Source organism: Macaca nemestrina, chromosome 11 (genome assembly GCF_043159975.1).
Source record: "Macaca nemestrina isolate mMacNem1 chromosome 11, mMacNem.hap1, whole genome shotgun sequence".
In the NCBI taxonomy this organism is placed as follows: domain Eukaryota; kingdom Metazoa; phylum Chordata; class Mammalia; order Primates; family Cercopithecidae; genus Macaca; species Macaca nemestrina.
In genome coordinates this window covers 125574458-125718636 of record NC_092135.1, presented here as the reverse complement: position 1 = coordinate 125718636, position 144179 = coordinate 125574458, and the positions used below count along the sequence as shown (strand labels likewise).

The 144179-nt window shown below is 39.0% G+C and overlaps 2 protein-coding genes and 1 long non-coding RNA gene across 13 annotated transcripts in view; all 3 read right to left on the bottom strand.

The window, feature by feature from the left end:
* Positions 1-16803, bottom strand: part of LOC105473972 (uncharacterized) — a 34563-nt gene extending 17760 nt beyond the window's left edge. For both annotated transcript variants that reach the window (XR_982604.3, XR_011610105.1), the window contains exon 1: positions 13264-16803. This is a non-coding gene — a long non-coding RNA (uncharacterized lncRNA). The remainder of the gene's footprint in view (positions 1-13263) is intronic.
* LOC139357013 (small cysteine and glycine repeat-containing protein 8) lies at positions 1055-3342 on the bottom strand. Its single transcript, XM_071072481.1, has one exon. The coding sequence runs from the start codon at positions 1901-1903 to the stop codon at positions 1586-1588; it is 318 nt and encodes a 105-aa protein (XP_070928582.1). The 5' UTR covers positions 1904-3342; the 3' UTR covers positions 1055-1585.
* A 17596-nt stretch (positions 16804-34399) lies between the features above and the next one.
* On the bottom strand, positions 34400-124876 carry LOC105473976 (ArfGAP with FG repeats 1). 10 transcript variants are annotated; one of them, XM_011728263.3, is made up of 15 exons: positions 124425-124816; positions 107643-107736; positions 79423-79538; positions 75617-75779; positions 74627-74780; positions 68346-68465; positions 67025-67096; positions 65507-65716; positions 64255-64435; positions 62818-62897; positions 62526-62618; positions 49552-49599; positions 47543-47701; positions 45896-45981; positions 34400-44982 (listed from the first exon to the last, which is right to left on the bottom strand). In XM_011728263.3, the coding sequence occupies exons 1-15, from the start codon at positions 124589-124591 to the stop codon at positions 44923-44925; spliced, it is 1803 nt and encodes a 600-aa protein (XP_011726565.1). In that variant the 5' UTR covers positions 124592-124816; the 3' UTR covers positions 34400-44922. The 10 variants fall into 10 exon arrangements, with proteins under 10 accessions (XP_011726565.1, XP_011726564.1, XP_011726568.1 ...); XM_011728262.3 differs by having other exon boundaries at positions 45896-45987; positions 124425-124814; XM_011728266.3 differs by lacking the exon at positions 124425-124816 and adding an exon at positions 122872-123269 and having other exon boundaries at positions 45896-45987.
* Between the last annotated feature and the right edge of the window lie 19303 nt (positions 124877-144179).

Sequence of the window (144179 nt, the reverse complement as noted above, 5' to 3'; positions counted from 1 at the left end):
ATTTATTTATTTATTTATTTATTTATTTAGAGACAGGGTCTCACTCTGTTGCTCAAGCTGACTGCTGTGGAGTGATCACAGCTCACTATAGCCTCGATTTCCTGGGCTCAAGCAATTCTCCTGCCTCAGCCTCCCAGGATGCTGGGAGTACAGGCATGCACCACTATGCCCAGCTAATTTTTGATTATTTTTAAAGACAGGGTCTCACTCTATTGCCCAGGCTGGTCTCAAACTCCTGGACTCAAGTGATTCTCCCAGCTCAGCCTCCCAAAGTGCTGGGATTACAGGCTTGAGCCACCACACCCAGCCCCAACTTTCTTATTTATTCATAAGTCTTTATGACTACTGATGCCTAGTAGTGGTCTCGGAGGCCATGCCAAGGACACCAGCAAGGACGTGAGCTACATGGAACCACCCCACCCCCCACAGTGCTCAACCTCCTTGTTCTAGCAACACTTTCCAGTCATTTCAGAAACCACTGAGCACAGCAAGGTAGAGGCTACATCCGTTCCCCCTTCCTTTGGGGCTCATTTTTCATTTCCTAGATAATTTTTTTTTTTTTTAGACAGTGTCTCACTCTGTCACCCAGGCTGGAGCGCAGTGATGTTGTCACAGCTCATTGCAGCCTCAGCCTCCTGAGATCAAGTGATCCTCCTGCCTCAGCCTCCCGAGTAGCTGAGACCATAGGAGCACTTCACCATACCCAGCTAACACTTTGGTTTTTTGCAGTGATGAGGTCTCCTATATTGCCCAGGCTGGTCCTAAACAACTGCTCCCAAAGGATCCACCCGTCTTGGGCTCCCAAAGTGCTGGGACTACAGACATGAGCCACCACACCTGGCCTCCTAGACATATTTCAAGGAGAAACAGAAACCTATCACCACCATCAACTCGCACCACCCTCAATCCCACCCTAGAAAATCCTTAGGAGAATCCGAGTACACAGACCCCACAGGTAAGACATCATGTCAGGGCAGCAGCACAGGGGGCTGTGTGCCTCTCTGATTAACAGCTACAGGTTCAGGGGCTGGGCCCATGGCCAGCTTCAGGAGGGTGCAGGAGTGTGAGGGCCAGAATGGGACTCACAGCATAGGGACAGATGAGCTGACGAAGGAACTGATTTTTAAAAAAATGACTAATGAAGAGATTTTTGTGACACACCAAGTCATTTTATTGGGAAATTTTAAAGAGCCAGTATAGACAAAAGCAATGGAAAAGATTGCACACACGCAGTGAACAGAAAAATGGTGAAATCCAGGACTGACCATTTAGGAAAGATTGTACATTATAAAATAAGAAAACACTAGTTTCCTGGTTGGCTCTGACTTTATCCAGTTATCACTGGTGGCTTGGTTGCCCGTTTGTTTCACATTGTGTGGTCTGGGCAAGTCTGTGCAGAGTGTGGGCAAAGGAAAATCCCGGAAGGGCAAAGCACAAGGCACATGAAGCAGAAGCCAAGGGGATCTGCTGGTGACAGATAGGTTAGAAAAAGGATTAGACAGAATGGGGTTAAGCAGAGCCTTGCCAGCGGGAGACAGCGAGGGTTACCACAGCTCCTGGGCAGGGGTGGAGCCAGGCCGGCCGCCTAGCAGCAGCATTGCTTCTGGCAGCAGCATTTCTGCTGGCAACAGCCCTTCTGCTGGCAACAGCCTTTCCCACAGCCGCAGCCACACGAGCTGCAGGTGCGGCGGCAGCAGCAGATCACCGGCGTGCTACAGCAGCCCCCACAGCAGCCGCGGCAGCAGGGGCAGCAGCTGGAGCAGCAGCCCACCCGGTAGCACCTGCAGGTGGTGCAGCTGCCACAGCCACCACCACAGCCAACACAGCCACCACTGCAGCCACCACCGCAGCCACCACCACAGCCACCACAGCCACCACAATTTCCACAACCACAGCAACCCATGGTGTCAGTAGAGAGGACTCAGGAGAAGTGAGGATGGAGGACTCAGGAGAGGTGAGGAGGTCTGATGCCTCCTTCTGCTCGGGGGAGGCCCTTATGTACCAACTCTGGGGAGAGGAGAGGGAAGACACATGACCATTTCCTTGTTATTGTTTATTCCAGTTTCCGCAGGGAAACCTCCTGTTGATGTCCCTATTAGGTACCTTTCATCTCATTAAGGCACTTATCTTCAATTCAGCTAAATTAACCTCTGTTTCATCCAGTGGGAATATTCAGCCAAGGACCTATCCCTATTTTCAAATACAGCCAGTCTTGAATAGATGAGCCAGAGAGATATATCTGTTATTGATGGTTTCCTTGCTCACTAATCTTTTCCCAGGAGAATCACATATTTCCCTGGACATCGTCCCAGAAAAAATTCCTAGGGTTTACTTGATTAGGAGAAGGAGAGCACAGAAGCTAACATAAAGGAAGTTCCCCATCTTTGCTATTTTCTCTCTGGTCTGGAAGTCACAATTCAAAGAGGCCACCTGCATCTGGGTTAGTGGCTATGTCTGATTCTTCTACCTGGGAGAGCCCTCAGCACACACAGTGAGCTCATTCAGGGAATTATCAAGATCAGCCTCACTAGGGAAGCCCACAGCCCTCAGACCCAGCTTCAGTACCTTCTGGTCCTCGGGTTTCTGCCTCCTAATGAATTCTTCTCACACGAGTCACATGTTGCAGGTCCTACTTTAATGACACAGCTGGCAGCAAGGCAACTCCGAGGTAAGGGTCCAGAGGCCCCAGGAAGCTTCGCTGCCCCAAAGACAGCCTCATCTGGCCTTGCAATGTTGCTCAGAACTCAGGAAGAAGGGGACTAATCAGTGGCGGGCTTCCCAAAACATGTTTGCTAGAAGATTCCTTTCACAGGACATTAAAAGGCAACACACAAAAAAGGTTTGACTGTTTTTGAGAAATAATGAATTTAAATAAAACCCAACAGACTTTTTGACTCTGTTCTTCGCAGTGGCTTGCCTTTGTCACGTGCTCTGTGACTCTCTAAGTGGGAGGGGGAGTACGCGGCATCCCGCACCCTGGACCGAACTTCCTTTCAGTCTGGAAAGCAAGGCTTTCATTTACTTCTCAGGCGTGGAGTCCCGGGACGTCCCACGTTCAGATTTTGATGGTGGATTTAGAAAAGCACATTCACACATTGACCAAAGAGAAGAGAAATGGTAGAGCAGCAGTTCTCAAACGTATTACTCTCTGGATCCCTATGCTCCTAAAAAGTATTGAGAACTCCAAATTGTCCTTGTTATATGGCTTTTATCTATAGATATTTAATGCATTCTAAGTTAACACTGAGACTTTTAAAAAGTTTATTAATTCATTTTAAAATAACAATGTAAGCCCATTATGTGATCACCTATATAATACATTTTGGGGAAAAAAACACTGCATTTTCCAAAATAAAAAAAAATAATAAGTACAGTGGCCATTATTTTATATTTTTGCCAATTTCTTTTTTTTTTTTTTTTTTTTTTGAGACGGAGTCTCGCTCTGTCGCCCAGGCTGGAGTGCAGTGGCCGGATCTCAGCTCACTGCAAGCTCCGCCTCCCGGGTTCACGCCATTCTCCTGCCTCAGCCTTCCCAGTAGCTGGGACTACAGGCGCCCGCCACCTCGCCCGGCTAGTTTTTTGTATTTTTTTTAGTAGAGACGGGGTTTCACCGTGTTAGCCAGGATGGTCTCGATCTCCTGACCTTGTGATCCACCCGTCTCGACCTCCCAAAATGCTGGGATTACAGGCGTGAGCCACCGCGCCCGGCCAATAACTTCTGTATTTTAAAAGCTATCTTGTTCTACTCTTTATTCTAATGTTCAACATCTCTTTCCTACTCAACAATTCAGATTCACTAGTATGGCATTAAAATGCCCTCAAAAATCCAACTTCAGGCCAGGCGCAGTGGCTCACACCTGTGATTCTGGCACTTTGGGAGGCTGAGGCAGGCGGATCATTTAAGGTCAGGAGTTCGAGACCAGCCTGGCCAACATGGTGAAACCCTGTCTCTACCAAAAATACAAAAATTAACCCTGTGTGGTGGTGCAGGCCTGTAGTCCCAGCTACTTGGGAGGCTAAGGCAGGAGAATCGCTTGAACCCAGGAGGCGGAGGTTGCCAGTGAGCCAAGATCACGCCATTGTGCTCTAGCCTGGGTGACAGAGTGAGACTCCATCTCAAATAATAATAATAATAATAATAATAAATCTAGCTTCAATTTATCTTTGCAGCTTAATCTCCTGTCTGGGGCTCCTCGGGCTCTAGAGTAGCCCAAAGCTACATGAGAAGGGCGAGTTTGTAATTAACATCATGACTACTAGTAAAAGTTAGTATTTATGGTGCAGGTACCACGTGTTCGACACTGTACTACACTCTTAGAAATGAGACAGAGACAAGAACAATGAAGGGGGCAAGATTCACCGAAGGACAGGCCATTGGCCAGAAAGGAAACCAACAAAGCAAAGGACACTTGGGAGGAAGGGGGCAAATGCAGGGCAAGCACCAGGTTGCTCCTCTGACACAGACCTTTTGATTTCATACAGGAAACACGCCAGCCACGTCATCGTAACTTGAACCTGCCTCCTCCCCCACCTCCGTTGTGGCAGTGCCTTCATTTAAAGGGCCTTCTTCCAGCAGGGACGTCCCCCGCATCCTCAAAGACACAGTTCAAATGTCACCTATCCCCAATCACCCCAACTGAAACTTATCTGTCTCTTTTTTTTCCCCTTCTGTTTTGGTCCTATCTCCATTAAATTATAACAAAGGAAGGGAGAGCAAGGGTGGGAAAATGAGGAGGCAATGGTGTGAGAGTAGTAGAATAAGGAGGAGGCTGTGATCTGTCATCACCACCACAGATGGCAGCAGCAGAGGGAGCTGGCCCTCCACCTGCCCTCCTCCAGGCTCTCCCCTTCTCCCATCAGTTGGCCTGCCCTCTTCCTACAATGACTACTTCCTGTCTTCTCCCCTTTCTTCAGATGTTGGATGCCTTCTCCAACCCCGTCACTCCAAGAAGGCACTTCCTACCATAATGTGCAAAAAACTGCTGGAATCCAGTCGGCCCTCCTCTTCTTGGGTAACCATGGAGGAGAAGGTGGGTGTGGGTCCCACTCCCACCATCCAAGACTGGCCCCTGCCCCTGTGCACTTGAAACCACCTCCATCTGGCTTTCTAAATCTCCTTTCTCAGGCGTCTCTTCCTCTCATTCCCTCACTCCACGGGTATTTGCTGAGCACCTAGGAAGTGCCGCCCATCCTAGACACTGCAAACACAGCAATGAACACTCCCCCAACCTTCCAGACTCTTCCATCCACATCAAAACCTTGAAAGTGGCACTTCTCCTAGCTTCAAGCAAAAAAAGCACACTGTTGAGCCCAGTCCCCCTCCAGCTACTGCTTTTGTGTCTCCTCCCCTTGACAGCCACACTTCAGAAAGCATTGTCCAAAAAAACCCAAGAAAACAACAACAAAAAAACCTCCCTCTAGATGACAGGCATGAGAACAGTGACACTAAAAAATAGGTGTTGGGTGAGGAAGCAGGAATGTGGGATGAGGAGTCAGCAAAGTATGCATAGGATTATATACAACGGCCAGGTGCAGTGGCTCACACCTGTAATCCCAACACTTTGGGAGGCCAAGGCAGGCAGATCACTTGAGGCCAGGAGTTCGAGACCAGCCTGGCCAACATGGTAAAACACCGTCTCTACCAAAAATACAAAAATTAGCCAGGCATGGTGGCACACACCCCCAGCTACTTGGGAGGCTGAGGCAGGAGAATGGCTTGAACCTGGAAGGTGGAGGTTGCAGTAAGCCGAGATTGCACCACTGCACTCCAGCCTGGGCAACAGAGCACAGCTCCATCTCAAAATGAAAAGATTATACACAAAAAGCCATGCACAGTGGAGCATGTCTACAGTGCCAGCTATTCAAAAGGCTGAGTTTGGAGAATCCCTTTAGCCCAGGAATTTTAGGCCAGTCTGGGCAACATAGAAAGACTCCTTCTCTTAGAAAGAATAAATTAAAAAATTTTTTTTAAAGATTATACATAATAAAATGTGTTGGCATGTCTTTTAAAATATAAAAAAAGAAGAAGCACAATATTACCTATAATTCTATTTAAGTATAATTAGTGATAATATTTTTCCACTATGAAAGTTATACATGCTCATTGTAGAAAATTGGAAAAATACACAGAAATACGAAGAAAAAAATTTTCCACAATCACACCTTATGGAAATAACCAGTCTTCACTTTTTAATTTTCTTCCAGAATTTTATGTCCACCCATCTGCTCTACTTAAAAACAAAATTGGGGATTATGGTACATATATTGAGAGTTATTGTTTGTTCACTTACTATAAAAAAATAAGAATCTTCACCAAAAATCCTCCAGAACTTCCCCCACTTCTCTCTAGACAACTCCTGCGTGTGAAACGCTCTAACTCAAATCCCCGGTGGCCTCCACTGTGACGGAGTCCACAGTATGCTCTTCGCTCTTCGACAATGTCACAAGATGACTTCTCAGACTATGCAACTGACAAATCTTTCTTAACACATTCTCACCTCTTGAGTTTTATGAGACAAAATTCCTTGTTTTTCTCCTACTACTTCTGTTAATCTTCTTCAGTCTACTTTGCAAAAAATGACTCTGGGAGGTTTGAGACTTGGTAAGGAAGTCTTCCTTGTTGTGTCTTTGGGAGAATTTCACTTTCTTTAGATTTCATTGACTTCTTTGTCGAATACTTTAGATTTTATTACATGGATCTACCTTTTTAAAATTCTGATTTTTCAGAAGGCCTTCAGTCTCAAATATTTTCAATTATATCTTCTTAAATGTAGGACCATTTTTTCTTTTTGTAAGAACAGGAGGCAGGGCATCACCGGGTCTTCCTATAATGATCTGAATAATAAGGGAGCTATAATTCTCCATCCTCTTGGATCTGGACCAGAGCTGCCCAGTTGGACTTTTTGGGAAGATGGAAATGTTCTGTTCTGAGCTGACCAATATGGTAGCCACTTACCACATGTGTCTATCAAGTACTTAAAATGTAGCTAACGAAGCTAAAGAACAAAATTTTTTACTTTATTTAAATTTGATTAATTTGAACTTAATTAGCCTACATTGTGAGTGGCTGCCATATTGGACAGAACAACTCCAGACTGTAGTTCTTTGAAAAGAGGAACTATACATTATCCTTACTGGTATCAATTTATGCAAAGTTTAATAATTGTCTACTGTTACACATTTCAGACTCTGTGTAGCACTTGGTAGAGTAAGATGAACAAGAGATAAAACTGGCCCTAAAGAAGTGTGTAAGGTCCATCAAATAAGACAGACACAAAAGCAAACCATAAGAATCGAATATGAAAAGCCCTGAAACAGAAGGCCAAATGGAAAACATACAGGGGATCAATTACTCAAATTCCCAATGCCTAGCACAGTTCCTAATTTATAGTAGTCAGTTCTGGTGTAACACTTGTTTTTGAAAATGTAAATGTGTTCCAAGGAGGCTGATGTATTGGGAAACAACTGGAACATAATGTAAATTTTGCATTTGCTTATATGTGATTTTGTCCAAGAGAAATACTGAGCAGATACAGAAAACTGCACCCAGCTAAAATGCACACATGCATACTTCAAACAACTACCTACTAGCTACCTGTTCACGGATGCGCTGTGAGTGAAATCCATCCACACATACAGTTACAACTTTCTGTTTCATTTCAGATACCACTCCCTTCCTATCACTTGACAATACCACAAGCTGCAACCCTTCTTATGCTCACTTCCATAAGCAAACTTCAGGTAAAGTACCACATTTATTACAAGATATATGTATATCCTGTAATACACACACATACACATATATACACATGTGTAATGTATAGAACTGTGCACCCTTTTTATTAAGTTCTCCATCTTTTCTTTAATGAGTCACTGTTGAAGTTTTTTGAGTGCTGTTCCCAAAGCTGAGCATTAGCCATGAGTCCTGTGATTTTTTTGCACAATTTTGTACAGTCTCATGATTGTTAGGAGCACATATGTTGTGTTACAGAAGAACTGACTGTAGGTGCAGAAAAAAAATCTTAGCAATGAGTGCAGTTAGTATCCAGATCTTGGATTCTAAGTATCATTATCCAATAAAAGGAAACAGAATCCTTGGAGAACAGGCTGATTCCAGATCTGGGACAGGAAAAGGATGAAATGGGACCTTGAACATGTTGTGTCAGAATATAAGTTAGTACTTCAAAAATTATGGAGATATTTTTTAAAACCACAGACCAGCTTGAAGGTGCTACCAATGGCAAAATTTGGGGCAATTTAAGTATCAAAATAATGGCAGTAACATATTTATAACTCAATTAATAGAATAGGGTTCGATCAACCAATATTGATGTAAATGATTAAACGGGAGAACGCATATCTTTGACCTAGCCAGACATTGCTTAATTGCTCTCAGAATTGGTTATAGAATTTACACTCCCACCCAACAAAGTATGAGAATTCTAATGGTTTGACATTCTCACCAATATTTGGTATTGTCAGATTTGAACATTTTGATAATCAGGTGGGTATAACCTGATAATCACGTGGGTATAAACCACACTGTGGTTTTAACTGGCACTTTTCTGATTACCAGTGAGGTTGAGCATCTTTTCATGTTGAGTTTTGTCTTCCGTACTCCTCAATTCATATTCTTCATTCATTTTTCTATTGTTTGCTTTTAAAAATTAATTTGTTCTTTAGGCTAGAGTTTATTTTAATCTGTATTTTCTACATTTTTTTTGTTGTTGTTTTTTGTGTTTGATTTTTTTTGAGAAAGAGTTTTGCTCTCGTTTGCCAGGTTGGAGTGCAATGGTACGATCTTGGCTAACTGCAACCTCCGCCTCCTGGGTTCAAGTGATTCTCCTGCCTCAGATGCCCGAGTAGCTGGGATTACAGGTATGCGCCACCACACCCTGCTAATTTTTTGTATTTTTAGTAGAAATGGGGTTTCAACATGTTGGTCAGGCTGGTCTCGAACTCCTGACCTCAGGTGATCTGCCCACCTCAGCCTCCCAAAGTGCTGGGATTACAGGTGTGAGCCACTGTGTCCAGCCAATTTTCAGCATGTTTTTATGTGAAAATGTTTTCTTCTCTTTCATTTGAAGTATTTTCTATGTAATTCATATTTTTCTTTATTGTTTGGATTTCTCTATTCTAAGAAATAATATATCCTTGATGAACACACATGCAGAAATGCTCAACAAAATCCTGCAAACCGAATCCCACAGCACATCAAAAAGCTTATCCACCATGATCAAGTAGGCTTCCTCCCTGGGATAAAAGGCTAGTTCCACACATGCAAATCAATAAATGGGATTCATCACATAAACAAAACTAAAGACAAAAACCCCATGATTATCCCAATAGATGCAGAAATAAAATTAATAAAATTCAACATCCTTTCACGTTAAAAACTCTCAATAAACTAGGTATTGAAGAAACATATCTCAAAATAATAAGAGCCATCTAAGACAAACACAGCCAGTATTATACTGAATGGGCAAAAGCTGGAAGTATTCCCCTTCAAAACTGGCAAAAGACAAGGATGCCCTCTCTCACCATTCCTATTCAACATAGTATTGCAAGTTCTGGACAGAACAATCAGGCAAGAGAAATAAATAAAGGCAACCCAGCACTTTGGGAGGCCTAGGTGGGCGGATCACCTGAGGTCAGGAATTCGAGAACAGCCTGACTAACACAGAGAAACCCCATCTCTACTAAAAATACAAAATTAGCCAGGCCTGGTAGTGCATGCCTGTAATCCCAGCTACTCGGGAGGCTGAGGCAGGAGAATCACTTGAACCCGGGAGGTGGAGTTTGCAGTGAGCCGAGATCGCGCCATTGCACTCCAGCCTGGGCAACAAGAGTGAAACTATGTCTCAAAAAAATAATAATAATAATAAAATAAATAAAGGGCATCAAAATAGAAAGAGAGGAAGTCAAACTATCCCTGCTTGCAGTTGACATAATCTTACATCTAGAAAACCCCACAGTCTCTGCCCCAAAGCTCCTTAAGCTGATAAACAATTTCAGCAAAGCTTTAGGATACAAAAATCAATGAACAAAAATCAGCAGCATTCCTATACACCAACAACAGTCAAGCTGAGAGCCAAGTCAGGAATGCAATCCCATTCACAATTGCAACAAAAAGAATAAAATACTTAGGAATACAGTTAACCAGGGAGGTGAAAGAGCTCTACAATGAGAATTACAAAGCACTCCTCAAAGAAATCAGAGTTGACACAAACAAATGGAAAAACATCCTATGCTCATGGATAGGAAGAATCAATATCATTAAAATGGCCATACTGTCCAAAGCAATTTACAGATTCAGAGCTATTCCTATCAAACTACCAATGACATTCTTTACAGAACTAGAAAAAAACTATTTTAAAATTCATGTAGAACCAAAAAAGAGTCTGAACAGCCAAAGTAATCCTAAGTAAAAAGAAAGAATCTGGAGGCCATATGTTACCCAACTTCAAACTATACTGCAAGGCTACAGTAACCAAAACAGAATGGCACTGGCACAAAAACAGACACATAGACCAATGAAACAGAGCCCAGAAATAATGCTGCTCAGCTACAACCATCTGATCTTTGACAAAGCTGACAAAAACAAGCAACAGAGAAAGGACTCCTTATTCAATAAATGGTGCCGGGATAACTGGCTAGCCATATGCAGAAGATTGAAACTGGACCCCTTCCTTACACCACATAAAAAAATCAACTCAAGATGGATTAAAGACTTAAATGTAAAACCCAAAACTATAAAAACCCTAGAAGAAAATCTAGGCAATACCATTCTGGACATTGGCATGGGCAAAGACTCCGTGCCGAAGATGCCAAAAGCAATTGCAACAAAAGCAAAAATTGACAAATGGAATCTAAACTAAAGAGCTTCCATGCAACAAAACAAACTGTCAACAGAGTAAAGAGAAATCCTACAGAATGAGAGAAATTATTTGCAAACTATTCATCTAACAAAGGTCTAATATCCAGCATCTATAAGGAACTTGAACAAATGTACAAGCAAAAATCAACATCATTAAAAAGTGGGCAAAGGAAATGAATGGACACTTTCAAAAGAAGTCATATATGTAGCCAACAAGCATATGAAGCTCAGTATCACTAATCATTAGAAAAATGCAAATCAAAATTACAATGAGATACTGTCTCATAAGTCAGAATGGCTATTATCAAAAAGTCGAAACATAACAGATGCTGGTGAGGTTGCAGAGGACAGGAAATGCTTATAAACTGTTGGTTGGAGTGTAAATTAGTTCAACCATTGTGGAAAGTAGTCTGGTGATTCCTCAACGAGCTAAAAACAAAACTACCATTTGACCCAGCAATTCCATTACTGGGTATATACCCAGAGGAATACAAATCATTCTATCATAAAAATACATACACACATGTTCATTGCAGCACTATTCACTATAGCAAAGACATGGAATCAACCTAAATGTCCATCAGTGGTAGACTGGATAATGAAATTTATCCATTTATAAATTTCTTTATCCAGTCTACTATTATGGAATATTTTGCAGCCATAAAAAAGAATAAGATCATGCAAGGACATGGATGGAGCTGGAGGTGATTATCCTTAGCACACCAATGCAGGAACAGAACACCAAATATCACGTTTTCTCACTTTTAAGAGAGAGCTAAATTATGAGAACACAAGGTTGCGAATAAGAGAACAGCAGACACTGGCATCTACTTGAGGGTAGAAGCTGGGAGGAGAGAGGGGATCCGAAAAAATAACTATTGGGTACTAAGTTTAGTACCTAGGTAATGAAATAATCTGTAAACCAAACCCTCATGACATGAGTTTACCTGTAACAAACCTGCACTTGTACCCCTGAACCTAAAAGTTAAAGAAAAGAAAAATAATTTATTGTGTCTTCTTAAAATATTAAGCTTTGCTTTTCATTTTTAGATCTCAAAATCATCTGGAACTTTCTTTTTTGTACGGTGTGAAGAAGGATGCTAGTGTTATTTTTATCCATGTGGATAACCTGCTATTTCAGTACTAATATTGAATAGTCAATATTTTCTTCTGATTTTAACAGTTCTGCCATATACCAAATTCCAAAATCTATGTGATTCCATTTCTGGGCTCTCTATTCCCCTCCATTAGTCTGTCTATCTCTCTCAGCAACAAAATTTCTCACTGTTTTAATGGCCATGGCCTTAGAATGAGTCCCAACATCTGATAGGACAAACTTTGCTTCTCATTTCTCTTAAACCATGTATTTGATATTATTGACTTTTGTTTTGTCAAGTGTATTTTAGGGGCAGCTGTCAAGTTAAATCAAAACAAAAAAAGTTTTTATATCTCTTTGTGTTTTTAATAGAATTGCAATCAATGTATTAATTTATTTGGGAAGGATCGACGTCTTTTAGATGTCAGTTGAGACTTTCCATGCACAAACGTCTATTTCTTTCTTCTTGTATGTCCCTCAGTAGAATTTAATCATTTTTTCCATCAAGATCCTGCATGTCATTGGATTCATATATTATTATATTTTAATTTTAATTTTGTTGCTATTTTAAATGGATTCTCTAAATCTTTGTTTTGAGTAAACCCATTCAAAAAGTAATTTCTTAAATTACATTTTCTATTTGATATGAAATCTCTTTACGTTGAATACTGGTTTTTAAGACCTCCTTTTCCTCCAGGACTTCCTATTACATTTAATATGTCAACATGAATTTCCCAAATGGAGACAATATGCAACATTTCCTGGGCTTCTTTGATGATAACACTCATTTTAATAAAGACTCTATATACCTAATGTTTTGGGGTTTTTTTAAAGGGTGATTAAAGATAATACATATAAAATGTATATACTTAGAGTAAAAGACAGATACATTTCAAATGAGGACTCTTTCCTCTGGGCAGCTATTACTGATTTGCAAAAGAGGAGGAATGGCTAAATCTCTTTGGCTTAGACCATCGACTACCATCAAAATAATTTCACCCTCAGGTAGACAGATTGAAACAATGCAGTGTTTTCGGAAAAAATGTCAGTCAGTTCTGATTCCATTTTTGAAATAGAAGTGAATTTATCTAAATTTGAAATTAAAAAATCAAGTTGTGTACACCCCTGAGGAAGTAACAAACAGGAAACAAAAGTTTGCCACAGAAAGTGGCCAAAACAACGAGGAAGTGACTACAGTCATGTGCCAAGCCCCAGCAGGAGTATTTAAGGCTCCCCTGCAGAGGCAAACATCAGACCTCGTCACCTCTCACATTCTCCCTCCTCACTTTACCTGAGTCCTCTCTACTGACACCATGGGTTGCTGTGGTTGTGGAAGTTGTGGTGGCTGCGGTGGCTGCAGTGGTGGCTGCAGTGGTGGCAGGTGGTCTCTCTGCAACATGCAAACAAAAACCGAAATTACACTTAGCCAATCCAAACTAAGAATATAACATAAGTACCTGATTGTTCATGTCCCAGGAAGTTGCTCCTTATGTGTAACTAACAGAATATAAGTTAAACAGAGGCTGGGCACAGTGGCTCACTCCTGTAATCCCAGCAATTTGGGAGGCCGAGGCGGGTGGATCGCTTGAGCTCAAAAGTTCAAGACCAGCCTGGGCAACATGGTGAAACCCCATCTCTACTAAAAGTACAAAAATTAGCCAGGTGTGGTGGTGCACACCTGTAATCCTAGCTACTTGGGTGATGAGAGTCGCATGAACCTGGGGAGGTAAGGTTGCAGTGAGCTGAGAACGTGCCTCTGCACTCCAGCCTAGGTGACAGAGTGAGACTCTGTCTCAAAAAAAAAAAAGAAAAATAAATAGTAAGTTAGAAAAGTTAAACAGAAAGAAAACATCTACATAATTGAATAATTCAATGGCAACACCTAGCAGACTTAGAAATTGGAAAGAATTAATCTACACTGATTTTGTGATATATCCTACATTTTCATAACTTAACCATTTACCTTTAGACAGGAGAATTTCTAAAAAATTCAGGATAAAGAGTGACTTGTTCTCTTTAGAAAGAGTCCAGGTATAGAAAATCCATGCCCTCTATTTCTAGCCCATTTCAATGTACTATTATCCTCCACTTAAAAGTCTTCCATACACATTATTGAAATCTTCCCTGCTTTTGTGTTTCCTCTTGTCCTCTGTAGACCAAAGAGCAACATCTAAAGATCTGCTCAACAAAACCCTTTATGGACCTGGGACAGTCTCGTTTTTTTGACAACTAGATCTCGTGTGAACTTATGACTGTAGGGAAGGCACCAAGCCATTCATGAGGGATCCGCCTCCATGATCCAGACATGTCCCGCTAGGCCCCCCTCCAACATTGGAGGTCACACTTCAACATGAGATTTGGAGGGAACAAATATGCAAACCATATCATTCTGCCCTTGGCCTCCTAAATCTCATGTCCTTCTCACAATGCAAAATACAATCATCCCTTCCCAAGAGTCCCCAAAAGTGTTAACTCATTCTAGCATCCGTTCAAAATTCCAAAGTCTCATCTGAGACTTGAAGCAAGTTCCTTCCTCCTATGAGCCTGTAAGACCAAAAGCAAATTATTTACTTCCAAGACACAATGGTGGTACAGGCATTGGGTAAACATCCACATTCCAAAAGGGAGAAAATGGCAAAAAGAAAGGGGTAACAGGCCAGACACAAATTCAAAACACAGCAGGGCAGGCATTAAACCTTAAAGCTCCAAAATAATGTTTGACTCCAGGTCTCCTCATATCCTGGGCACACTGGTGCAAGGGGTGGGCTCCCAAGACTTGGGCAGCTCCACCACTGTGGCTTTGCAGAGTGCAGCCCCCATGGCTGTTCTCACGGGTCGTAATTGACTCTGTGGCTTTTCTAGGCTCAGGGTGTAAGCTGCTGGTGGCACTACCATTTTGGGGTCTGGAGGGTGGTGGCCCCCTTCCCACAGCTCCACTAGGCAGTGCTCTGCCAGGGACTCTGTGTGGGGGCTTGATGTGTTTTAGATATTTGTTCCACCCAAATCTCATGTTGAAATGTAATCCGCAATGTTGGAGGTGGGGCGTTGTGGGAGGTGATTGGATCATGAGAGCAGATCCTTCATGGCTTGGTGCTGTCCTTGTGACAGTGAGTGAGTTCTTGTGAGATCCAGTTGTTTAAATGTGTGTGGCACCTCCCCCTCCAACTCTGCCTCTTGCTCCTGCTTTTTGCAATGTGACATGCCTGCTCCCACTTTGCCTACTGCCATGGGAAGCTTTCTGAGGACTTCCCAGAAGCCACACAGATGCCAGTGCCATGCTTGTACAGCCTACAGAACTATGAGCCAATTAAACTACTTTCCTTTATAAATTACCCAGTCTCAGGTTTTCTTGAGAGCAATGCAAGAATAGCCTAAACAGGGCTCCAGCCCTGTATTTCCCATCAGCACTGCCCCAGTAGAGCCTCTCTGTGAGGGCTCTGCCCCTGCAGCAGGCTTCTGCCTGGGGGCTTAGGCTTTTTCATACATCCTCTGAAATCAAGGTGGAAGCTGCCAAACCTCTGCATTCTGCGTGCCTGTGGGCTTAACACCTTGTGAAAAACACTAAGGCTTATAGCTTGTGCCATCTGGAGTGGTGGCCAGAGCTGTACCAGTTACCCTTTGAGCTGAGGCTGGAGCCAGAGCCGCCAGGATTCTGTAAGCAGTGTCCCAAGGCTAAACAGGGCAGTGGAGCCCCAGGACTGACCCCTGAAACCATTCTTTCCTCCTAGCCTCTGGGCCTATGATGGGAGGAGCTGCCTCAAAGACTTCTGAAATGTCTTCAAGGCCTTTTTCTCCTTGTCTTGGCTATTAGCACCTGGCTACCATGAAACTCTAGCAAGTGGTTGCTCCATAGTCTGCCTGCATTCCTCTCCTGAAAATCTGAAAATAATTTTTCCTTTTTTACCATACAGCTAGGCTGCAAATTTTCCAAAATTTTACACTCTGCTTCTCTTTTAATTATAAGTTCCAACTTTAAGTCATTCATTTGTTTCCACATCTGATCATAGGTTGTTAGAAGCAGCCAGGCCACCTCTTGAGTGCTCTGCTGCTTAAAAATTAATTCCATCAGATACCCTACGCTATCACACCTAAGTTCAACCTCCCACGAATCATTAAGGCACGGATACAATGCAGCCAAGTGCTTTGCTAAGACATAACAAGGGTGATCTTTACTCCAGTCCCTAATGAATTCCTCATTTCCACCTGAGAACTCATCAGCGTGGTCTTCACTATCCATATTTCCATCAGCATTTTGGTCACAACCACTTAACCAGTCTCTAAGAAGTTTCAAACTTTTCCTCATTTTCCTGCCTTTTCCTGAGCCCGCTAAATTCTTCCAAACTCTGCCCATTACCAGTTCCAAAGCTTCTTGCACACCTTTAGCTATCTTTATTGCAACACCCCACTCTTGGTATCAATTTTCTGTGTTAGTCCATTTTGCATTCCTATAATGGAATACCTGAGACTGGGTAATTTATAAACAAAGTATTTGGCTCACAGTTCTGTAGGCTGTATGAGCATGGCACCATCATCTGCTTCTCTTTTGGTGAGGTCTCAGCAAGTTTTACCCATGGTGGAAGGCACAGGGGGAGCAGTCATGTCATATGGTGAGAGAGACAGCAAGAGAGAGAGGGAGGGCCCAGTCTCTCCTCTCTCTCTCTCTTTAACAATTAGATCCCATCTGAACTCATTACCATGGGGAGGGCACCAAGCCGTTTATGAGGGATCAGCCCCCACATTCCAAACACCTCCCACTAGGCCCCATCTCCAACATTGGAGGTCACACTTCAACATGAGATTTGGAGAGGACAAATACCGAAACCATATCAGTTTGACAACCCCAATTTTTTTTAGCTTTTTTTTTTTTTTTTTTTTTTGAGACGGAGTCTTGCTCTGTCGCCCAGGCTGGAGTGCAGCGGCCGGATCTCAGCTCACTGCAAGCTCCGCCTCCCGGGTTCACGCCATTCTCCGGCCTCAGCCTCCCGAGTAGCTGGGACTACAGGCGCCCGCCGCCTCGCCCGGCTAATTTTTTGTATTTCTTAGTAGAGACGGGGTTTCACCGTGTTAGCCAGGATGGTCTCGATCTCCTGACCTCGTGATCCACCCGTCTCGGCCTCCCAAAGTGCTGGGATTACACGCTTGAGCCACCGTGCCCGGCCTTTTTTTAGCTTTCAGTGGAGTTAGGAAAGGACTATAGGCTCTGAACATATAACATATATGCAATTTTAATATGAACAAATAATAACTCAGATCTCATTTTCTCAACTATAATGCCCAATTTGGGGTTTGGAACTATGATTACTCTAACAATGCCAGGCATTGAACATTCTTCTAATGATGTCAGTCAATTATACAATAAGAAATGCAAGAACAATTCTTGGCTTCACAGCTGCTGGTGAATTGTGCACTGGTCCTATCCTCAATGATCAGTTTGATAACCCCAAAATTACTTACCTTGTCATCAGTTCTTAAATTAATAAGTAAAAAAAAGTAAAGCATGTTCTTACAGTAAGTACATTCAGTACATTTTTTATAGAGAATGTAAAAAAGCTTAGAAAGATATATAGCTTGCATGAAAGTTCTTTTAGGCCAGCTGTCTCACTCTAGACACATCAGAAGAGCCAAAAATACCTAACTCAGAGAGTAGCATGGCTGCCTGAAAAACAATAAAATCTCTTTCTCTAGAAACCATGGTCCCTCTTCCCCAACACACGCAAACTCACAATGAACCACAACCAAATATCACAGGCTCCCATGGATGCAGAGGCATTCTAATCCTTACCCAGATGAAGATTCCACAAATTTAGGATTTGAATCATGTTTGAAAAATCACAATTTTGGGACTAGCAATTCTCTTAGTATTTTACATCCATAAAATTGTACAATCTTCCACCTAAGGAAAGGTTGAAAAAAAAAAAAGGAGAACTAAAAATGAACTACATACTAACAACAAACACACAGAAACAAATTTAAACTGATAATATTTACAATTGCTCCAAAATAATGAAACACTCAAGTGTAAATCTGAGAAAACAAGAACATAATCTGTATCCTAAAAATCATAAAACACAGAGGAAATACATCAAAGAAGACCTCAATAAATGCAGAGTTGTATCACATTAACAGGTTGGGGAAGACTCAACATAGTGAAGACATCAGTCCTTCCCAGATGGATCTACAGGTTTAATGCAACTCCCAGTTTCTAGCAAGAGTTTTTGTAGACATAGACAAGTTTATTCTAAAACTTGTATGGGAAGGCACAGGATCTATAATAGCTAAAACAATTTTTGAAAAATAAATAATAAAGTGAGAAGAATCACTCCACCTTAGTTCAGGATTATTATTCACATATAGTGATCAAGACAGCATGGATAAGAAGAGGGACAGGCACAGAGATCAATGGAACAGAATAAAGGCTCTAGAAACAGACCAACATAAATGTGCCCAGATAATTTTTTTTAACAAAGGAACAAAAACAATTCAATAGAGGAAGGATTGTCTTTTCAACAGACAATATTGGAGCAATTGGACATCCATAGGCAAAAAAATGCAACTCAACCTAAGCCTCACACTTATACAAAAATTAACTCAAAATTGATCATGGATTTAAATATCAAACTATAAAATATCTAGGAAAAAAAAACAAAGAATAAAATATTTGGGATCTAGGGAGTGGTTCTTAGACTTAACACCAAAAGCAAAAACCACAATAGAAAAAATTGACAGAATGGATCTTACCCAAATTAAAAATGTTTATTTTGTGAAAGACCCTGTTGAGGGGATGAGAAGACAAACTACAGACTGTGACAAAATGATTACAAAGAGGACATATGGCTGGCAAATAAGCACATGAAAAGTTGTTGACATCCTTAGATGTTAGGGAAATGCAAATTAAAACCACAATGAGATACCACCACACAGCTATCAGAAAGGCTAAAATTTAAAACATAGTGACCACACCAAATTCTGGTGAGGATACAGACAAACTGGGTCGATCACTCATACATTGTTAGTAGGAATATAAAATGGTATAGCTAATTTTCCTGCCACACTGACACTGTAACATACATGCCTATTTGTAAGACCTTGAAGTTCTTGAGGGCAGAAACCACGTGTTTTTTTTGGTTTTGAATTCCCAGGTCCTTTCACGGTATATGGCATCAATAAATATTTGATGAGTGAATGACTTCACCCTCTTTCCAGAGGATGACACCAGATGGTCACATCACCAAGAATCCATTTAAAGCCATTTACAAGGCCAGCGATGATGGGTATTGAACAGTGTATTATGTAAGGTATATGGGCCAGAGACAGAAGACCTAACACTTCCCTTCTGATTAAAGCACAAAATTCAGCTGTGTCACTAAGTTTATGGCCTAAGACATTCTACAAAGAAAACTCACAAAACAAAGCAGCAAAGCTGCAAAGCTACAAACCAAAAGCACAATTGAATCTTACAGGAACACTTTGAGTTAAAACTTTTTTTTAAAAAGGCACAACGTCTAAAACATCAGAGAAAAGCAGGCCTCGTAATAAGAATATTACTCAAAAGAAAATCAATGGTTTCACTCAAAAGAAAATCAATGGTTTTCAAAAAGGATGTCTAAATGACCTCTGGGAGTCTACCAAGTTTCCAGTAGGTCAACAGGACAGGTGATGGAAACTCAAATCATAAAGTCATCTTGAAAGCAGATACTCCTTCTTGTAATTCCTGTGACTTCCCAATTCATTTAGAGTATTTGTTGTTACTGTGATTTTTATTGCTTGTTACCCAAAAAAACTTTAATTAGATACAAGCAAAACTGAGTTACAAACCCAAACAAAAACCAGGTCAAATATGTAGACAATGAAAAGAAAACCTTTGCAATGAAGTGCCTAAAATATCTAATCTACTTCATAACTCCCTCCATTTAACTGCCTCAATAGTTTTTAATAGTCTGAAAACTCAGCCTCCAGAGGGACTTACCCACCAGTTGCCTCCCACCAAGCCAGCAGTGGCAAATGATGCCCATCCTGGGGCCAGCCTGGAGCTCCTCTGTTCAGTTCAACCACCAGCCTCTTGATCCTGGGGTAAAATGTTTCACCAGCAAGACCAAAGCAAGAACAAAGAGACACAGCTCTTTCCTGGGACCCAAGGTCTTCAAAATGGCTTTTGACTATTTTTCAAGGAGGACGTTAACGGATATTCTTTTCTCTTTGAGTTATTCTGACACAAAATGGAATAAAGAATTAGAAACTAAGAGCCATTTAAGGGAACATAAAATATAGGTGTCTGGGCAACATTGCCAATCCACTAGGAGCCAGCAGGTGGTACCAAAATCTTCATCAAACATTTCTCAGTGAGAGCCATGGGATATGGGGCTGAGCACTTTTGCCCAGAAATAACCAGCTCTGTAATTGTTCATAAGACTGTGGGAACACTGTGTGGGAGGCTATAATTACCACCGGAAGCTCTAAGAAGCCTTTTGAACTTGAGGTCAGAAAAGAGCCTGGGTGTTGTAAGGCCAATGAACCAGGATGGATCAGAAAGATATGAGATAGGTGATGTGTACTCGAGTGTGCAGAGAGGGCATTGAAGGGTCACATAATATAGAGCCTTAAGGGCAAGTGACCTGTTTCTTAATACAGGAGTTAGTGCCTTGGAATGAACATGGAATGGGAGTGGGAGGCAGTATGCTCTGGTTTTGTCCATATCACTGTGCAGCTATCTTCTTGTCAATAAGTCACTAAATCTCCATTTCTAATAAGTCTGAGCCTCCATTTCTTCCCTTGTAAACACTGGAGGTCAGACTCTCCCAAGGGTCCTTTCTAGTTCTTAAATTCTTAAGTGAGTTCAATAATAATACAGAATGATCCATTTTAACTAAAAAGTATTCCCTGGATATATGCTTATTAAGATTTGTCTAAAGAGGGTAGAAGGGGTTATTTTTATTTGATCTGGATTGAAATTTTCATTTTTGTGCCCTTGATACATACAACTGATGTACAAAGTGGTTTTAGTCAAATTTCTTTTCATGGTGAGAGCTTAAACAGAAAATGCTAGATTTATAATGTAAATTAATATAAGCATATAGGTCCTAATCTTACTCTTAAAAGTTAGTCTAGACCTAAAAGAAATTTAGACTCTGAACTTGAAAATAAAGCCTATGTTGACAGGTATGAATAGTTAAATGGTTAATAATTGAATAATAGTTAACATTTGTGGAGGGTATACATATATCAATCTAATTTAACTCTGATGACAATCATGAAATATCATTATCATGATCCAAATTTTACAAATAGAAAAACCAAAATTCAGGGAAACTAAACAAACTGCCAAAAGTGCAAGTCTTCAGAGGTATGGAGCTGGAATTTGAGTCAAGATTTGAGAGATTTTACAGCTCACAGTCTTTGTTCCTGTACTGTAAACACCCGCAGAGTCACAGAAACAGTGGGTTCCTGGATAAACAAGGGCAAATGACAGGGTGGGGACGACTAGGCACCTGTGTATATTTTAGCAGTAACTACTAGCATTGTTCATTCTTTTTGGATAAGGAGAATCAACTTGTCAGGAAATATCTGAAAGAAAACTAAACTCTTCATTTGAGCTGTGTCAGCTTACTATTACATAAAAAGTAGCGGAGAAACAGACACCAGGTTCTAAACTAGGGGAGGATGATTTTCCATTTGTACCTTGGCTAGTCCTCGCCCCCTTTCTTTTCTCACTGCCATTTGTATCTTCTCTTCCTCCCCCGACCTGTGATATAAGAAGTTGGATTCTTTCATGACAAAAACATTTCATCTGGTTTCTTGATCCACGTTATCCTGCTGTTCTATATGAAATCCTAGAATAATCATCAACAAAGTGCTGGAACATTATCCATGATGACGAGGCTGCTCACATCACTTGAACAAGTGGATCATACTGGGTAAGTGGCTGATGGCAAAGCCATTTCAGGAAGGGAAGCAGTAGAACCACCAGCAGGGAGAACAGACATCAGCGCTGGGAAATGAGTCACAGGGACCCAATTTTATGATCCCTGGGAAGAGAGTCAAAGGAATTTTATTTAGGATATCTGCATTTAGTTCACTCATTCATTCACTTGTTAAATTGCTAAAAATAAGAAAGAAAAGGAAAAGAAAAAAAAAAGGAGCGAGAGAGTGCCTACGGCCTGCTGGCTTTGTGCCAGAAGTTTAGATTAACCCTCATTGTTCGGTAAAGGAGAATAAGTATTTGAATATTTTTATCCACACATACGGTTCTTTAGTGTACAATTCAATGGTTTTTCATACATTTGCAAAATTCACTATTTAATTTCAGAATATTTCTACCATCCCATAAACCTTGTACCCATTAGTAGTCATCTCCTATTCCTCTGTCCCCGCAGGCCCTGGAAACCACTGCTCTACGTTTTGTCTGTTTGGATTTGCCTATTCTGAACACTTCGTATAAATGGAAACATACATAAGTGGCCATTTGCATTTGGCTTCATTCATTCACTTGTTTTCAAGGTTCACCCATGGTGCAGCATCAGTTATAGGCTGAATGATATTCCATTGTGTGCCTACACCATGTATCCCTCGATGGACATTTGGGTTGTTCCCACTTTTTGGCTCCTGTAAATGCAGCTAGGAACACTTGTACATACAAGTTTCTGTATCAACATATGTTTTTATTCCTTTTGGGTATATACCTAACAGTGCAATTGCTGGGTCATATGGCAACTCTGTATTTAACTTTTTGAGGAGCTGCCAGGCCATTCTCTAAAGCTGCTGCCTCATCTTGCATCCTCATCAGCAACGTATGAGGACTCCAGTTTCTCCACATCCTTGTTAATGCTTGTTGCCGTCATCTTTTTGATGAGAGCCATCCCAGTTGGTGTGAAGTGGTATCTCGTTTTTGACTTGTACTTCACTAATGACTCATGATGCTGAACATTTCATCATGGGCTTATTGGCCATTTGTCTATGTTTTTCAGGAAAATGTCTATTCATATCCTTTCCTCTTTTTTTTTTTTTTTTTTAAGTTTGGTTGTCTTTTTATTGTTAAGTGGTAGAAGTGGCTCCGTACAAAGGTATAAGGAGGAATATATTACACATTATATTAACCCAAGTTTCAAATACAGACTTAAAACTAATATATAAGCGTAACATCCTTGTCTTACAATTTGGATAATTTATAAATTGGTATTTAGGAAATCGGGCTCCATTCACAGTTATTATAAAAATGAGCGACATAAGAAGTGCTAAAATCTCAGGCCAGGCGCAGTGGCTCATGCCTGTAATCCCAGCACTTTGGGAGGTCGAGGTGGGCGGATCACTTGAAGTCAGGAGTTCGAGACCAGTCTGACCAACATGGTGAAACCCTGTCTCTACTAATAATACAAAAATTAGCCAGGTGTGGTGGCACACACCTGTAATCCCAGCTACTCGGGTGGCTGGGCCGGAGAATTGCTTGAACCCAGGAGGTGGATGTTGCTGTGAGCTGAGATTGCGCCACTGCACTCCAGCCTAGGTGATAGAGCAAGACTCTGTCTCAAAAAAAAAGAAGTGCTAAGATCTCAACAAATAAAAAACGAGATAGTAAAAAAAAAAAAAAAAAGTGACAAATATATGTAGATTTCAATACAGGAGAATAAGCAATTTCTCAACAGCCATGACATTGAGTTATCTATTAAGCTCTTTGTAGACTGTCCACATAACTTTTCCAGTGATAAGCAATTAGATGTTTAGCAGTCATCAATACTTGATTAATGAGTCTTCATATAATTTGATCACAAATCTTTGTCTAGTCAATTTCAATAACCCTATTTTCTCAAGATGCCAAGACAAATGCTATGTGTATTTATTACAATAGCTCATCAGGAATGTAAACTATTTCATTTTTAAGATGGAACATCTTCCAGTATAGTCTTCAATCTTTGACATATTGAGCTATCTTGGAGTATTAGCAGAAATTATTTCAAAGTTTCAAAATGGTACTTTTTTCTCAATCATCTCAAACGGATTTTTATATTTAACCCTATGATAATTCTTAATTACTCCAAATGATTGGGTGTTTCTGCATCATATATACTCTCCAGGTCTTGGCTCCTAAGTGAGGCCAGAACAGGTAAGACAGGGACTGCTCACTAGGATGAACAGGGACATTCATTGCAGGGCCTTGTCAGAGTGAGACGAGAGTCACCCCAAGAGTTCTTGAGAATGCACTAAACCAATGACAACACGGCTAGATGGGGGCCAAGATCAAAGCCAAGAGAAACTAACTCGTGTGCTAAACTAAAGGGCATGGTGAAGATAATAGCGGATGGAAAACCCCTCCCTCACTAGAACTAAGTTCCATAAAGGTATGGGTCTCGCTTTTTGTCTTCACTGTTGTTTATCCTAGCCTGTGGCACAATATACCATGAAGAAATACATCGTATATCTTCAGCAAATATTCATTGAGTGAATAAATAAATGTAAAGTTGGAAGCCTGAAATGGGGTGGGGGCCAAGCTGAGAGAACAGAGCATTCTTACCTATGTGTACAGAGGGTCCTGGGGAGAAGCGGCCAAGAGCCCAGTCCATGTGTGCTGGAACTCATGCAAGTAGAGCCCTTGGTAACATGTGGGAGCAGAATTCACCACTGAGCACACAAATCTACATTTGAAAGAGCAACTACCTATTAGCCTACCACTGACATATAAACATGACTTCTCACTGTATGGTAGTGCAGCCATAATTGACACAGCCTAACAGTTGTTTGTATAAACACATTCTTATGTTAGTTTATGTGTTCTTTTTTATTTCTTGTGAAAAACAAGAGGAAGAAGTAGGGTTGTTAGATTTAACAAATAAAAATACAGGATGCCCAGTTAAATTTGAATTTCAAATAAACAATAAAGAAATTTTTGGTATACACATGTCCAGAATACTGTATGGAACATACTTCTGTTTATTGTTTTTCTGAAATTCGAAGTAAACTGGGTATTCCATATTTTACCATAAATTTGCCCAAAAGGAAAAGAAGGCTCTGGCCATGTATTGGCCCCTACCTCCTGGCAAGCAGCAGCTACTAGGCTGTGCTGAGGATCTAGATGAGCTACAAACACCTGGAAGCGGGCTTGGGGCTGTTAGGGCAGAGATCCCTGGGTTCCTGGTTGCCTGGGGTGTGGTCTACAAGAAACACAAGCCAGGGAGGGGGTGATTCCATGGATTCCTTCCCCAATGTGGGCACATGAATTGAAGAGGAGGGTCAGAATTAAGCCCCTTAAAGCTCAGGACCCATGGCAAGAGTCCCTCTCGCCAAAATCTATGGGTTCTCTGCATGCAAACTAGACCTCCTTTGGAAATGCAATCAATTTGGTCTTAGAGGAAAGGTCCTATCCTCTCCTGCCCACCTGCCCCTCCCTGCTGGGACTCATTCTTTGGGAAATGTGGCCAGTTTCAACTATACCTCACAACACTGGATGAAAACTTCTCAAGTCATTCCACCTGTAATATTCTTATCTCCTTACTATTCCAAGTGCTCCCTCCCAGACCTAACCTTGCACCACTTCTCTTTTGTTAAACCTTTATTGCTGACCTGTAGAACCTGCTTTCCAGGCTCAAGTTCATTACATGCTCAGGGACTTCAGGGATGCTCCCAGCCTATATATCAATACTCCATCTTCACATTGCCCTCCACCCACAACCCTCTGCAGGGTTCAAGTGAAATCTGACCCTACTGTCTTCTCCAGTGGAAACTGATCATGTCCTTACACTGCATATACTCCAGGATGGGTGCTCCTTTCCCCATTGCCCCTGCCAGATTTTATTCCTCATATAAAATTTCTACCTTCTCTCTCTCGTCATCTATTAACCTCTGGTAATCCTCCAATTCAATGGTGATTATCACCTCCCACCACCACCACCATCACTGAGGCTGATGAGCAGTAGATCCCCTATATCTTTGCATAAAATCCATCGGCACCCTAACCTTAATTCCTTAATATCCTTAACAGACCACACCCCCACTGAATTTTAGCTACCTAATTATCAAGGTCAGATCTTAAATTTGTCATCATTTAGAATTACATTACAATTTCAAGTCCAAACATACTCCTCCAGACAACTTTTATCCTTTTAAATACTTCCATTCAGATATTCATCTGTTCTTTAATACTATTAGAAGAGCTCCTATCCATTTGAACCTTCTATTTTTGGCTCAATGCATCCCTTTAGTTCTTTATTCTTTCCTCATTCATCTTTCATTCCTAGGACAATCATTTCCTTTCCAATATCCTCAGCTATCCATTTCTTGCACATACCCAGCAAAACTCCAAACCTAGATTAATCCAAGCTCTTGTCTTTTCTGCATGCACTATCGGAGAAAAATTACACTCTCAAGGACTTAGTAGTGCTATAATTTATGGCCTTAAGTCTTAATTGCATAGGAATCTGTCCATCATTTTTTTTCTTTTTGCATGATACTCTGTTTATAATACTTTCCCACTGTACAATTGCTTGTTGTATCAAAAGACTAGAAAATAACCTGTGCCCTCGATTCATCCTTTTCCCCCAGGTAACTTCTGGCAACCACTGATCCTTTTCTTCTTTTTGGGATTCCGAGCTTTTTGGACTCTATAGCTTTCAGGAGAGCAAATTTTTAGTCATTATTTCATCAGATAGTTTTTCTTCTCTCATCCCACCCTTTTTTCTTCCTAGAACTTAATCACATATAAATGAGATCTTTCGCTATTATTTCATGGGTAACTCAGGCTTTTTGTTTTAAATCTTTTTCCTTTCATGGATCATTTCTATTGATCTATCTTCAAGGTCTTTGTCATCTCAAATCTACTGTTAAATCCATCAAGTAGTATTGTGTGTGTGTGTGTGTGAGTGGTTTTTTTTTTTTTTTTATTTCAGAGACTATTTTTCAGCTTAATAATTCCCATTTACCCCTCTGGTAGTTTCTCTAAAATTTCTTTTCTTTTTTTTTTTTTCTTGAGACTGAGTCTCGCTCTGTCGTCTAGGCTAGAGTGCAGTGGCGCGATCTCGGCTCACTGCAAGCTCCGCCTCCTGGTTTCACTCCATTCTCCTGCCTCGGCCTCCTGAGTAGCTGGGACTACAGGTGCCCACCACCACCCCTGGCTAATTTTTTGTATTTTTAGTAGAGACAGGGTTTCACCATGTTAGCCACGATGGTCTCGATCTCCTGATGTTGTGATCCGCCTGTCTTGGCCTCCCCCTATCCTTTTATTCAGTTTATATTTCCTTTACATGCTTAAGCATAGTTATGTTTACTGCTTTAAAATCCTTGTCTGGGTTATTTCTGTGTTGGTCTCTATTCATTACCTTTTCTCTTGAGTATGGCTCAAATTTGCCTATTTCTTCCTATACTTGAGGAGTTGGCAAACTGACCTGCTGGCCAAATCCAGTATGTGGCTCATTTTAATAGTTTTATTGGGATATAGTCATGCCCATTTGTTTACATATTATACATGGCTGCATTTATTCTACAATGGCAGAGGTGAGCAATTGCACCAGAGGCCTAAAATACTTGTAACATCTAAAATACTTATCTGAACTTTTTTTGAGTGCGATTGGCCTCTGATACACCTAGTAGTTTTTTACTGAATCTTGAACATTGTGTTAATTTGTTGCCAGACTCTGGATTCTATTATATTCCTCTGAAAACTATTGTTTTGTTTTACCAAGCAGTTAACTTCGCTGGACTCAAAGTCCAAACTCTGTCATTCCTGAGATTAACATCAGGAGCAATCTGTGTTTCTTTCTTTCAGCCCTGGCTGGGCTGCTTGGAGTATGCCTTGTGTATACCAAATTCAGTCAAATATACAAGTAGAGTTCAACCACAGTTCTTTTTTGTCAAGCTTTAGTTGTTTCACGTGAAGTTAACTGGGGCCTGTGCTCAGGCAACAAGCTATAAAAACAGAACACTCAGTGCTATTCCCTTTTTCCAGTGTCAACTCTCCCTCCAGTTTCTGCCTGTTATTGGTTGCTCTCCAGTGCTTTTGTTTTCAGTATTTTTCCAGAATTGAGAATGAGTTATGGGAGGCCTGGTCAGAAAGGAATTACTCCTCCATTACCTGAAGCGGGAAGTTCTTCTATGAACTGTCTCCTTGCCTCCAGTCTTATTCCTGCAGCAAATCCCTTCTCCATTCTGCAGCCAGTCCAAAGTCACATTTCTAAATTGCAAATCTGATCATATTCAACTGCTTCAACACTTCAGTGCTTAATCACTCTTTTCCTTCACTCTGCTCTAACACAAGTCAAAACTCCTAAAAAGAAACAGCAGCCTTTCAAGACCTAGCTTCTATCTGTGCAGCCTGGTCTCTCATCATTTTGCCCCCAGCTTCCTTCCGTTCTTCCCTCCTTTGAAATTCTTCTAAAGCCTCATTTCCTGCAAGCCCTAGATTTTTGCGCTAGGTGATTTCAGTAATTCTTCCTCATTTTTCTAGCCGTAACTCTATTTCCTTTTATAGCAAACCTCTCTCAATGCTGTAGTTTGGGTTAAATGCCTCTATGTGTATTCACAACGCCTGAGCTTCTATCAGTTATTTTATTGAGCACTTGTTTTATCTCTCACTATACCATAATTTATAATTTCACGTTTTCCACTAGAACTTGGGACAGGCACTGTGTATTATTTACTGTTAAATCCCAGGACCTAACCTGGTTCTTGGTTCATAGTATATACTTGATGTGCTGAAAATAACATTTTCAAAAGGTATGAAGTGATAACTCTTTACAGGACTGTTATATTACCAGTGCCAATTCTTATCTTGCCATGGGTTGATCCAAAAGCCATTCATTCATTCAACCTACATCTATTGAGTGTTTAGCACACGCCTAGCCCAGTGGTGGTCACAGTAATCCAGAGGTAATCCAGAGCTACTGCCATGGAAGAGTTCACAGCCTGGTTTGGAAGCAAATGAATAAATGAATCATAAATATCATACTAAAGCAGAGGCATGAATAAGTAATTAGAAATAACAGCTGACAGTAATAAAATTACATTTGGAATTAACATTGGGGAATGAATAGTTTCCAAGCAGAAAAAATGTTGCATTTACACAAGCAATTAAATGTGCTCAGGACATAAATAGGCAAATCCAAAAAGTGGAACTAGAACAAGCAAATTAACATTTGGAAAAATAGCTTCTCTAGCAATTTAATGACGATGAGATACTGTTTTTGCTTAAAGTAATGCCTAAGGCTACTTAAAAAATTCACAACTGTAAAAATTTGAGGAAAATGAACATTCATATTCTAATGGTGGGAGTATAAACTTAGTAAAATGTCTTTGGAGGGCAATTTGGCATAAGGTAAAAAATCTTGAAAATATTAATTCTAGTAAGTCCACACCTGAAAACCTTTCACAAAAAGCAACACTATATATACACATATGTATACACACACATTTATGTAGAATGGTATTAAAATATCATGTGTACTAGTGCAGACTGGAAATGGTAATGTTTAAATTACTGCATATCCGTTATACTACTCAGGCATTAAAAATCTTGTTTTCCCAATATTTAATGACAGTGTGGTTAAAAATGCATATATAACCATATAAACCATTTTACATTTTGGTGCGTAAGATGTACATACATAAACTAACCAAAAGTGAAATTATGGACAACTTAAAATTTTCATACTTTCTGCATTTGCCTAATTATCTAAAGCAGAGGTCAGCAAAGTTTCTCTGTAAAGGCATACTTTAGATTTCGTGAGCCATAGGTCTCCATCACAACTACACCTCTTGTTGTAAGGCAAGAGCAACATAGACAATATGAAAAATGAGCGTGCCTATGTTCCAATAAAACTTTGTTAGGTGGCTAGCCAGATTTAGCCAGCAGACAGTACACTAGGTTACTGACCTCTGATCCAGCTCGAAAGTGTATTAGTTTTACAATAAAACATGTCATTATTCCTTTTAATGATTCCAGAATACTAGGAAAATGGAAAAAAAAATGGAACTTACTTTTAATTATCCCTCCATGTGTTTTTTATTTTTTTAAAGACAGAGTCTCGCTCTGTCACCAGGCTGGAGTGCAGTGGCACGATCTCGGCTTACTGCAACCTCCAACTTCCTGGTTCAAGTGATTCTCCTGCCTCAGCCTCCCGAGTAGCTTGGATTACAGGCATGCACCACCATGCCCAGCTAATTTTTGTAGTTTTAGTAGACGGGATTTTACCATGTTGGCCAGGATGGTCTTGAACTCCTGACCTCAAGTGATCTGCCCGCCTCGGCCTTGCAAAGTGCTGGGATTACAGGCGTGAGCCACTGCACCTGGCATGTGTTATTCTTTTAAAACAAGTCATAATCTCCTTTTGGACAGGCCCTTTATGCTTCTCTTTATCCCTTACTTACTTTATGAGTTGTCTATTCTCAGGAAGTATTTGCTGCCTTTAAAAAATAAATGGTAACTTTCTTAAGAACCTATGGTGAATCCAGGATCAAACCCTTGTAGCTAAGACACGACACCATGCATGGGATTGTAACACAATTTTGAGGATTTTCTAAAGCAATCAAATGGGCAACTCTTTCTGGCTCTTCCTTATAAAAACTTCCCACTAAACCATCAAGCTCATCCAGTGAATTAGCATTTTAATCCCTGCAGTTACCTCACATAGATGACTAAATTTCAGATTAGCAATAGCAAAGCGCTTCTCCAGGAGAGGCTGCTTGGACAGTATAAGCATTCTAGAACACTGGCATTTTTGGTGTCTTGTCTGCCCACAAATAGGCTACTCTTGGACTATCCCTTCCCCCTTCCCCCACACCCAGTCTCCCATCTTCCACCCATCCTACCTCTATCACCACCTCATTAAAAGAGCTCTCCCCCTGTCCCTTTTAAAATACATATATCCATCTAACTTCCTTCTAGTTGTCCTTTATGTCTTTTGTGAACTTTTGAAACTCTGAAGCTGAAATCATTCTATGCTGCAAGAGATCATACCACTGTTGTTTAGCACCCCCACCTTTTTTTTGAAGACAGGGTCTCACTCTGTCACCTAGGCTGCAGTGCAGTGACGTGATCTCAGCTCATGGCAACCTCAGCCTCCTGGGCTCAAGAGACCCTCCCACCTCAGCCTCTCAAGTAGCTGGGACTACAGGTGTGTGCCACCATGCCCAGCCTGTTTAGGCTTTTGATATAAGCTTCATATCCTTGACTTCTAAGTTTCCATGAGAAATGTGTATTATCCAATAAACACTGGACTTTCTCTCTACTATTACTCCTAATAACTTTCCCCCAAAGTTAAAAAATTGTATCAACCTCCAATATTTACACAAAAACTAAACCTGAGAAATACTATGACAACACACAGGTTTCTATTTTTGTAACAATGGTTTAGTAAAGGGTTTCTTAAGCATGAATTCCAAGTTGCAAATTACAGAAAAGATTGCCTTTGGTACCAAAAAAATGAAAAAAAAAAAAAATTTTACAGAAAAGATGGACAGAAGTGCACAAATATAAAACTTACATAAAAATAAAACAGAAAATTGAAACATGCAAAATATACAACGTGGTTTTCCTACAAAAAGGTCTAAAAACAATTTTTAAAACATGAGTATACGAGGGAAGAGTAAATCTCATGAAAAGGTAATTCACAAAGCATGAAAAGATGACCAACCTCACTAGAAACGCAAGAAACATGAAATACTCGATAACACCTTCGACCTATCAAGTTGACAATTAAAAATAACTAGTGTTATCAATATTCCAGAAGAATAAACATCCTCAAAAACTTACAGGAACCCAAAGTTGGAAAAACTTTCTGGAGGACTATATGAATTAAAAAGAAACACCCACTGTAGGGATTCATTTATGTGGAAACTAGTGTTGGGCAAAGATGCTAAAAGAATGGCTCATGACCAGAAACAACCTAAAGGTTCCATTAGACAGAGGAGGACAAACTATGACCTGCAGGCCTGGTTTTGTAAGAAAAATTTCACTGGGACAAGGCTGAGCTCACTTACATTTTGCTTATGGCTGCGGCTGCTTTTGTTCTAAAAAAACAGAGTCCAGTGGTTAGGACAGAGACCATATCACCTGCAAAGTCTAAAAATGTATACTAGCTAGCCACTTAAAAAGTTCGCAGACCCCTGGACAGGACTAGTGAAGAGATGTATGCTCTGACCAGAGACAGTCGTACACTGCAGTTACTACACATGCTCTTGCACACTATTTAATGATAGAAAAAGGTACTATTAAACCTTTAAAGCAGATAATAGTTACACAAATTGTACACAAGAAAGCAATTATATAAAATGTATATACACACACAAAATAGGGGAAAAAATATACACCAAATATTTTGATACCAGTGATCTCAGGGTGATGAGGTCAAGCATATTTTGGTGGCAGAGGGCTCTCTTTAAAAAAAGTTTTGTAAAAATGCAAAACAGATGGGCAAAGTGAATGCTTTAAAATTTCAAAGGTAAATAGGGTATAAGAAAAACAGCTTTAAACACCATCTCTTTAATATCAGGAACCACTGCCGCTCTTCAGCCAGTTTCCAACATCTGGGCCATACCTTGGCCAGCAGGGTGTTATGATACATGTATCCTCCTCCTCAATGCTGCCACTCCTCCAAGCTACTGCTCAAATGTAGCCAGCACCAAGAAGTATTTCAGGTGTCCTCAGGTGCTTTTGTCATCTGCAGAGTCTCCTTCCTCTTCCAGTGACCGACTTCATGGTGATAGTGAAAGCTGTGCTCTTCCCATGTTCCTCTTCCAGTTTCTTCCAGAGGAAGTCTACTGCCTTTGCATTTATCTTCATTGCACAGCACTGCCTAATGATTTTACGTGTGTGAGGTTTATACCAGCATATTTCTCTACCACTTTTTTAAATAAAACACTCTGCATAAACTCCTGACTCCTAGCAACACATGTGTAAAACTGAACACACACAAGGAACTTAATTCAAATGTACTTTCACAGAATTTTTTTCTCAATCTCCTTTTTAAGATTCTCCAGACTGGTTTTAGTACAACAAGTAACCATATACAAAAATGATTGCCTAACATAGAACCTAAATCAGCGCCTCTTGTTCTTGAATTTGCATACAAATCACCTAGGGATTTTGTTAAAATGCAAATTCTGGTTTATTACCCTGGGATGGGGCCCGAGATTCTGCATGGTTAACAAGCTTCGAGGTGACTACATCCAGGCTGTGGGTCCTCAGACCACATTTGGAGTAGCAAATGACTGCATCTTTAATGCCTTAGGTGAAATAATATACGCTATACAGAATTCCAATCTAATACTACTTAACACTAATTTTAAACACAACTATTATTAACTCTTATACCTTGTTCCATGTTCTTCAAGCCAGAGATCTGGAAAGGAAGTATTTTGTATTAAGTACTTACACCAACAGTCAGACACACACACACCCCCACACCCACCATCCTTTAATCAAATGCCCTGAGGAGAAAACCTGTCCAATGTATTTTCAGATACCTACTTGTCCATCGATATAGCATAACCCCAATATACAGGCCTCTTTTCTTCTTGCTTCCTTCTCACTCTTCTCCCTTAGTCTTATGTCTACTGTTCCTTCAAAAATCTGTATTAGGTCGGATTGAGATGTCTTTACTCTCCCACAGCCCCACTTCCTTGCCCTTGGTGTGGACTTACATATACATCACACCCCCCTTCTAGAAGACCAGTTCCTTCAAGGCACTGTGGTGGAGTGGTTCTGCATACCTACTCTCCAGCTGGATTCAAAGCTCAGTTCTGCCACTTACTTTACTTCAGCAAGTAAACCATCATTTCTAAGCCTGTTTTGTCTGGTAAAAAAGAAATCATACCTACATATAACATTGTGAAAATTATAGGATATACTATTTAAAAATCACTTAGCAAAGTAGCACCAAATATAACACCTACTAAATGGAAGCTACGACAATGACATACAGCATTTAGTGATTTCTTTTACATGAGCAGTTCTCAAACATCACTGAAGTCAAAATTGTTCTGCATTTTCAAGTATTATTTCTTAATAAGAAAAAAAAATTCAGGGCCGGGCGCGGTGGCTCAAGCCTGTAATCCCAGCACTTTGGGAGGCCGAGACGGGCGGATCACGAGGTCAGGAGATCGAGACCATCCTGGCGAACACGGTGAAACCCCGTCTCTACTAAAAAATACAAAAAACTAGACGGGCGCGGTGGCGGGCGCCTGTAGTCCCAGCTACTCGGGAGGCTGAGGCAGGAGAATGGCATGAACCCGGGAGGCGGAGCTTGCAGTGAGCTGAGATCCGGCCACTGCACTCCAGCCTGGGCGACAGAGCGAGACTCCGTCTCAAAAAAAAAAAAAAAAAAAAAAAAAAGAAAAAAAAATTCAGTATCTCTGACCTGCTAGAATTTGCAAGGTTCTCTAACATTTCTTAGTTTAGAATACTAGAAATCTTATCTGAAAGGCCTGGTAATTCCTCTCTTCTCTCCTGACAGGGGAGACCTACCTGTCAGGCCTCTGAGCCCAAGCCAAGCCATCGCATCCCCTGTGACTTGCATGTATACACCCAGATGGCCTGAAGTAACTGAAGAATCACAAAAGAAGTGCAAATGCCCTGTCTCGCCTTAACGGATTACATTCCATCACAAAAGAAGTGAAAATGGCCGGTCCTTGCCTTAAGTGATGATATTATCTTGTGAAATTCCTTTTCCTGGCTCATCCTGGCTCAAAAAGCTCCCTCACTGAGCACCTTGTGACCCCCACTCCTGCCTGCCAGAGAACCCCCCTTTGACTGTAATTTTCCTTTACCTACCCAAATCCTATAAAACGGCCCCCACCCTTATCTCCCTTCGCTGACTCTCTTTTTGGACTCAGCCCGCCTGCACCCAGGTGAAATAAACAGCCATGTTGCTCACACAAAGCCTGTTTGGTGGTCTCTTCACACGGACACGCATGACACTACCCATATACAGTAAGCAACTAAAATAGAAAGGCTGAAACAGTACTGTTCTAAAATTATATGTGTTCTAAATTTATATTCTTCTGTGATAACTTTATAGAAATTTAGTCTGAATTCATACTGATAACCGTAAACATTTTAAATGTTTAAAATCCTTCAAGGATTCCAAATAATTTTACTTGGTTCCTTCTTTAAAACATTTATAAACCTTAAAAGTTAATGCAGAAAATAGGGCAAATAATACTTGAATACAGGATGGTTGAGAAACTTGCAGAGCTGGTAGCAACACACACACACACACCCCACCCCCACACACACCCAATACAGATTCAAGCATATCAAATCCCATGCAAAACACAAAAACAAAACATCCACATTCAGACACATCACAGTGAAACACACCAAAAAAAACAAAAAACAAACAAAAAAATACAACAGTCATTTCTGTGTTTTACAGTGTAGAGTGAAGAAATAAGCTTTTAAGTCTGAATAACAACCAGTTCAACCAGAGAATCTGAGTAAGTTATCCTTTACTGATTTTTTAAAAAATTATGCAACTAGAAGGAAGTTTAGGAGTTATCTAGATTTTTCGATCTCTAGATTACAAATTAAGTTATTCAGCCTAAAAGTTAAATGACATCATTAGCAATAGAAATTCCAGTTTGTGCCTCTGTAATCCCAAAACAATGAGATATAATGAATAAAAATGTAAATTTAGTTAATCCAATGCCTTAAAATAAACTTTTAAGACAATTTACAAATGAGAAAATGCAAGTAGAAAATCACGAAAAAAACCAAACTCACCAGTAATAAAAAAAAAAAAGAAAAAAATAAAGAATCCCCTGAAATTAGCAATCATTAAATAAGAACTGGAATAAAAATGGCCCAAGTGCCCTTTTTGGTATTCCATAAATTAAAACAATCTCTTTAAATAGTAAGCTGAGAGAACGTTAATCCTTACAATCCTTACAATAGTGTAATTTACAAATATTTAATTCCAAGACATAATCCAAATGAAAAGTTAAATTCAATTAATATTCAATTAACATTATGAAAAATGACAAATGACCATAAAATCTACATTACAGTACAGAAGAGGAGACGTATCAATGTCCTTAAGATGTACACTGTTCACTCCGCAATTCAATTTCTAAGAAAACATGACTCCAAATCATGTGTACGGGTAAAATAAAAACACAGGTAAAATTCCTAATGAAAACTGGAAATATCAACATCTGTCATGGAGATTAATTATGAGAACTCCATACAATGAAACTTCATTGGAAAAGAATCTGCATCTATATTTGACACTGAAAGAAAACCATGATATATTGAGGAAAAGGTTACAAAATAGTAAGCATAATATGATGCCATTCTGTAAGAAGTCTTTGTACTTATCCATAAAACACAATCCAGACATACTTATACCCGCATAAGATTATAAACTTTTCTCTATTTTCAAATTCCTTACAATAAGTATGTATTTTCACCATCAGAAAAAATAATAAATGTAAATGTATTTTGTTTGGAAGAAAACTGGTATGCAGGAAAAATTCAGTATTAATTCATTTATGCCGGAAGCTGCAAAATTTTTTGTGAAAAATTAGACGTTGGCAATGACCTTGAGCAGGATATAAATAACTCCCACAAGCTTAGCGTTCCAATAATGGAACACTAGGCATAAATGGGTTAAAAATTAACTGGTTATGATTACAACAAAATGTTTCACATTGACAAGCAGCAAATGTGGAAGGAAAAAACCCCAAAGTTGGAACATTTGGTGTAGGAAGGCTATGAGTAGTCCTTACAGTTTCCAATAGTGCTTGTGAAACAGGTGTTTTTTAAAAAAAATATCCATACTCATTAAAACTGCTAGAATGAGGAGCTTCAAAGTAGGAATACAATATTGACAGGAAGATTAATTTTAAAGTCAGAATTCTACTCCTGCCACTTAGTAATTAGCTGTGCAATCCAGGCCAAGTGAACACTTGTGTTTTCTTCTGACAAAAACTGCCTTAAAGGGTTTTTGTATCCATTAAATGGGATCAATTATATGAGATAAATGGCACAAGTTGGTGATTTAAAAATCGTCAAAGTTGCTGACACTTGGCAATTTTTATCTACAAAAACGTTTCATATGTTCAATCTAACAGCTCTTATTTTTTAATTATTATTATTTTTTGAGACAGAATCTCACTCTTGTTGCCCAGGCTCTAAGTGCAGTGGCGCAATCTCAGCTTACTGCAACCTCCACCTCCCTGGTTCAAGTGATTCTCCTGCCTCAGCCTCCCAAGTAGCTGGGACAACGGGCACCCGCCAACCATGCCTAATTTTTGTATTTTTAATAGAGATGGGGTTTTAACATGTTGGCCGGGCTGGTCTCAAACTTCTGACCTCAGGTGATCCGCCCGCCTCGGCCTCCCAAACTATTGGGATTACAGGCGTGAGCCACTGAGCCCGGCCTAACAGCTATTATTCTGAAATGTTTAATTCCAATTTCCAAAGCATTACTAATTTAAACACATATTCCAAATGGCTGTGGAGAATCTTGTTTTGAAAGAGATCTCATTTTAAAGTTGGAAAAGTGGAATTATCTGAATTTCCCAACCCAAAGCCAGTTAACGGCAGAAAAGAACACGGGCAATTTGACTCTGGTATAGTACTTTTCACAGAGCCCCAAATCTTGAGGTCAGCAAAAATCATGAGCATACCACTTGAGAAAAAAATATGAAGAAAAATAATTTGAATAGTTTCTCATTAAAGAGGCTAAAACAAACATTAGTTCTCTCCTTGTCCCCCACCCTCGGGTGGTGGAAATACTCATTGATTCTAAGGAAACAAAATTTTCTGTTCTGGTGATGGTTAGTGAAAATAATTTAAACAAGATGTACAGAATAACCAAGATGGACTCATAACAAATAATAGTCAGTGACCACTACAGGGAAATAAGATTAGGGATGTGACACACACAGTTCAGGATTTACCTTCTAAATTTCAACAGTGGTAAGGTAAGTAAAATCCCATTACAATGTTTTCTTAAAACCAACTTATATCAAATGTGTACTCAAGAAAAAAAAAATCCACCTTTGAAGAAAAAATATTGCAAATTAAGTAACAAATAGATCCTGCTTTTTAAAAAGGAAGACTTTTTAATTAAAAAAACAAAAAAATGGCAAAAGTTATTAATTAATGGAAAACAGGTTAAGCTGGAAGTAAATGCATGAGCTGCTTTACAGGAATGCATAATGTGAGTGACGGAAGGAAAAAATATTATTTCAGTTTTCCAGATTTGATACTCATTTAAATGAAAGAGGCTATTTCCAAATGGTACACAAATTCAGAAGTCTTTATTTTGAAAAAAATTCTTCCAACAGTATTTCACAATGAACAAGAACTTAACCAAATTTATCATACTAAAGTATTTCAGAAATGAATATTGATATCAGCCTGTAAGTTTTCATCCAATATTTAAAACCACCTCCTGAACTAAAATTGGTCTTCAAAAATCATGGTGTATTAACATTTTCCAAACATGCCCTGCTGACTAGAAGGTCCTGTTACTCTTTCTTTTGAACTTCTCAGTAAGTTCCTTGTTCGCTATTCCTAGGATTTAAAGTGCAAAGGTACTTTCTATCAGCTATTAGGACAAGTATTCTTCACTGAAAATAAACTTTTGCAGGAAACAAATCCTGTGCTTGACTAACAGCAAAGACATGTTAAGATATTTCTGGGCTCTAAACCATGAGGAATCAGAATCAGAACTTTCAGAGTAATAACTCACATTTTTTCTAAAGCATAGGAAGCTAATTTTGAATAATGAACAAACATGGTTGTGCCAAAACAGATTTTGCCATAGTTAATTTCCACTTTCTCTTCTTAAAAATAAGGTATAGTCTAAGCTAATATAGATAAGGAAAGGCACATACCAACAAACTACAAAACAAAATATAGCCCCAAGCCATGCACTTTATTTAGAGTCATGAGTAGGGACAATGAAAAAATTAAGATGCAAAATAGATGTGAACTTGCACAATCTTTCAATGAACTGACTGCCTTAATTGTTTAATTTAAAAGCATAGGATTTTTCATGTATCTTCAGATAGTCAATTAGAGAGATTTTTTTTCTTCTTTAAATGGAAGAATTTCTTAAATGGAAGCACAAGATCATACCTACACAGCTGGTGAGCCTCAAAATAGAATGATGTCTACTTTATTAATAAAGTTTCCAGTCAGGCAGAATCAAGAGTAATCTTCATATATGCATAAGGATATTATCATTGTAACAATATATTTAGTAGAAAAGTCTATAAACAAATGTTCTCCCAAAGGGACATCCATATAATGGAATCCTGGAGACATTAAAATAATGAGAGCTGGATGTAGCAATATGGAAAGACAACCAAGTTAAATAAGAACTAAGTCACAAAATTGAACATTTAAAATAAGGAAGAACAGGAAGAGGCATATATATAGGGAACCATATATAAAATGAATAACATTTCTGAAAGACTATACAAGAATACAAGAAATTATATACCGCTGAGGTGTGAGAATAAGTCACAGAGGGAGACATACTTTTTGACTTTATGCCCTTTGTGTATACTGCATAATTTTTAGAAATCATAAGCATATAACATACAAAAAACCTTTAAAGTCTTTAAAAAACCTGATTGTAACCAAAGCATTCTATGAAACATTGACTATATAAGATTAGTTTACAACCCCTTGCTGCCTTTAGTTAATGATCATATAGTCAAAATTAGAAGGCTCCTTGGCATTTGCTTCCTCTGTCTCTCCACTCAAGATTATGGGAAGATGCTGAGAATTTAGAATTCAAATTTTACTCTCATTGCTTAAATTGTAACTTGGATAACATTTCGAGATTTCAGAGAACCAATAAAAAATTAATCTATGGGCATTTTAATCACCATCTAAAATATTTTATCCAGGATCATTCTATCTTTTTTTTTTATAAAAGCTCAAATCACATCATTCTCTTTTCATCAGCCCCTACAGCCCTGTGTTGGACAAGCACAGATTTCAAAAATACACTTAAATATACACTGAATTTTTTTCCACTAGAATAAAATAAGCAGAATGATATGCATTCTTGGCAATAGTCTTCACTGGAAAATACCACTGTCAGCCCAACCTTATACAACTGACTTCAAAATCAGACTAACATGTGGCATAAGAAGAGCCATTTCCTACCTTCACTATATATTCAGGATTTGCCAACTCAAAGGCCTTGAAAAGCATGTGAATGTTTGAGACTAAGAAAAACTGGGAGTGGTAAGCTAGTGGTCACCTTAAGAGCACATGCCCCATTTTAAAAAGTTGGATTTGGAGTGCAACATTTTAAAACACTGTGCTGGTCACACAAAACAGAACTGCAGACAGAATTCAGTGTAAGCCTTGAATGTGCAACCCCTATAAGAGCACAATAATTGGACTTTTTAAAACCAAGCTTCACAAAACTTGGGTCTTTGCAGATTAAATACCTCAGGTGCCCAGTATATCTCTAAAAATAAACAAGTGTCCAAATGCTTGCCAAATGAATTAACAATATAAAAGCTCTTCAAATACTGGATATAATAATCAAATGACCAATACATTTAATTAATGAGTTGTGGAAATTTATGTCCTTTGCTGTGCTGGTTTGCAAAGGCTTGGGAGAGCCACTGGTTTGCTATCTCTTTCATCAAACTGCATTTAATGACATCAGATTGGCAGGTAAAATCACCATGAAGACAGTATTTATACCACAAACATTAGTAAACACTACAAAACAGGGCCTTTTTTCTTTCATGAAAGATGGTTGTTAAACATTCAGCAGCAGCACAACACTGGATTACATCGTGGTTATATATTCATTTGTTCACAACCAACCACATGAAAAGTTTAATGTCACTAAGTTTTAAAATATAAAAAGAAAAATTTAACTACTAATGAGGATGAATACAACAGGCTAATTTAATACAAAATTTAATACCATCTTTTAAAAACTAAATTTTAAAAGTGTATAGGCCACAAACTGTATCAATAAAGGTGGAATGCTTTACAAAATCGGAGTCTGTGATACTTCAGATGAGTCTTCAATTTAAAGCACGCTCCACTAGTTACCATATTAATTTACTTCTAAAGTTTAAAAAAAAAAAAAGAATAAACTGTACTGATTTCATCAAATTATGAAAGGAATTCAAGTGATTAAAGTTTGTTTTAGATATACAAGATATAGAACTTGTTCAGAATTTCAAAATATTAAGAATGCATTTGTACATAAATGTGACAGCATTTGAATCCAAATCTGTTCCCCAGAGCAAAAGCTGCCACTAGCTTCACCTCCCTATGCTTTGCTTCTTTCATCCTAAAAGTACGGGTCCACTGCAGGGATTGTAAGAGATAAAATATGAAAATCGTTTGCAAATAACTATCTCATACACACCCTATAATACCACTGCTATTATTACCTTCAAGTAGTGTTAAAAAGTCTGCAATTTCAGTTTTTCTCACTAGCAAACAAACAAACAAAAAACCCAGGGAGTAGTATGTTTGCCCTACAAGTAAATACTGTTCTAGAAATACACAAATTTAAAGTATAGTGGTTCTCAAAGAGTCTGGAGACCCTTAAGGGCCCCTATAACACTTTCTTTGAAAGGGTGTGAAAGGTCAAACTATTTTCATTGTACTACTGAGACATTATATAGTTTTCATTCTCATGATCTCACAAGTGCACAGTGGAGGAGTGTGTGTATGCTGTGTAATTTTTAATTTAGAATGCAAAAGCAATATGAAAATTTCACTGCTTTTACTAAGCCAGATTTTTTAAAATGCACAAAATGTAAAACAATGTTCCTGTTCTCATTAGTTTTTGTTCTGGAAAAGTCATTTTTATCAAAAATGTTATTTATGTTAGCAAGTTATTAGTTTATTACTGTTATATTAAAATAAATGTTTTTAAAATATCTCAGTATTAATTTTAATACAGAGATATAAGCTAATTTTAATTATCAGAGATATAAGCTACATCACCAAAGCTGTTTGGGGATCTTCATAAGCATTATGGTCCTGAAACTAAGATGCTCCAGAGATGCTGGTACCATGGTAAAGCAGCAGCCAGGTCACCCTCTCCACGCTGCCAATTGACGGGAACTTTACTTAAGTGGGTGTGTGTGTAGGGGGCAGGGAATCTCACAGGTAAAGCATGAAATGTGCTTTTACAAATTAACAGAAGGAATTATTTTAAGGAAGAAAGTGATAACCAAAACTCTATTTTCACAAAAATAGTAAAATATTCTCTATTTCAAAAAATGAGGAAAAAATGTTTTTAAATTATGTCAGAAGATTGCCATCCTGAAAAAAGATCTTTGCTGAACAGGGATACCTGCAGATACCTGAACAGGAAAAATGATCTGACTAAACCAGTAAGCCAGGAAATCTGAAGGTCTTCAGCCTTGTTACCTTCCAGGATTTTTTCTCCTTCTCAGTACTCAACATAATTTTGATGGTCTGTATAAAACTAGAATAAATCTGAATGTAAAAGTCTAACGAAAGCTGATTTTCTTTAATAATAAACAGTGAGTATCACGAGAAAAACCACTTTAAAGCTACCTCTCCTCTTTTTATTTTTTAGAGATAGGATCTCACTTTATCACCCAGGCTGGTGTGCAGTGGTGTGATCGTAGCTCACTGCAGCCTCCAACTCCTGGGCTCAAGTGATGTTCCCACCTCACCTCCAGGGTAGCTAGGACTCACAGGCTCTCACACCAACATACCCAAGTTGGGTCTCTTCTTAAACTAAACATTTCTATTTTATAAGCGATAAAGTCAGTAAGAGCTCCCATTTAATTACAAACTTCATTAGTTACCCAGAAAAAGAAATAGTCTTTAAAATTATTTTGATAACAATCGTTTAATTTACTACTCAGGTGGAAAGCCTGGTAGGTTATTTGGGTAATGGCCTGTAATTAGGTAGCATAACTTTGTACACATGAATCAACTGGGACCCGATACACTCTAAAACAGAAATTCAAATATATTTTCCCTCAATGAAAAGGGCTGAGGAAGTCCTCCAAAATGTAGAGACATTTCAAGTCTACATCAACACACACCTGGACCTCATTTAATTTAATTCATTTAATTCTAAAAGAAGAGGCATACTGCTCAGAAAAGGGGCAGAGATTTCCCAGTCATCCTGCTTATTAAAACGGTTCAGATAAACCACACTTTCAGCTAGATGTACACTAGACAGCAATGTTTTAACAAGTCTAAAACACTATACAGGTTTTAAAATACTGTAACAACTCATTCATCATTGCAAAAAGGCATTCAACATGAATAAAATGTTTGAGGAAACTGATGTTTACCTCTTTTAATACCAAAGCTTTTAAAAAAGTTTTAATCAATTTAAGATAAAACTTTTAAAATATGTACTACATATCTGTGTATGCAATTTCACCTTTACTTAATTACCTAGAGGCATAATAAAGAACGATCATCAGACGATGTAGTATAGTGATGTCCTCTAGGCCTGCTAGTGGTCCTTACACTAATGGCCTTGGACAGTGTATGCTCCTCAGAGTTTTTTTCAGTCTCCTTCCTTTCAAGCCATCCCTTCTAAACTGCCAACAGTCTGGACAAGCAAATAATCAAATTTATTAAAATCTCTCATATAAACAAATGCATAAGCTCTAACACACAGACTTTGTGACTTATATGGGTTGCTCAAAGGCATTTTTTAAAAAAATGATTCCAAGTTTCTGAGTTGTGCTCGGTTTTCACGAGACTGCCAGATTACCTCTAGATGAAAGAGGCATTACTGTACGTAGATACTTAAAGAAGTTCATTTGAATATTAACAAAAAAATATAACTAAACTTATTATCTCTTCCTTTAAAACAAAGTATTCCATCACTTTAAGGTAACACTGAGTTCCAGTTTCTTTCCCCCAAAAAACAAACATAAATATCCTACAGATAATATCAGTTTGCCCAAAAAAGAAAGAAAAAAAACCGAGGTGCAATAATGTCACAGTTAATGCATGTCAACTTCCAATACATTCAAAGACAAGATTTTTTTTTTTTTAAAAATCAATAGTTAAAATAGGCCTTCTGCAGTCTGAGAATTCAAGATACTTAGAAAAATTTGTAAATACACATACATGCAAATTCTTCATATATACAAATTTCACAAAATTAATAAGCTGCAAAGAAATTAGAAGGATTATAGTAATCTGACAAGCTACATTTAAATGCTTTACCATTGGCATATTCCTGAATGTAGCAGTCATAGTAGTTTTAATAAATTTTCTACATGGCCTTTTTATAAAAAGTCACTAAGAAGTCTTTTAAGAATTCAAGATGTTCTCAATTCACTACTCATATTTAAGGCCACTTTGGTAAAGGCATTGCAGCAAGAACACAAAAACAATAGCATATTTTATAATATTTATTTTTTTCACCTGCAAACTGTAGCAAAACATGATCAGCTTTATTATGCAGACAGGTATCCCTCTACATTTTAAAAGAATTTAGGCATGTATAAATAGAAGAGCTCTTTAGAAAGGAAAAATTCAAGAATGAATAAAACCTTCCAATTTTGACTCTGTAACTTTCCAGTAGCAATGGTTAAAACGATTTTAGGTCATTCATTCCAAGATATATGACAGCACCTTAAAAGTGGCTGATCTATTTCCCCAGTAACATTTCTCACATAACAATGTGTTAAAGTTACAAATACTGATATGCACAAATAGCTAATTTCTAAGAAAAATATATACAGTACTGCAGCATAATGAATGTGGTATCTGCAATAACTTAATATTAGCCAATTTTAATATACATGATACCGCTACCCTTTTCTGCCAATTCACAGGTTAAAAGGTGTTACTGGAGCCCTCGGTTTTGCACATATTACCTGGTGTTTAATACACAATGCAGGCTTTTTAAAGACTTCTCTTGTGTTTAAAGCTAAGATCAGTGAAACAAGACAACAGTGCAAGAGGTGGAGAGATGTAATGTGACCACATAAAAGTTCGTTCCAGTAAATTGTCTATATAAGGCTATAAGAAAGGATTGGTTGATGAGCTTCCTGTTGGAAATTGTCCTGTTGGTGCACCAGTCTAAAGGAAAACATAAGACAAATAAATAAAGAGACAAAACTGGTGCATGTACAAAATACAAAAACATTAAACTGAACTTAATTTTATTTAATTAGACTTTTTGGTTAAGAATTATTTTTTAAATTATTGGCAACAATATTTGTTATTGGCAATATGCTATATCAAACTACTATGTGTCTTTCATATCCATTATTTCATACAGTTCTTGTAATAGATTCTAAAAAGAATGTTAGAATGGTCTTAGAAAAGCACTTGTGATTCAAACAAAACTTCTGACTCTTAAGGCCTCTTTTTTATGTTCACTAATTCCTAGGGCCTCTCATAAAGTGTTATTTTGACAAGAAAGCAAGTAAGTTTCATATTATAAAACAGTTGATCTACTGTCAACGCTTTGATTTGCAACTAATTTTTTTAAAAGGTCAGAAAAGGATCACACATAATGGCTCTGTGTCAATTTGTACAATCTTATGATGTCACTCATATCAATAGAACACCAAATACCATCTAAAAGTATTAACATCCTGCTATTCCTTTATTTTTATTTTTTTGAGACAGAGTCTCGCTCTGTTGCCCAGGCTGGAGTGCAGTGGTGCAATCTCAGCTCACTGCAAGCTCCACCTCCTGGGTTCACACCATTCTCCTGCCTCAGCCTCCCAAGTAGCTAGGACTACAGGCACCCGCCACTGTGCTTGGCTAATTTTTTGTATTTTTTTGTATTTTTAGTAGAGACAGGGTTTCATCATGTTAGCCAGGATGGTCTCAATCTCCTGACCTTGCGATCTGCCCGCCTCGGCCTCCCAAAGTGCTACAATTACAGGCGTAAGCCACCATGCCCGGCCTTACAGCCTGCTATTCCTAATTTGAAAATAAGATTTAACAACTTATAAAGTACTTAATTTTAAGTTTTGCTTACCATAAAAGGATTACTAGATACTCCAGCAGCTGCAACTTGACCAAAAGGGGTTACCACTGGCTTTGTTTGTCCAAATGCTGCAAAACCTGCACCTTGTTAAAACAGAACCACCAATTATAACCTACATCTTCAAGAGACAATCTGATGCTTATAAAGTCTCGTAATAACTTTCAGAGAAATTCCTACCAGAGCAGCAAAAATAAAATGTCAAAGTTAAGTTGTTAGGCCTCAAGCTCTTTCAGATACCAAAGACAAACTTACTGTAGCATGTCTTAAAATAACTTTTTTTTTTTTGAGACAGGATCTCACTCTACTGCCCAGGCCAGAGTCCAGTGGCACGATCATGGCTCACTGCAGCCTCAACCTCCAGGGCTCGGGTGATCCTTCCACCTCAGTCTCTTGAGTAGATGGAACTACAGGCACATGCCACCATGCCCAGCTAATTTTTGTATTTTTTGTAGAGACAGGGTTTCACTATGTTGTCCAGGCTGGTCTCAATCTCCCGAACTCAAGTGATCCACCTGTCTTGGCCTCTTAAAGTGGTGGGATTACAGACGTGAGCCACCACACTCGCCAACAGAACTTTCATTCAGCTCTTTCATTCTAACTTGTCTTAATAACTAAAATTTATAGGATTTTGTTACTAGATGAGCTTGTGACTATTTGGGACAGGCCATGCAGACAACCCAATGATTTCTATGTAAACATCACAGTATTTGTAGGAAATATTTTTATTACTTATGGCTCTTCCACAGTCCATATTTCAGAACTTTTTTTTTTTTTGAGACGGAGTTTTGCTCTTTTTGCTCAGGATGGAGTGCAATGGCGGTCTCAGCTCACCGCAACCTCCGCCTCCCGGGTTCAAGTGATTCTCCTGCCTCTTGAATAGCTGGGATTACAGGCATCCACCATCACGCCCGGCTAATTTTGTATTTTTAGTAGAGATGGGGTTTCTCTATGTTGGTCAGGCTAGTCTCGAATTCCCGAGCTCAGATCTACCTGCCTCGGCCTCCCAAAGTGCTGGGATTACAAGCGTAAGCCACCACGTTTGGCTCATATTTCAGATTTTTAAATAACCACTTACTTAAAAAAAAAAAAAGAAAACATGTAGTTGTGATTCAAGAATCTTCAAATCTATGCACTTCAAACTTGAGCAAATGACAGAAATAGGTAAAAATGGTTGAGTTAATCTTGTCTCTTCCTAAAATCAAATAACAAACTCTAACTACAGTATAGTTAAATTAGAAAAATTAGAAAAGCAGTCTATTTCACACACAAAAAGGTACACATTTCTGTGAAGAAAGGAAAAAAAAAACCCAACATTCTAGGTCTATAAATTCTCCTTTTAAAATCAAGAGGCTTGTAAGACAAATTAATCAGAAAAAGGCAACAGAAATTCTGAGAATGACAGGATACTCTTTACAGAGTCACTGATTTCCCATAAATTGTAACCTGCTCACAAAAACTTACAAAATCACTTAGCTTTCTGAGGTTCAAATCACCAAAAGCTTTTATTTTTGTGTAGTAAAATTCAGTAGATAATAGTATAGTATTCTTTAGAAAAGTCTTTCTGCCCAAGCACACAACATTATGATATAAAAAGGATACATAAAATGAACTTACAGCTCGCCAAATGTTAGATCTTACCATTGGGCTGTTGAGAAAAAGCTGTCTGTTGAGGGAAAGCTGCTTGGGCTGGAAAGGCAGGCTGCTGGAAGCTGCCACTAAAGCTGGTGGGAAGACTGTAGGGAGCAGGAGTGCCGAATCCCGTGGGCATGCTCATGGATGCAGTGCCAAAGGTTGCCGCTGACAGAAGAGAAGGGCTGATCAGTTACATACAACAGGACATATTCAGTTTCTCACAACATTGTAAAAAAGACATCATTCACCTTGAAAAATACTAAGATGTACATTAAAGGCAGGGTTAATTCCAAAATTCCAACAAAGTTAACAACGAGTTTTAGCACTACAGTTTAACATAACCCTGTAGAAATTTTATTCTTCTAAAACACAATGACCAGAATGAAACTACCAAAGCTGTTGTTTGAAATCCCAAGAAAATTTCTCATATTATAAATTCAAGTCTAAACAGTTGTCTGCTTTTTAAAGATTATGCAATTAATATGTAAACTAGTATACATTTTTGTTCTTAGTTTTGTTTTGTTATATGCAGTAAAATAACAGCCAAAATTTTATCTACTGAAGTATCTGCCATAAAGTAATATGTGTTCCTGGAAAAAAATTTAAAACCACTGAAAAATAGTTCACTAAAAAGGACAGGACTTATAGGACAAACAGAGTTAGTTAGAGGCAGACCACTCAGAACCTATGCAGCTTTGTGACTACAGCCAGAGAAGGAGAGATATTCTCTTAACAACACTAACGCAATTAAAAGGACATGTTCCTATTAAATCAATTCCATATATATATACACAAACACACGGATTTCCACCCACTTCTGGAAGGTAAATGAAGACAGCTTTCGAAGACTGAAGGAAGGTTAGGGCAACTGAGCTATCAAAATTAGTGTGAAATCCACAAAGATTAGAAATGAAATAAGCATTCTTAGAAAGAATGCAGAATAAATGGCCATAGTGTTCAATGCTACTGTATTCTTCCTTGGCTTGCCATGCCTAGCTGGTATTACTTGGTGGACAGAGTATTATCACGTTGGGGGAAATGTGTGTGAACACCTGCTATGTGGAACGCTGCCATCATTTCCCTACTTACTATTCACTTACAGTATGTTATTTATTACCAGTGAATATTAAAAACAGAACCTCCAACTATGTGTTCTAGGAAGGGTCTCAGTAAAATAAGAGCCAATAATGTTGCTTTAAATATAGACTACCAGTAATTACATAATGAAATATTCTAAGGATGATACAATGAAAATACCATGAAAATTCACTAAATTTCCTGATTTTAAAAATTTACCAATTTGTTCATTGGTTTAAGGCACAGAAATTAAACACTAAAAAATGTTACACAGAATGTCTTTCATTTTTAAAAAGCTGAAAATCAAGTTACAGATGTTGCCCAAAGTAATCCCTGTAGTTGTAATGTTTGTAACAATGCAATTCTACTCAATGAACCTAATTAGAATATTAAAAAACTACTTTATTATTATTGATGTGAAAAAAAGGAAAAACAGGCCATTGGGAAGCAGGTGAATTAAATAATAATAAGCAGACTGCAAGGGTAATGGGAGGGCTTCATAACAGACAACAATGCACTGACATAACTTTGACAAATCACTTTAAGAGAGCACTAAAAAGCAAAACTTGGATACAGTTAAGCAAAACCAAACTCCATGGAATAATGCAGTAAAATGGTTTGGTATATCAAAAAGGCATCACTCAAAATACCATGAATTCAAACTCAAGAAAAAGAATCAAAACGGCTATTAACATTCTAATATGACCATGTAGGTAAGCAGTAATGCTTTTCAGCATTTACACATAAATCACTAAAAAAATTTCCATGTAATTTTAAATACAATGTAATCCCAATGCCACACATCCATGCCCATTCTATTTTAAAACATGGAAAAAAAACTTAATTCCACATGCAGGGATCCAGAACACTAGCAGAAGCTTCCACAAGCAGGTAGACAAATTGCCACACAAATCTAGATATTAATTGTGGCCACCTACCAAAATGAGCGTGAGGAAACACTTGAGAATGCATTGCTCCAGAAAGGCCTTATGGAAAGCCATAAAGAGACCAACGTCAATTAATTTATGGATAACTATTGTTAAAATAAAAGTATATTTGTTTCATTAAGAAGTTGTAAAATTCGAGCGTACTGTTGCTAAGGGGGTAGCATAATACATAACAAAAATACATTCACAAAATCAGCCTTTTAATTTCAACTATATTCATGACACTGTAATATTTATACTGTTTGAAATAAAGGGGAGATTAGAATAATAAATAACAAATTAAGAAATAGTGATGAAATTAATTTTTTAAATAAGCATCAACTTTTTCATAATCATTAAAAAACACTTTGTAGGCATCATAAGCTACATCTAAATACGCTATTCATAGCATCATATGACACTATCCAGCATCTACATTTAGGATCAAAACCAAGTCTTGGGGGAGAGCGCATAAACAATGCTAGATTGTTTTATTTACAAATCAGCACATTAACTAGAAATACACAAATAACTCAAATGAACTAATTAAGTATTACAAGGGAAAAATTATTAAATATTCTAGTTCAAAAGAAAGGTAAGCGGTATTTACAGGTTAAAATACAACGGCTAAATAGGAGAGAGAGAAAAAAGAAAAATGCATCTTGTACAGATCTTACTCACCTGGTATGTTGAGAACAGACAGGTTACATATAAATTAATACAAAGTAAACTTACATTGTTAAATAATATAATCTTTTGTTTGTTTGTTTTAATAATCTGAAGTAAGATTGTACCGAAAATGTATTTCCATTGATTTAAAATTAGAATACTTTTTAAATTGGCATAAGAACAATTAAAAAACTGAATGGTTCTGAGTTGTGGTTCTGTCATTTTCTGGTTGCATGATGTTACTTTATTTTATAAGCTTCAGTTTCCTCATTTGCAAATGAGGTGGAGGAATAGAGATCACAAAGCTGCTGTGAATAAATGTAGCGACAAATTAAAGTGCTTTGCAATAAATACTCAATGAATGTAACTTTCTTGCTAACTTAAAGTGTCACTGTATTCCAAATACAAAAAAAGGTTAACTGAGGGAGAAGGGCCTGTGAAAGATAAATGTGGCCTTTATATTTATCTACTTTCTTTTTTTTCTTTTTGAGACGGCGTCTCGCTCTGTCGCCCAGACTGGAGTGCAGTGGCGCAATCTCAGCTCACTGCAAGCTCCACCTCCTAGGTTCACGCCATTCTCCTGCCTCAGCCTCCCGAGTAGCTGGGACTACAGGTGCCCGACACCACGCCCAGCTACTTTTTTTGTATTTTTAGTACAGACAGGGTTTCACCGTGTTAGCCAGGATGGTCTCAATCTCCTGACCTCAGGATCCGCCTGCCTCGGCCTCCCAAAGTGCTGGGATTACAGGCGTGAGCCACTGTGCCAGGTCTTATCTACCTTCTTAAAGCACTTTACAGGCTTGCAGCAGTACTGCATTAATGACATTAAATTGTGTTTATTCCAGCATTTCTCATATGTGTTTAGACACAGAACACTTGTCCATAGAATTTTGCTAACAATGTTACAGGAGACATGTTTCACAAAATGCACTGGCAAAAACTGACTTTTAGCCAACAGTGACTGTTAACCAGTATTAATCACTATACCTCAGCCTGCAACAAAGATGCCCCCCCAAGCTCTGGTCCTGAACTGCTCTATACTTTTTTTAGACTTTTTACAGCTTTTTGAAATATAATTCACATACTACACACAACTCATTCACTTAAAGTATAGAATTCAATGTTTCTTTAAATATATTCACAGACTTGTACAACCACCATCACAATCTAATTTTAGAATATTTTCATGCCCCTCAAAAGAAACATGATACCTATCAGCTGTCACTTCCCATGCTGCCCCACCACTAAAACCCAGCCCTCGTCAATCATTGATCTACTTTTTCTTTCCAATTCTGGACATTTCACACAAATGGCACCACAAATATGTGGCCTTTTGTGACGAGTTTCTTTTGCTCAGCAGAATGTTTTCAAGGTCCATCCATATTGTAGCATCTATCAATGCTTCATCACTTTTTATTATCAAATACTTTGTCACAGTATGACTATTCAACATTTGGCTTCATCAGCTGACGGGCACTTGGGTTGCTTCTACTTCTTAGCGATGATAAATATTGATGCTACGAACATTTGTGTACAAATTTTTGTGCAGATACATGTTTTCATTTCTCTCTGGTATATTCCTAATAGTGGCACTCTGCTAGGTTATATGGTGACTCCATGATGACCATTTTGAAGAACTGCCAAAATGTTTTCTAAGGCGTTGTACCATTTTATATTCCCACAAGCAATATATGAGGTTTCCATTTTCTCTACCTCCTTACATTGTTCATCGTTGTCTTTTCTTTTATTGACCATCTCTATGTCTTCTTAGGGAAATATCTATTCAAATATTTCACTCACTTTTTAAATGGGTTGTCTTTTTATTTTTATTATTTAGCTGTTACGAGTTCTTTATATATTCTGAATACAAGTCCTTTATCAGATGTAGGATTTACAAATATTTCCTCCAGACTGCTATCAAGTTTAATATTTCTATTGTGTTAATTTTTACAACTTTCCTGTCCTTCTTGTTTTAATTACCAAATTGGTAATTTTCATTTCCAGTTCCTTTTTAAAATGCTAATTGTAGATTATTAAATATTAGAGATGTCCAAATATTAAGAGTAAACTGAGAGGGTGAGAGCACAGGGAGAGCAAAGCAGCAGCAATTCTATAAACAAAATATGTCCTTCACAGCCCAAGGTAACTTTCTACTCACGGTTTTTTCTTTGCTTTTGCTCAGCTACCTCCAACCCTTTTTTGTATTAATCCTCACTTCCAGAGTATGCTAGGCAAGTGAAGTGAGCCTTCTAAGTATTCAGATACAAGGAATAGTACATAATATTAATTGGTATGTTTCATCAATGTGAAACTAAAGTATAAATATGGAGGCAACTGTACTGGAACAAAAATAGTGTTGGTTCAGAAGCATTCTGGGTATTAATATCAGATCAGCCATTACGGAATTATGAAACTTTAAGGCAAATTCATTAATCTTAGCAAATCGGTTTCCACCTAGGTAATAAAACAAAGATATGAGGGCCAGACACCATCCAACAAGCTCTGCATTTCAGTAAGTACCTTTCCTTGGGGAAAAAAATCTTTGGAACCATTCATTCATTAAAATAAATGCTAGGAAATAATAACTATTCATTCAGTGACAAAGGAGAGACCTAAGAGTTATAAAAATTTCCCACTATTTAAAAATTATTTTACCTCTATTAATTAGATTTAAGGGCTCTGGGGGGGAAAAAACTAAATATCATAGAATCGGAAAATTAAGCCATAACAGGCTAATCTCCTAATGAGAGTTACTATGTAATATTACAGTTTTGTAAAAAGCTAAAGCCCCAGAAGGGAGTTCCAAGATGGCCAAATAGGAACAGCTTCAGTCAACGGCTCCCAGCTTGAGCGACTCAGAAGAAGGGTGATTTCTGCATTTCCAACTGAGGTACTGGGCTCATCTCATTGGCACTGGTTGGACAGTGAGTGCAGCCCACAGACTGAGCTGAAGCAGGGCAGGGCATCCCCTTACCCGGGAAGCGCAAGGGGTCAGGGAATTCCCTTTCCTAGCCAAGGGAAGTTGTGACAGACGGTACCTGGAAAATCGGGACACTCCTGCCCTAATACTGCACTTTTCCAATGGTCTTTGCAAACGGCACACCAGAAGATTATATCCCATGCCTGGCTCGGCAAGTGCCACGCCCATGGAGCCTTGCTCACTACTAGCACAGCAGTCCTAGATGGAACTGGGAGGCGGCAGCCAGGAAGCTTGAACTGGGTGGAGCCCACCGCAGCTCAACGAGGCCTGCCTGCCTCTATAGACTCCACCTCTAAGGACAGGGCATAGCTGAACAAAACGCAGCAGCAACTTCTGTAGACCTAAACGTCTCTGTCTGACAGCTTTGAAGAGAGCAGTGGTTCTCCCAGCATGGAGTTTGAGATCTGAGAATGGACAAACTGCCTCCTCAAGTGGGTCCCTGATCCCCTAGTAGCCTAACTGGGAGACACTTCCCAGTAGGGGCCAACTGACACCTCATACAGCCTGGTGCCCCTCTGAGACAAAGCTTCCAGAGGAAGGATCAGGCAGCAATATTTGCTATTTTGCAATATTTGCTATTCTGCAGCCTCTGCTAGTGATACCGAGTCAAACAGGGTCTGGAGTAGACCTCCAGCAAACTCCAACAGACCTGCAGCTGTGGGTCCTGACTGTTAGAAGGAAAATGAACAAACAGAAAGGCATAGCATCGACATCAACAAAAAGGACATCCACACCAAAACCCCATCCATAGGTCACCATCATCAAAGACCAAAGGTAGATAAAACCACAAAGATGGGGAGAAACCAGAGCAGAAAAGTTGGAAATTCTAAAAACCAGAGTGCCTCTTCTCCTCCAAAGCATCACATCTCCTCGCCAGCAACGGAACAAAACAGGATGGAAAATGACTTTGACGAGCTGACTGAAGTAGGCTTCAGAAGATCGGTAATAACAAACTTCTCCGAGCTAAAGGAGAATGTTCGAACCCATCACAAGGAAGCTAAAAACCTTGAAAAAAGATTAGACGAATGGCAAACCAGAACAAACAGCACAAGGAAGATCTTAAATGACCTGATGGAGCTGAAAACCATAGCACGAGAACTACATGACGCATGCACAAGCTTCAGTAGCTGATTCAATCAAGTGGAAGAAAGGGTATCAGCGATTGAAGATCAAATGAATGAAATGAAGCGAGAAGAGAAGTTTAGAGAAAAAAGAGTAAAAAGAAACAAAGCCTCCAAGAAATATAGGACTATGTGAAAAGACCAAAACTACGTCTGATTGGTGTACCTGAAAGTGACAGGGAGAATGGAACCAAGCTGGAAAACACTCTTCAGGATAGTATCCAGGAGAACTTCCACAACCTAGCAAGGCAGGCCAACATTCAAATTTGAGAAATACAGAGAATGCCACAAAGATAATCCTCAAGAAGAGCAATGCCAAGATACATAATTGTCAGATTTACCAAGCTTGAAATGAAGGAAAAAATGTTAAGGGCACCCAGAGAGAAAGGTTGGGCTACCCACAAAGGGAAGCCCATTAGACTAAAAGCAGATCTCTCAGTAGAAACTCTACAAGCCAGAAGAGGGTGGGGGGCCAATATTCAACATTCTTAAAGAAAAGAATTTTCAAACCACAATTTCATATCCATCCAAACTAAACTTCATAAGTGAAGGAGAAATAAAATCCTTTACAGACAAGCAAATGCTGAGAGATTTTGTCACCACCAGACCTGCTTTACAAGAGCTCCTGAAGGAAGCACTAAACATGGAAAGGAACAACCAGTACCAGTCACTGCAAAAACATGTCGAATTGTAAAGACCATCAATGCTAGGAAGAAACTGCATCAACTAACGAGCAAAATAACAGGATCAAATTCACACGTAAGAATATTAACCTTAAATGTAAATGGGCTAAATGCCCCAATTAAAAGACACAGACTGACTTTGGGAGGCCTAGGTGGGCAGATCACGAGGTCAGGAGATCGACACCATCCTAGCTAACACGGTGAAACCCCGTCTCTACTAAAAATACAAAAAAATTAGCTGGGCATGGTGGTGGGCGCCTGTAGTCCCAGTTACTCGGGAGGCCAAGGCGGGAGAATGGTGTGAACCCAGGAGGCGGAGCCTGCAGTGAGCCAAGATCACGCCACAGCACTCCAGCCTGGGTGACAAAGTGAGACTCTGTCTCAAAAAAAAAAAAAAAAAAAAAAAAAAAAAAAAAACACAGACTGGCAAATTGGATAGAGTCAAGACCCATCAGTGTGCTGTATTCAGGAGACCCATCTCACATACAGAGACATACACAGGCTCAAAATAAAATAAAGGGATGGAGACAGATCTACTAAGCAAATGGAAAACAAAAAAAAAAGCAGGGGTTCAATCCTAGTCTCTGATAAAACAGACTTTAAACCATCAAAGATCAAAAGAGACAAAGAAGGCCATTACATAATGGTAAAGGGATCAATTCAACAAGAAGAGCTAACAATCCTAAATATATATGCACCCAATACAGGAGCACCCAGATTCAAAAAGCAAGCCCTTAGAGACCCACAAAGAGACTTAGACTCCCACACAGTAATAATGGGTGACTTTAACACCCCACTGTCAACATTAGACAGATCAATGAGACAGGATATTGACAGAAAGGTAACAAGGATATCCAGGACTTGAACTCAGCTCTGCACCAAGAGGACCTAATAGACATCTACAGAACACTCCACCCCAAATCAACAGAATATACATTCCTCTTAGCACCACACTGCACTTATTCCAAAACTGACCATACAATTGGAAGTAAATCACTCCTCAGCAAATGTAAAAGAACAGAAATTGTAACAAACTGTCTCTCAGACCACAGTGCAATCAAATTAAAACTCAGGATTAAGAAACTCACTCAAACCAAACAACTACATGGAAACTGAACAACCTGCTACTGAATGACTACTGGGTACATAACGAAATGAAGGCAGAAATAAAGATGTTCTTTGAAACCAATGAGAACAAAGACACAACATACCAGAATCTCTGGTACACATTTAAAGCAGTGTGTAGAGGGAAATTTATAGCACTAAATGCCCATAAGAGAAAGCAGGAAAGATCTAAAGTTGACACCCTAACATCACAATTAAAAGAACTAGAGAAGCAAGAGCAAACATATTCAAAAGCTAGCAGAAGGCAAGAAATAACTTAGATCACAGCAGAACTGAAGGAGACAGAGACACAAAAAAACCCTTCAAAAAATATCAATGAATCCAGGAGCTGGTTTTTTGAAAAGATCAACAAAACTGATAGACTGCTAGGCAAGACTAATAAAGAAGAAAAGAGAAAAGAATCAAACAGACACAATAAAAAATGATAAAGGGGATATCACCACTGATCCCACAGAAATATAAACTACCATCAGAGAATACTATGAACACCTCTACGCAAATAAACTAGAAAACCTGGAAGAAATGGATAAATTCCTGGACATATACACTCTCCCAAGACTAAACCAGGAAGAAATTGAATCCCTGAATAGACCAATAACAGGCTCTGAAATTGATAATTAATAGCCTACCAACCAAAAAAAAGTCAAGGACCAGACAGATTCACAGCCAAATTCTACCAGAGGTACAAAGAGGAGCTGATACCATTCCTTCTGAAACTATTCCAATCAATAGAAAAAGAGGGAATCCTCCCTAACTCATTTTATGAGGCCAGCATCATCCTGATACCAAAGCCTGGCAGAGACACAACATAAAAAGAGAATTTCAGACCAATATCCTTGATGAACATCGATGCAAACGTCCTCAATAAAACACTGGCAAATCGAATCCAGCAGCACATCAAGAAGCTTATCCACCACGATCAAGTTGGCTTCAACCCTGGAATACAAGGCTGGTTCAACATACACAAATCAATAAATGTAATCCAGCATATAAACAGAAACAAAGGCAAAAACCACATGATTATCTCAATAGATGCAGAAAAGGCCTTTGACAAAATTCAACAGCCCTTCAATGCTAAAAACTCTCAATAAACTAGGTATTCATGGAATGTAGCTCAAAATAATGAGAGCTATTTATGACAAACCCACAGCCAATATCATACTGAATGGACAAAAACTGGAAGCATTCCCTTTGAAAACTGGCATAAGACAGGGATGCCCTCACTCACCACTCCTATTCAACATAGTGTTGAAAGTTCTGGCCAGGGCAACCAGGCAGGAAAAAGAAATAAAGGCTATTCAATTAGGAAAAGAGGAAGTCAAATTGTCCCTGTTTGCAGATGACATGACTGTATATTTAGAAAACGCCATCATCTCAGCCCAAAGCCTCAGGATACAAAATCAATGTGCAAAAGTCACAAACATTCCTATACACCAATAGTGGACAGAGAGCCAAATCATGAGTGAACTCCCATTCACAACTGCTTCAAAGAGAATAAAATACCTAGGAATCCAACTTACAAAGGATGTGAAGGACCTCTTCAAGGAGAACTACAAACCACTGCTCAATGAAATAAAAGAGGACACAAACAAATAGAACATTCCATGCTCATGGATAGGAAGAATCAATATCGTGAAAATGGCCATACTGCCCAAGGTAATTTACAGATTGAATGCCATCCCCATCAAGCTACCAATGACTTTCTTCACAGAACTGGTAAAAACTACTTTAAAGTTCATATGGAAACAAAAAAGAGCCCGCATTGCCAAGACAATCCTAAGCAAAAAGAACAAAGCTGGAGGCATCACACTACCTGACTTTAAACTATACTACAAGGCTACAGTAACCAAAACAGCATAGTACTGGTACCAAAACAGAACAGAGTCCTTAGAAATAATACCACACATCTATACAACCATCTGATCTTTGACAAACCTGACAAAAACAAGAAATGGGAAAAGGATTCCCTATTTAATAAATGGTGCTGGGAAAACTGGCTAGCCATAAGTAGAAAGCTGAAACTGGATCCCTTCCTTACACCTTGTATAAAAATTAATTCAAGATGGATTAAAGACTTAAATGTTAGACCTAAAACCATAAAAACCCTAGAAGAAAACCTAGGCAGTAACATTCAGGACGTAGGAATGGGCAAGGACTTCATGACTAAAACACCAAAAGCAATGGCCACGAAAGCCAAAATAGACAGATGGGATCTAATTAAACTAAAGAGCTTCTGCACAGCAAAAGAAACTACCATCAGAGTGAACAGGCAACCTACAGAATGGGAGAAAATTTCTTCAATCTACTCATCTGACAAAGGGCTAATATCCAGAATCTACAAGGAACTTAAACAAATTCACAAGAAAAAATCAAACAACCCTATCAAAAAGTGGGCAAAGGATATGAACAGACAGACACTTCTCAAAAGACAACATTTATTGCAGCCAACAGACACATGAAAAAATGCTCATTATCACCGGCCATCAGAGAAATGCAAATCAAAACTACAATGAGATACCATCTCACACCACTTAGAATGGCGATCATCAAAAAGTCAGGAAACAGTGCTGGAGAGAATGTGGAGAAATAGGAACACTTTTACACTGTTGGTGGGAATGTAAACTAGTTCAACCATTGTGGAAGACAGTGTGGCGATTTCTCAAGGATCTAGAACTAGAAATACCATTTGACCCAGCAATCCCATTACTGGGTATATACCCACAGGATTATAAATCATGCTACTATAAAGACACATGCACACATATGTTTATTGCAGCACTATTCCCAATAGCAAAGACTTGGAACCAACCCAAATGTCTATCAATGATAGACTGGATTAAGAAAATGCAGTACACATAAACCATGGAATACTATGCAGCCATAAAAAAGGATGAGTTCATGTCCTTTGTAGGCACATGGATGAAGCTGGAAACCATCACTCTGAGCAAACTATTGCAAGGACAGAAAACCAAACACCGCATGTTCTGACTCATAGGTGGGAACTGAAAAATGAGAACACTTGGATACATGGTCGGGAACATCACACACTGGGGCCTGTCTTGGGGTGCAGTGTAGGGGGAGAGGATAGCATTAGGAGACATACCTAATGTAAATGACGAGTTAATAATGGGTGCAGCACATCAACATGGCACATGTATACGTATGTAAAATAACTGCATGTTGTGCACATGTACCCTAGAACTTAAAGTATGAAAAAAAAAAAGCTAAAGCCCCAAAGTTTTATAAATCCAGAAAAAATGATTATTTAAACGTCATTTGAAGAATGATCCAGGTGCGGTGGCTGATGTCTGTAATCCCAGCACTTTGGGAGGCCGAGGCAGGCAGATCATTTGAGGCCAGGAGTTCAAGACCAGTCTGGTCAACATGGCGAAACCCCATCTCTACTAAAAATACAAAAATTAGCCGAGTGTGGTGGCACACGCCTGTATTCCCAGCTACTCAGGAGGCTGAGGCATGAGAATTGCTTGAACCCGGGACGTAGAGGTTGCAGTGAGCAAAGATTAAGCCACTGCACTCCAGTCTGGGTGACAGAGTGAGGATCTGTCTAAAACAAACAAACAAACAAAAAAGAAATACATAAGATAAACCTTTCCAAATTTCACATAGAACTATTATGCAGTAAGGTATGCAATAAGGGTACCTCCTTTCTTTTTTTGTTTTGAGATAGGGCCTGTTAGCCGGGGTGAAGTGTGGTGGTGCAATCACAGCTCAGTGTAGCTTCGAACTCCTAGTCCAGGTAATCCTCCCACCTCAGCCTCCTGAGTAGCTAGGACTCCAGGTGTCTGCCACCATGTATTTTTGGTAGAAACGGGATTCACCATGTTGCCCAGGCTGCTCTCAAACTCCTGGGCTTCGAGCAACCCACCTACCTCGGCATCCCAAAGTGCTAGGATCAAAGGGTACCTCAAAATATAATTTCACAGTGTTAACATATTTGTTTTTTCTTTTTTTAAAACAGAGTCTCGCTCTGTCGCCCAGGCTGGAGTCCAATTGTACCATCTCAGCTCACTGCAACCTCCACTTTCCTGGTTCAAGCGATTCTCCTGCCTCAGCCTCCCGAGTAGCTGGGACTAGAGGCATGTACTACCGCACCTGCCTAATTTTTGCATTTTTAGTAGAGACAGGGTCTTAACATGTTGGCCAGGCTGGTCTCAAACACCTGGCCACCGCTTTGGCCTCCCGAAGTGCTGGGACTACAGACATGAGGCACTGTGCCCGGCCAGTGTTAATATATTTGAAGGCAACAAAAAGTTCTTAAATAATATTAATTTTGATGGTATAAAACACTGGAAATTCTTAAGTATAGTGTATTTGTCAAAGTATTGTTTATATTTCAGTTTCAATAGAAACATATGCAGTTAATGCTTATGATTTGGTCAATTCAATAATAATCTAATAAAGTGACCAATGTGATAAATTCAAAATGACTTATAATGGAAAAAATGTATTACCTTGAAATAAACATTTGTGGACACTGTAGTTTTACCTAATAAATTTTTGTTAGTTAATATTAAAATTATATTATCTGAACATACATTGTACATTTTATATTATTTTATATCCTATGTAGAGCTTCAACTTTTATAAAACTTTCATACTCTAAATAAAACAAGCAAAAAAAGGCCCTTAACTCTAATGACAGAACCAACTCAGAGGTATAGTCATGAAAGGAAAATATTAGGTCTGATTTACTGAGCATATGCTGTAATGTGAAGACCATACAGGGTAAATGTGCATCATCTAATTTTACAACAAACCTGCCAGCAAGAGAATACTGTTCACATTCTATAGAGAGGGACAATATGAAGGCTCAAAGAAGTTAGGTCAACACGATTAGGCTCAGCCAAAGCATAATTTGAGTTTCTATTCATCAGTTCTTAAATGAAGTTATAATATCTATAAATATCTCAATAGCATCTTGTGAACAACTTTATCACAATAAATGTTTGAACATTCCCCTATCATTCTTACCCCATTCAGTAAAAGAACAAAATTCAAAAGGCTTTCTTGTGGTCAACCAGAAGTAACTCTAAATCAGAATTCGAACACGAGTTTGGCTGGCTGTACTCAAAATATGTCCAATTAACTTTTCTGGGCCTGTTCCCTCAGCTGTCACACAATTAAAATATTTATTTGATGACAGCTGAGTGGATTAAAGGAGGCAATGTACAAAAACCCATTGTATCATGAAACATTTTACAAACTCAGTCCACAAAATGAAAACAGTATGCTAAGAAACAGAAACACTGCACATATCACACACCTAATGAAGAAATTGTACAAATGGAAATTTAAAACAATCATTCATTAGGTACGCTTGAATTAAAACAAACTATTTTTTAAAGTTAAATTTTGTGTGAAATTCAAATACTTATCAAATATCTATTATGTTAGTTACCAACAAAGTGAAGACATTTATGTGAAAAGAAAATAGTTACAGCTCAAACTTCTAATACTGTGATTCTTAATCTTGTCAATGACAGAGATTTACTAAAAACTAGTAATTCTTAATGGTTTAATTTGATTTCAATGTTACAAGTACCTAATCTCTCAAGATTTCATATCAACATTTACTATAACTGGAGTTTAGGCTTTAGTTCTAAATTACTGTGACATAGACACAAAAAGCATACAAACTCTAGATTTAATGGATACCCAGCCATACCAAATGTACTTGCTGACATTCCAAGATATTGGCAAATATCTCTGGTGTTTAAGGTAATATGACAAAAATCAGAGGTATAACGTGAGAAAAATGTGACTGGCTTACAGTATGAATCAAAAAGAAAAAAATGGAGAAAACAAAGAGAATTAAGGGAAAAAATTATCAAAAGACAAAATATTCAGTATTATACCCACAACTGAATCAAGTTTCCACAACTTAAAAAATATTCACACTTGAAAGAGATATTCACTAGAAAAAGACCTAATAATTAAGAATTCACATAATAAAGTCATCTGATGCAATCTCATAGGGAAAATAAAAACTTCTCGTAAAAGGGTTCCATTAAGATTGCATGAGTTACAACCAGTAATTCTGAAACTAGACCACCAAATATGTCTAAATTGCTCTGTTTAAGTCTCATCTCTGTCATAAACGTTCTGTGGAGTCTCATCTCCATGTCTGGGCTTCCCTACCTGAAAAATGAAAGCTTTAACTGGAAAGGGCAGACACTAGATAATTTCTAAGGTCCCTCTCAACTGTTAAATTCTAGGATTTTATGAACTTTCAGCTAGAATTTGTCTTTATGGACAAACTCCTCTATCCATTTGCCATTCACTTCACTAAGAAAGAAGCCCCATTTTCTGGTGTTCTTCACATGGTATCTTTGTTGATAAACACCTTCCCCAAAGCTTACTGTTCTACTGACTGTCTCTTTTTCTTACCTGTTGCTCCTCTGGCATTGGTCTGAAATGGATTTGTAGAAGATGCCACAGAAGGACCAGCAGCAGCAACAAATGGATTTGTGGAAGGCGTAGCTTTAAAAAATTATAAAATACACTATAAAATCCTAATACATTTTGTATTTAAGATTTAAATTATTTGTTCACTATATTTATCAAGACAGAAAACTCAAGGATTCTGATAACAAATCATTGCTTTGACTCCTAAGAAAATGCTACACAATATATACTTGGGTTCTTTATAAAAAACAGTATATATACCAGAAGCACATACCTCCAAATGGAGCAGGCACACTTGATGAAGCAGGCTGTGTCTGTGCAGAAGCACCCACTGGCACTGTTCCAAAAACATTGCTGAGAACAAATATTGAAAGAGTTCATTTTTTTTTTTTCTTTAAAAAAAGAGAAAGTAAGGATAATCGATCTACAGGGTAGCCATAAAATAATGAACATATCATGTATCATAGCATCAGTTATCAACACAAAGAAAAATTAAGACATTTAAGTGTAAAGATGAACAACAAGAACACATGGACACAGGGTGGGAAACATTACACACGGGGGTCTGTCAGGGGTGGGGGGTCTGGGGGAGGGATAGCATTAGGAGAAATACCTAATGTAAACGATGAGTTGATGAGTGCAGCAAGCCAACATGGCACATGTATACCTACATAACAAACCCGCATGTTGTGCACATGTACCCTAGAATTTAAAGTACCAAAAAAAAAAAAAAAGACACCAGCAACAGCAAGTTTTACTTGCCATTGTTTTTGCACCATTAATGCAAATATCAATTAATGAAAAGGTAAACAATCTCTCAGAATTATTATAAAGAAAGTTTTAACCTCACAGACCCCATGAAAGGGTCTCAGGTACCCCAAACATTCCATGGATCACTTTGTGAACCCCTGATGTACTGTAATGTAATATCAATAAATCATGTATTATATATCACGTATGTTTCCAGACTTTATGTTTCTACAAGTGTTACAACCCTAAGGAAAATAAGCTACTAGGATAACAAAAGAAAGTAGTAAATACAATACACAGGAATGGAAAACAGAGATGAATAAAACACTGTTACAGGTAAATCTCTTGTATTTCCCAGACTATTTTCGCAACTCTAAAATAAAGACTAGAAGAGTTTTTTACAAGTGTAATGTCCTTAAAATGTGTCATGCTTCCTACTGCCAAGAATTCTAACAGATCTATATGAACATAATAGCAGATGTGCTTATTTATAAATACAAGGATGACACTAAAGAGATATAGAATTGATTTTGGGCTTTGGTGCAAACACTTCTAAAAATCTGTATTTACGACTAAGCCTATAATATGGTACTTTCACTGTTTAATCTTCATGACTAAAAACTATTTTTAAAGTATATTATTTGACTACTAAATGGATTCTCCGCTGAGTACAATCTGAAAATAACTGTCCATTTTGAGATGTGTACATGCTCTCAAATACGGTTTAGTGTTCAAAGACAGAACATAACAAAAACGTCTGATTCAATGAAAAGATAAAATTATGCCAATTATTCAAGGATTATATTTTAATTAGCAAACTAAATTCAAATTCCTCAAATTTACAAAAGTATTCAAGAACTTTAAAATTATACCTTAAAACAGTCATTTTTTAACTTGATTACTCAAAGTTGGAAAAAAAAGATAAAACACAAAGCAGGAGGGGCTAGCTAAGACAAGGTACCTGCTAGCATTACTTGTGGAAGTATACGCATTACTGGAGGTGGCTGCGGAACTGAAAACGCTGTCTAGTTCTGCCAGAGCTGCATACTTGTCTGAAGACGCACTTGACTGACTGGGAACTGAAACCACAGAACCAACAGGAGCTTTACCTGTGGTCCCAAAGCCACTTCCCTGATCACCACCTGGGAATGAACAAAATCACGTTACACCAAAAATTTAAAGTTACACTTTCAACTTAGCAACTACATTTGCCATGAAACATAGGTAAACTTAAAATGGATTTGGAGTTAAGCAGGATTCCAAATCATTAATCTAATAAATAACCTGGACCATACAGGACAGGATTAGTCGTTATACATACCACTGTGGTAAAGACAGAATATGTCTTTTAACAAAAATTAAGACTCTGTACCAAAAAAATTTGTCTAGATTATGCATAAGCAAGAAACTCTCAAGTGCTACTATGTTAACATCTCCAAGACAAGTGGATCTTGTTCACGTGAACATATAAATTCATACAATGCTGGACCTAATGTGAACAGTCTATCAATAGCATCATTTCCCTCAGCACTCTCCATGAAAAAATTAGAGACAGTAATAACGGGAAACATTTACTGAGCACTTACTATGTGCTAAGCACCGTTCTAAATGCCTTACATGCAATACTACTTAGAACACAACTCCATGAGTTTAATGCTTAGAATTATCCATTTTGGAGAGGAGGAGAACAGGCCCAGAGATCAGAATGGAGAATTCCATTTAGCAACACACACCTGCTATTCACCACTGCCATATGCATTTTTAGAGGCTACTAGCCTTAAGATAAAACTGGATACAAAACTATACTATAAAATTCATGAATTTCTTAAAAAAATATAAAACCCACCAAGTTGTTAACGGAAATTTGTTCAAAGTAAATACATCACAGAAACCACCAAATAACCCTCCATTCAGCTCTGCCAATGGGGTTTCTTGGCTCTTTATTGCCAAAGAAAAGTAAAGCATGCCTTCTAGGACAAAATAAAATTTTTCTCAACTAGTGAGACTGAAAGTTTACAAATCAGTTCCTATGTCCTCAGTTTTGTAGTTGATATTTCAGGTACAAAATGTGCCAAGTGAACATTTTACTCAATATGACAGTGCAGACAAAACTGCTATACAACAACTGAGAAAAGTGTAACATGTCCACATTTTAATAAATACAACCAAATTAAGAGCACAAATTTGTATTTGTTTTGCTTAAAGCTTGATACCTTGCCCGGCACTGAAGATATTGTCTAAATTAGCAAGTGCTGCATATTTGTCTGCTGTCTGTAAACCAGCTTTGTTCGTTGAAACTTTACTAACAGCTGATGCTGTTTGATGACTCTGGGAAGTATTGAAGGTTCCAAAATCAGCACTGGAGGATTTGGGGAAGTTATCAAAATGAGCAAAATTAGCATTTACTGATGCAGCACTTCCACCTGTAACAGAATAAACAGAGCACTTGAAATTTCTAAGCTTTTCCTAATACCCTCTCATAGACTGTATGATCATTTCTTCCTAAATTAAATGTCCTATAAGCAATCTTACAACATTAAAATCAATGACTGGCAATGGCTTTCGACTACAAGTGAAGTTTTCTAATTTGTAAAAGTAGATTTTTCAAAGGCCTTGGCAACATGTAAAATAACATGTTTCTGTTTATTACCTACCCTGGAATGAAGAATGTAATTCATGGAGGGGGTAACTCCACACTACCTGGTTTGAGATTCAGTTACTTTCTCATCCAAATACACTATGGCCTTTTACTAGTTCTCCCTAAACAGACTGCAAACAAGATGCAAAGTATCTTACTTGGAGGATTTCAAACTTTTGTGGCTCCATGGTGAAACAGTTTAAACAAATCCCAGCAGTAGCAATTAACAATATGTAAAATGTGTTAAGGTGATTCAGAATTTCTTAAAAGATGGTTATTGACATTTACACTTACTTCACTTGAAGAGCTACTATTTAATTCCATATAAGAGTTAAATGTGTATACAATATCATGTGTAGTTCAAGGCATTAAAACTACAGTACATAATACATTATAGCAATTTTTGACGTTATAAACCACAATTCACCTAATGGTCACTATTGTATATATCCTGTTAAATCTTTAAAATATGTTCTCTATTATAAAGACCTCCTTAAAGTACTATCAAAAGACTAAAACCAGTATATTTCATTCTATGCTTTTGATCCTACACTTTTGGGATATTAGTTCTTTATTTCTAAACTTTAGTTTCAGAAATCAAAATAGTATACATACACAGTTATATATTACAGTGATAGAAAAGACAACTACAGATAATTTGAAAACAGAATGCATGAACCTCTATTTAAAAAACACGAACACTTTCTATCAAGCAGGTTTTTATACATTCTAAAAGAAATACATACTGATCAAATTTCTTTCAGGAGTTAAACCATGGTGTTTTCAATTAAAGGTAAGTAATACATGTTTGTATGTAAAAGACTGCGACCTGTTACAAGGAGCTGGCAAACAAAGTGCATACTAAACTTTCAAAATTTATATAAGAATATTATTTCAAATTATTATTAAACCAAGTAACTCTTTGTCTACTATTGTGTTCTCTAACTCTGAGTTTAATAAATAGAGTTGGGAGAGATTTTTTATGAAGGATTATCACTAAAGAATTATCAACGATCTATAATTCGAAAAACCCTTGAAATATAGCAAAAATATGCAAATTAGTATAAGATGCCTATTTGACAACAGAACTTACTGTGGGTAGCCTGAAGAGGAAAAGCTGAAGTAAATTCACCAAAACTGCAGCTAGATGAAAGCATTCTAAATGCTGGACAGCCAGAAATTATGTAAATGATGAAAGTTAAAGGGGAAAAAAAAAAAAAAGAAAACTGAAAGAAAAGGCTTTAAGACAATACAGAGTTAAAAGTTGAAAGAAAAGTAATCAGCCAAAAATCTAAATAAGGGTTCAATGAGTTTCCAGAAACAGCACAATTTATGGAAAAGTATTCAATGTTTAAACACCAATTCCTGCACAGAAAACTATTTCCAAGTTTGACTGAAGTGATCATTAATGTACTCTTGTCTAATAAACATATGAAAATTTTTCTCAGGCTTCTTGCTCTGAAAATTACTTACTTTTTTTTTTTTTTTTTTTTTTTGAGACGGAGTCTCACGCTGTTGCCCAGGCTGGAGTGCAGTGGCGCGATCTCGGCTCACTGCAAGCTCCGCCTCCCGGGTTCCCGCCATTCTCCTGCCTCAGCCTCCTGAGTAGCTGGGACTACAGGCGCCCGCCACCGCGCCCGGCTAATTTTTTGTATTTTTAGTAGAGACGGCGTTTCACTGTGGTCTCGATCTCCTGACCTTGTGATCCGCCCGCCTCGGCCTCCCAAAGTGCTGGGATTACAGGCTTGAGCCACCGCGCCCGGCCAATTACTTACATTTTTAGCTCTACAGAAGCAATCAGCTTCCTTTATTAAGAGGTCTAATGTCAGCCTAAATCAATGGATTCTATGAACCTTAAAAAACTTACAGTACTGGCTGGGCACAGTGGCTCACATCTGTAATCCCAGCACTCTGGGAGGCCAAGGCAGGAGAATAACTTGAGGCCAGGAGTTCAAGACCAGCCTGGGCAACACAGTGAGACCCAGTTGCTACCCTCCCCCCACCAAAAAAAAAAAATTTCAGCTGGGAGTGGTGGCATGTGCCTGTATTCTATCCTGAGGCAGGAGCATTGACAAAAAACAAACACACACACAAAAAAAGAGAGACTGAAAGAGAAATACTTATAGTAGTGTCATGCCTCTGTCCTCTGTGCATGGTAGATCTAAGGAAGATTCATGTGCAGGAAAAGGAGGAGAATGGATGTTGTCAAACAGACAATACACCAAATAATGCAGAAAAACAAATGAATATAGAAAAAAATAAGAGTTCAGGTTTCCCCAGAGCTTTTTAAGATAGAACCATTTTAAAGTCAGATAATTACAGAATTTAAGTTTAGACTAATTTTTCAAAACTACACTTAAGAGAATTTTGTTTCGTGAAGTAAACATTTAAGCACAATGCTGGAGAAGCTCTACCTGTAGTTTGGGGCTGAAAAGGAGAGTGACTTGCTGTGGGGAAACCTCCAAAATTACTCGAACCACTAGACTGTCCAAATGCATCAAAGTTTGCAAAATCTGCATTTGCAGAATTCTGAGCTGTAAATGGTAAGGAACAACATATGTTAATGAATATGAAAACTATAAATGAAAATACATGACAAATGAGTTTAAAAATTATATGAAAAGTTTCTATGTATCAAAACTCACTTTATAGAGAATTCACTTAGAAATCAGATTTTAAACCCTACCAGCATTTAACCCAATTACAGGTAATTTACTAAGTAGTAACCAGGAATTTCCAAGAACACTTTGTGCAATGATAAATTTGGACATAATACTCTGTATATGACCTCAAGCATAGTACTATAAAAGTGACTCCATTAACAAAGGAAACTATTTCAGAGTACTGAGTTACAGTACCGAGTTATAGGAAAGCAGACAAAGATGTAGAAAACATTCTGGAAAAATTCACTGAATAAAAATGGTAATCAACTATGTGAATCTCAACAATAATTGAAATACTTAAAAAATAATACAAAGATGGTTTAATTAAGAAATAAAACTTTTTTTAAGTTTACAAATGTCTCACCATGGTCATATATAAAAATCTAAAAAAAGCACAGGATCACCAAATAAATGGAAGATATTCATATTCTATTAGAAGCCTGCAATTTTAAACTCATTAAAATTTAAGGAACAATGAATGCTAGTATAGAAATTATAGCATATAATTCAGAGCCCCAAACATTAATCGAATACCTATTAAATATGGCAAGACAGGACTTTGTAGTACTTGTATCCATTTTTACGTCTAGGTACTGATCTATTCACTATCTTCAACAATCGATTGTAAATGCTGCAGAATAAAACTTTGGAAAACAAAACTTTGCAAATTCAACACTAAAATACAAAAATTACCATCTGGACACTCAAGCAATCTCTGTACAAAGAAATCCAAGCTAAGCAGAATGTAACACAATGGTAAAGCTGTTTCTTAAATAATCGTATTTCAAGGAGTCAACTTAGTGTGGAACTTAAGACCCCAAATTAATGAGCCTGAGTCTTGCTAAGAGTTGTCATTCCTCTTCAAAGAAAAACACATATTCATGAGACAGGAAGACAGAGAGATCATAGGATGCAAACTAGCAGCCCTCAGCAAATTCATCTGACAGATATGCTTTGTTTCATCTGTACAGTACTTAACATTATTTCCCATCAATTCCCAACATTTAAAAAGAGGGCATTTCACAATAAACAAAAAGACTTCTAGCTTCTCTTATTTAAAAAAAAAAAAAAATCAATATATCTAGTATCCTAAATCCCTATTTCCATGTAGTAACAGATTAGAACATCCCCTTTAAAAAGGGCACCATAGTTCCTTAAACACACATGATACTACTCATTTGTGTTACCTGAGTTGCAAGGCAGTTGGGTTTAGATCCTACAGTATAGAGTGTGACAAAAATCAATTACAGTTTATAGTGCACAGGTTTTATGATATGATGTTTATCATCAGGCAAAATAACTACTAAATTCAGTAGGTGAATTTTATTTCTAGCTTCATGCACATTTCCGTAGAAGATGACTTTTACTGAACCCAATAATGACCCCACCCAGCAACACACATCCACAAATACTATACCTCAGCCTGAATGCTCACATGAAGAGTAAAGGCTTCCAGCTTTTAAGTCACTAAACTACCTAGAAAAGAAAGTTTCCCTACAAAACAATGCTAATGAACCAGACTGGCATGTGTGAATAGTTATCATTTGCCATTAAAGGTTCCATCAGTCGTATCAAACTGTTCAGGATAAAATTTTCACCTAGTATTTTTTAAAAATTAACAAGAATATCAAGATGAGAAGAAATTGCAATCAATGACTTTATTTGTAAACTATATATGGAAAAATAAAGATTCTGAATGCCTGGAAAGGCTCTGGAAAAAGACATTTCAGTTAAACCATGACCTAATTTTTACACCTAAAAACTACTCCAAGGCAAAATATCCAAAGATGGTATCAACCATACATATTAGAAGGAAAAATAAATGAGTAATTCAGTAGTTTCTTCTTGTAACAGGCATATATATTTTATTCTCCTGTAATGAAACCAAAAGTCAAATAAAGTAAAGGAAAAAAGGTAATCTGAGCCGTCATTTCTAAGTAAGAACTTCAGACTAAAAAGCAACTCCTCTCAGGCAGCCTGACTTGCAGCCTACAGGAGCTATTTCATTCTTTCTTCGCACAAGAAACAGAACAGTTAAGATTAACTACTTTCTATCAATCTGATCAAAATATAAGATTCTTTTCCTTTACTATCCTGCGATTAAATGATGGCTATTGTTTTCAAAGTGCAATTTAAGGAAGTTGTTGAAAGTATTAGTGCAGCCATGGTACAAATTAGTCTGTAGAGTTGCAGTCTAACCATTTTTGGCTAACCATTTTTGGCTAACAGGGCTACAAAGAAAAGTCCAACATTACCTGTGAAGACTCACAAATTGCATTTCAAGAGAGAAAAACAAAGGGAACAAGAAATAAGTTGCGAATTTACAAAAGAATTTGGTGGTTATCAGTAATTTCACATTATATTTCAATAATCCTAAAATGGAGATAAAACCAGAATATACTCACAAATTACACAAGTTTTACTCTATTTACTGGTTCTCTCACCAACTCTTTTTACCAGCATTCAAATGCAAGAGGTGAAAAAAGAGAGTTGGGGTTCTTTTTGGTCAGAAGGGGAAATGGCTTCTTATCTGGAGGGTTATGGGGAAAGAGGGTTCTCCATGTTTTCTGGGATTTTGCAGCTCAGGTTAACACAGGAGAAGGGAAATCTACCACAACTCCAACTTAAGCAAAAGAAAACCAAAATTTCTTATCCTTCTCAGTATAACCTTTCCTGAAAAAGGAGATCCATGTCATCCTAGGACTCCTTTTTAAAGCAAATACACACGAGACATATAAAAATTACACCACAATTCCCTTCTAAAGCATGTCCTTAGAAAATGTTTTTATTAATATTTAAAATGAAAGGTTCCCTTATTGCTTGCTAGAAAGAATTGTGGCTGGAGAGAAGTTTTTCTACAAATTTTCAAACTATCCCAAACAGCACACTTTGGAGTGTGATTATGTATAAAATGCTTCATATCATCATTATCCAAAAAGAAGCCAGGTCATCAAATTGAAAGAAAATGAAAAACCATCACAATCTCACAAGTAAGTAAAATAAGGCAAAGTAAGTTCTAAAATACGAATAGGAAATCAGTTCTATCAGCACTGGTTTCTGTTATGCTCATAAAATTGTGAAATACATCTTTTAGAAACATACAGTCTTGAGTTTTTCTTCTCCATAATTGAACCTATAGAAATCTATGAAAAAGAAAGAGTAAGCTTTAGCCAATACCTCATACACACATGCCAAAATAATATAAAGCAAAGTTTCGAATTATCAAAATAAAACTATAAAATGACTAAATTCCCAAATTAATGTTCTACATTTGGTTTGATATTTATTTAATCACTCAAAATGCAGACCGGTAAACTTTCCATGATATAAACATCACAGCTTACTGACATCCAAAATAGATTCCATACATATTTCCAACACAAATACTATGTATGCTTTTACACTGTTTAAGCATAAAGAAGCCACTGTAAAGACTCAAGAAATTACCAAGCTGTTAGGAAATGAATCCAAACCATTTGTGGAATCTTAACAAAGATCGAAAGATTAAAACAGCATAAAAACTTGCCATAAAGTATGACCTTTTTTCTTAAATGCATGTAAACATACAAACATACATACATAAGTGTGTATTTGTATACATAGGTACATATATATGAAGTGTGTGTAAAAGAGAAAAGAAAAACAATGTTTATTGTACCTTTTAGATGGTAAACCACTTAAATGCATCATCTCACTTGAACCTTGCCACTTATCAAAATCAATTTACAGAATAGAAAGCTTAGAAATGTTAGGTAATTTGCCCAAAGTTACACACATAATAAGCAAGAAAGCCAGCATCTGAACCCAGGTTGTCCCAACTCCAAAGTCCAGGTTCTTTTCACTACATTATGCCACTTCCCTATCAGACTATTGCTATTACAATTAAGGAGAGATACAAGTGACCAAATCTATACTTCAATAATCAATTTTTAAATATTACCTAAGTACCTCTTCAAGGCTTGCATATTTGTTAATAAAACTCCATAAATCCCAATTTCTGGTGACATGCATTAAACTGTAACAAATATGTTAAATCTGAGAATAAGCAGGGGAGAAAACGCCATTCAAAGACCACAAGAGTTCTATCAAAAAATATCTTTAGGGCCGGGTGCAGTGGCTCACACCTGTAATCCCAGCACTTTGGGAGGCAGGCGGAACACCTGAGGTCAGGAGTTTGAGACCAGCCTGGTCAACATGGTGAAACCCCATCTTTACTAAAAAACACAAAAATCAGTCGGGAGTGGTGGAGGGCACCTGTGAGCCCAGTTACTCAGAAGGCTGAGGCAGGAGAATCAGCTGAACCTGGGAGGCAGTGGTTGCAGTGAGCCGAGATCGTGCCACTGCACTCCAGTGTGAGCAAGAGAGTGAGACTCCATCTCAAAAAACAAAACAAAAAACAAAAAGAGGCCAGGCACGGTGGCTCATGCCTGTAATCCCAACACTTTGGGAGGCCGAGGTGGGTGGATCACTTAAGGTCAGGAGTTCGAGACCAGCCTGGCCAACAAGGTGAAACCCCATCTCTACTAAAAATAAAAAATCAGTATTTTTGTATTACTAAAATACAAACTTTTACATTTGTATATAATTTCAGGTGTTGTGGCGCACGCTTGTAATCTCAGCTACCTGGGAGGCTGAGGTGGGAGAATAGCTTGAACCCGGGAGGTGAAGGTTGCAGTGAGATTGTACCACTGCACTCCAACCTGGGCGAGAGAGCAAGACTCCACCTCAAATAAATGAATGAATGAGTTGTATCTGTAGGAACCAACCTGAAAATGTTCCTACTCCTAAGGTGGGCTAATTTGAGCACTACTAAGGATAATGACAGCAAACTGAGAAGAAGCAAATGTTTAAATCTATGAAGTCATAATGATACTAAAGAAAAAAGTCACCATTATAAAATGCTAGGAAATCAACTCATTATTGTGATATCTGATGGCAAAGAATCATGTATTCTGACTTTCCTAAACAAATCATGCCACCAGACAGATTTTTTAAAAAGTATTTCAGCTAATAAGTGAAGGAATAAATTCAGAACATCATTATTTTTACACAATGAACTCGGTTATTGAGCATCAACAGGTAACATTATAAAAACACAATCCAAAATTAAAAGCCTCTTAAATCCCAAGTAGTAAGCATATCCCCAGCCACCCATCCTCCTAATAGGAAGAACCTGTAACTGATTAAGTCTCTGGATCCAACAACCTGATACAAGAAATAGAACAGAGGAACTTGTTACAGGGCACCATAGTGGTGCAATCAACTAATTCAGACTACTGAAAACTGTACAGGACAAATGAGCAAATTTCTTTCACAAATTATAGAGGAGGAAAAAGAAGGAATAGAGGAAAAATCTTATGAACTAAGAAACCTAAAGACATATCCCACAACTGCAGTCTGTGGACCTTGCTGGAAATCTGATTCAAACAAACTGTATGTATGTATACATGTATGTATACATGTATGTATGCACGTATGTATGTATGTGTATGGAAAAATCTGAACTATAATGAACATTTGAATACTGACTAATGAATTATTATTACTACTATTATTTAGGGAGTGATGCTACTAATGTGGTTATATCTAACAAAAAAAGTATGTTTTATAGATTGAAATATACAACATTTAAGGATAAACTATGTCTAAAATTTGCTTCAAAATAATATGACAGTGAGAGTGGAATGACAAATGAAATAAGATTAGCCATGGGTGATTAGCACATAAAGGTTATAGTATCCAATTACTTTTGAATATTTGCAATTTTCATAAAGAATAAAAAACAGACATTATATCCTTTCCCCATTTTTCCACAGAAAGAGGTCATGCCAACCAACTGACATTAAATATAATCTCTTCTGTGATTAAAAAGCAACACAATTATATGGTTACATATTACAGCTCAACAGTTACGAGTAACAAAACATTCTCAACAAAAAATGTTTACTGATCCTCAAAGTGTGATGAAGAATTGATGTTTCTTGGTGTTTTATATGCACCCCCAGCAAAAGCTGTTGGGAAAAAACACTTACCTGCATGACTGTTGAAATGTGCAAAGTTAGCAAAATTGGCTGTAGCTGTTGACTGAGGAGCTGGAGCAGCAAAGATGTCTGAGCCGAGATCACTTAAAAGGTCAAATTGCTTCTTCTCCTGCTGCTGCCCTTGAGAACGACCTACAACTGGGGACTATAAACCACATATTAACTATAAAGATATTCCAGTTGGATCTGCGAAATCTTTATACAAAACTATCTCCAAACTTAAAACACACTTATACATAAGAAGAGTTACAGTATGCTGAGTTAACCTTTCTCATTTTTCACTCAACCTTTTGTGAAAACAGAGAAATTTATCCAAGTGTCTTAGTATGTGTTACCAAAAAGGGCAGGATTTAAACCATAGTACTATGCCTCTGAACTATTCTTGTATAGGATAGAGGCTGCAGTGCCACACAGTAACAGATCTGTCACAGCCCCATCAACTATAATACAGTGTAGAAGACAAACTTTAGGTAGCAACTGTGAAAAGATTTCATTTTGTTCATTTTTAAGAATAAGATATAATGCAAAGTCCCTTGTGTTTCAATGATCAACATGCTTCACAACCACACATGTGGGAAAACTCTACTACTAAAGAAATCCTTTCCCAGAAAAGTATATCAAAGAGACTATATGTTCTAACTCTGATGGTCACCATAGATTCGTTTTACTAATTGTATAACACATGATATATACATATATACATGTATACACACACACATATAGCTATAGCAACATTCCTGTATAACTCACCTTTACAAAGTTGCAGAGAAGTCAAAGAAACTCATTAGCAATAGCAAAAAGAACAAATATATATATATATATATTTCAACCACTTAACAATTTCTTAATGTATAATAAACCACTGGAACATAATGCTACTGGCATACAAGGTTATGCTGCTGTCTTAAAGAATTCTCAAATTCTTGACAATCAAGCCCTCTTTAAGTTGCAGCTTCCTACAAAGATTCAAAGACTACTCACCTGACTAGGTGTGCCCTTATTTAAGTGCAGTGTTGGTGCAGAATCCCCTAAAAGAGATTTCAGTGGTTTGACCTCAGGTGTGCTGCTTGTGCTACTGGCAGAGGACCCGGAAATAGATGCATGAACTGATGCCACGACTTTGGCTTGTTCTGGCGGGACATACCTAAAACACATAAAAACCAGTTAACTAAAAAAAAAGTAGGTAATTCTACACCAAAAAATAAGCTTAATTCTAACTTCGTACAAGACTGCTTCACCATTAATCTTATCTGAAAACCCTCTCACACAGAATACCTTTGCATATATTTTTAAAAAGGAATGATAGCTTAAGACTACACCCATTAAATACTTGAAATACTCAGAGAAAGAGAAGACTAACCACAAAACTTGTTTCAATTACTTATTTATGGTTTTTCTAAGGTATTCAGTACAACATAAGAAATAACTGCTTTTTTTAAACAGAGGACCTACAATTAATCATCATGATGAATAGTTCATACTACAATTTAAAAAATTATCTTAAGATCTAAATAACATCTGAAGACAAATGAGGCAGGAAAACATTCGTAACATTACAGTTAACGGCCTAAAATATAAAGGCTTATTAAAACTGTAAGAATAAGATCATCCCATTTTAAATGAACAAAAGAAGCAATTCACAGAAGACAGGAGACATAGAAATGAAAACACTTTTAACCTAACAAAAATGCAAATTAAGGTTTTATTCACCTATAAGCTAAGTGTGAACTTTGCAATTTTTTTATTGCTACCTACTAAAATATATAAATAGGTGTGCTTTGTGCACCAGAAGTACCACTTCCAGAAACATCCTTAAGAATTGGTAAGTGTATACAGATGCATGTACACACAGATTAGTTAATCACAGTCCACTCTTTATAATTTCAAAAAAACTGGGAAACAAACCCAACATCTATCAAGAAAAAAATATTTACAATAATACAATACTCATAGCTACTCTGCTTTGACATGGTAAGATAAAACCTCACAGATCCTTCAGATTTGATTCCAGTCATGTAAATACATGATTTATGTGAGGAGGCGAGTCAAGAAAGGAGAGGCAGCAAAGATATAATAATGTCCAAACACTGGCAATCCTAACCTCTAGGTGTGGGATTATGTGAGAGCTTTTGCTCTTTGTAATTCTGGGTTTTGTCCTACCCTCCTTCTTATTCCCCATATGAAGTAGGTGAGGAAAGAAGGAAAACTATGCTTAAGAGCACCTGTTCCATAGACAAGAGTTCAAATCCCATCTCTACCACCAAATGGCTGTGAAACCTTGGGCAAACTATTAATACTTCAACTCTTTGTGCTTCCATTTTTTTCATTTATAAAATGGAGAGACAGAGTTGCCTAGGTTTAAACAAGTTAACATTTGTAAAGCACTGAGAACAATTCCTGGTATAGATATTAACTACATAAGTGTTCACTGTCACCAAACCACATAATAATCACAAACAATACAACCAGCTTTTTTAAAGTAAATGAGAGACACAAAAGATATATGAGAATGAATACAAGAAGTTATACTTTCCCGTAATTTAGCATACTACTAATACAAATTCTTGAGTATAGCCAAGTCTTATCAAAGGATAAAATCAAATGATAGTTACTGGTTCAAAAGACTTGCCTTGACAAAGTAAAGAAACTAATCTTGTATAACACAGAAAGTGATTTTGAGAACTGGTCAAAAGAACAATTTCAAAATCCCTTTGGATAACAACAGCATCACTGTTTTAAGTATAGTTACAGTGAGTATTTTTAGGGAGGCTGCATCTGGATAGTGCTTATTCCATGTTAGAAACCAACTTCACTGCTCTCTAGCTATACGTTACGGGTGTGCGGGAGTCTGGATTAAAAACATACTGTTCCTGGCCCTCTTAAAGATGGTCACCTGTCCCACCACTTGAAGTCTCTATTTTTATAACTCTTATTATCCTGTTTCTCAGGAAAGAAAAAAAAATAACAACACAAATTGTAATTACTTGAGGTTTCTAGGTATTTGCATTACAGTTTGAATGAATAATACATTACTGTTATAAATGTGGAGGTAAGGATCTATGATTTTAATTCTACCATTACTCACACTCACTTTTCTCTTGATAGCTAGAGCTGACCATAAGCTAATCCCTAACCAAACTCTCTTTCTGAATTGGTAAAAGTAACACAGCTGAGGAAAAAAAAGAAAAAACTAGGTTAGGGCTATATAAGGAGAACAGTCTTTCCTATGAGGTAGAATGTCTAGGAAATTCAGAATCAAAAAGATAAAAGGATAATTATACCTTTCGTTTTAAAAGAATCATTTATGTTACCATATTTTTACTCTCAACCCACCTTCTAATATTTTCTTCTTTCCTGAGCTTAAATTTTACTGGTGTATTTTAATCTATTTTCATACCTGATGTCTTCTAGTACAGCTGAATATAGCCCTGATTAATCTTGCCTTGCAAAAAGGAGTCTATTTTAGGCAGGGTGCGGTGGCTCACACCTGTAGTCCCAGCACTATGGGAGGCTGAGGCAGGTGGATCACCTGAGGTCAGGAGTTCGAGACCAGCCTGGCCAACATGGCGAAATCCCATTTCTACTAAAAACACAAAAAATTAGCCAGGCGTGGTGGTGGGTGCCTGTAATCCCAGCTACTTGGGAGGCTGAGGCATGAGAATCGCTTGAACCCAGGAGGCGGAGGTTGCAGTGAGCCGAGATCACGCCATTGCACTCCAGCCTAGACAACAAGAGCAAAACTCAGTCTCCAAAAAAAAAAAAAAAAAGAAAAAAAGTAGTCTATTTGGGAAAGGAGTAAGAATACAAATTTTGATATAGCATGCAAGTCAGAGCTAATGTGCTCCTGAATAAAGGTAAAGACCTCTGCTGTAAGCCACAGCAAATGTTCCCTCAGGACCAAAACAGGCTCTGAACATATTCTCTTGGGTTGAAACACAGCTCCTCAAGCAAACAAGAAGTTCGTTACTTCCCCATTATTTATTGCCTCTATTTTGATTCCCTGCCCCATCTTTCTAACCTCCCAAGATGAAAATATCCACTATTCAATACTATTAAAGAAACAACCAAAAGAGTTCATAGTTAACGAGTCTTAGTGACTATACTTAAATTGTGCTCATATAGCTAAAAATGCAGAGCCCTGAGTAGCTGAACACTAGCTTTATGGATATAGTCCCTATTCCATTGGAAGGGGCTTACTAGCTATATGTACAACCTGTTGGAATTAATTTTTAAAAATTAACATCTGATAGATTTAGTTAGGCAAAAGTAAATGCTCCCTTCTTAACCAGAAAGTAAACTGATTTCTTAGGTGGAAAGAAAAAATATTTTGAGCAAAGGCTACAACAGACAATTAGGTAGATGGACTACCACACCAGAGCTTTATTTAGCATAGTGCCTAGTATATAGAAGATGTTACTCAATAAATTTAAAAAAGATATGACTCAGTAAATACTTGCTAAATTAATGGTTTTTAAGAATAGAGGCTTTGTAGGGCAAAACATATTTAAAGAAGCTAACAGCGATAGGGAATGATTAGAAGGAAGAATACCTAACTTTCCTGGTAATTATTATAACAAAAAGGCTGCTGCCAGGAACAGATGAGTTAAGATAAAGTAGAAGTAAAGGTTTTCGGAAACCAAACCAACAAAAAGCCAAGGGATAATGAATTATATACCTATCTAAGCTCTCACTGTCTGTCTTTTATCCTTCATTGTGTCAGACTAACCTTACCCATAGTTAACATGTGATTTGGGGAGGCTTTAGTCTACATACAACTCTTCACTCACCATCTTTTCTTTTCATATTTTTCTTGTAGAAACTCTTTCACTTTTTGTGGATCCCTGAAGTCTGGAATTGCTGAAGATCTATCATCAAATAATCCTAGCCAAATCTGTTTACAGACCTTTGGAAAGAATCAAAAAAATATATGTTAAATTCAACATCTTCACTTAATGAAATTTTAAGGGGATATTGTGATTCTTTCAGGAAGCTAATCTACATAATAATTGTAATAATATGCTTTCAATGAGGACACTAATAAACAGAAATAAAGGAACTAAATTACTTTTTAATATGTTGCAGTATGCAGTAAAATTTTAGCAACAAAATCATTAAAAAGGGGAAATGAACAGTGAAATGGGATTTGAGAGGACCTGGGGTCTTTTCAGTCTTGGCATAATCATAAACTTCACCATTAGCAAAGTCATGTAACCTGTGTAAATCTCTGTTCCCTTACTCACAAAACAAAGGAACGAACCAATAGCAATTTTACAGGCCCGTTAGCAAGTCTAACAAACCAAAAAGAACAAGCAAAAATACCAGAATCATAAACAATTTACCGTAAAACTGTAACAATAAACACAAACGTAAGGCAAACACACTATTAGCTTTATAGTTGTCTCCTATGCATTTTTTGTCTGATAGCTAAAAAATGAGAATCTGAGAAATTTAACTTCCAGAAAAACCAAAAGAGAAATGAAATGAAACAGCACAAAAAGAACTATAAACAGAAAAACTGACAGACTTCATCAAAATAAAAAACTATTCTTCAAAAAACTTAAAAAACACAAAAATCAAGATAACAACTGATAAAAAGTATTTGCAAAATGTGTAAGAACTTGAAACTGGAATATATAAAGAACTCCCATACCTCAATTATAAAAGACAGATAACCCAACGCTTGTTTCGGTTTTTGTTTGTTTTTGAGAAAAGATCTGTCTCTACAGCACAGAATGGAGTGCAGTGGCGCAATCTCAGCTTATTGCAACCTCCGCCTCCCAGGCTCAAGCTATCCTCCCACCTCAGCCTCCTAAGTAAGCTGGGACTACAGGAGTGCAGCACCACAGGTGGCTAATTTTTTGTATTTTTTGAAGAGACAGTGTTTCACCATGTTGCCCAGGCTGCTCTTGAACTCATGAGCTCAAGCAATCCACCCGCCTCAGCCTCCCAAAGTGCTGGGTTTACAGGAGTGAGCCACCACGCCCAGCCAACACTTGTTTAAAGAGGGGGCAAAAAGTCTGAACAAACACTTCACCAAAGATATTAGCAGCCCACTATCATCAGTCATGTATAAAATGCAAATTAAAATGACACTGAGGCCGGGTGCGGTGGCTCATACCTGTAATCCCAGAACTTTGGGAGGCCGAGGCGAGCGGATCACCTGAGGTCACAAGTTCGGGATTAGCCTGGCCAAAATGGCGAAACCCCATCTCTACTAAAAATACAAAAAAATTAGCCAGGCCACTAAGTAGTGGCACATGCCTGTAATCCCAGCTACTAGGGAGGCTGAGTCAGGAGAATCACTTGAACCCAGGATGGGGAGGTTGCAGTGAGTGGAGATCACTGCACTCTGGCCTGGGCGACAAGAGCAAAACTCCATCTTTTTAAAAAAAAAAAAAAAGACACTGAGACTCCACAAGATAGACATGCATAGATACTACTAGAAAAGCTGAAAACAAAGTGTGACCACACCATGTGTTGGTAACAATGTGGAACAACCGGAACTCTTTAGAATGTAAAATGGTATAAGCACTTTGGAAAACATTTGGCAGTTTCTCAAGAGTTAAACACAGACCTGGCATATGACGTAGCCATTCTACTTTTAGGCATTTATTCAAGAAAAATAAAAGCACTTTTCCACACTCAAACTGTACATAAATATTTATAGCAGCTTTACCCAAACTGGAAATAATCCAATTGTCCATAAACAAGTGAATAAACAAACAAATGGGAGAACAGCCAAAGAAGAATATTATTCAGCAATTAAAAGGAGAAAACCATTAATACGAGAAACACGAAAAAACCTCAAGATTATGCTGAAAGAAACCTGTGCACCATCCCCACCAAAACGTATATACTGCATATTTCCATTCACTTAAATTTTCAATGTAAACCAGTCTACAGCGAAGAAAAGCAGACCAGTGGATTCATTGCAAAGGGTTGCACAATAAAAATATATACTATCTTGTTATTGTGGTAGTGGTTTCACAGTATATACAAATGTCAAAACTCATCAAATTGTACACTTTAAGTATGTACATGTTATCAATTTAAATATCCAAAAGTTATCAATTATTCCTCAGCAAAATTATCAAGAACAAGTCAACGAGTTTCCAAAATTATATTATTTTAAAGAATAAGCAATTATGACACTAAGAAAAGAACATGGTATCTGGTTTCAAAAACGCTGACAAATATTTAAGAAATCAGGGAAGGAAAAGCATACTTCTCAATCTTACCTGCTCACTGAACTGGGTACAGAATCAGTAAGAGAAAGGACAGGAAAAAGGGCTTGCCCTTCTCCTCTCCTATCATGTCCCCAAGTGTGTTTCAAAATATTTCTTGTAGGCCAAGCGTGGTGGCTCACGCCTGTAATCCCAGCACTATGGGAGGCTAAGGCGGGCGGATCATGAGGTCAGGAGATCGAGACCATCCTGGCCAACATGGTGAAACCCCATCTCCACTAAAAATTAAAAAAAAAAAAAAATTAGCTGGGCATGGTGGCACGTGCCTATAATCCCAGAGGCTGAAGCAGGAGAATTGCTTGAACCCGGGAGTCAGAGGTTGCAGTGAGCCGAGATCGCACCACTGCATTCCAGACTGGCAACAGAGCGAGACTCCGTGTCTGTCTGTCTATACAAATATTTCTTGTGGTTCCTTCCTATTCCAGGCTCAGTACAGAGAGTATAAAGTCATTTAGGAAGTGACAGTTGACAAGAGTGAGGACTACAGTAAGGCACAATCCATTATGAAAACATTTCACTGGCAACGCCTCAGAAGTACAGACACCCAGGAATAGTAGTGCAACTTACTGCCAGAAATACTACAAACCTTTAAGAGACCCAGCTTGTCCAATAATATTTAGCCAGTTAAAAGAACTACATGGGACTCTCCTCAGGCAGAAACCTAACTAATGATTCTCCTAAAATGTAATTCTTTAAGATTTTTAAAGATTTATCAGTTACATTCATAAAGGGAGGCCCGTTTCTCATTCTTCTATTTTAAAACTTCCCAAATGAGAAAACAAGAGACAGGGTAGTTATTTACCCAAAGCCATGAAACTATTGACTGTACTTGATGGACACTTTATTCTCTACATTGCAAAGCCTCTGCCATATACAACTTTTTAAAATTAAAATCAATAAATGAATAAATAATAAGCATACAAATAAATAAAATGAAGCAGATGGGCTAAGGGCAGACAGATCATACAGCTGCCATCTTGGCACTCATAATGGTAATGCAAAGCAAAGATGGAGTGGCTTGATGATAAAATATTTGACATAAGTAGCCTGTAGGATTCCCTCAAAATTGTATATACTAACTGCTGTGGTTCTGTTCCTGCTCTCTGAAAGGTCACATTGCTGGAGAAAAAGTCATTAAAAATAGCTGCTTGAGTCCCCTATAAATTCAAACCGTCTCACTGTCAAAGTCCCTCAAAGTTATTAATCAGCTCTAATTTTCCATTATATTGCCCCATAGCAGCTATTTCCTATATGTATAGATCAAAATCCTAACCATTCTTGACGCTCTTGGCAGTTGAATTCTTACTTAAATGAAGTAACTCTCAATATATGATTCCCAATTCCGTAAATCAGCAAGCAGCATCAGTGTCAACTAAGAACTTGTTGGAAATGCACATTTTCAGGAGCCACCCAAGACATGTGAATTCAGTCCCTCTAGGTAGAACCCAGCAATCTGTTTTATCAAGTCCTCCAGGTTATTCTGAAGTGGGTGAAAGTTTGAAAACCAATGCTTTAGTAACATCTAGGCCAGCAGATGGAAACTTACTTTCTACCTGTAATTTTATTCAACTTTCCTTGCTTCTGTATCAGCACATCAGAGACAGAGGGAAACAGAGATTCAAACTATACATAGCTTTCAGCATTTCCCAAATACAGCCAGTAAACCTATTATGGGGCAAGATTCATTTAACACAGACAGTGTTTCAGTGGCACATCCGGGAAAGCATCAATCTCTAACTCCTTATGACCTACTCATAGTTTAGTCCCTGAAAGGTTGCGTTTTGCTCCCAACATTCTACTAACATTGCTATTTCAGGCATCTAGACTTGCCGATAAAGTCTCTTTTCTGCTTGTTTTGGTTTTTTAGTAAAATAAACACCATCAATTGAAAAAAGGGGGTTTCAAGGTTGGGAAAAATGGGAGAGAATGAATTGACTAGGAAGCACTGAAGACTTGTGGCCATCAATATCTAAAGTGAAAGTAGTCAGAAGGCTGTGTTTTTCTCCAGCTTTATCTGGTTATTTAGGTAAAAGTAGGTAGAATATTGGGTTGATCGAGCAGAACAGGACTGAGGGTGGAAAAAGATGATTATATTAACAGACCATGGAATCTAAGCTAAGAAAAATAAAGACATCATGAGGAAGATGGATAACAAAGGGATTTAGTGAAATGAAGGAACAGAGGTGCTGATGACTGTCCCAAAATTGCTGTGGCTCCAGTATTAGAGGGAGTAAGCCGGAAAGAGAGAATCAGTGGTGGTCAGAGAACTGGATGCTTTAAACTGAAATCTGGAAGGTGATACAGTTAACAATCAATAAAAGGTCTAAAGTAGTATGGAGGATCACTGGAGGTCAAGGAATTCAGGAGGCCATGTAGATATCTATGTGGATACTGGAACTGCCAAAATGATTAACACTCGCGGGAATAAAAACAGTATTTAAAATGAATGAGGGGGCTGGGTACGATGGCTCACACCTGTAATCCCAGCACTTTGGGAGGCCAAAACGGATGGACTGCTTGAGCCCAGGAGTTCAAGACCAGCCTGAGCAACATGGCAAAACTCAGTCTCTACAAAAAATACAAAAATTCGCTGAGCATGGTGGTGTACCTGTAGTCCCAGCTACTAGGGAGGCTGAGGTGAGAGAATCACCTGAGCCTGGAAAGTAGAGGTTGCAGTCACCCTTGATCATACCACTCTACTCCATTCTGGGTGTCAGAGTGAGATCCTGTCTCTAAATAAATAAATAAATACTGAATAAGGAAGACTGACTGGTATGATTGCAACAAGAAGATGCAGCAAGTGATAAAATCTATTGACATGAAAAGTGGGGGTGAGGGGCTAAAAACAGCACTGAGGAGCAAGAATGACACCTAAAACAAGGAATTATATGGAACAACGGAATTAGTTTTGATGGTCTCTTTTTGGGGAGGTGAATAATCAATTCTAATTATAGAATAATGTGGTGGTTATGGTAGTTAATGAGCTTGGACAAGGGAATCAGACTGCATGAGTTTGAATTCCAACTCTGTTTGCTACTATTTGACTTGAGCAAAGTAACTGTTCTTTATTTATAAAATGCAAATAATAATAGAACCTATTTCATAGGGAGGCGTAGAGAGTTAAATAAATTAATATATGTTTTGTACCGAGAACAGGTATATAAACTTTAAATAGCATTAGTTTGGCCAGGCACAGTGGCTCACACCCATAATCCCAGCGCTTTGGGGGGTCAGTAGGTAAAGACCAGCCTGGCCAAAATGGTGAAACCCCGTCTCTACTAAGAACATACAAAAAAAATTAGCCGGGTGTGGTGGCATGCACCTGTAATTCCAGCTACTCAGGAGGCTGAGGCAGAAGAACTGCTTGAACCTGGGAGACGGAAGCTGCAGTGAGCTGAGATCGCGCCACTGTACTCCAGCCTGGGTGACAGAGCAAGACTGCCTCAAAAAAAAAAAAAAAAAAATCATATTAGTTATATTACTTTTGGGTCTAGCCTCTTTAAGTGTTTTGCAGTGATGGACTATGGAGTGATGAGATAAGCAACGACTGGGAAGGGTGGTCTTACCAGGAAAATACAGGAAATTGTAGATCTCCCTTCATTCCTGCCGCAGACACAATCAAAGCGGTCTTGACAGAGCAATCTCCCTCCTCTGAACTTCTAGCATTTTGTAGCTCTCACAGGAAACTCATTCCAAACTGCCTAGTAGTAGAATCATGGAGCATGTGTCTCATTTACTTTTGGATTTCCCATAATGCTTCAAACAATAGGCTGGGCCATATTAAGTGTTCAATAAACTGGTAATACTCAAAGCCAGATCTTATGGAAGAACTAAAAATAAAATCACACCAGACAACAGAATAAATTCATAAAATTGTTAATTTTTTCCCTTAATAGTCCTAATCCACTCTATAATTGGAATCATAATAGCCACTGACAGAATCTAAAATATTAAAGCATATTTTATCAGTCAGTTACCATAGAAACAGACGGCACGGTCAATTTGGATAATTTGAAGGAAGTTTAATAAGGAGACTATTACGAAGCATAGGTGGGTTGTAAGGAATCACAAGTGAGAGTGTTATATCCTCCCAGGGTTAGTAACAGCAGGGCCTACCACTACCCGTTGGCATAAAGCAGGGGAGGAAAGAAAAATGTCAGCTGCCTGACAGGAACTATCAGCCCTGATAGGAACTGCAAACTTTAATGGAAGGATGCAGCCAGGCTGCAGAAATCCCACAGGAAGAAGTCAGGAAAATAAAATGTTCCCCACCAGCTGAACCCAACTAGAAACCAGTGACAAGAAGCCGATTTGTATATCCAGACAGACCAGCTGCTTGGAGCCAGAGCAAGGAAAAGACCAGAGTGAGAAGTGCAGATAGCAGGTATCCAGCACAGCAGCCAAATCATGATAATAAATATATACAGGGCTAGCAATTTAACAAACTCAGTTATGAATACCAGAAATAGGAAACCTTCATACTCATTCCCAATTACTCATATATAAAAGGAAAGGTAAGAAACAGTGTTATATCAGTAATCCTTGAGGGGGACAGCAAATTGGAGTGGAAACTTGTTGAAATGGATATTCACCTTTATTTGGAGAAAACCTTATTTTCACAAAAAAGATAAAAAGAATAAACCACATGGCATGACTCTGCTTGTAACCTCCATATAGAAAGATATAAGAATAAGGAAAGGACAGAGGATCTGAAATTTAAAGAATCTTTTTTTCACTCAGCCAATCTACATACATCCAACAAGATTTCATACTTTCTTTTCTGTCCTTTCTCTACTTAGTAGAGATGGAGCAATCCTCTAAGTAATCCTGCCTCCTTCTGGATATAAGATATAATCACAGCACTTAATAATACCACCCATAAAACACAGGAACAAATAACAGAATAGTTTAACAACTGAAAATTTGAGGAACAAGTAATCAATATCCACTTTTTGGAATGGGGCAGAAAAACTGAACAAAAATAAATATTAACAAACAGAAAATACCATTAGAAGCTCTCTAGACAGGTACCATGGACCTATACAAAATTCTATCACCAACATATTATTTTGCCCTAAAAGGAAGAAACGAGGGAGAAAAAGTCCATACTCAGAGAAATCATCTCAAATATATGCCATGACTCAAGTAAAATACTGGAAAAACAAGTACATTATTAATGTTAAGTATATTGTTAACATTTCCTACACTGATCCAGCCTACATTACTTTGACTATATTTCTAGACCACCAGCTGATTTGTATTTCTCAGTGACATATCTCTAAACAATACATAAACTGAATGATGCCTGCACAAACAAAAACACTATCCGCATGTGCTTTATGCAAGAGAAACTGATGGTTTTGCATTTACATATACCTTTTTTAGGAACTTTATGGTATATCCTATCTTAACATTTGGTTTTATAAAATGTGCTGGCAAGAATTAGAACTTATGCAACTCAGTAACTAACTAAAAATAGGCGCACACAAGCTGTATGTGAGATCTCTGAGACAAAGTGCCTTTGTAAAACAGCCACATAAATTGACAGGTAAGGAAGTATTGGACTTACGAGATATCAAATCCAACTTGTTTATTTTGTCCTAGGGTTTCTTTAAAAATAATTTATTTAAGCACAAACTACCTTATAACAGCTTCCTTAACGTAAAATTCAAATTCTTCATCACAGCCTATTAGGCTCAACAGAATGTGACCCCTGATTAGCCCTCCAAACTAATTTTAAACTCTTTCCAGCCCACTGGCTTCCTCAGAAAGTCTTCCCTAACCACCCAATCCAAAGGGACAATAATCCCTGTACCAAATCACAGATACACACTCTCACATTATTTTCACAACCTTTATCTCATAATTTTGAAATGCAAATTTCATAAGGCAGGAACCTCCTCTCTGATTCAACACTATTTGTATGCTCGGTACCTGACACACAGTAAGCACTTAATTCCTGGTGTATGAGTGAAAGCAACTTTCTTAACAGCCCTCAAATGTATGCACAATAGAAATTATCTTTTTTCTTTTGTTCCATCTAAAATATACACACTGACCTAGAACATTTAGTTCCCCAACTTATTTAGGTAGAAATAATAAAATCACTGATCCAAATTCTCACATCATATATAGCCAGGGATCAGCAAACTGGGCTAAATCTGGGGCCTATTTGTATAGACAAAAATCTTCTTAGAACACAGTCACAACCACTTGCTTACCTTTTGTCTATGACTACTTACAGCTACAACATCAGCATTAATTGCAACAAAGATCTTATGGCACCCATAAAGCCTAAAATATTTACTATCTGACTCTTCATAGAAAAAGTTTGGCAACCCCGAACATACCTGTAACCATGGACTATGCTACCATCCCAGCATCCAAGACTAGTAACAATTTAAATAGGATAATAAAAACCTGTTTCAGAGACAGGTATTAGAATGTGCACAGGGAATAACATAGAGAGGTGGGCAAAAATTTTTCCCTGGAGGAAGAATTTCCCAACAGCAATTTATTATACATACTGATTCACTTGATAATACAGGAGAAAAAGTACCAGAGTAAGTTTTGGTGAAAGATTAATAGGAATTTAACACTTGTTTTCTAAATAACTACTAAGTACAAAGAAACAGAAATGATAAAACATTTGGAAAGGGATTAGGAAATCTCACAAAGGAAAGAAAGAAGCAAATATTTAGAATACTAGAGAGAAATAAAATGCAATGGATAGTAAGAAAACTTACTTGCAAGTATCTGCATTGTGAAGGAGAGCAACAACTCTAATTCAGACATCTACTGTAAGGACTTAGTAAAGGGCAGCACACACAACTCACAAACCCATACCTTATCTCACTTCACACACAACTCACATACCCATACCTTATTTCACTTAAGGTCTCTAACATCAGAACTGTGTTCCAGATAGGATGAAAAGAATCAAAACCCAGCTATACTAGCTTAGAGAAAAACAGACTTGCAGACAGCATACACCAAAGCACTCCACCAAAATAAAACAAATACTTCATGGGAACCAGAAATGCAAACAGGAAACCATCTGGGACCTGGGCAGTCTGAGTGCCTATCTCCTAAGCCCCCTCTCAACCGACCCCTCCACCAAGACATAGTTTATCATTTTGCTTCTCATATTATGTCTTCTCCCCACTCTTGCTTCTCTAAGTACAACTTTTTGTTTGTTTACTTGTTAGCCTGTACAGAGCCCACTACATACAATTTTTCAGTTCAGATGACTAATTGTTTGAATACAGCCTCTGTGAACGAAGAAACAGGACCTGATAAGTCACTAGCCTCAGGGTTAGGTGTCCATCCCTGGTACAATCAGGGGTGTGGATGTGTGTGTGTGGATGTGTGGTGCTGTGTTTCGTGGTTTTCTCAGGGCAATAAGCCTTTTCTTCTTTCAGTAAGGAAATGAGTATGGTACGCACCCCTCCCTACCCCCTCAACACACAGGTTATTTATGAATATGCTTTGTAAATTACAAAGAGATTTATAAATTTAAGACTTATAATTAGTCAAGTCATAGCAGTTTCAAGGAAAATTATCATCTGCCCAACTCTCTCAAACTAAGATAACGTAAGTAAATTACCCTGTATGGTATGGTGCCTGGCACAGAACAATGGCTCTGCCTTTTAATTTTATTTACCCTGCCTTCCACGAGTTTCCTTGTTTTATCTAGCTAAATGTATCAGTTTTTACTTTGTGACTTCTTCCATTGCTTTTAGTCTATAAAGTCCTTCTGCATTCAAATGCTAAATATGTAGTTGGCTATTTGGCTGTATTTTCTATAGTAATCACTCTTAGTGTTTTACTATTACCCACGCCCCCGCCGTGTCCTTAAACATTACAATTTGGTGTTTTTTTTTAATTACAAAATAATTTATTTTACAGAAAAGTTGATAATAGAAACACATCCCACATACCCTTTACCAAGTCTCCAATGGTAACATTTGCTTTATCCTTCTGAGAAAAAGAATTTTTGTAACCATTTAAATTGGTGACATAACAAGCCTTTTACCCCTAAATGTGTATTTTCTAAAAATAAGTACATTCTTTTACATAACCATAGCACAACGATCAAAGCCAAGACATTAATATTTTATATTATCTGATCTACAGATTAGTCAGTAATCTTAATAATGGCCTTTATAGTAAAAAGAAAAGGTTTTCCTTGTCCAGAATCCATTAACTGTCTTGTCTCTTTTAACCTGGAACATTCTTTACTCTTTCTGTCTTTCACGACTATGACATCTTTGAAGAGTACAGGCCAGCTGTTTGGTGGTATGTCCCTTACTTTGGGCTTCCTCATGATTAAATTAATGTTATGTATTTTGGGGAAGATACTACATAAGTGACATGTCCTTCCCAGTGCATCATTATCAAGAAAGACACACAACATCAATTTGTCCCAGTACTGGTGTATACTTGGATTATTTGGTTAAAATGTATCTTTATCCATTTTAAAGTCACTGTTTGTCCCCCTTGGGATTAATAAACATTTTGCAGGTAGACCTTTTGAGACTATTTTCTACATGTTTATGGCTTCGTTTATGACTTAAATTTTAATGCTAAAATTTTTCTGAAATTTTGGTGTATCATGTCAGGTAACATTCTAGTTAATTTTCCATTTATTGAATAACCAACTTCCACAACGAATGCTGAAATTCATTTGTTTTACAAGATCATTCACATTTATAATATAAGAAGGTTAAGTATATCTCAGTATCTAATATACAGATCTGTGCCTATCCTAACACTAGTTTCAGGTTGCTGTAATTATTGCAAGTTTATATCACAAATTACTGTGTACATAAAAGACAGAGATAAACTTAGTATTTAATAGGACAAATCCTATTTACTATTTGTTTTACATTTACATTGTCTATTTACTGTTTTACAAACAGTAAATAATTATTCCCAACTAATTTTACTTTTTTGTTCTTTTGGATGAGCTTTAGAATTATTTCCTAAAAAGAAAAAAAATCCCAACAGTGCTTCCATTCCAATTGTTCTAAACTTATTTTGTGACGCCTCTTAAAGCAAAGCATTCTCACTCCCAAAGATACTATGAATCTGATAAGCAAGGTTGCAGAGGAAAAATTAACCAAAGGTGTGTTCTTGCCTTCCTCCCTCACATACAGACGTACACACAGAATAAGCTTTACATATTTTTACATTTTCCAGAATACACCTGGAACAAACAAGGAGTTTAGCAAAGGAGTAGCAGAAGAGGGCCAGCCTGTTTGGTCATATAACCTTCAGAAATGATTAAGAACATAACTTTGTATTTTATTTTGTCCTGATATGAAGAATTGTTTGTGGATTATCTATGGTTTAAGGATATCATCAATACTAGCCACCTCTTAACACAAATATACTCATCTATTATTTAGTTCAATTTAGGACTCAATGATAGTGACCTATTTGTACTGACACTCTATTGTCTTGTTGTCCTGGTGACTGGAGGCATGCATTTGTGAGGCAGCTGACCCAGGTTTGGAATGTAGTCATTGGCCAAGGAACAGAAAGAAGCTAGCCCAAATTCAAAGCAAGCCTCTGAAGTAAACCGCATTTGTACCATATTCTATGTAAATAAAACAAGAGGTGGGGAAGAAACAGTTTTCTTTCAACATTTCTGAATATACCGGTGGCTCACAGGTTTAAAAAAAAAAAAGGAACATTCAGGCAAAGCTCTTCTACGTAAAAACAAGATTTGCAGAAGTTTTAAATTGGTTTCAAAAACAGATTATCTAAAGAGAGGAAAATTTGGGCATCAGTAAGAATAACTGAATTTGAGTGAAACATATCAAATAAATAAATTCATAGTAATTAAAAAACATCTAATTGGTAGATGCTGGAAATGTTATGAAACTATTTTAAAGAGTTCGATATTGAAGACCACAAATGGTGGTGCACCATATCTACTGATATTTATAAATAGTTGTAATGTTCTTAAAGAAGAATAAGACTATTGCATCTTAATGTAAGTAATCTATTTATAAAAACGGCTATTTTTTCCCAAAACAAAAAAATTAGTGAAAAGGTACTGTTTTTATTTTATTTTTTTGAGATGGAGTCTCGCTGGAGTCCTGGGTTCACGCCATTCTCCTGCCTTGGCCTCCGAAGTAGCTGGGACTACAGGGCGTGCCACGCCCGGCTAATTTGTTTGTATTTTTAGTAGAGACGGGGTTTCACCGTGCTAGCCAGGATGGTCTCGATCTCCTGACCTTGTGGATCCACTCACCTCGGCCTCCCAAAGTGCTGGGATTACCGTTGTAATTTTTGTAAACTTCATTAATGCCTTGTTAGGTAGCAGCTGATTTCTCATCTGCTTCTGCATTTTTATGTTATGTAGCTTCTGGAAAAACTCTGTATACCCATGAAAACAGAAGTAAAAAAACAGCAAACTGAGTCTCAGTACTATTAAACTTATTTCTTTTTTTTTTTTTTTTAACTGTAAAGAACCTCTGAAAAGGTCTCAAGGATCCCCTACAAGTCCCAAACTGTACTTGGAAAACTACTGAGTTAGAATATCACCATTTTACAATTCCTAATTAATGGATGTACGCACTGAGCATTAGCTGCTAACATGGCCAAAAATTAAAACTTTTAAAGTGGTTCTTGATAAAAGAACACACCACACAACCTATGAAATAGTGGATCTTTCCCGTTCCTGAAATTAAGCCTGAATCTTAAGAAACCGCTACCAACCAACCACCGGTTTACAGGTAACTGGGAGAACAGAGGAACGCTAACACTATGTGGATGGCATTAGCAAAATCCAGTAGGTGGAATAAGTGACTTGGTTAGCAGGAGGGCAGAGAATAAGAATGAGTTACTGGAGAGGAAACTTAGAGGATGAAAAAAGACTTAAAGGGCAAGCAGTGTAGATTCCTTCCAGTAGTGACAAAAAGGCTCATGTTAAAACCCCAACTCTCCAGCAGGTAACAACTATCAACTCTGGACAAAGTTTATAAAAACACTAAAGGGCAACCACAAATAAGCTGAAGAGGAAAGAAACAGTACTAGGTATGTGCTTATGTGCTTTTTTTTTTTTTTTTTTTTTAAGGATCATCACTTAAAAGCAGTCATGCAGGGCTGCTAAAACTCAAACAGAAATACACAAGTCTTAAAGCTTAAAGTACAAGAAGACAAGAGTTTCACCACAGCCACAGCAACTGGAAAGTGAGGGGTAAATCCCAGAAGAGAGATGGCTAGAAAGAAAATAGGTACCACAAAACTTATGTATCAACTCTTCCCAAGTCTCTGGCTCACTCCTAACCTATGTGTGCATGGGGCTGACTTCTAACAGTTCAAATAAAGAACTGAGCAGAGATTTCAGCTGGCACTCACCATGGGAGAAGCAGAATTTGCTGAAGTAAAAAACAAAACAATTTAACAAAACCAATAGTTTCTGAAGGAACAAAACAGAATCCAGAGGCACTACATATACAAAAAAACAGGAAATTACAACCCATAATCAAAAGAAAAATCAATCAGCAACAGATTCTGCAATGATAAAGATTTTAGAATAAGCAGGCAATGACTTAAAATAGCTAGTACACTTATACTCAAAAACATATTACAGGCTGGAGGCAGTGGCTCACGCCTGTAATCCCAGCACTTTGGAAGGCCAAGGCGGGTGGATCATGAGGTCAGTTCAAGACCAGCCTGGCCAAGATGGTGAAACAGAAACTCTGTCTCCACTAAAAAAACAAAAATTAGCTGGGCATGGTGGTGGGCGCCTGTAATCCCAGCTACTCGGGAGGCTGAGGCAGAGAATCACTTGAACCTGGGAGGCAGAGGTTGCACTGAGCCAAGAATGTGCCACTGAACTCCAGCCTGGATGACAGAATAAGACTCCGTCTCAAAAAAAATAAATAAATAAAAGATCATATTAAAAGAGAAAACATCTTTACAATAATTAAAAATGAACAAAATCTGAGCAGAGAAATGGAAACTCTAGAAATAACAGAAAAAATGTAAATACTAGAGATGGAAAATACAGTATCTAAAGTTAAAAATCAGAGCTTAAAGATAACAGAAGAGTGAGTTGAGGATAAGACAGAAATTGTCCAATCTGTAAAGTAAAAAGATGGAGGGAAAAAAATTAAGAGAGCCTCTGGAAACTGCAGAACAGTATGAAAATGCCTAACATCCATGGAATTGGAATCTCAGAAGGAGAGCTGAGAGAGAATGAGGCAGAAAAAATATTTGGTGGGAAAATGTTGAAATTTTCCCAATTTGGTAAATGAAAAATGTATAGATTCAAGAGCATCATCAACCACAAGTAGGATAAATACATACATACACACAAAGCATATCCAGGTGCATCACAGTCACATTCTGAAAACAAAAATAAAGTGTTTCACAACAACCCATCACTACAAAGAAAAAACAATATAAGTATGAGATAAAGTAAATTTCAAAAAAGAGTATTATCAAACATTAAAAAAGACATTACATAACAATGGCGTAATCAAGACGACATAATAATTATATACCAGCACCAATTATAAAGTTTCAAAATACAGGTAGCAAAAAATTATAGAAAAAAATATGTAAATCCACACCAGCTGTCCAATTGTTCTATCTGCAGTTACTTAACTAGACCAAAATCAGTAAGGTGGATCCACATCATCTAAACACCATCATCAATCACAGAGCTATAATTGTCATTTATAGAACACTACACCCAACAACTTCAGAAAACACACTCCTTTCAAGTACACATTGTACACTCACCAAGACAGAACACGTGCTGGACCATAAAAGAGGTCTCAATAAAAAGGAAAGCAGTGAAAATATATTAAAAATGTTCACTGATGCTATAGAATTAACTCAACAATCAATTACAGTAAAGGACCTAGGAAAATCCCAAATATGCAAAAATTAAACCACTACTAAATAAATCAATGGGTCAAAGAAGGCCCACAAGGGCAATCAGAAAACATTTTGAACCAAATGATAAAATACATCAACATTTATATAACACAGTTAAAGTAGAGCTTAGAGGGAAAATGATCACATTAAAAAGTTAATAGTTGGCAATATGAGTTTGAAGTGTGCATGTCCGCTTAAACACAGGTTTTTTTCAACAAAAGTTACACCGAGTTGGCTGGGCACAGTGGCTCAAGCCTATAACCCCAGCACTTTGGAAGGCCAAGGTGGGCAGATCTTTTGGGCCCAGAAATTAGAGACCAGCCTGGGCAACACAGTGAAGCTCTGTCTCTACTAAAAATACAAAAATGAGCCAGGCATGGTGGCGTATGCCTGTGGTCACAGGTGCTTGGTAGGCTGAGGTGGGAGAATCACCTAAGCCCAGGAAGTCAAGGCTGCAGTAAGCCATGATTTAGCCACTGCATTTCAGCCTGGGAGTGAGGGAACTTGTGATCCTGTCTCAAAAAACAAAAAATAAAAAATTTACACCAAGTGTCCCTGCCTCTTTGGCCTCCCCTCCACCTCTCCTGCCTCTGTTACCTCCAAGACAGCAAGACCAGTCCCTCGTCCTCTTCCTCCTCCTCAGCCTACTGAACACGAAGATGAGAATGAAGACCTTTATGACAATCTACTTCCACTTAATAAGTAGTAAATAAATTTTCCCTTCTTTATTAATGTCTTAATAACATTATCTTTCTTCTAACTTTGTATTCAAAGAGCAAGCTGTAGAATCAATGACCTCAGGTCCCACCTTTAGTAAGCTAAAAATGAGGAAATAACCCAGAGTAAACAGAAGGAAATAATAAAAGAGCAAAATAATTATAGATCCCATATACATTAACAGAGCAAGACTATTATGAATAACTTTATGTCAATAAATATGACAACTTAGATGAAATGGGCAAATTCCCTTGAAAGTACAATTTATCAAAACCAGTATGACAAAAAGATAATCCGCACTGTGGTCATTTTCACTCTCTACCGCAGTGACACCCAGATCCTGATGTGCCTTTCCAACTTCCCAAAGAGCCCAGCATCTCAATTTGGGCAACTGGTCAAAGGTGACTGAGTCATCAACTCCCAGATTCCACCATTTGGTGCCCAAAGCTGCCAACAGTGGAGGGAGAAATGAGGAAGGAAGGGACAGAAAACCCAGCTTGGTCTCCATGTCTCACAATGGTAGCTCAATCAGGTAGACCATATAAAAACAGGCAACAGGCCAAATTTCGCCCACAGGCTTTAGTCAGTCAACCCCTGACCCAGAATATCTAATGCAATCTTTAAAACAGAAAACTGAAGGATTTGTACTACCTGACTTCAAGACTTACTAGAAAGGCAGAGTAACCAAAAGACAGTGTTGTAAGGCATAAGGGTTAACAAATAAATAAATGACACTAAATAGAGAACATATAACCCATAATTACGCGGTTTTTTTTTTTTTTTTTTTTTTTTTGTTGAGAAACAACATCTCATTCTGATGTCCAGGCCGGAGTGCAGTGGTGCAATCACAGCTCACTGCAGCCTAAAACCTCCCCAAGCTCAGGTGATCCTCCCACCTCGGCCTCCCAACTAACTGGGAATACAGATGCACACCACCATGCCAGGCTAATTTTTGTATTTTTTGTAGAGGCAGGGTCTCACCATGTTGCCCAGGTTGGTCTTGAACTCCTGGGCTCAAGCCATCTGCCCAACTCTGCCACCCATAGTGCCAGGATTACAGTCGTGAACCACCATGCCCGGCCTGGTCATTTCATTTTTGACAAAGACTCCAAAGCAACACTGAGAAAAGAAAAGTGTTTTCAACAATAGAGCTAGAAGTGTATATATTCAGGTAAAAATACAAACCTCAATCCCTATCACACCATCCACTAAAATTAATTTGAGATGGATCACAGATGTAAATGTAAAGCTTCTAAAATAAATAGGATTATCCTCATGATTTAAGAGGAAGCAGATTTTTTAACCAGGGAAGAGAAATCATTCTCTATAAAACAAAAAACTGATAAATTGTATTACATCAAAATGACAAAACTCCTACTTGCCGAAGATATCAATAAGAAAATAAATGAGGGCCAGGCATGGTGGTTCATGCCTGTAATCCCAGCACACTGGGAGGCCGAGGCAGGTGGATCACCTGAGGTCAGGAGTTCCAGACCAGCCTGGCCTACATGGCAAAACCTCATCTCTACTAAAATACAAAAAATTGGCTGGGAGTGGTGGTGTGCACTTGTGGTTCCAGCTATTCGGGAGGCTGGGGCACAAGAATCAACTGAACCCGGGAGGCGGAAGTTGCAGTGAGCTGAGATTGCACCACTGTACTCCAGTCTAGGCCTGTAATCCTAGCACTCTGGGAGGCCGAGACAGGTAGATCGCTTTAGTCAGGAGCTTGAGACGAACTTGGGCAACACAGTAAGATCCTGTCTCTACAAAAATAAACAGTATTAGCCAGGTATGGTGGCACGCACCTGTTGTCCCAGCTGCTCGAGGGCTAAAGTGGGAGGACTGCTTAAGCACAGGAGGTCAAGGCTGCAGTGAGCTGTAATTGCACCACTGCACTCCAGCCTGGACAACAGAATAAGACCCTACCTCAAAAAAAAAAAAAAAAAAGGAAGAAGGGTTATTTTTAAAATCACACTTTAACTTTTTTCATATGAATGTGAATTAAAAAAACAAAACAAAACAGTGCCTCAGGAGTAGGCTCCGTCTCCACTAAAAAAAGAAAAAAAAAAAAAAAAAAAAAGAGCCAGGCATGGACGCATATGCCTGTGGTCTCAGCTGCTTGGGAGGCTGAGGTGGGAGAATCACCTGAGCCCAGGAAGTCAAGGCTGCAGTAGGCTGTGATCCAGCCACTGCACTTCAGCCTGGGAGGGACAGAAGTTGAGAACCTGTCTCAAAAAATTCAGGGAAGGACTGAATAGGAAGAAGTGTCCAGTGACTGTCTGTAATGATGCTTATGTGCTATATTTGTACAGGGCTTTGGGTTACCAAATTGGAAGCAATGATCAAAACTCATCCAAAAGTACACTTAAGATTCTTAAGCTCCACTGTATATAAATTATACCTAAAAAATTGAATGAATACTGAATTCTAATTAATGATAGATATACCAAGCTAGGCGCAATGGCTCACACCTATAATCCCAACACTTTAGGAGGCCAAGGTGGATGGGTCACCTGAGGTCAGGTGTTCAAGACCATCCTGGTCAACATGGCAAAACCCCATCTCTACTAAAGATACAAAAACTAGCCCAAGTGGTGGGCACCTGTAGCACCAACTCCTCCGGAGGCTGAAGCAGGAGAATCTCTTGAACCCAGGAGGCGGAAGTTGCAGTGAGCCAAGATCATACCTCTCCAGCCTGAGCGACAAGAGCAGGATGCCACCTCAAAAAAAAAAAATTAGGCCGGGCACGGTGGCTCATGCCTGTAATCCCAGCACTTTGGGAGGCTGAAGCAGGTGGATCACTTGAGGTCAGGAATTCAAGATCAGCCTGGCCAATATGATGAAACCCCGTCTCTACTAAAAATACAAAAAATTAGCTGGGCATGGTGGCAAGCGCCTGTAATCCCAGCTTCTCAGGAGGCTACGGCAACAGAATCACGTGAACCTGGGAGGCGGTGGCTGCAATGAGCCAAGATCATGCCACTGCACTCCAGTCTGGACAACAAGAGCGAAACTCTGTCTCAAAAAAAAAAATTTTTTTTAATTTAATTTAAAAATAAAAAGATAGATGAACTGCAGTTTATAGAAGTGATGTGAACTAATGTTTTGAATTTACTTTGAAATATAAGATGGACTGAATGAGTACAGATATCTGCTGAGGCAAATACAGCACAATGTTTATTTTACCTGCATAATTTCTCAACTTTTATATGTATTTGGAATTTTTCACAATAACATTGGAGAAGCGGAGGAAAACAGGTAGATCTGGCCATTGTGCTATGGCTCTGAGCATTCTCTGCCCAAGTCCAGAGTCTTGCTGTAGCTATCTAGGAGAGCAGGTTCTGAGAGACAATGTAGCAGATAGCCAAATCAGGCTCCCTGCAGGCAGAGCAGCTCACCTGCCGTAAGACCTACCACACTATGCTGCCGTTAGATGGCACAAAGCAGGACAAGTTCTACCAAAAGGTAACTGCTCATAGCCACTCCATCCTTGGAAAAAACCTAGGATCACAGGCCAGTATGAGACTGTCCTTGGGGAAGTGGTGGGAAACATGGTCCAGTAGGAGACTGACCAAAAAATATCACCCAAATCAACAAGAAGTTATTGCAGGCATGGTCTTTGGCTACTACTACCCAAACCTTAAACATCATTACCAATTCCTCAAAAACCTATGAGGCTGGAGGGCCTGTTTATTTTCTTCTTACCAGCTCATAACATACCCCATAATCAGATGGCATACTCTGTTGCCAAAATGAATGTCAGTTGCTGTCCTGACAAACAAACAGGCTTCTTGTCCTGCAGTAAGAATCCAGTATCAATTTTAAGGAGACTGAGTAGTAGCTGATGTCAGAGCAATGGAAAAGGCACAGGAAAAGGACTACAACTCAGATGTGTACCAGGTAGCACTCGTGCTGCGTGAGTGTCCCACAAGGCACTGGAAGTCACCTGAGCTGCTATGTTTCCCAGGGACTTCAAGCTGGCAGGGGCCCCAGGTTACAGATTATCCGGCCCCAGAATAACTACCTGGCCTGAGGCACCCACTGTCTTAACACAAACCTCAGGGTGAATCTATGCCACATACCACTAATACAGACCCGTTCCAGTCCAATCTTTGCAGATGTCACTGTGAACCATCTAGCCTCCAATCCTTTTTTTTTTTTTTTTTTTTTTTGAGACAGAATCTCACTCTGTCACCCAGGCTGGAGTACAGTGGTGCCATCTTGGCTCATGCAACCTCTGCCTGCTGGGTTCAAGCGATTCTTGTGCCTCGGCCTCCAGAGTAGCTGGGATTACAGGCACACGCCACCACACCTAGCAAATTTTTGCATTTTTAGTAGAGATGGGGTTTTGTCATGTTGCCCAAGCTAGTCTCAAACTCCTGGCCTCAAGTAATCCGCCTGCCTCAGCCTCCCAAAGTGCTGGGATTACAAGCATGAGGCATGGTGCCCAGCCAAGCCTCCAATCCTTTATAAGCAGTACAAAGTTTTAAAGCCCATTTTAACCACTCAATGTGTGGATCTTACCTGGATCCTCATTCAAACAGACTATTAAGAAAAAAAAGAAAAGTAGGATACTTACAAGCAACAGAAAACTTAAACACTGACCAGATGACTAGATTATTATTAACTGTCATAGGGACAAAAATAGCACTGTTGCTATATATATTTTAAAGCCCTTGAAGTTTACAGATAACATGAGAGTTGAGTTTACAGATGAAATTTTATGTTTTGCATTTGCTTAAAAATAATAAAAAGCAATGTGTTGATAGAAGTTTGTTATATTATCTACTTGTGTAAGTGCATGAATACCTCCACAAAAAAAAGTCTTTTAAAAAGAAACAAAAACGTTTAATGATTTATATTGTTTTAATTAGAGTTAATAAGATTTTTTAGAAGATAACACACAATGGCAAGAAAAAAACAAGCTAAGAGATTACAGAAAGCTAGAATGGTAAGGCAAACAAAGAAATAAACACTGTAACCCAGAATATGTAATGTAAAAAAAAATTAAACTCTCAGAGTAGATACAAACTAACAACATAACATCTAGCTTCTTCTATAAAGCTCTGGGTTTTCTGTCATCATTCAAAAAGACCCACAGGTTATAATATGTTCAAAACAAAAACATGTCTACATTTTCTTTTTCCTTTTTTTTATCCCCGCCCCTACATTTTCTACATTTTTGTTAATTAGTGTATTTCTCTGAAAGCCAACAGTTAATTATCAAAGAATACACTCTAAATATTTTCAACTTTACTAAGTTACTACTGACTAGATTCAGCTAATATTTAGAAGAGCTATGGTGCCATACCCTTCTTTCAAAATGCTTAAGAGGCCAGACATGTGCATAAATAAGCAGACACTAAATAAATATCCCTTAAATAATACAATAGTGTGCTTTAATATTTTAATTGGATGGTTTTAAAACTCAAATATCCCTCTAGGAAGCTATTCCCTCAATTAATTAATTTTGTAGTTTAAAATGTTTTCCAATGTATTATTAGGGAAAGTTTTCATTTATTGATACCATCATACTGACTGAAATTCTGCAAAAATTTATCTCCACCCTAAATTCAATTCAAAGCATGCCATGTTCCTACGTGATACTTATTTTCTGCGTTCAGGAATCAACTGGAAAAGTATCTTTGCCCATAAAAGTACGATCTTGGGCAAGTTACTAAACCTGGGGAAAACAATTTTATTTTAATTTTAAAAAATAAAATAAAACCATGATCTTACATCTACATAATACATCAATTTTCAAAATGTTTTCCTATATACTACCTTGAAATCAAGCTCATGAAATAGGCAAAACAGATACTTCTCAGATTACAAAGGAAAATGAAGCTCAGGGAAGTGGTTTGCCCAAGGTGACAAGGTTCATAAATTGGTGGTAATCAAACTAAACCATGGATTTTTTTGAGTCCTAGCAAATTAGCCAGGCATGGTGTTACATGCCTGTAATCCCAGCTACTTGGGAGGCTGAGGCAGGAGAATCACTTGAACCTGGGAGGTGGAGGTTGCGGTGAGCCAAGATGGCACCACTACACTCCAGCCTAGGCAACAGAGTAAGACTCCATCCCCCCGGCCCCCCAAAGAAAGAAACTCACTTGGATATATATGCTTGTGCATTTTCACTGCTTTAGGTATAATTAAGAAATATGCAAGATTATGCCACAGAGATATCTATAATGTCTTGAGGGCAGTAAGACCAATACAGAAGAAACTAAGAGCAATAACGACAACAAAAAAAATTTTTTTTGTAAATCTTTTAGTGCATGCTATTTTTTAAACAGTTTAAAATACTTATGGGGGTGTTAGTATCTGAGGGATAAAAACTCCTGAAAGACTGATAGGATTAGAAAAGTCAAGCAAAAATAAAAGCCAGCATTGGTAAAATGGTAAGAAAATTAGAATACAGATAGCACATATGGGAAACGAAACAAAGATCATTGTAGTTAAAACATTTCTGCTAGCAATAAGGTTAAGAAGCCAGGTCATAAAAAGATTTACATTGCAAGCTGAAAAATAAGAGCTCTATACATCTTCAATCAACAGATCTTCAATCTGCAGACCAAACTGGGTCATCACTGGCTTTTTATATTGCCTTAATCTAAAGATGGTTTTTACATTAAAGAATTGTGTGTGTGTTGGCGGGGAGAAGTGGATTTCAAACAAGGTTATGCAACAGAGAATACAGGTGGCCCACAAAGCCAACAATATTTACTATCTGGCCATTAGAAACAGTTTGCCAACCCCAGATGTGAGCAACAGAATAATTGTAAATCCTGAATTATTGAGTACGTAACTTAACTCTGCCACTCTACAATGACAATATATTGTTACTAAAATAACTATCAATTTTCATTATTAAACTCAGCAGAAAATTGAAGTTAAAATGCTCCAAGAGTTTAAACACATAACCCGAATATTAATGTAAATGACATGACAGCATGCTATGAAAACTGAAAAATTCCCCTAAAGAAACCATCCAAATCAAGAATGAAAATGAAAATTGATAATTCTTCTTATAACTTCTACCACTTTAGATTCAGATTCAATAAATAAATACTATCTGAAAAGAAATATGCTGGGAATTTTCACAAGCTGGCCTAATTAAAAAAATCCTAGCATTTTTATACACAGGTATTATAGTTACTACTAACAGAAAGGAAGGCTCAGAAGCTTCTTGCCCAAGGTTCATAACCTGCATAGTCCAAATCTGAGCTTTCAGCACAAGACCACTGTACTTTTATTATGTCTCCTGCCCTAAAAGACTGCAAGGGGAGGGCAGGAATCATCTCAGTTTTTGTATCCGTAGGACCTAGGCAATCTATTTTTTTATTTTTATTTTTATTTTATTTTATTTTTTTAAGACAGAGTCTCACTCTGTCGCCCAGGCTGGAGTGCAGTGGCGCAATCTTGGCGCACTGCAAGCTCCGCCTCCCGGGTTCACGCCATTCTCCCACAGCAGGTAATTTATTAATAAATTTCCGCTTCAAAAATGAATCAATCATGAATGTTAATGGGAAAAGTGTACATTATTGCATGGGTTTTCAAAGCAATCATTTTGTTTTGTTTTTAATCTAGTAAAAGATAATCAAATACTGGCACACAATGCCTGATTTTACTCCTACACATATACCATGCCTGTGGAGCATCAATGCTTTTTTTTTTTTTTTTTTTAGAGACAGTCTCGCTCTGTTGCCCAGGATGGGAGTGCGGTGGCACAATCTCACTGTAACCTCCACCTCCCAGGTTCAAGTGAGTCTCCCACCTCAGCCTCCCAAGTACCTGGGATTACAGGTGCACACCACCAAGCCTGGCTATTTTTTTTTTAAATACATATATATTTTTAGTAGAGACAGAGTCTTGCCATGTTAGCCAGGCTGGTCTTGAACTCCTGGCCTCAACTGATCCGTTCGCCTCAGCCTCTCAAACTGCTGGGATTACAAGCGTGAGCCACCACACTTGGCCAGTAGTAATGTTTTTACTTTTAGTCTTCAAACATAATTAGGAAGGTTAACTTACTACTAGAAAACATAAACTATACATATTTCAAAATAAAATTATTTCTACATTTTCTTTTCTATTGAATTATCTATCTGTAGCAGCGTTCACCAGTCCACCTTCCATTAACTTTATAATCAGAAGTTAATCCACCTTCCTTTAACTGGAAAACCATGATTTGCCCATGACATCACAAATGAGGACATACAGAAAATCACTTACAGAATTTATTTTTTTTTTTGAGACAGTATCTCTCTTGGTCACCCAGGCTGGTGTGCAGTCAGTCATATGATCATGTCTCACTGCAGCTTTGAACTCCAGGGCTCAAGCAATGCTCCCACCACAGTCTCCTGGGTACCTGGGACTACAGATATATATCACCATGCCTGGCTAATTTTTGAATTTTTGTAGAGATGGGATCTCGCTTTGTTGCCCAGGTTGGTCTCAAATTCCTGGTCTCAAGGAATCCTCCCACCTTCACTTCCCAAAGTGCTGGGATTACAGGGGAGCTACAGTGCCAAGATCACTACAGGTTTTTGTTTTGTTTTGTTTTTAAAGTAACTGATACAAAAGAAAGCATTACAAAAGAAATACATGGAAACTTTTTGTGAAATATTTTGGTTCTGAAAAAAATGACAAAAATTACTTCAGCAAATAAAAACAAAGTGCTCCAATGCAAAATATTTTACTAGCATCTGGCATATTATGTTCTGTAACTTAATAATGTACATATCTGCTCCACCAAACACACTGTAGAAGTCTATAAACACTAAAGTAATAGTCAAGAAATTTGTAAACCACATCTGTAGAAACTAATGATATACTCTGTAAAAAGTATGGTCTCTATGCATATCTATAAACAGTAATAACATTATTTGCTTACCACAGCTACTAATACAGACCAATACAGATATACTTTATTGATGACTAAAATATAATTAGTATTGCCATCAGTTGTGCGATTGTATCCATGCCCTTTGCCCTGTAACTTGGTAGCCCACCTCACTCTGATTCTGGGCTTGGAGCACGACTGTCTTTGGTAATAGGATGCTCAACTATAATGCAAGTATTAAAACAGAATTAAATTACATATGCAGAAGACCATACACAGATGTTTCCCACATATAAATGTCTGGAGGAACATTCATAGCATATGGCACGCAGGTTAATTCTGTTCAACACATCACAAGTCATTCACCATTCATGGTGCTTGCCTGCTTAAGCCAGCAACATCCTCCAATAGTGACAACAACCAAACATGCCCCCCAGCACACTAAAACTCCCTGGTAGGGATCAAAGATCCAAGGCTGCTGCCAAAGTCAATATACTTTCTGATCTTTTAATTTTGGAAATACTCATCTTCAGGCATGAACTCATTCACGCACAAGATGTATGATAGAGCCTTTTTAATCCAAAACTTAATGTGACTGAATATGGCCCTTTCCAAACTATTAAAAGGTGACAAGAGAAATATGGCAACTTATTTTGAAATATAAACTCACGTTCTGGTACTATTCCCTATGCAAGTGATACTTATGATTTAAAGGTTTAAAAAAGATAAACTGATAATAAAACACTTGCACTTGAAACCCATAAATATTTGGTTATAAAGCTGTACCAACTGTCCCACACTTCGTATCTTCACCCTCTACACACTTCTCAAAATTTTAAGATACTGTTGATACTGCAAAGAACCAAACATACCTGTCCATTATTTTGGTTCTAAGATGTTCTTTGGTATACTATGAGAAGATATGTTTGTCTTTCTTAACAAGCATTTACAAGGTTAGTATATTTCCTAGCAACCTATTGCAAGCTTCCCTTCTTTTTTTTTCTACTCTTTGCTCCATCTTTAGTGACTTTCACTACCAGTTTAAGTTCCAGTTACCCTCAAAAACCAATAAATGTGTTACCTGTTCTGTGGGGTCTTCCCAATCCTCTCCTTCCCACCAAAATACTGAGTCCCTTTTCCATACTACTGCTGATACTTCTTATTCTTATCATTATTTATCTAACACCATGTTGCAATTATCTGTTATGTATCTGTTGCACCAACTGTGAGCCCTTTGTCCACTAAGCCAGTGTAACACATCTATAACCACATCTATAATACCCAGCATAGTGACAGTGATTGTCATGGTAAGTACTTTGAGTGGTCTACCAACTTGCATATCTCTTTGTAGGACTTAAGATTCATGAATACACTTCACTCACTTCTAACATTTACATTTTGCTTCTACTTTTTGATACAGTGAGTTCCTCAAAATCAACTAATTCTTTTTATATACTCTAAATTTACCTTAATGCTACAGCATTAAAAAATATTCCTTCAGAAATCCTGCCATACATGAAAATAAGGATGAATCTTGAGGATATTACATGAAGTGAAATATGCCAATCACAGAAGGACAAATATTGTATAATTCAATTTATATGAGGTATCTAAAATAGTCAAACCCAGAGAAGCAGAGAGTAGAATCAGGGGCACCAGGGGCAGAAGATAAAATGAGGAGCTGTAATTCAACTGGTATAAAGTTAAATGATTAATTTCTAGAGATCTGCTATACAACACTATGTCTATAATTAACCATACAATATTGCACACCTAAAAATTTGTTAAGAAAGTAGATCAATGTTCCCACCACATATAAAAAAATATATACGCCTTCAATCTTGGTATTTTTTTGGACCAGTCTCCACCTAATTGTATCTCACATGTTGTTAAATGGACTGCTGTTATCACAGTTTTGTTACTCTGGTTTTACCTACTGTCATATTTTTAACCTAAAGATAGAATAGTATTTTTTATTTCTGATTCCATTCTAATTTCCAAAATGTTGCACACGAAGCCAACATCCTAAGTAACTTCAAGTGTGCACTGTTAAGTTAATCCCACTTGTAAACTTTACACAAATAGTTCAAATTGTATTTTAATCAACATATATATTATTCTATGTTTACTGTCATTAAAAGCCTCCTACCCTTTCACCCAACTTTACATGTTCTTATAATGTAGTCACATTAGTCTGGAATCTGAATACTCAAAATAATTTGTCATTGGCAAAATCTGGAGACTTCAAAATGTGCTCTCTTCTTTAAATCATGTATTTAAAAATATTTCATAGCTGTGAATTTGTATTTCCTCACTATTTTAGAACTAAAAGCACATGGACATCACAAGCAGGCAAACAATTTTAAGATATTACTTTCAAAATATTAGGAAGGCAGAGTGTAAAATGCTTGCATATATTTTCTAAGGGTCAAAGAGAAGATTAAAACTAATAAAATCTTAATATTTAACTTATGTTATGTTTATTAAGGATATCAAAGATGCACCCAGAAGAGTACCACTACCACTAAAGTACTACTTATCCTTTCTAGAAAATGAGACTTTTCTGTCAAATAATAATAGCTATTATTAATCAACTTGGGTTAACTGGTTCATCCTTACCCCAGGATTATTAAAAAATGCCCACTCTCTTTAATTTAATTTTAAAAATATTAGAAAAATTTAAAACCTTTTACTAATAGCAAAACATAGAGCTAAAAGCAAACAAGCAAACAGAATGGAATTACTGGAAGCCCATTAAAGGCAAGAAGAAAAAAAGCTTCCATCCAAATACACCATCTTACTCCCAAGGACACTAGGCTGCCACTGAGAACTACCAACCTCCTCCCTACTGAACACCTGCTAAACATTACACATCACATACACATCCAAAGTTAAAAATTTAGGAAAAATAGAGGACTTCAAGTGAAAGCTGATCATACAACCCCTAACAAGTTTAACATAACATCACAAAATGAACTCTCTTCCTGTTTTTTGACTTTTAAAGCAAAGACTAACAGTAACTGTAATAATGAGTGTCCTCCGAAACACCTTTTATATTCAAGACTGATGACTTTTAAATACACACATGTCAACCTCAGATTTACGGTAAAGTGTTTACGTAGTAAACAATTCCAAATACATTATTAATTGAGTACATTTTAAAATATCTAAATATAAAATCCAAAAATAACTTTTTTAGACTGCAAAATTCAATATTTTAAATAACTTATTAAATCTTATTAAAATGACTGCCAACAAAAAAGTTGAAAATTGCAAAAAAAAAAAAAAAAAAAAACCCACTTACTTCATTTCCATGTTTTTGTAAGAATTCAATCTCCTGTTGTGTGAATGTTGTCATGGAGATAGATTTCACCCTGTGTGGTGGATTTAATCCTCGTCTGAAAGATAAAATATTTCACAAATTTACTAGTATATACCACATTTTTAAAATGACACATCTATTGATTCAAAACATTTTTAACCAACACATAAACTTGAAAGTGTTTTCATTCCATAAACTCAAAGTATTTTTAAATTATTTTAAACTATTAAACTTCATAACAGACGTTAAAATTTGGTTAGACTCATTAAATAATAGACCTAACAATAAATTCAAGTAACTACCTAGTTAAAAACACAAAGTAACTGTGACACATGAGTTTCTAGGAAATGCAAATAGTGCTTTAGTGTGTTTCTGATAAAAAGGCTATACATGTGAAGAGCTCTATGGTAAAGAATTTTAATTCTTTAAATACTTCACATTTCCTAAGAAACAAACAATGATATAAGACCGGAGCCATACAAATACCTTATCAAACAGCTGTTACCTTTAAATAAGTTTAAGACTAATTTAGAAAACTATATTAAAAGTAATGTCATGAATTGAGGTAATAAGCCAATTAGTAAAGTCCTATCTTGCCATCAATTCAAGTAAGAATTTATAATAAAGAACATTTTCAGTCACCTCAGAAGGCAGTGAGTGTACAAGAGGAAACCGCAAGGACACACGGAAGAGATTCAAAAAATTGCTGGATGCATGATTAAACAATTTTTTAAGGTCCTTTACAACCCTGAAGCCTTTTCTGTATGGATGGCCTTAAAAGGACTTTATCTTGATGTTTGAATATGCACATGAAAAACTGAGTGGAACACATTTAATAACTATTTACATGTTGTCCAACTATCTTGTGGGCAGGTCCACCCACAAGAATAATGGCCAAATAATCTATGCAAAGCAACAAGTAACCTATGCAAAGTTCCATAAAACTACTTTGGGGTCATGCTCTCTGACAAATGTCTCATTTGAACGCTCGGTTCTACGGCAATTACTGCAGTAATATTTTTAAAGAATTTGTCAATTTGTAATCATTCACACTAATTAAATAGGATATTTAACAATGACGTAAAATAATAAATGTACCAAAAGTCTAAGAAATATTTGAGAACATTTTGAATAATTAAATACAGTGCGTAACATTCTAGAAATTCACTATATTTTGGGGCCGGGTGCTGTGGCTCACGTCTGTAACCCCAGCACTTTGGGAGGCCAAGACGAGGAGCTAACTTGAGGTCAGGAGTTCAAGACCAGCCTGGCCAGCATGGCAAAACCCTGTCTCTACTAAAAATACAAAAATAAGCAGGGAGTGGTGGCATGCACCTGTAATCTCAGCTACTGGGGAGGCTGAGACATGAAAATTGCTTGAACCCAGAAGGCAGAGGTTGCAGTGAGCCAAGATCGCGCCACTGCACTCCAGCCTGCACGACAGAGCAAGATTCTGTCTCAAAAACTAATAATAAAATTTAAAAACTAATAAAAACAGTATTTTTGTCAAAACACAAAGGAAAAGCTCCTCAACTGTTTCTTTTTCTCCCTCTTGTCACAGATAAATGTTCTTTCAGATCATGATCTGAATGAAGACAAGTTACACTTCATTTGTTTCGAATTTCAAGGTAAGGAAAAGTTAACTTGGGTTTGGCTGTTGTTTTGCTTTGGTTTGTTTAAATTTTATACTAATTCTTTCCTTCTGTTGTCATAAAATAGGGAAATAAAGACTGAAGAAGAACTAAGTAACCGAAATTTTATTCTGGTAAAACTCTCAAACTTGGCCAGGCACGGTGGCTCACACCTGTTATCTCAGCACTTTGGGAGGCCAAGGTGGGCGTATCACTTGAGGTCAGAAGTTCGAGACCAGCCTGACCAACATGGAGAAACTCCATCTCTACTAAAAATACAAAAATTAGGCGGTGTGGTGGCGCTTGCCAGCTACGCAGGACCATCTCTACTAAGAATACAAACGTTAGGTGGGCATGGTGGCGCTTGCCAACTACACAGGAGGCTGAGGCAGGAGAATCGCTTGAACCCGGGAGGCGGAGGTTGCAGTGAGCCGAGATCGCACCACTGCATTCCATCCTGGGCAGCAGACTGAGAACCTGTCTCAAAAAAAAAAAAAAAAAAAAACTCTCAAACTTAACTCTGAAGAAACAACCTCAGTAGTAACTTGCAAGTACCTTTACAGCTTGCAATCACAAAATAAGGCTCTAAAGACTAGTTCCAAATTTCTAAAAGTGGCCAGGAGTGGTGGCTTATGCCTATAATCCCAGTACTTTGGGAGGCCAAGGTGGGAGGATCACTCGAGGCCAAGAGTTTGAGACCAGCCTGGCCAACATGATGAAACCCTGTCTCTACTAAAAACTACAAAAATTATCTGGGTGTGGTGTCGCACACCTGTAGTCCCAGCTACTCCCGAGGCTGAGGCAGGAGAATCGCCCGAACCCGGGAGGTAGAGGTTGCAGTGAGCCGAGATTGCGCCACCGCACTCCAGCCTGGGCAACAGAGCGAGACTCCATCTCAAACAAACAAATAAATTAATTAATTAATTTCCAAAAGTGAAAATTTTAAACAGTCATTATTACTTAGGGCACAACACTTTGTTTCCAACTCATCCTCCATGAGAACAACACTTAATTCACCCCTTTCAGGGAGATTTAATCATTTATGATATAATACTTACATTCTACCTTGCCCCAAAACAATTTAAAAAGGAATTAACATATTATTGTTCTCTCAAATGCCTCTTATTCCCTCCTTACTTTGCAACTTTGTCTCTCCTTATTCTGTAATATCTCCTCGCTGTTTCAGACAAGCCTTTACCTTTCTACCTACTGGCAATATCTCCTTTTTAAAAATGGAAAATGCAAAGGAGTAACTTTCTGATGATGAAATATCAAACACTATTAAAAGGATGTATGTTTTGGAAATTTTGGAGCGAACAACTATACCCGTATACTTCTCAAATTGTTCAATGAGGAAACAACAATTCATAAAGCTAACCCTAAATCTTTAAGTTACATCACACATATGTAATCTTACAAATGCAGTACAGTGTGTAAACATATCCCAGGCCCTACCATATCACAGGGTCTATTAATGCACAAAGAAGGTATTCATATTAACTAAATAAGTGAACAAAATTTTAAACTTATGAAACAAGTACAACCAGAATGTACTCACAACCAAATGAGGAAAGGACATTTTTTCCAAGTGAAATCTGTTACAGGATTTGTTACCCGTTACAGGATTTACTCAAATGAACTTTCTCAGTACACTCACAATAGGATTCAATTTACAAAATGGCAGACAATTTTACAAGGCTACACTTATTACACAAATTGAGTAACCACGAGGAAATTTTATGCGTTCATGTTGCTTTCTCTAATTGCTCTTTTATATTCCATTTATTCAGGGATATTAACTATATTCTCAATGCAAGGCTGTACACGGATTTTTCATTTTTTAGCCTTCAAAAGCTTTGTACATGGATTTTATATGCTTATAAGAGTCTGAGACAAAGCTGAAGACTGATTCCATCAATGTCTTAATGTCGGAGTGATGAGCTGCAACAAAAATGAGCAGTCTCGCCCCCACACCACCCACACCCCACCTTACCCACCCCATGCCAAAAAATGAGTAGTCTCAAACACTGATAGTGGGATAAACTCACCAATTTTTATTAAGAACCTCATTATTCCCATTTGACCCAGCTATGCCACTTTTGGGAATCAATTCTAAAAAAAGAATTGGAAATACAGCTGACCACCTATGTACAAGATGTTCACCAAACATTATTCATAATAGGAAAACATCAGAAATATTTCACACCAAAAAGGAAATGGTTAAATAAGTGACAATTTTAAAAAGTATGACATTATGCACTCACAATTGTGCTTTAACTTTTAAGATAAAAAAGCACAGCCCATCAAAATACAGATAAATAAAATTCAATTTGAAAACAATTCGGGCTGGGTGCAGTGGCTCACATCTGTAATCCCAGTACTCTAGGAGGCCAAGGCAGGTGGATCATCTGAGGTCAGGAGTTCCAGACCAGCCTGGCCAACCTAGTAAAACCCCATCTCTACCGAAAAGAAAAAAAAAAAAAAAATTAGCTGGGCATGGTACCTGATTACAGGTACCTGTAATCCTAGCTACTCAGGAGGCTGAGGCAGGAGAATCACTTGAACCTGCCAAGGCGGAGGCTTCAGTGAGCCAAGATCACACCATTGCACTCTAGCCTGGGCGACAGAGCAAGACTCCGTCTCAAAAAAAAAAAAAAAAGGAACAATTCAGTGAAACTTCAAAGACAGAGAAGATCTTAAAAGCAACTGGAAAGAAAATATAGGGAACAAAATTTGGCTAGCAGTAGACTTCTCAATGGAAGGGAGAAGACCATGGAATATTATCTTCAAGCGGTAAGAAAAAATAACTTGTGAATCCAGCAAAGCTGTATTTGAAGTATAAGATCAAAATAACAGTATCTTCAGATAAAAAAACAAAAACAAACAAACAAAAAAAAACCACTAGGCCAGGCACGGTGGCTTATGTGTGTAATCCCAGCACTTCAGGAGGCCAAGGTGGGCAGATCACTTGAGTTCAGGAGTTCGAGACCAGCCTGGCCAACATGGTGAAACCCCATCTCAATTAACAACAATGAAAAAATACAAAAATTAACTGGGCATGGTGGTGCACACTTATAATCCCAGCTACTGGGGAGGCTGAGGCAGGAAGACCACTTGAACTCAGGAGACAGAGGTTACAGTGAGCCAAGATCATGCCACTGCACTCCAGCCTGGCTAACAGAGTGAGACTCCATCTCAAAAACAAAAAAAATCCAGAGATCTTCGTTAAAGAAGCTTATACTGTATATACTTTAAGAAGAAAAATGACCCAAGAAAGTCCAGAGACACAAAAGGGTAAGCAAAGAAAACTGTAACTGGCAAATCTAAACAAATATCTTATTATAGTAACATCCAATTTACAGAAGGAAAAAAGGGACAAATAATATGTTTACCAAAAATAACACTTAAATGAGCCGGGCGCGGTGGCTCACGCCTGTAATCCCAGCAGGCAGGTGGATCACCTGTGGTCAGGAGTTCGTGACCAGCCTGGCCAACATGGTTAAAACCCCATCTCTACTAAAAATACAAAAAATAGCCGATGTGGTGGCAATCCTCAATCCCAGCTACTCAGGAGTCTGAGGCAGCAGAATCACTTGAACCTGGGAGGCGGAGGTTGTAGTAAGCCAAGATCCCGCCACTGTGCCTGGGCCACAGAGTAAAACTCCATCTCAAAAAACAACAACAAAAAAAACCCACTTAAATGAAACTACTTTGTATTTTTAAAGACCTTGTATTAATAGAAGATTAAAATACTGATTGACTCTGGAATGTTAATATCAATAGCACAATTTCAACTGTGACCATAAAAGAAAATGCAATTCCACAAGTAAAAGGGAAAATCAACACAATGCCAAAAAAAACTTGGTCAATTTTTAATAAAATTAAACATGCATGTGCCATACAACCTAGCCCTAGATATTTACCCAAGTGAAATGAAAACTTATGTTCACCCAAAAACCTGTGCATAAACATTTACAGCATTTCCATTCATATATATCAAAAACTAGAAACTCCTCAAATGAAGAATGGAAAAACAAACAAGCAATGGAATACTACTTAGCAACAAGGAGGAACAAACTATTAAGATAAACAACAACAAACCTGGATTAATCTTAAGGATATTATGCTGAGTGAAAAAAGGCAATCTAGAAAAGTTATGAGTCCATTTACACAACATTCTTGGAAAGACAAAACCTGCAGTGTTGGAGAACAGATCAGTAATTGCCAGGAGTACAGTAAAAACAAGGGCTGAAAGTTTTTTGGGGTGATGGAAAACTTGCATGTTCTAATTTTAGTGATGGTATATGAATGTATACATAAGTTAAGATTCACGGAACTGTATATCAAAAAATGATAATATATGTTAAGAAACAAAAAAACTGTAGTCCTGATTTCATGTTACTATCTATAGTAACCACAATTTTTAGACTAATTAAAATAAATATATCATTAGCAGACTATCTCCACCTACCAAATTTGATCACTTAAGTGAATAAAATCCTGTAGTGAATCAAAACAAGTATTTTTAAGATGTATTCCTGGAACCTGGTGTCACCTCCCTTCTTTGCCAAAGTTCTTCTAGCTGCAGGGTGAATTCAGTGTTTATAAAACACCTTTCTGTAATGATATTAGTCATAACTATTGGATGAAAGTGTTGGGTATGTAAACCACATTACTTTTATAGGGCCAATACTGAAGTATCACCCATTCCAGATCCTCAAATACACATTTTAAGTCTTCAGTTCTGTGCAAAAAAAAAAAAAAAAGACTTTCATATCTTGAAAACATGTTTCCAAGTTAATTGGTTTCAAGAAGTTCAAAGTAGCCCACTGGTGCAGCCCAATACATCTTTGTGGTATAATTAAGCCATTTGCAGATCCCCAGGAGATTTAGTTTTAATGACCACCACCCAGGTACGACTGTAACCAGATGGTGTGACTCATTCCATATGTCCATCAGTACGCTGCACTTAACTAGGCCTCAAATCATCTTGCAAATAGCCATTTGTTCAATTCAAACAACAATCTGTGCTGGATGAGTAAGTAGGAAAGCTTATTTAGTTAGTTTTATTCATTGTTTTTATCCTGCTGGGGGAGAAGCTGGTTAAAATATTTTTAATAACCTGTGGAAGTTTATGTAGTTGCTAATAATATTGGCAGAAAGTAATAAAGTTGACATTTAGATCTAGCCCATCCTAGTTATTTACTAAAAATATTAGATATGTTTCATAGTATAAAATTATACATTTAAAATCTAGAACAGGCCAGGCGCGGTGGCTCAAGCCTGTAATCCCAGCACTTTGGGAGGCGGAGACGGGCGGATCACGAGGTCAGGAGATCGAGACCATCCTGGATAACACGGTGAAACCCCGTCTCTACTAAAAAATACAAAAAACTAGCCGGGCGAGGTGGCAGGCGCCTGTAGTCCCAGCTACTCGGGAGGCTGAGGCAGGAGAATGGCGTAAACCCGGGAGGCGGAGCTTGCAGTGAGCTGAGATCCGGCCACTGCACTCCAGCCTGGGCGACAGAGCAAGACTCTGTCTCAAAAAATAAAATAAAATAAAATAAAATCTAGAACAGATGGAAGGTGCCTTTAGTAGGTTATCAAATCTACAAACTATTGATGCCAAGACATCATATAGGTTGGCTAGTCCAAAATATTCATCTATCCAGAGTCCAATATTAAAAAACTGAATATATTTAGCTTTCCATACAATAATAAGTGTGATATAAATTCTAATTGTTATTCTGAGTTTCTGGAAAAGCCACAAATACTACACAATAAGGTCCTTGTAACACTTAGAGCAAGCATCTAAAAAATAATATTCAAGTTATGATTTAAACCCAATTAAGGCATTCTAGTTAAGAGTAGTGGACAAAATCTCAATGTCTTCATATCCCCAAACCCCCAATGAAATGACAGTAAAGGAATAAGAAAGTATTAACCCACAAGAGACAGAGGGTTACCTTGATGTGTTTATCTCACACTGAATGCCTATATCAAAAACATCTTGTGTACCTCACACAAACACCTACTATGTGCCCACAAAAATTAAAATAACTAGACAGAAGGTCAGAGAACAAGAGAGGAGCCCAAAAACACACGACAGTTCTCTAAATAACAAAATTTGGAAGAAAAACAAAATACCAGCAGTAACTGACTTTATGGAGAAAGCCAAAACAAAAGCTTCTGCAAAGGTGGGAGAAGCCAACTGGAAACTTCATAGCCACAGGACCTATGAAGATTTACTGAAGGAACTGGATACAGGTGAGGCTTAAAGTGGGGTCAGAAATCATTAGACTCTCCAGCTCCTCAACAGCCAAAAGCATACTCCCACCAGCCCTAGGCAGAAGTCTGAAGGAAAGTTTTAAATTAAAGACGTTATACCACAGAGACTTCAAACTCAGACACTGCTGAAGATTCTTGTTAGGCACCATGTTAAAAGCTGGAGGATTATCTAAGATCGTACACACAGAATAAGAGTCACCTCCCTCAACTTGGCTCCCAAAACAGTGGCATCATAGGCTTTTATATTCCCCAAAAAAGAAGACTGGAAAAAATATGTCTCAACTATAAAAAGCGTGAGTTTCCAAACAGAGTCAAAAAAAAAAAAAAAAAAGCCTAAAACACTGCACAAAAGACCTACACCAAAATACTTCAATATGAGGTTCTGAACAGCAGGAAGAAAAGAAGATCTCACATACTCCAAAGACGGAAGAAAAAAAGTGGGTCAGAAAGACTCAGTAATAAGAACAGCATCAGACTTCTCAACAGCAACACTGAAGGTTTGAAGACAACTAAGCAATATATTAAAAGTTTCAAGGGTAAATTATTTTCACCATTGTGAAAGTAGACAAACTAATTTTTTAAATGAGGGCAGAATAAAACATTTTCAGCTTTGTGCCTTTCAAAAATGACCTCTCATTCACCTTTCATCAGGAGGTTAATGGAAATGTGGGGGTCCTGGAAAGACAGCATCTAACATAGGTTACAGGTGAAAGGAATTTCCAGAATAAAGGCAGAAGAAAAGTTCCGGTATGAGAGGCGCACAGCAGGCCTAGACAGCAGCATTTCCAGAGCAGAAGATTACAAAACTACCCAGAAACGGTGAAAAAATAAAAATTAAAAAAAAAAAGTAGCTGATGCGTCTGATCATAATGAAGGAAGTTCATTACAGCTCATGCCTGTAATCCCAGCTACCAGGGAGGCTGAGGCAGGAGAATCGCTTGAACCTGAGAGATGAAGGTTGCAGTGAGCTGAGAAGGCGCCACTGCACTCCAGCCTGGGAGATGGAGTGAGTCTCCGTCTCAAAAATAAAGTAAAATAAAATAAAATAAGAAATACGGAAAGACAAGAATTTTTGGAATCTGACAATTACAAGGAAAATTCCTCTTTCCTTTTCTAAACGTATACTGTTTCTCCATAACTTACAAACGCTGGTGGTGCATCTCCCCCTAGAGTCATAAAAACAAATCTATTACCTCTCCCAATGCCTTAAATTATCCAATGACGGTGATCATGTGTACAGCTCCCCCATCGTCTAATATTTTCTTCTTTAAGCTAGTAGCATTTTTGGTTCCTGCAAATGTTCCTCTAATACATAGTTTCAAACTTCCTTACCATCTTGATCAGATTCCTTGGAGCATGCTCCAGTTTGTTAACATTCCTCTTAAAATAAGCAACCAGAATAAAAGCAAGGTATAATTATGACCTCTACAAAACATGTACGGTGTCAATCAAAATGACTGCTATCTTAGTCAGAAGTCTTTGAGCAAAGTATGTTCTAACTCAAACAAAAATTAATTCTCTGTATTTCAGACAATTCAAATAAGTTTCCTGTCTCCACTGTATAGTTCATGAATTTCATTCTAATGTTCAATCAGATGTCTTTAGCAATGGTTCTCATGTGTAAGGTTGTAAAAGATGTCACAAGGAACATGCTATTAATCTAAGTACTCAAAGTTATAAATGATTTAAAAACGTTTTTTACATACATTAAAGGTATCCAAGTTGTATCTCCCTAGACAATCATCACTTTGATTTGAATTATAAAACACATTACAGAGTGGGGGAAAAAATGAGGGGGGTAATAACACCTAGTCCTGAATATTTCCATAGCAGTTTCTCACAAATGTGAACATCATGCATGCTGCATAGAAAAGAAGGAAAATATCAAATAAGGAGATCTGCCTGTTTTCCAAAGAATGCTATTGGAACAGATACAGAGGTTTCCAAAGAGACAATGATTTTCAAATTGAGATCCAGAGATCAGCAAGTTCTTTTAAAACAAAGTCTTAATTCTTTTCATTTATAATGCACTAATATTATAAAATTTAATATAAATTTAATCTAAACTGTATTTTATCCACTTTGAAACTAAAAGCCAGTGTTTAAAAATCACATGCCAAAAACGATAGATGAATGAATAAGGAACAGAAAAAGGCTTAACAAGGCAATGATACCTTTATACGCGGTTATGGTCAAATGATGTCACCACTCCCCGAATGCTGGAGTTTTCCCAGTATAAAAGGTACCCCATAGCACCATACAGAAGAGTCTTTCTTATCCAATTTGCTGGTTAAATCTATGTTCCTCCTTCTCTCTGAAAAACCTAAAGTTAATGCCTACTGCACAATGAACATTCATGGCTAGAAGGCCACTCTCTCCTGCTCCTCTCTCAGGAGTGAGTGAGTTTTATGCTTATCAAAATTTGTCTGGTATAGTATTTGGTAATACAGTTGGTATGGTACTTGGTAAGTATATAGTTTAAGTGAATGTCATGTAAAACAATGGCAGGAGTAAGAAGAATTATTTCCATGTAAACTAAGTATTTTTAGAGACTAAAACAAGTCACTAGGATAAGCTGTTATTTGACCACGGAAAAGGACTATAAAAGACTGAGAGAAAAATCATAAAAATCTAGAAGAATTCAGCATTCAAACTGTTTTATAAGTACATTAAAATTCTAAAAATCATAAATAGCATATTAGTGGACAATTATATATAACTGGACATAAATTATATGTAAGTGGACATAAATTATATTGGTGGACAAAGAATCTAACCAGTGGACCCATATTCAAAGTCTTATGTGCCAGGAAATTAACAGTTGTATGTTAAAATTTAAAAACCTAAGCTTGAGGCAGGGCATGATAACTCAGGCTCGTAATCCCCACAATTTGGAAGACCAAGGTGGGAGGATTGCTTGAGCCAGGAGTTGGAGATCAGCCTGGACAACATGGCGAAACCCCATCTCTACAAAAATTAGCTGGGCATGGTAGCACACACCTGTAGTCCCAGGTACCTGGGAAGCTGAGGTCGGAGGATCACCTAAACCCGGGGAGGTCAAGGCTACAGTGAACCACGATAATGTCACTGTACTCTAGCCTGAGTGACAGAGTGAGACCCTGTCACAAAACAACAACAAAACCCAAACAAACAAAAAAAAACCTATGCTTGCTAAATATATATTATATATGTATATATAATAGATACACATATATGTATGTGTGCATGTATGTATTTTTTTTTCTTTACTGATTGTTTGCTTTAACTGAATTTTTTTATAAACTTATCCACTAGCAATCCTGACTGCACAGAATGAGGGGTTCTAATTAGAATTCAACTATAAAAAAATAGCACGAGAATTACAGCACATGGTAGTATGGACATGCCAAATTCAAAAGAATTGCTGTTGGAATGGCACCATCTTTCCCATTGAATTCAGAATACACAACAGTATTTTCTCAATAAAACTCAAAGATAAGAACACACATTTTGGAGCTAAGAAGTTCCTTAAAAATAATAAAAAGCATGACACAGCCATAAACAAACATTTATGATGCATCATAAAATATCTATTCTGGGCTAAGCATGGTGGCTCATGCTTGTAATCCCAGCACTTTGGGAGATCGAGGTAGGTGGATCACCTGAGGTCCAGAAGTTCAAGACCAGCTGGTGAAACCCCGTCCCTACTAAAAATACAAAAAAATTTAGCCGGGCATGGTGGTGCATGCCTGTAATCCCAGCTGCTTGGGAGGCTGAGGCAGGAGAGTTGCTTGAACCTGGGAGGCAGAGGTTGCAGTGAGCTGAGATCGCGCCACACTGCACTCCAGCCTGGGCAATGAGTGAAACTCCATCTCAAAAAAAAAAAAAAAAAAGGTAAGTCTATCCTGCCATTTAAAATACAATGAAGTAAAATCTACCATTTAAATCCCCAAAATATAGAATTCACAACAATTTACAGTAACCATGGTAACCATACATTCTTTGGTGGTGGAATCAGCATCAGTTCCAGATCCCAACTTCCAGCAGGTTGTAACAGCGAAACACTGAGAGTGTGCACTAATTTTACAACTTAAAGTTGAGCTTGGATAACAGTACCTTCCTCATATCACTGTTACTAGAATGTCTGTCACACAGCTAGCACTCGATAGTTTTTATTTTTTTCAATAAATACTTTCACTGTTATATCTCCAGCACATGGGCTAGTATCTGGCACTTACTAAATATTTGCTTAAAATAAAAATGTCCTTCGCAAATGAAAAAGTATGTAGGCCAGGCGAGGTGGCTCATGCCTGTAATTCCAGCACTTTGAGAGGCCAAGGCAGCGGATCAACTGAGGTCAGGAGTTCAAGACCAGCCAGGTCAACATGGCGAAACCCCATCTCTACTAAAAATACAAAAACTAGCCGGGCATGGTGATGGCTGCCTGTAATCCCAGCGAGTCGGGAGTCTGAGGCAGGAGAATGGCTCAAACCCAGGAGGCAGAGGTTGCGGTGAGCCGAGATCACAGATTCCATCTCAAAAAAAAAAAAAAAAAAAAAAAAAAACCAAAGAAAAAATGTAAAATATTTTGGCCACTTACTCTAAATACTTAATGTGGCCATATCAGAGTATCCAAAAGGAGTAAAAAAGGTATTAAGAATATAAATCCCTGCTCACTGTGACCTCATAAGGTCCTGAATATTATACAGAGCTCCAAAAGAGCATCTGATTTGCAATCCATCCTAATGCTACTAATTGTATAAAAACATTAAATACCTCTTCTCATGTGTCATCTAAAAAAATTAAAATTTTTGTAATATTCATCTCAAAAGTCAAAATGTACACAGACTCAATGGAATATAAGTTACTATCCAGCTACATTTATTACCTGTGAAATTTCAAGCTTAAATGCACTGTCCACATAAAATAGATGGTATTAAGAGCAGCAACCTCTTTCTCAAATGTTATTATTTTATCTAAACCCTCACTGAAAAATGTATGGATCACTTTTTAAGGATAGGACAATCTTTTATACTACATATCAATTATACTAATATTTATAGTATCTATAAAACAAATAATTTAACCTAAAACTAGTCTTTAAATCAACTAGAAGTTCTTTAACATGAAAGCCAATTTTACTGTTGGCTATATTCTAAATGTTTGAAGTGTCCATTGATAATTTTAGGGATTTCCATAAACACAATCAGAAAGATAATAAAAGATAGTGACAAACCAATCAGGATGCCTTCATCATTCTGCCTCAGTAACAAATAGTTTAACTGCATCTAACTCTGAAGTTCATTTTAAAGTTTCACAATCTAAATTCAGTTATATACTCTGAATGAACATCATTCAAGCATATAGGACAGTCATCTGGAAAACAAGAAACAGGAAAGATTAGCTCCAACTCTAGTAACATTAACAAGATGCTAGTTCAATTTATTTTTTTTAAAAGTATTAGTATAAACGATAGAAGGTATGTCACTATCCTAAGATTTAGAATTCATGATAGTGGATACTATTTGCTATGTATCATATTTTCCAGGTAAATCAAGGAATGGCAGCTAGCATGCCTTATTTCAATATTTGTAACTTCAGTGCTTAGCCCTATCCTCAAATACAGTATGTGCTCAATAAGTAAATACAGTAAGTATGTGTGTCATTGAATCCTCTTAACAACCCTGAGCTATACGTTATCTTCTTATCACAAAGAAAGAAACTGAGGCTAAGAGGGTGGATCTGGGCCAACCTGCACGTAGTGGCCTAGTTTAATACCTAGACCTAAGCCACAAAGCACTGTCAAAATCTGACTTCAAATTCATATTCTTTCAATTATACCATGTCATCTAAACAGTAAATACATAATTATTAAACCTGAGTCATATTATTCTTCCTAAATTATTTTCCTGCACTATTGCTTGTCAAAGAAAAAAATCTTCAGAAGCTATTGTCCCTCCAACGTTCTGCAGTAGACATCTGATGGTTGCCACTCCAGTCTTCATTCCCTACATCCCAGGAATTCTAGATTTCAGATTTGGGAACTCTATTTGGGGATCCTTGTGACAATGAAGTCAGGGTAGAACATGTGTCCAGTTGTGGCATGATCTAAGCTAACCCAATTAGAGGGAAATGCAGAACTTTTGAAAGTATTGGACCAACGACATAATTAAGGCAGTACACCCAGGAGCTGGGGACAACCATACTTGAATGAGGAAAATCTAGGCAATACTATTAAGCCACTGGATAGTTTTACTTTAAAATCAATCAATAAACCCTTCATATTTTTAAACCAATTTGATTCCGGTTTTGAGTTACAACCATAAAATCCAAAGTTACAGATTTTTATTAGGATACTTCTTATTTAATATTTTTCACATACAGTATTGTTCCCTTACTCATGGAATGTCCTCTCCCTTGATGCTTCTCGTCTATGGGGCACTTGCTATACATCAGGCAATACGTGAGATGTTTAACATACATTATTTTTAATACTGAAAACAAATCTACACCCAAAACCTACAAGGGAAATCTTATCCTCAATGTTTCATATATGAGAAAACTCAAGCTCAAATAGATTGAGTGGCATTCTCAATACTGCGTAACTAATACTTGGAGTCAGGATTCAAAGCCGTGTGTACCTAGCTCATAAGTACTTGATCTTTCAACTACATGAAGCATAATTTGTCCTTAAAGGTCTTTGCTCAGGCATCAACTCCCAGAGAAGCTATATATCATTTACATATTTCATGGCTATCTCATTCACAGATAAGAAATACTACAATATATTGTAACTCTATGTTTACATACTTACAAGGCACGCTCCACAGAACAGTTAAGATCCAAGTAACTTATGACACAGGACAAGTGGGCAATAAATATTTGTGGAATGACTCAACAGAGAAATGAAGTCCTATCTGCCACAGATTAAATTCCATTAGGATAAATAATTGTCATTATGCTGAGACATCCTTTTATATACAATGTTTCTGAAATGTGGTATCTAGGAAGAAATTTGAAAATATTTCCTTGATATTACGTATTTGCTGCTGTACTTACAAGGACTACACAGAAATGTCAGAAATCCGGAAGTGTAAATATATGGATTTTTTTCAAACCGAATACTTTACATGGACTAAAGGACCTGTGTTTAGTAAAAGCAGGACATACATCTTAACCATGTAATAAAAATCAAATACAATTACAATTGTTCTGTTGGCTTCATTTTGGAACCAATATTGTCCAACGTAAGTAACAACTTTCCAGCTTTACTCCTTTTTCTGTAAATGAAATGCATGAACCAGGCTACCTACCTGATACCACCCAGCTCTGTGATTCTGTAGTAATTCAAGAATATCATTAACTGGCAACTTCTCGGAGTGTTTCCCTGGTTACACAGCCTAAAAGTAACCGTGAGGACTCTCATATCAAACAATTTTAAAGTTCAGCATAGTACTTGCCCATGACATTTTTCTTACTTTGCATCCCCACTGAACTGTAAGAACCAAGAGAACAAGACTTCGCTATATTTATTAGCACACCCCAGGGCCTTTACACAACCTAATAGGCACCAAAAAAATGTCTGCTGAAGAAGTAACTCATGTAATACTAATAATGCCTCTTTGCCCAACTTTAAAAAGCAAATAGTACATTACTAGACATGTTCTGTATTTTCTAAGTTTTAAGAAATCAATTTTCCCACATAAAGTATTATGTGCTTTGTCTCAGTATTAATCTCACAAGCAAAGGTTTTAAGAATACTTAGTAACCGCTACGTTGTTAGTAACTTTAAATACAAGATAATAATATAAAAGCATTTTATCAATTCCAAAACCACCTGTACATTTTCCATATGAAATTGCACGGCAATAAAAATCTTTATCAAAATAAAGCTTAATGAAGCAAAGAAGAACAAACAAATCATCCCAGTAACTCAAGAAGGTAGTGTCTTTCTGAAATCATGCTGACTTGCTAGCTCTCATTTCTGTGTACAGCCAGGGCACTCGGGTATTGATAACGAGATACAGATAAGTTTCACAAACAACTCCATCATATTTAGAACCACATAGCTCCTAGTCGGTACTTCATTGCCATTAAAACTTTCCCCAAACTCCTCAACACTCTCTTTGGACCATAAAACTAAAATCCCACAGCTTCAAATCTGCTCCTCTGCCTCCCTCTCCCGCAATTAATCCTTTCGAACTTCTCCCTGGGGATTCATATCTGCCACCAAGATGCTTTCATCCTGCTACTATTCCTAAGTGCCTGCTTTCTCCCAGTTACCTAGGTACTCTCGACCCAGGAAAAAAGGCACCGGCGAGGCAGGCGTCCCTCCTCCCTCCCACCCCAGCTTCTCCCCGACCCCCCGCACAGGCGCCCAGCAGGTGCCTCGCTCCGCACCGCCGCGCCCGGGCCGCTGAGAGGCGGGGCACACAAAGGACCCGCATGGACCTCCCCGGCCTCCTAGCGTCTTCCCCCCCAACACAGCCCGGCGCCCCGGGGAGCTGGAGAGCAAGGGCGGCGGCCGCAGGCTCGGCGGAGACCAGGGAGGCTCGCCCCGGGCGCCCCCTCCTGGACCCCAACCCCGCCCACGTCCCACCCACGAAGGCAGCACAGAACGTAAACCCTTACCCGGCAAAACCGAAAGCGCATCCCCAGCCCGGCTGCTCCAGCCCGGCTGCTCCGGCCCAGCGCATCCAGCCCGCAGCCTCCCACGCCGCGCCCGCCAGCCGGCGCCCAACGGCCGCCTCTGACAGCCTCCCACGCCGCCCAGCGCTTCCCCGGCCCCGGCAGGGTCCCGGTCTCCCCGCCCGCTCCCCCACCTCCCGGGAAGGGCCCGACACCAGCCTGGCTGCCCCGCACTCACAGGCTGCCGGAGCAGGAGGTACACACGAAGGAGCCGACCGTCATGTTCACGTAGGTGGGGCCACGCTGGTCGCAGTCGAAGCACTTTCGGTTGTGCGGGAGGCCGGTCATGTCCCGCAGCATCTTCAGGTGCTTCTCCTCCTGCTTCCGCTTCGCGCTGGCCGCCATGGCCGCGGCGCCAAGGGAGGAGGCCGGCAGGGCCAGGAGCCGGGCGGCGCTGCGCCGGGGGCCCGCGGTCCCACGGGCCGCCCTGGCCGCGGCCGCCGCCCTCCGTCAGCGCGCGCCGCCCGCGCCGGACCCGGCCGCAGCGGCTCGGCTGTACTGGGCTCGACGCGGCGCGGGCGCTGCGGTACGCGGGCTGACGGGACACACCAACCGGCGCGGCCGGGACAACCGCCGCCGCCGCCGCCACCTTCCCGACTTCTCCTGAGGGGAAAAGACGAGGAAGGGGACGGCAAGAGGAGGCCCGCCCCAGGCGGCCGGTGGCCAAGTGTCTGCTAGCGCCCTCTGCTGGCCAGGAGGAGTCACTGCGGCCGCGCTGAGGCATGGGCCGGGTCTGGAGCAGAGTAGGGAAGACACAATGATGATAACAGTATTAATAATAGACAGTATTTATTAAGCGCTTATATATGCAAAGCGCTTCCCCTTCTGTTTAAAACTGTTCAAGGGTTTTCCACTGCTTTGAGGATAATTCCAAATTCCTCACCATAGCCTGAAAAGTGCTCCATAGTCTAGCCCAGTCTACCTCATTCTTCATCGTCCTCACTCAACCACACTGGATTTTGAGTTTTCTGAACACAGCAAGCTCTTTTCTGACTCCTGCAGTACCCTTGCCCTTGCTCTTCTCTCCTTATCTTTGGACCAGCTAATTTGGGGGCCTTGGGATGTCCTGTCTATAGGATACTGGGCGGCGTTCCTAGCCTATACCCACTAAATGATACCAGAACAAACCCCCAATCTCCAGTGGTGGCAACCAAAAATCCCCAGACATTGCCAAAAGTGGAGGGAGGTTTAGGGCGGTGCAGTCACCTGGCTTGAGAACCGCTGCTGCGTATGGAAACCCGGATCATCCATAGCTGACGTCCTCTAAGTCAGGTGGGGCTCAGATGTCACCTCCGCCACGCTGTCCCAGATCAGCCTAGTTAATGTTGCAGCTCACCTTTCTCGAAGTTGCTCTCCATCAAATTGCTGCGTTGTGTTTTCGTCTCAGTTCTAGCTATTTGAAATACTGCATCTTATTTCGTGTTTACCATGGGTGCTCTGGGGTCTCCCTTTAGGCGCTACACAGACTGGCCCCCTGTATTTTCTTTGCCACTCCATCCCATTCCCCTCCCAGAGCTGGAGACTAGCTGTTCAATGTTGATGGAATGAATGCACGAAATCATTTATGTAATCTTCACAACAACACTTCGAGGTCAGTGTTATTGTTATTTACATTTTACAAAACAGGAAGATGAAACCCTGAGGGATAAAGTAAATTTACCCAAGGGTACCTATGGGGAAACTTGATTCCAACCCAGACAGTCAGACTGCAGGACCCAAATCTCTTAGTCACTGCAGCGGTCAACTTCGTCTCTCGTCTCTCATTTTCCAAAGGAGTACAGGGAGACCCAGAGAGCTGAAGTTCCCAAATCACTGGGCTGGTGAATGGATTAGAATCTACGTTCCCTAACAGCCAAGGCCAACCTCCACATCTCTCATGAAAGGGACTGGGTGAATCCACGAAGTGAGACTTCATATTAATATAATACCACTAATAATAATGTTTTTACTATTAAAAGAAATGGACAGATACATTGGCCAATGAATGTTTTTAAACTTTTCTATTATGGAAAATATCAAACTACCATGAGCCCATGGACCACTTTCAACAATTATTAGCTCATGGCTAATCTTGCTTTATGAATACCTCAACCCATCCCTCCATCCCCTCTTCTATTATTTTAAAGCAAATTCTAGATTTCGTACCATTCATCTAACGGTACATAGTTCCATTTGTATCCCTAAAAATGAAAAATGTTATCTCTTTCAAACTTAGCCATGATACTGTTAGCATATCTAAAAAGTTAACAATAGGCCGGGCACGATGGCTCACACCTGTAATCCCAGCACTGTGGGAGGCCAAGGCAGGTGGATTACCTGAGGTCAGGAGTTCAAAACCAGCCTGGCCTACATGGCGAAACTCGGTCTCTACTAAAAATACAAAAATTAGCCAGGGATGGTGACATGCACTTGTAGTCCCAGCTACTTGGGAAGCTGAGGCAGGAGACTCACTTGAACTTGGGAGGCGGTGGTGGCAGTGAGCCAAGATTGTGCCACTGCACTTCAGCCTGGGCAACAGAGTGAGACTCCACCTTGAAAAAAATAAAAATAAAGTTAATAATTCCTAAAGATCATCAAATATCACACTAGTGTTTAAGTTGGCAATTATCAATATTTTAATAATATTGTTACAGTTTGTTTGAACCCCCTCCTTGCAATTGGGTAATATGTCTCATAAAGTTTCTTTGGGTTTCTCCACCATCTCTTTTTTTAAATTACAATTCATTTGTTTTAGTAATTGGGCACTTTATTCTGTAGAGTTTCTCATAATCTGTATCATTTAACATGTTCCTCGGTTCTATTTGCTAAAAATTGGTATTTACATGTAGTTCACTTGTACCCAGTTCAGTTTTTTTGCAGGGCAGGCATTCATTTCATTGTGTTCTTCCATCAGGAGGCACATAATTGAGGAGAGGGTATCTTTTTCATGATGTTAGTAACCATTGATGATTAATGTCTAGATTCATTAATTCACTAATGATTAGAAGAAAATAGTGATATTATAATTCTGTCATTCTGGCGGGGTGCGGTGGCTCACGCCTGTAATCCCAGCACTTTGGGAGGCTGGGGCAGGAGGATCATCCAAGGTCAGGAGTTCAAGACCAGCCTGGCCAACATGGTGAAATCCCATCTCTACTAAAAATACAAAAATTAGCTGAGCGTGGTGGCGGGCATCTGTAATCCCAGCTACTCAGGAGGCGGAGGCAGGAGAATCGCTTGAACCCAGGAGGTGGCGGTTGCAGTGAGCCGAGATCCCACCACTGCACTCCAGCCTGAGTGTGAGAATGAAGACTCTGTCTCAAAAAAATAAATAAATAAAAATAAATAAATAAAACTAATTCTACCATTCCTTCATTTATCAGCTCAAATTTTCTATAAAGAAAAAATTTCCCCACATCTACAGTTTTATTTGGTATAGTACATGTCAGAAAGGGAGGATAAATATTTGATTCCTTTCCTTTATTCACAAATTTTCATTCTTTTTTTTTTTTTTTTTTTTTTTGAGACGGAGTCTCGCTCTGTCGCCCAGGCTGGAGTGCAGTGGCGGGATCTCGGCTCACTGCAAGCTCCGCGTCCCGGGTTCACGCCATTCACCTGCCTCAGCCTCCCCAATAGCTGGGACTACAGGCGCCCGCCACCAGGCCTGGCTCATTTTTTGTATTTTTAGTAGAGACGGGGTTTCACCGTGTCAGCCAGGATGATCTCGATCTCCTGACCTCGTGATCTGCCCGTCTCAGCCTCCCAAAGTGCTGGGACTACAGGCGTGAGCCACCGCGCCCGGCCCACAAATTTTCAAAATAGTGTATTGGTTTCATTTCACCTTTCAGTGGTGATCAATATATATAGACAGAGATATATAGATATATCTACATTTTGGAGACAGAGTCTCACTCAGTCACCCAGGCTAGAATACAATGGTACAATCAAAGCTCACTACAGCCTCAAACTCCTGGGCTCAAGTGATCCTCCTGCCTCAGCACACCCCCTCAAGAAGCTAGGACCACCGCACCCGGCTAACTTTTGTATTTGTTGTAGAGACAAGTTGTCACTATGTTGCCCAGGCTAGGTGATCAATATTTTTAAAGTACTATTACAAACTCAAGGATTTAAATGTATTTAATGTATTTTATGTCCCCGATGCTTACATTGTCTCATCATTGGCCAGTGGGAACCACTGAAAGCTGGCTCTTGAGTATTTTGACAAGACCCTTGACTTATGGTCAACTGAAGTTTTCGTTGTTGTTGTTGAGATGGAGTCTCATTGTGTTGCCCAAGCTGGAGTGCAGTGGTGCAATCTCAGCCCTGTCTCCTGGGTTCAAGTGATTCTCCTGCCTCAGCCTCCCAAGCAGCTGGGATTACGGGTACCTGACACCACACCCAGCTAATTTTTGTATTTTTAGTAGACATGAGGTTTCAGCATGTTGGCCAGGCTGGTCTCCAACTTTTGGCCTCAAGTGATCCACCAGCCTCGGCCTCCCAAAGTGCTGGGATTACAGGCATGAGCCGCTGCGACTGGCCCTGGAGTTATAGTCTGACAGGGCCCCGGGCCGTTCAAGAGATGAAAGCAATGTTGAATTCTTGACTGATCCATACAGAAGGCTTACTGACCAGCCCCACGCTGGCTAAATATGACACCCAGCAGTGTCTTATTCATAACCAACAAGTGCCCTCATGCCACAGCCAGTGACTTACTTGTTTCTATATTTGCAGTGCTCTTTTGTCATTTGTTTGTTCTCTGGTTGCTCATCTCTCCATGGTCTATCATCTGATAAATTCCAAAATCCGAAGGCGTGGCTGTAGCACCTTATGCAAACAGTTAAATGAGCGCTTGGTTGATTATCGTGTTTTTGTTGTTTTAAAGAGACAGGAGTAAGGCTGGGCACAGTGGCTCATGCCTGTAATCCCAGCACTTTGGGAGGCCAAGGCAGGAGGATCGCTTGAGCACGGGAGTTTAAGATCAGCCTGGGCAACATAGTAAGACCTTGTCTCTACAAAAAAAAAAATTGATTAGCTGAGTATGGTGGCATGTGCCTATAGTTCCAGCTCCTCCGGTGGCTAAAGCCAGAGGATTGCCTGAGCCCAGCAGGTTGAGGCTGCTGTGAGCTGTGATCGTGCTACTGCACTGCAGGCTGAGTGACAGAGCAAGACCCTGTCTCAAAAAAAAAGAGAGAGAGAGAGAGAGAGAGAGATGAGTAGGTGCAGTATTTCCGAACTGTGAACCTGTAGGAAGGTGAAGTTAGGTCCAACATGTTTTCCTCAAGCTGAAAGTTTATACAGCCCTTTTGGATGTTAGCTGTTTTATGCCATACATGGTATCAAAGTCAGTTTCTACTTTAAAATATCCCAAGGAGAGTTTGCTGTATATCAAGCAAGACTATTTATTTGCTTTAATTTCCCTAACTCTCACAGCAACGCAGAAAGTGGTATTATTACAGCTATTTTATATATGAGGAAACTAAGGCTCTGAAAGGCTGGCCTGCCCAAGGCCATGCCGGAAGTGAGGCATGAAGCCAGTATTGAAACCCAGATCTGTCTGCAAGGCACCAGCTTCTGCTTCCAGTGACTGAAGACTGATCCTGCTTGTTGGACTTGCAAAGCAGAAATTACCTTTAGAGATGTTAACACTGCAGCCAGAGTCATCTTTTCAAAATCCCAATGTGATTCAGATGTCCCCAGTCCCCCTCCCCCTACTTAAGCTTTTGCTTTGCTCTTAGGATGAAAGAAAACCACTTAGGCTCAGAAGCCCTGCACAGGCAGCCTCTTTCCTACCCACGCTAGGTCTCTCCCAGCCTGGCCCAGCACACCCCCAGCAGCGCACACACCCCCGCCCCCCGCCGCCCCCTGGCCTCTGCCCCATGCCCCGATGCCTTGGGCACCATCCTAAGTCCCCACCACTCTGCTCCAGCCCTACTCCGTCTCAGTTTTTCACATTCTCCTGGCTCCCACCACAGGGCCTTTGCACACACTATTTTTGTTGGTAAAAAATGGTCTTCCATCTCCTCTTTCCTTTCTCAACCATAACAGATCCAGCTTAATATCTGTTTTTCAGAGATCCGTTCCTGACATGCCTAACCATGTCAGACCTCATTATATGTACTCATAGCCCCACGTGCCTCTCCTTTATAGCATTTGCTGCTGTGGCTACTTACATTGCTCTGTGATTTTCAATTAGGGTCCCTCTTCCTTCCCCCAGCCCCATACACTGCAGGCCTCCTCCGGGAAGGGACCAAGTCTGTGTTTGTCCGCTATTATTTCTCCAGCACTCACTGTGAGACTTGGCACTTAGAAAGGGCTCAGTAAATATTGGTTGAATGAATAAATAGAGGCAGCAATGAGGAGGCAGAGATGAAGCTTCCCTCACTTTCATGCAGCAGGTTCAGCATTCCGTGTATTGTTCTCTCTGCTGTTTTGGCTCCCAGAATGACTACAGTTCTGTCAAAGCTACAACAGTTTTGTTAAGGAACTTGCAAATTCTGGAATCAGACTTCCAGTGGTAAGAATCTAAAACCTCCCTGAATGCTGTCTGACTTGCTTAAAGGTTCTTGGCCTGTCTTATCACTACTGGTGAGTCAGAGAATATATCCCCGACAAACCCTGGTGTTTGAAGAGGCCCCAGGGAGCCAGCAGCAAGCTGCCAGCTCATCTTAGGCTGCTCCACCCTCCATGCCTGCAGGCAAGGCCCCAAGAGGAGGCCCCCTGTTTACTTGAGAACAAAGCAGGACTAGCAGTAAGAAACACCATGGGATGGCCAGTGCTGGCTTTGTCCCTAAAGGGCTTTCCGTTCATAAAGGTCATCTGTTTAGACTTTTTTTTTTTTTTTTTTTTTTGAGACAGAGTCTTGCTCTATTGCCCAGGCTGGAGTGCAGTGGCACGATCTTGGCTTGCTTCAACCTCCGCCTCCTGGGTTCAAGTGATTCTCCTGCCTCAGCCTCCCAAGTAACTGGGATTACAGGTATGAGTCACCATGCCTGGCTAATTTTTTTTTTTTAGTAGAGACGGGGTTTCGCCATGCTGGCCAGGCTGGTCTCGAACTCCTGACCTCCAGTGATCCTGTCACCTCAGCCTCCCAAAATGCTGCGATTACAGGCATGAGCTGCCACGCCTAGGTTTAGACTTTTGACGATATCTCTGAGTTACTGCAGTGTCAGAAAGATCCATTGACAGAATAGAAAAAAAGATGTTTCCGGTCATGTCCCACATCGTTCTTGCCAGCTGCAGTGCACTCATACTTTTAGTGAGTCTTGGACCTACGTTGTGAATAGTGCGATTGCTGTATTTTCTTTGTTTACCTCTATATTAAGTTTAATGTTGTCTTAATAAACTTACTATTTAATATTAATAAAATTAATATTGAATATTTAATTAATATTCAACAATATATTGGTTAAGTTTAATTATTTTAGAATATGCCACAGCTTTGGGAGGCCCTGTTTCTGGGACCCTCAAAAAAAATTGAGCTGGTCACAAAACAAGCTACCTTCTTCCCCAAGCCCCCACATTTCTGATCGGCTTTCCCTAGCCCCAAGTCTTAGAGCACAGAGCCTCTCTCAGAAGCCCCCAAATCCTCTCTTAAACACCCAGTTTCAGTCAGGTAGCTCTGGGTGGCTGGGGACGCTCAATATTGTTTTTTGTTGTTGTTTTTTTGTTTGAGACAAGATCTCGCTGTGTCACCCAGGCTGGAGTACAGTGCAGCAGCCTAATCATGGCTCACTGCAACCTCCAACTCCTGAGCTCAAGTGATCCTCCAGAGTAGCTAGGACTACAGGCATGCACCAACACGCCCAGCTAATTATTGTTTTTAATATTTTTTGCAGAAACCGGGGTCTCGCTATGTTGCCCAGGCTGATCTTGAACTCCTGGCCTCAAGCGATCTTCTTGTCTTGGCTTCCCAAAGTGCTGCGATTACAGGTGTGAGCCACTGTGTCTGGCCTCAATATTGTCCATACTTAGGGTCTTCACATCTTCCTTTCCTCTGCTCCTGTGGTGCCCGGAGCTGCTTTGGATTACAGAGAGGAGTTACCTGATAGAAATAAGCATTTACAATGTAGGAAAACTAGAGCTGTAGGTTTTGTATTTTGATTAACATTCTTCCCTCCCCATGACGTGACATTTTCCGCTTTTGGCCATGGAGCCAGTGCTCATTTTTACGGCCCACGTAAATAATGCAAAAGAAAAGTAACATTGGCCCCATTAACTCCCCCAGGCTCCACTGGGTTTCACAGAGTGAATAATCACAGGGCCTCAAGTATAAAGCACTGTAGAATAAAAGTCCACTCAATTTTTTCCCCCGTTTCTTCTTTTGAAGGTACCTTCCTTTAGCTGTGGTTTGATTATTTTTAACCTTGCTTCCTGACTTCTTTTTAATTTGTAAGAAGCAGCATGACAGAAAAGAAAGAGGGGGCAAAACCTACAGAGAACAGCACTTGGTGTATACTTCCTGGAAATATTAGTGTAGTTTCTGGGTATATGCTACAGAGAGCACCAGGGATGCAGAAGCTAGACACCTGTAGGGCACGTATCCCTTACCACCAGTGGCTATGGCACTGACAGGTGGGTTCCTGGCTTCTCTTTCCTTAGAGATGCCAGGAAAAACAGAGAAGCTGCAGACCTGCCTTCCAGCTGTCCATGTTGTTGGAGACCTTTTCTTTTACCTCAGTTCATTTTCCACTGTCATTTGTGAGCTTTGTCTCACCAGCTGAATTTTGTGCGCTCAGAGAGCAGGGACCAAGTCATATCCTTCTGTGTCCCTACTTTGCTGGGCCATAAAAGATCTCTCATAAATTGCGCCAGTGGACTGATCCAAACTCAGGCCATTCTAAAAGCCCAAAACCATTGCAACCTGACTTTAGTTATCCATTTATCAGAAAGACAGTTTTGTGGTTTTTTTGGATTTTAGAGGGAAACCAGAAGTAGCTTTCAGCCTGCCTTCATTCATTCAATGAATATTTACTGAGCATCTACTCTTTACCAGGCACTGTGCCAGACACTGGGGATTCAGCAATGAACAAGACAACATCTACTTTCCTGGAGTTTATGTTCCATTGGGCGGGAGAACAGACAAACACATTAATATAATGGACCAGGTGATGCTAAGTGCTCCGATGGAAAGTGAAGCAGGGTATGGTGATAGCATGTGAAAGGAGAGGATGCTACTGGGTGGTTAGGGGAGGCCCAGAGTAGGTGAAGCAGGGGAAATTCTCGGGGTTGCACCTGTCAGAAGTCACAGGTAAAATGAACCGGCACGGAGGCTCTGCAACCAAGCAGCCTCCCTCTCTTGGTCAGTTCGTGCCAGAATCAGGATTCCTGGGCTGCCCTAGTCGCCTGTAGAGGACTTGAATCATAATCTTCAGAAGCCAAGGGGGAGAGAAAAGGTCCTTGCCTCTGCAGTGCGCAGAGAGTCCAGGGTAAGAAATGCTCCATTCACGTTGTCAATGGAACTTTGTTCTTGCCCATTACTGAAAAGAGAAAGGGGATCTTCCCTTCTGGTTCAGGGGAAAGAAAGGGGCCCCTGTGGGGACAGAAACCTGCTTTAGTTATCAGAAAAGAAACACCAGTGGGGCTTGCTGGGCCTACAGAAAAGGAAAATGGACCGTACCCATCGTCTCTCCATTTTGAAGGGGTCAGATGGGGGTATTTTTAAAGTGGGTCTCCAAAAAAACCTCCTCTCTTTCTTTTTGTATTTCTCAACAAATGCTGGCTGATAGGCAATGGCTCATTAGACAGCATGTGGTGACCTGAGCACAAAGTAACTCTCTTGAGCCAGTTGACGGATGTCGCCATCCTACCCCATCCCCTGAGAAGGGAATCGATGACATAGAGCTCCACTGTTGATCCTCCAATAGCAATGACTAATGTTACCTGGTTGACTAAGCTCCCGGTTAATACTCACAGCAGCCTTTGGACATAGATTTTATTGTTATATCCATTTTACACATGAAGAAACTAAGCCTCCCGAGTTGAGCTTGCCAAGGTCACATAGCTGGGAAGTGATGGAGCTGGGACTGGAAGGCCAGTGGTTGGACTTTGGAGGCCACAATGTAACCGGTACAGTCAGCACTGTACTCTGTTGCATCCTCTTCTTGTGACTCCAAACCAAGGCCACAGGAGAACAGGAAAACCTAGGAGGCACTTCCTAGTCTCGAGCTGGGGTCTAGGAATACGGACATCCCAGGACATAACTGGGCTCTGTTAGCCTGAGGTTTCTGCTTCATAAGCCCCAGGGCTCCAGGATGTGCACTTGAAGGACCTGTTTTCATTCAAGAAGTTATTCAAATGAGGGAAATTACCTGAAAATTTACACACACCAAGTTCCCAGAGTGAAAGCAGCCTGAATATTCATTTAGGTAACTGATGCTACACAGAGAACAAGGCCATGGTCATTTTTACCTTAAGGATACCCCTATCAGTTTTTCATTAGTCACCACCCCACCTCTGTCTAGGGCATTAATGATTCAGAAAATTACAGTAAGAACAGAGTAAGAAAATATACTCAGCACAGCACCTAGCATAAATGTAAGCACCGCTCTCATTATTCTCATCATTTCAAGTATGGCATACCAATTCCTTCTCCATTCAGTGTGTGCTGTTTGTAAGTTGCCAAGTCAACCGGAACTGCAGTTTAGCTGCAATTTGCCAGAAGCTGCCGTAAATGAACCACCTTGTGTGTGGCTACCCTTTGCCCAGAGCGTTGCTGCACTTTGACTGGTTGAAATCCATTGTGCTCTAAGTGATCTGAACAGCAGTCAGTGATAGGCAGGAACAACTATTTTTTGCTCAGTTCACGGAAGTTTTTATTTCTTCTAAGTAAATACCAGACAATGTCCAGTTCAGAAGATTCTGCAGATAAAATTCTCCAAACACTTCTAACCACAGAAACAACGTTCATTTATAGATGCTTTATTTGGGGAGAAAAAGGAGAGTGTGTGTGTTTAGGAAGTGATGTCAAATTTTCTTGACTCAGACCTGTATCGCCTATGTGTGCCCATACATGAAGGACAGTACAGCATGGTGGTTACCAGCAAAGTTTCTGAATCAGACTGTCCAATCCTGGATCTCCACTGGCGGCTTGAGCAAGCAACTTAACTTTTCTGTGCCTCAGTTGCTTCACCTATAAAATAGAAATGATCATACCACCTACTTCATAAGGTTCCTATGAGGATTAAGTGATTTAATATATGAAAAGCACTTAAAACAATGTCTGGCAGATAGTAATCATTCTACAAGTGTTAGCAATCATTGTATTTCCCTCTTTTCCCATCAACAACCTCCTCTACAACTGAGACAGAATAAGCAAGTGTATACATGTATAATTTAGCTTCCCATAGTACCCTTTTCTTGTTTCATTTTGTTGTTTAATATCCTAAATAGGGCCGGGCATGGTGGCTCACGCCTGTAATCCCAACACTTTGGGAGGCTGAGGCGGGCAGATCACCTGAGGTCAGGAGTTCGAGACCAGCCCAACCAACATGGAGAAACCCCATCTCAACTAAAAATACAAAATTAGCCAGGCATGGTGGCACACGCCTGTAATCCCAGCTACTTGGGAGGCTGAGGCAGGAGAATCGCTTGAACCAGGGAGGCGGAGGTTGCGGTGAGCCGAGATCGTGCCATTGCACTCCAGCCTGGGCGACAGAGTGAAACTCTGTCTTAAAAACAATAAAAATACCCTAAGTAATACATGAATATAATCTCATTTTAAAAAGAAAGCAAAACAAAACAAAACAAAACAATGCTGGTATAGTGAGTTGAAGCATCTCCTAAAACTTCACATTCAACCAGAACCTCAGGATGTGACCTTATTTAGAAATAAGACCTTTGAAGATATGATTCATTGGAGAACTCAAGAGGAAATCATTCTGATTTAGAGTGGGCCCTAAATCCAATGACTAGGGTCTCTATAAGAAGAAGAGAGGACACACACAGACATACGGGGAGGAAGGCCATGTGATGATGGAGGCAGAGGTGAGAGTCATGCTGCCACTAGCCGAGGAACACCTAAGATCACCAGAAACTGGAAGAGGCAAGGAAGGATTCTTCCCTGGAGCCTTTGGAGGGAGCATGGACCTACTGATTCCTTGACTGCTCACCTGTAGCTTACAGAATTGTGAGCATAAATCCCTGTTGTTTTCAACCACCTAGCTTGTGACAGTTTGTTCCAGAAGCCCTGGGACGCTAACACAGCCGATAAAGCCAAAAGTTCCCCTGCCCACAGCTCACACTCTCCCATTCACATCCCCTTGTCCAGCAGTAGCGGCACATCGTTACCTTTCCAGACCTTTTTTCTGTGCTTTTTACCTATCCAATACTGTGGACTGGATAAGTAATATTTGGAATACTATTACTATCCAAGTACATAGAATGCTTACTACCTGCCAGACACTGTTTTAAGTGCTTTTCATATATTTAAATCACTTAATCCTCAGGGGAACTTTATGAAGTAGATGATCTGATTATTTCTAGTTTACAGGTGAAGAAACTGAGGCACAGAAAAATTAAGTTGCTTGCTCAGGCTCCCAGGGGAGATCCAGGATTGGACAGTCTGATTCAGAAACTGTGCTCATAACCACCGTACTATACTTTATCTAGTTGACAATAACCACATTTGATGAATGTGGCAAAACCGCAGAACAGCAACCCAACGTTCTGCAGCCTTGGTTGCAGCCAGGCGCCGTGGACCACAGCCAGGGCAAGAGTGGTGCTGCTGCCGCCGCCCCCAGGAGACCCGGGGAGCGTGGCCTTGTCTCCCATGAGCATTGCTTCTGATTTACAGCCCTTAAAAGGCAGAAAACCCTCTAGAATAATGACTCATTTTTATTACACATGGGCTTTCAGGGAAATTTTAACAACCCCTATTTCTCCTTTCTTATACAGGTTACATTTTGGGTCTATTTTAAACATCTTAAATCTGATAAATATGGGTCCATTCTCCATAAGATCTGGAAGCTGCCATTTGAAGAGTATTTTGCTACATCTTCCAGCTGTGAGCATGATACATAGGGTATATGATTGCATGAAAAGGGATCTTCTTTTTTTTGTTTTTTTGTTTTTTTTGAGATGGAGTCTCACTCTACCTCCCAGGCTGGAGTGCAGTGGTGCGATCACAGCTCACTGTGGCCTCTGCTTCCTGGGTTCAAGCTATCCTCCCACCTCAGCCTTCTGAGTAGCTGGGATTACAGGCATGCACCACCACACCCAGCTAATTTTTGTATTTTTAGTAGAGACCGGGTTTCACCCTGTTGGTCAGGCTGGTCTCAAACTCCTGACCTCAAGTGATCCACCTGCCTTGGCCTCCCAAAGTGCTGGAATTACAGGCGTGAGCCATGGCGCCCAGTGAAAACGGATCTTCACATAAAAAGTTTCAAATTGAAAGAATATTAGAAATCACTGAGCCCAATGACTCAACAGGTTTGGGGTTAGAGCCCCTTTTGAGAATCAGATAGAAGATACCACCTCCCCTTTCCTTAACTATGCACCAGACATGTAAAATATCATCTCAGGCTGATCCCGTGCCCAAGGTTAAAATCCCCCTCATTCTACTGAGGAAAACAAGGGATCTGATGGTAGAACCAAAACAGGAACCCAGATTCTCCTCAATGCATCATCTCCCTGATGTTCCCTGTGTCTGAATCTAAAGTCCCCAGTTTGTCTACAGGAACAAAAAAGGTCGGGGAGTGGGGAACAGAGGGAGGGGAACCCTGGATTTAAGTAGGAGGATGGGCCAGAGGAAGGAGAGTGTCTAACATCTAGACTAAGCTTGTCTGACCCACTGCCTGTGGGCCACACGTGGCACAGGACAGCTTTGAATGCAGCCCAACACAAATTCGTAAACTTTCTTTAAACACCATAGTGTTTTCTGCTGTTTTTTTTTTTTTTTTTTTTTTTAGCTCATCAGCTATCGTTAGTGTTAGTGTATTTTATGTGTGGCCCAAGACAATTCTTCTTCCAGTGTGACCCAGGGAAGCCAAAAGATTGGACCCCCTCCCCCAATCTAGACCATAGACACAGATGAATTCCTGGACATGACACTCTTCCATTCTCTGCAAAGGCCAGGACAACAAAAACCAGCTGTCTGTTAAAGCAGTCCCACCTCAGATAGAACAAGAAGAACTCATTTTAAGAATTCTTTTTTAAGAATTCGTTTTAGGCCGGGCGCGGTGGCTCAAGCCTGTAATCCCAGCACTTTGGGAGGCCAAGACGGGCGGATCACGAGGTCAGGAGATCGAGACCATCCTGGCTAACACGGTAAAACCCCGTCTCTACTAAAAATACGAAAAACTAGCCGGGCGCGGTGGCGGGTGCCTGTAGTCCAGCTACTCCGGAGGCTGAGGCAGGAGAATGGCGTAAACCCGGGAGGCAGAGCTTGCAGTGAGCTGAGATCAGGCCACTGTACTTCAGCCTGGGCGACAGAGCGAGACTCCGTCTCAAAAAAAAAAAAAAAAAAGAATTCGTTTTAATATTTGCATTTCTGAAAGGATTATATATCATGTCCTCTTCAGGCTTGTTTTGTTTTGTTTTGTTTGAGACAGAGTCTCACTCTGTTGCCTAGGCTGGAGTGCAGTGGTGCGATCTTGGCTCACTGCAACCTCCTCCTCCTGGATTCAAGCGATTCTTCTGCCTCATCCTCCCAGGTAGCTGGGAATACAGGCATGCGCCACCACACCTGGCTGATTTTTGTATTTTTAGTAGAGACAGGGTTTCCCCATGTTGGCCAGGCTGGTCTCGAACTCCTGACCTCAGGTGATCTGTCCACCTTGGCCTCCCAAAGTGTTGGGATTACAGGCCATGAGCCTCTGTGCCTGGCCAAATCTTCTTAAAAATAGAATTAGTATCTCATCTTTCTAAGATGATCTGAATGTAGACAGATAAGAAGGCAAGAGAACCGACCCATCAGGAATGTTAGCTATGTGGTCTGTGTACGCCACTCCTGCCTCTTTAGCATGGAGCAGGCATCACTCATGCTCGTTACACCATTTCTAGCCAATACCACATGTAGCTTTGGAATCCCTTGCAACTAACTCTCTGCTCAGAAGATACCGCTAATGATCCCAGTTGCTGTGAGATCTGCACACTGTTTGCCACTCTATGGCTAGATGACCTTCCCGACCTTCCCACATTGCTTCCAGTCCCTTGTGATATTTCCCTGTAGTCTCATTTAAACTTTCTGATGGCTTTACTTGGTTCAGCAGAGGCCCAGAGACCTCTCTTTCTAGGGCAGTAATCTCTCCTAGGATTTCTTCTAATAGCTGTACTCCTACATTCTCAGTCATGTGAAATAATTAAGAGGGCCCCAAGTATTCTTGCTTCTAACTTATGTTTACACAGACTATGAAGACAAGTCCTCAGAAGCATGAAGTTCAATCTCATTATTGCCCTTCGATCTTGGGTCTTAATTTTGTGATGCCCTTTTGTGTATCAGTGATTGTTCTCTCACTGGACTATATCCCTAATATTAGACTTTGGAAAAGGGGAAAAAAAATAAGGCCAGACACGGTGGCTCACTCCTGTAATCTTAGCAGTTTGGTAGGCCAAGGGTGGGCAGATCACTTGAGGTCAGGAGTTCAAGACCGGCCTGGCCAACATAGTCAAACCCCATCTTACTAAAAAAAAAAAATATATATATATATATACACACACACACAAAAATGAGCCAGGTGTGGTGGCTCACTCCTGTAATCCCACCTACTCGGGAGGCTGAGGCAGGAGAATCGCTTGAACCTGGGAGGCAGAGGTTGCAGTGAGTGGAGATCGCACCACTGCTCTCCAGCCTACGCGACAGAGCAAGACTCCATCTCAAAAAAAAAAAAAAAAAAAGGAAAAGAAAATAGACTGATACAAGTCTAAGCTGCATCATGACAGTTCAAAGGCAAAAACAGAGTGAGGTAAGGTGTGCTATTTTGCATCTTGTTACTCTAAATATCAAAGAACATGCACTCTGTGTCTTTAGCGTCAGTGAGACACAGTGAGGATAGAGCACCTGCTGGCCCCCTCCCCTGATTCCGTTCCTGGCTTGCATCACCAAGCAAGCATTCCGGAACTACTTCTGGAACTTCCCACCCTTGTGTTTGCCTCAGTGCCCCTTGACTTGATGATGGTCTTCTGTGACGTAATTGCACCGCCCCCACAGGGCACTACCAAGTTAGCTTAAGCGGATCTACTGCTCCTCTAGCGCAGAAAAGCCAGGGGGCTAGGAATGCTGTACGTTCCTCCAGGAGGGTGCTAAAGTTTCTATGCAAGGGTTGTAGTCCAAGAAGGTGACTGAACAGGAGGGTTTTTTGTTTGTTTGTTTCTAGTTCTAAGTCTGGTTTACAACAATGTAAACCAAAAAGGGTTTTTAATATTTTCTAATGTGACTGTAGAATATAGTAATTTGGTCTTCCTGCTTCCACACTGTGGCCCCTCCACTGTCCATTCTCAACCCTGTGCTAGCAGGATCCTTTATTTGTTTTTTTTGTTTGTTTATGTAGAGACAGGGGTCTTACTGTGTTGCCCAGGCTGGTCTCAACTCCTGAGCTCAAGCAATCCTCCTACCTTGGCCTCCCCAAAGTGCTGGGATTACAGGCATGAGCCACCATGCCCTAAAAGGCCCTAAAGGGGAATCCTTTTAAACACTGAGTCAGATCATGTTGCTACTCAAATTCCTGCAGTGTCCACCCTGTCCCCCAGCACCCCTGACCTCCTGTCCCACAAAGCTCTTTCTTCTCTCCCATTCATTCCAGCCACTCTGACCTTCTTGCCACGTTGGGAACATGCCAAGCTCCTGCCCGGGGCCTTTCCTCTAGCTGTTACCTTTGCTTTAAGCCAGGTATTGGCTTGGTTAACTCCTTCACTTCTCTCCATCTCTATTTCTCAACCAGGCCTGTCCATGATTACCCTATTTAATATGGCAGTCTGCCCCTTCCTCGCTGCTGCATATACCAGTTCTCCACTCCCCTGGTGCCATTTTTTATTTTTTCCAGATCACTTGTGAACCTTCAATATACTCTATAGTTCTTGTATTTGTTATGTTTATTATTTATTATCTAACTATCCCTTATGAGACTTTAAGCCCCAGGAGAACAGGAATCTTTTCTTCCTTTTTCGCTAATGTGCTAACTTTTTCCAAGTGCCTTGAATAGTGCTAGGCATGTAATAGGTGCTCAATTAGTATTTGATGAATAAATGGTTGAATGAATAAATAAAGCCATTGGTCTGGTTAACTGCTGATTAGTAGCAAGAACATCACCTCTAGAGGGTTTCTGAAGTAAGGAAACGGGAGGGAAACAGACTAGAAAGTGTGAACACTAATAGATGTCATTTAACTCTCTCCTTAGTATAAATTCATGGATGTCATGTACCTATTTTAATGGGAGCAAAATTGACAAAACCACAAGCAGAGTTTACACAGTAATTTATTTTCAGAGTAGTAATTTTTTAAATACAAAAAAATTGTAACAAAAGAAGATTATAGCAGTTCCTTGGGTCTTCCTAGCAACAAAACAAACAGTTGCCTAGATTATTATTAGGTTTCGCTTCATTGGATAACGAGTATAAGAAGCAAAAATGCGTGTACGAGGAAGTTACTTAAAAGTCAGAAACATTTTGCCAAAAGAAAGATGCTTTTGTGGTTGAGTGATAAGGTAATTTATGCTAACTACCTTTGAGGGACTCGTTTTGCATGCAGAGGTGACCTCATGTGTTTAGGAGCCAAAAAGCCTTAGTGAGACATGCTCTCTGGACTGTTAATGAAATGACAGGCCCAGGGGTCACACTAAGACAGTGTAATGTATTATCATTGAATAACCATCATCCCATCCAATTAACTTTTGCAGAGGAAGTAACCTTGAATCTAAATGCTAACGATATTTGGGCATATAAAGACATCATGATTCCATCGAAGAGAAAGTCTGACACTTCTGGCCTGATGAAATTGTCTATAAAACTCTGAATCTGAGAGAGAGAGGAGGAAATTTCATGCAAAATAACACGCAAACTTGGCATCCATTGAGTCTTCATGATTCTTAAGGAAAGTGTTCATTTTTGTTGCAGTTTGTGTTTTAAAGACTGAAGGATGTTTATTATTTTCTTCAAGGTGCTTTGCAGACTTGCTTTTCACAGTCTAGATGCCAGCTTGATTAATTAAACATGCACACAATGACATTCTACTGTGCAAGCTTGAAAAATTGCTAGTCTAACCTTTTTAAGAAATATACATAACTGCCAGGACCTGGTGAGAGGTGACACCAGATTAAAGCTTTTCTGGCAAAAGTCAAAGGTCAGCAGCATTTTGTGGACAGAGGAGGGGATTACCTTGCCCTCTTAGACCAGGTAGCCTCCTAAGAAAATACAGGCCGTATGTTTAAATCTGGCCTGGACTTGCAAAATCTGGAACTCTCCTTCTTGCTACCTTCATAATCAATAGGTATGAACTGGGCTCAATGGTGAGGCCACCTCTCTGCAACTCAGTGACACCACTTCTCCCTCTGACCTTTTGTCTCCCCAGCTTTTCCATCACACGGGGCTCCTATCTTACTGTGCCTCTGACCTGTTCACACTGCTTTGTCTCATGAGAGGAAGACCCCAGGTTTTTCATTCATCATCTCTGTGCCTGCAATGCTTTTTGTTGCCTGTCTCCCCCATCCCTCTCACCCTCCAGTTCCCTGTTCCATTCTGTTTATTTATTTTTACTTTTTTGTAGACAGAGTCTTGCTCTGTCGCCCAAGCTGGAATGCAGGGGTGCCATCATAGCTCACTGTAGCCTTGATCTCCTGGGCGTAAACCATCCTCTCACCTCAGTCTCCCTAGTAGCTAGGACTAAAGGCTCACACCCTCACACCCAGCTTTTTTTTTTTTTTTTTTTAAAGAAATGGAGTCTAGCTATGTTGCCCAGGCTGGTCTTGAATTCATGGGCTCAAGCAGTTCTCCTGCCTCCACCTCCCAAAGTGCTGGGATCATAGGCATGAGCCACTGCACTGGCCCCCACTGCCCCTCCTAAGTGGTGGTTATGAGTTGAGGCTTAGGAACCAGACTGCTTGGGTCTGGTCCTTGCTCTGCTCCAAACCGTCTGTGAGACTATGGGTTAGTATCTTCAACTCTGGTACCTCAATCTTCTCATTTGCAAAATGGGGATGAAAATACCAGCTGTGTTTTGGTATTAAATGAGTTAATACATGTAAAGTGATTTGAACAGTGTGTGGCAAACATTGGCCATTGCTGCTATTATCTTCAAATGTAGAAATCTGTTTGTACTTTGAGCCTCTGCTCAGATTCTAAATCTTCTATAAAGCCTTTCCAGACTTTTCCAACTAAATATAATGGTTTTTACTTATTAATTTGAACCCTTATAATGCTAGGTGGGCACTTTTCTTTTTCTTTGGAAAGGTACCATTTACTGAGAAACTAGATGTGACAGATACTATGCCAATGCTTCATGTGTATTACCTCCTTTGTTCTTGAAAAATGGTTATTACTACTTCCATTTTACAGATGAGGAAACCAATACTCACAAAAGATAAGCCACTTTTTCAGATTCACAAAGCAAACATAATTAAACTAATTTTTAAACATAACTTAAAATGCCGGGTGCAGTGGCTCACACTTGTAATCCCAGCACTTTGGGTAGCCAAGGCTGGCAGATCACTTGAGATCAGGAGTTCAAGAACAACCTGGCCAACATGGTGAAACCTCGTCTCTACTAAAAATACAAAAATTAGCCGGGCATGGTGGCATGTGCCTGTAATCACAGCTGCTCGGGAGGCTGAGGCAGGAGAATCACTTGAATCCCAGGAGCAGAGGTTGCAGTGAGCTGCAGTGAGCTGAGATTGCACCACTGCACTCCAGCCTGGGCGACACACGACACAGTGAGTCTCTGTCTGGAAAAAAAAGAAAAGGAAGGAAGGAAGGGAGGGAGGGAGGGAGGGAGGAAGGAAGGAAGGAAGGAAACTTAAAGGTTAAGGCC

What these genes read in the sequence shown, in the direction of transcription:
- LOC139357013 (XM_071072481.1), bottom strand. Translation starts at nt 1,903, where the DNA reads ATGGGTTGCTGTGGTTGTGGAAATTGTGGTGGCTGTGGTGGCTGTGGT.
- LOC105473976 (XM_011728262.3), bottom strand. Translation starts at nt 124,591, where the DNA reads ATGGCGGCCAGCGCGAAGCGGAAGCAGGAGGAGAAGCACCTGAAGATG. An exon ending in AAATATGAAAAGAAAAGATG is followed by an intron (nt 75,780 to 79,422) that starts GTGAGTGAAGAG and finishes TATGTGTTTTAG; the next exon opens with GTATGTCCCGCCAGAACAAG. An exon ending in ACATTTCAACAGTCATGCAG is followed by an intron (nt 68,466 to 74,626) that starts GTAAGTGTTTTT and finishes TACCATTTACAG; the next exon opens with CTCAGAATTCTGCAAATGCA.